Source organism: Pithys albifrons, chromosome 7 (genome assembly GCF_047495875.1).
Source record: "Pithys albifrons albifrons isolate INPA30051 chromosome 7, PitAlb_v1, whole genome shotgun sequence".
Taxonomy (NCBI): Eukaryota; Metazoa; Chordata; class Aves; order Passeriformes; family Thamnophilidae; genus Pithys; species Pithys albifrons.
Genome location: NC_092464.1, coordinates 6948741 through 7071081, shown reverse-complemented (window position 1 = coordinate 7071081; position 122341 = coordinate 6948741). Strand labels below are relative to the sequence as shown.

The 122341-nt window shown below is 43.6% G+C and overlaps 5 protein-coding genes across 8 annotated transcripts; 3 read left to right on the top strand and 2 right to left on the bottom strand.

Annotated features, from left to right (window-relative positions):
* Window positions 1-648: 648 nt before the first annotated feature.
* On the top strand, window positions 649-40458 carry RHEB (Ras homolog, mTORC1 binding). 3 transcript variants are annotated; one of them, XM_071559930.1, is made up of 8 exons: window positions 649-980; window positions 19807-19878; window positions 26318-26385; window positions 29447-29529; window positions 33401-33457; window positions 33558-33605; window positions 34146-34227; window positions 39846-40458. In XM_071559930.1, exons 1-8 carry the CDS (start codon window positions 929-931, stop codon window positions 39936-39938), a joined length of 555 nt encoding a protein of 184 aa, XP_071416031.1. In that variant the 5' UTR covers window positions 649-928; the 3' UTR covers window positions 39939-40458. The 3 variants fall into 3 exon arrangements, with proteins under 3 accessions (XP_071416031.1, XP_071416032.1, XP_071416030.1); XM_071559931.1 differs by lacking the exon at window positions 649-980 and adding an exon at window positions 2312-2378; XM_071559929.1 differs by lacking the exon at window positions 649-980 and adding an exon at window positions 18376-18421.
* A 7747-nt stretch (window positions 40459-48205) lies between these two features.
* On the top strand, window positions 48206-56230 carry CRYGN (crystallin gamma N). Its single transcript, XM_071560106.1, is given in 4 exon segments — window positions 48206-48504; window positions 48506-48761; window positions 50472-50617; window positions 56009-56230. Coding segments are annotated over 4 exon segments (588 nt in total). The 5' UTR covers window positions 48206-48454; the 3' UTR covers window positions 56145-56230.
* A 16499-nt stretch (window positions 56231-72729) lies between these two features.
* WDR86 (WD repeat domain 86) lies at window positions 72730-94513 on the top strand. The gene is made up of 7 exons (XM_071559891.1): window positions 72730-72820; window positions 73211-73493; window positions 76251-76392; window positions 77924-78356; window positions 87102-87237; window positions 91189-91292; window positions 93136-94513. The coding sequence occupies exons 2-7, from the start codon at window positions 73331-73333 to the stop codon at window positions 93352-93354; spliced, it is 1197 nt and encodes a 398-aa protein (XP_071415992.1). The 5' UTR covers window positions 72730-72820; window positions 73211-73330; the 3' UTR covers window positions 93355-94513.
* A 2077-nt stretch (window positions 94514-96590) lies between these two features.
* On the bottom strand, window positions 96591-110367 carry NUB1 (negative regulator of ubiquitin like proteins 1). 2 transcript variants are annotated; one of them, XM_071559889.1, is made up of 15 exons: window positions 110197-110367; window positions 107797-107914; window positions 107553-107714; window positions 106153-106211; window positions 105538-105608; window positions 104920-105102; window positions 103300-103388; window positions 101850-101956; window positions 100768-100954; window positions 100296-100403; window positions 99980-100132; window positions 99021-99167; window positions 98633-98731; window positions 97696-97888; window positions 96591-97272 (listed from the first exon to the last, which is right to left on the bottom strand). In XM_071559889.1, exons 2-15 carry the CDS (start codon window positions 107911-107913, stop codon window positions 97109-97111), a joined length of 1839 nt encoding a protein of 612 aa, XP_071415990.1. In that variant the 5' UTR covers window position 107914; window positions 110197-110367; the 3' UTR covers window positions 96591-97108. The 2 variants fall into 2 exon arrangements, with proteins under 2 accessions (XP_071415990.1, XP_071415991.1); XM_071559890.1 differs by lacking the exon at window positions 110197-110367 and adding an exon at window positions 109707-109857.
* A 4671-nt stretch (window positions 110368-115038) lies between these two features.
* C7H9orf152 (chromosome 7 C9orf152 homolog) lies at window positions 115039-120948 on the bottom strand. The gene is made up of 2 exons (XM_071560151.1): window positions 120527-120948; window positions 115039-115854 (listed from the first exon to the last, which is right to left on the bottom strand). The coding sequence occupies exons 1-2, from the start codon at window positions 120753-120755 to the stop codon at window positions 115283-115285; spliced, it is 801 nt and encodes a 266-aa protein (XP_071416252.1). The 5' UTR covers window positions 120756-120948; the 3' UTR covers window positions 115039-115282.
* Between the last annotated feature and the right edge of the window lie 1393 nt (window positions 120949-122341).

Genomic DNA, 122341 nt, shown 5'->3' with positions numbered 1-122341 from the left:
ATTGCGATGCGGACTGGCATGGGGGTCGGCGTCGGGGATGGGTACGGTGATGGGACGGGGACAGAGACAAGGATGAAGATAGCAATGGGGATAGGGATGGGAATGGGATGGGGATGAGGACAGGGATGGGGACAGGATGGGGATGAGGACAAGGATGAGGACGGGGACAGGGATGGGGACAGGGATGAGGACAGGGACAGGGATGGGGATGAGGACAGGGATGAGGACAGGGACAGGGATGAGGATGAGGACAGGGCCGGGGATGAGAACAGGGATGAGCACAGGCCCGAGGACAGCGATGGGGACACGCCTGGGGACAGTGACAGGGTCGGGCCGGCCCCGGTGCCGCTCGCGGGCGGCGCGCGCGGGACGCACCAACTGCCGCTCGCTGCGCGCGCACGCGCGCCGGGACCTCACGCGCTTCGCCGCCCTCCCCTCCACCGCGTCCTCGCGCGCCCTTGGCCCGCCCGGCCCGGCCCTCTGCCCCTCCCACCACCGCCCTCCGACCAATCCCGCCTCCCCGTCACCGCCCTCCGGCCAATCCCGTCCCGCCGCTGTGGCCGAGCCGGCCAATGGCGAGGCGGGGCGTGTCCCATGCCGGGCGGTGACGCAGGAGTTGTCCCCCGTGACGCGCAGGTGCGTGCGCGGGGCCGGCGCGCGGCGGCGGCAGTCACGTGGTGCGGGCGCCGCCGCTGCCAGCGCCGCGCGTCCCCCGCGCGCTCCGCCCGATCCCGATTCCGATCCCGATTCCGATCCCGATTCCGATCCCCATCCCGATCCCCATCTCGATCCCGCTACCCCCGCATGTCGCTGGCGCCGCACCCCGCGCACCGACAGCCCGTGCCCGCCGCCGCCACCTCCTGCCTCCTCCTCCTCCAGAGCCGCAGCCGCCGCCCTTGATGTGGTTCGGGGCCGGGCGGGGGAGAAGATGCCGCCGTCCAAGTCCCGCAAGATCGCGATCCTGGGCTACCGGAGCGTGGGTGGGTGAGCGCGGCGTTGTGGCGGGAGGGGGATGCGGGTTGGCTCCGCTTCGCACCGCACGGCCCCGCACAGCCCCGCTCGCACCGCCCTCCCCCGCGGCGGCCGCGGCAGGTGCAGCGGAGGCAGCGCCGGTTCCCGCCGGGCAGAGCGCGCAGCCGCGGCCGGGCAAGGGAGGGAGGGAGGAGGGAGGGAAGGGAAGGGAAGGAGGCCCCGCCATGGCGGCGCCGCAGCGCCGCGGCCTCCTGCCCTTAATAGGAAGTGTCACCCCCCCGAGCGCAGCCCGGGGAACCGGCGGGGGGGCCCGGCCCCCCCGGGTCGGGATGCGGGTGCAAAGGGCAGGGAAGAGCAGCGGCTCTGGGCCGGGGAGGGGAGGGGGTACCCGATGAGGAGCGTCCCGGGGGGACCGCATCGTTCTGTGCAGCTCCCGGACAGGAGCGGGGAGCGGGCCGGGCTGTGCTCCCGAGCAGGAGCGGGATGCGGACAGGGCTGTGCTCCCGAGCAGGAGCGGGATGCGGACAGGGCTGTGCTCCCGAGCAGGAGCGGGATGCGGACAGGGCTGTGCTCCCGAGCAGGAGCGGGATGCGGACAGGGCTGTGCTCCCGAGCAGGAGCGGGATGCGGACAGGGCTGTGCTCCCGAGCAGGAGCGGGATGCGGACAGGGCTGTGCTCCCGAGCAAACAGGAGCAGGATGCTGACAGGGCTGTGCTCCCGGGCAGGAGTGGGATGCGGGCAGGGCTGTGCTCCCGGGCAGGAGCGGGATGCGGGCAGGGCTGTGCTCCCGAGCAAACAGGAGCGGGATGCGGGCAGGGCTGTGCTCCCGGGCAGGCAGCGACGGGACCAGAGGACACGAACTGCAGCTGCGCCAGGGGATGCTTAGGTTGGACAGAGGAGGAATTTCTTCACACAAGGGGTCATCAGACATCGCAATGGGCTGCCCAGGGCCGTGCTGGGGTCGCCGTCCCTGGAGGTGTTTAAGGAAAGCCTGGACGTGACGCTCAGTGCCATGGTCTAATTGACCCCGTGGTGTTTGGTCATAGGTTGGACTCGGTGATCTCGGAGGTCTTTTCCAATCTGAGTGGTGATTCTGTGCTTTAGAGCCAGCTCGAAACGGCCTGGGCAGGCCAGGTTGGTGTGTTGCGGTTCCTGGGCTGTTTCCCCCCACCCCGCAGGTGTTGGCACCGCAGCAGCAGCTGAGCGGCTGTCCCATCCCACCCGGGGCTGTGCCCGGCGCTGCTGGCACAATCCAGCACGGGCTGATCCACCGAGGAACTTCCTGGAACCGTCCAGCACTAGCCCATAGTAGCTGATAGCGGAGTTTGTTCCATACGTGTGATCCTTTCGCGTCCTGCGTTTGCTGTCCTTTGATGGAGAACGGGTTGGGATGTTTCAGCGTCTGGGTTCGTAAAGCAGGAGGGGAACAAGCCCCGTGGTGCAGCCATCCATCCGCCCTAATCGATAAAACTTAAAAGCACAGATCAATGTGGGAGATGATGTGCGGCCGGGAAGGAAACGGGAGATGATACAGAGAGATGCTGTGCTGCTGTGAAAGGGGATTTTACATTTAAGTAGTGACTAAGTCAGTAATCTGCCTTGTGTTGTGCACTCGGCAGAAAGAACCCGTAGGAAAGAGGCGTTTTTAAAGATTTAATACACCAGGCTAAATAAGCAGAGCTGTTTTGTTACTTGGATTTTGTGCATCACTGCAGCTTGACTTTGAGACAGGTTGGTGTAAAAAGGATGATGAATTGTCCAGTCCTTAAGCAGAACAGCAGTAGTAGATCAATCGATTTGCACAGTCTGTGGCATCCCCTGTGGTCTGTTCACTGTGATGTGTGTTATGCTTTCTTTACTTTGAGCATGGTGGCAACAAGCAATGGGCAGTGTGAGAAGGGAGAATGCCTTAATTCTGTCCTGTGGATGTCTGTGATGGGAACTGAGTGTACTGCTGGCAACCAGCAGTCAAAAAATCAGATTGTAATGGGGTGTATGATTAGTTGAGGAAAAACAGAAATAGTATAGCATTGTTAGTGTGGCTGATGATGTGAGCAGTAACACTCACATGGAAAGGATGGGCAACATTTACCTATTAAGACCTACCGCTGAACTTCTTCAAGTTTTCTGACACCTACAAGTTGTACAAACATAGAATTAAGAGAGGGGAAAAAATTTGGTTTATTGGAATTTTCCTTTCATTGTCCTTGACAATTCTGTGTCACCCCTTAGGTAAAAATTTCTCATGTTAAAATGGCAGAGATACTCTTCTTAAATACAGGAGCATTTAATTCTTTGCAAATAGTTATGTAAAAGTTCCAGCAGTAGAAATGAGTCATTGGGGGTTTACTTCCATCTTGTAAAGCTGGTAGAAAAGCAGTAAGTTAAACTGTGAGATTTAGGCTGTGTCCTCTACTTGCCCAAGTAGGCCTCCTACAGTCTAGGAGAATGGGGACTTAGTTTGGACTTGGGGGAACTTTTGAGTATTTGTCTTGCTCTGTATTGTGATGGCAAGAATGTTATTTGAACCTTGGGTAAGAGAGGATTGAATCTTGTTTTAGGGCAAGTTTTTGGGTGGTAGGAAAGGAAGAGCATTTCTTTTGGGGGAAATACAGCATTGTATAGAGCTAACATTCATTATGGGGAATAATTCCAGAATCTGAAGTACTGGAAGGAAATGCTTTCCAAATTCCCTTTTATAATTACGAAATTGCATTGTTTGGGCAGTAACAGTAACCTTGACCCTGAAATGAGGGAGATTAACTGTGGCAAGTTGTAAAATGTTTGCAGTTTATAGGGTAGCCCGAATGCTTAGGTGCTCCCCTTGTAATGACAGTGTTTGAGATGGAGCCATGTGAAAACGGCGAGCTCTTTTCCCTGTGTCTCTTCCAGTTACCTGTTAAATAGCCGAGTTTGATGGCATATTCCCAGCAGTGAGCTGTTCTACAGCTGATGATTCAACGATTTTGCGGCTCTCTCAGGTTACGAGTGTTCAGTGATGGACAGGAATGTGTGAAACGGGGTCTGACTCTTGTACTGGCTTCGTGCTAAGCCCTCCTTTCTTCCACTTACATTAAATTTTAATCTTGGCTCAGTGTTGTTGTCAGGTAAACCTGAGGCTGGGAGTGGTCTGGTATAATAGTTCTCGGAATAGAAAATTCAGGAGTCTGCTTGTTTGAATACACTCCCTCTATCTTTCAACACCACCATCAAGCCTTTCATATAGAAACTCGTATTCTTTGTTGATGGGAGAGATCACAGTGGAAGCCTTATGAATTCCCAGGCTGTCATACTTTCTGAGATGCAGACAGAGTATTTGCCAGGAGCTTCAGGACTTGTTTTTTGGTGAGGAAGACGAATTATCTGTCAATGTAACATACAGGTTGTGGCTTGATGCTAGACAAAATCACACTAGAATGTATCCGTTGGGTTTTGCTCAGGCTTAAATTGGTCTAAGAAAGTTAAATTCCATTATGTGAGTGTGCTTGTTTCAGCAAGGTTCTGAGCAGATATCTGATGGTTTTCATCCCAAGATCTGATAATTGCACAGCAGAGGAACTTGACTTCAATATATCCCAAATATAATTGGAAATAATGGATCTGCATGGAACTAAATCAAGCAAGACTAAGATTTTCCAAATCTTTTCAGAGTAACAATCACTCTAAAAAACAGCATAGAGGTGTTGAAACTGCTTTGTGCTCAGTTTCGTTCTTTTTGTGTTTATAGAAGAAATATGCAAATTCAGACTACAAGTGTGCCTGTATAAAAGAAGTGGTCTCTTAGATCATCTTGTAAAGTGATTTATTAGTGGGACTCTGTATTGTATTGAACTGATGGGTTTAAGATAACCAGGGAGGTGGTTGGATTAACTGCTTCAGTCATAGCTCACTATCCCAGCCTGATTTCCTTTCTGGTGTTTATACAGCTCGTGCTGCTGGTATTGGAAGTACTTGCAGAAATGGGAATTCTTTTTCTGAATTTCATGTTTGAACTGGTGACCTGACAATGCTGTTCTGGGCATTTTATAGCTCTGAGGGGGAAATCCACTTTATAATAGGGGACTTACCTATTTTCTTCCCCACCTAAATAAATGAACTTTTTTTGTGTGTAGGTGGGGAGCAGTCCATGCTGCAGGCAGATGTAGTCACGGTCCGTGACTGTGGCAAGCAGGGATCAAAAAAACCGTGATGGAACAGAATGATCTGTCAAGGTTAGATTTGAATGGAAAGGCTTCCAGGTGGTTCTGTTAAGCTAAAACTGCCTCTTCCCCCTCTACCTTGCCTGAGAGCAAGAAGGGCGGAAAATGGAGATGTAAATAGTAAAAATAATTATTGGGACATAACATGGTTATTGGTTTAGAAAATAGTAGAATATTAGGGGAGTTGTATTGTAAAATGGAGTTAAGGCTCTGCTTTTCATGTCTGAAAGATGGCATCTGTTCTCACAGCAGCGTTCTGCCCCGAGCAGGGAGGGATCCCTCTGGTATTGGATGGGGGGGAAGCGGTAATTTTAGCAGGCGATAAATTGCCCGTGTAAATGTCAACAAAGAGGGGAGGGAGAAATCACCGCTGTCTGTGCTGTCATGTACACAAGTGGTACACAAGTGGTTGTGTCCGCAGCACTGGCAAGCCTGGGATTTGACAGGAAAACTGAGCGGTTCCGGAGGCAGCTGGTACCTAAGGTTAGAATTTGGCCGAGTACCTGACGAGTGCCAGGATGATTTCCGTAGCCCTTCCCTCCTCAGGGCCGTTTGCTGTGCCAGGGTGCGGCAGAGCTGCGGGGAGGAAGGGTTGCAGCTCCCAGGGCCTGGGATGAGGCTGGAAATGCCAGCTTTAATTGCATTCTGGTGCCAGTGACTGCGATAGTGGCTACAGCAGTGAAAGTGGCTACAGAGCATTTGATAGCAGTAGCTGGAAGCACTAGAGGCAGCATGTTCAGCTGTAATATCAAGCCACCGTAGGGTTATTTGAGGACACTGCTCCGGGATTAACTCTTAAATTGCCTACTCCGAGCTCTTAATGGCAACACTCGCACGTTTTGCTTGTATATTTGGGCGTTTTGATATTTGATTACTCAACTTGGAGTTAACATCGACAGGAAGAACCAAATGAAATGCAGATTCTATAATTTATAAGCTATATAAAGTTGAAGCTCTTCATTTAGATACACTACACTGCCTTAAGTGTAGGCTCTGGTTCAGCCGACCTGCACACTGCTGCGGAAACAGCGTGACCACGCACTCGGGATTAGAAGAGCAGGCTAAAAAGTGATAAATGCCCATTATGATTAACTTCCTGTAGCTCTCCCGAAGGTGACATTCAAGGGCATATTTTAAGAACTGCACAACTTAATTGTGTATTCAATCCAGAATCGAAACAGCTTCTCTGTGGGATGTTCATAATGCACTCAAGCTCTGCAAATCCTGCATGAGTCAAAATTGGTTGGTGTCATCTCAAATTATCCCAGATCAGAAGCTGCAGACATGAAGCATGGTGCATAAAAACACAAAGCCCTTGTCAGCTGTGAATTTGTCTCCTTTAGGATTTGAGAGGCTCCCATTTGTTTTCCAAGGTCTGTATTTTGAAGTGAACGGCAGATTTGTTGTGAATTTGGTAGTGTGAGAAATGAAAATGTGCTTCCTGACTTTGAGGGATGGTTGTTGCTTAAAATTTCTCTCTTCCAGGCCTAGTCAGGACATTTGCATTCCAATATGGTTCTTGCACACTCTCCTGTTAATGAGAGTTTATGGGTTTGGAGGAAAAGGGAAGAATGTGGATACACTTTATGTTGCATGTTGCCTAGCAGACCTTTTAACAGGATCTCAGACTGTCTCAACTCAAGACATACGTTTACCAAAACCATATGAATATAGATCATTACAGAGTGTATCTTTTTGAGAAATGCTAAGTACAGTGGATGCTGAATTGGGGTTTTTTGGGGGAAAGTTGCTTGTACTGAACCTTTAACAAGCAAGTAAACTGAGGCAGTTTTTGAACAAAGTGCTGAAACAGGTTTTCATGTGCAGCTTTTCTCAGGAGACATCCCAGTCACTTTCTTGTTTAATTACCATGTAATGGAGGCATATGCAAATGAGCTATGTAGGATGGGGCATCCCCTGGCCCAAGACCAGCTGATCTGCACAATGGCTGCCATGATGGAAGACTGGCCACCAGCTCAGGGAATTGACTTCTTTGAGAAGTAAAGGAGCCAGAAGGAAAGTTTTTCGTATCCTTCAGCTGATTGGCTCTCCAGTGCAGCCCTGACAGAGAGAATGGGATCAGGGTGGAACAGACTCTTTGTGGCCATGCAGACTTTTCTTCCATCAGACCTGTTATGAAATCACATCTCTATGTGTTTTCCTCTGCCACCCCAGATAAGCTTTTTTGTAAACTTTCCACAACGGGCCTTCTGAACTGGAGTCATTCTCTTGATGGAAATAGATGACCTTGTGCAGGTGCTGAAATATGTACATTAGGGAGCTGTGAAGAAATCAGGTTTTTCGAGGTCCTTGTTTAAATAACCTTCTGTAGTCAACTCTAATCATTCCATGCAGAATCGAGGAAAAGTTAAATGTTTGATCTGGAGTAATTCTAAACCTTGTTCTGAAAGTCTTCAAACTCAGATGATGCCTCAAGTGATCTGATGTCAAATTTTCTGAAAACACTTGGTAGTAAAGACATTGCATTGGATCAAAGCCAAAGCTCCACATTACAATTATAGATTCAGATGGAAACAATCTCTGAGATCATCGAGCCCAGCCATTAACCCGGCACTACCAAGCCCACCAATACCCATGTCCCTCAGTGCCTCATCTGTACAGCTTTCAAATACCTCCAGGGATGGCAACTCAACTGCTTCTCTGGGCAAGCTGTGCCAATGAAGAAATTTTTCCTAATACCCAATCTAATCCTCTCCTGGCACAACCTGGGGCTATTTTCTCTTTTGCCTGTTTTTTGGGAGAAGAGACTGACCCTCACCTTGCTACAACCTCCTCAACGAAGTGCAAGATGTTAAGAGTCACTTTCTGCCTTCGTACTTGGAAAACCAGTGGAAACAAATCTAAAGGCTCTGTTGCTTTTCATTGCCATCTTCAGTATTTGGTGGGATACCCTACAAAGTATGTTTCCTGCAAATACCAGTCAACTTCTCAACCTGGTTGACCCCTCCTTTAGCTGTGTTTATCAGCACTGTTGCAGGACAAAGATGGTTCACAGCTGCTTAATTGTTTAGGTTCTCTGGTTCTTCCTCAGGTCATCATATGCATTCTGATTGTACATTTAAGTATAGCTGTGTAAAGGATGTAGGATGAGACAATGGTGAAAAAGGTGGTGGTATAAACATGATAGAGGTTCTCAAAGTGCAGATTTTGGACTATCAAACAGAATGTGCCAGTCAAGATGAAGGGAGTACAAGCAAAGAGTAGCTTGAGCCTTGGTTGTTTCTACAAAAGGGAAGTCTGCTTGGAATTTCTTATGGGACTTTGTACATGAATTAGAGAACCTGGGAGTAGAACACAAGGAGGAAATGTGTAGCAGTTTGATTGGGATGAAATCATCAAGTTTGTGGATAGTGGCCAAAGGTTATGAGGCATAAGACCAAGTGAATGATTTCTGAAGGCCTTTAAGGAATGAAAGACCTTAATGTGTGACACAGAAGATGAGTTCAGAGAAGTTGTGGCCTGTCTATATGACATAAGTACCAACTGAAGAAATCACAATTCCCTCATAGGTTAGGCTTTAAACAGTGAATCTTTCTTTCAATACACTTGTTTAATATTGCACTGAAGTCCTTAAAGATTGAGGAGTCAATATTTCTGGGATGGTTGTCAGTGTTCTTGGGCATTTTAGGTCACAGGAACCAGAACAGCATGCATACCAAATCTTAGCTGGCTGGTTGTATTCTGTGGAGTACTGAGTTAAATTAATTTTAATTTGGGGAGAAGAGGGAATATATAAGTGGTCTTCAGCGTGTGGGTGTGAACATTGCAAGTATAATACGAAATTAGGATATGAAAGTGTCTCTTGACAACATTGTCTCCGGAGTTAGTGGGATACATCTGTCTAGCTTCAACAACTTGTCAGATTGTATCGCCAAAACTTCATTCAATATGTATGACCTGCTTTCAAGGTACTTGTGCTGTGTGCAAAAATGCTGGGATGCATAACATGTAGGAAAACTCTATTAAATCTGTCCCACAAACTGTCAAAACAATCAAGCACTTGACATTAATGCAGTAAAGTGTATTTTGCTTTAAGGCTTGTTATTCCATCAATAACAAATCTTTGGTGTTTGAAATCTGTTTCAAAATTAGCATTTTTTTAATTAAAGATGGAAGTTTCTGCTTTGAAATGTGCATATAAACAAGCACCGTGTTTCTTAGTTTGCTAAAGTACCTTCTTCTGCACTGCTTTCTTGGAAATGGTTTTCTAATAGGTGTTTGCTTCATCTGGTGAATAAATGCTAAAGGAAAGTGTCAGTTTTGCTGGTGTAACTTTTTTTGTCATGTTTTGAGAAAGAAGTTGTCAAGATTCTTGATAAACCTTCTGTGGTTGCTAAACTGAAGCGTGAAAGTGGTTCAAATGTAAGGTAATTCAAGGTTTTCTGAGCAGGAAAGCTGGGAGGAATAAGTTGTCGGAATGTTTCAAAATCATGTTCCTTATATAGAATGTATCACAGAGTGTTATGGCACCTAAACCATTTTTCTGCTTGTCCTTCCTCAGCTGCACACTTTTATCCCCAGGTGTGGTGGTAGGATAGAGGAAGAGATAAAGTGAAATGTGCAGAACTGTTGGGTTGCTGTGCAGACGCCTGTACAGCAGATAAATACAGCGTAGTGCTCTGTCTCCTGATGGCTGACCTGAAATTAGAATTCCTTAAATTGTAGCTCGATACTCAAGTTGTTGTTCAAGCTGCATTGGATGTGCTCGTGGGATGCTGGAAAGGGAATAATCCAGTTTCTCTTGGCAAGTGCTTCCACAGGTGCTGGAGCTAGACTAGCTGGAAGACTCTTGTGAAAGACAGTCTAAATGGAGGAAGAGTTTAATGTCAGGTTCCAGGTCTCATCCTCAGTCATCCCCCCAGGATGCTTTCAGGTGCTTTGGGGAGGATGGGAGTGAGATGGAGTGGATGGTTTGGTTTTTTTGTTTGTTTGTTTTTTATTTGTTTGGTGGTTTTTTTGTGGTTTTCTTCATTTTGTTCTTCCCTGCAAAGGTCAGAGTTCTGTACTGTGACCTTTTTGTACTACGTAGTATAAAAAGTGAGAATAGATTTTTAAGTGAGAAGTATGATTCTTACCCCAAACCTCTTCATTTGAAGTACCTCGTGAGGCTCCAGGTGGATACGTGCTGGTTAGGAGAGTAAGAAAGCCCACTGGCTGTCACGACAGGCAAGAACTTGATAGTATGATATAGCAAACAGTGGTTACTTACTCTGCCTTCTCTGCCCTGTGGCAAAATCAACTCTATCATGTCATATCTGACAGATCTTTGGCTTAAATTCCCTTAACTTTTCCCATGGCTGGGGGCTCTAATGATTCTTTCAGTATTCTGCATGGTGTTATTCTTACCTCAGAGTCCTTTTTCTTTTCCTGTGGTGTTTTACCCTTATCTGTTGTGCTGTGATTTTGGTATATTATTACTTTGACCCTTTCTTACTGTTAACAGATTGTCCTCTGTATTCAGAGGCTACTCTTGGGTTGATCAGGTGAGTGTGTAAAAGCAGAAGTCATGCAGCCTGTGTTAGTGGGGAGGGATTAATGACTAACTCCAGCTCAATAAAGGGCAAGGGTGTGAGGATGGCATTTAACAGATTGTGGTTTTATTCAACCCTGATTAATAGAGGGGAGAAGCTTCACATGCTAAGCAGGAGTAACATGGAACTATGCCTGCATAGAGTTGAAACAGAAGAGGCAACAGTTAACAACAAAAGTTGATCTGAACCTGCTGGTGAGCAAAAAGTTTTTCTAGAGGAAGCAACGGTTCAAGCACACTGGTTTTTATGTTGGCATGGTTATGTATAGATCCACAGCAGCACTGGCCTAGAACAGGAGAAGTTGTCAAGGCTCAACTGTATAGTCATTAATCAAGATGCCAGTGCATTTGTTGACAGAGATGTGGTGGAGGTGCCCATGTCCCGCTCCACGGGTGGAAGGGGGAGTCAGTATGAATAGAATCATAAAATATAATTGTAGAATCAACTAGGTTGGAAAAATCCTCTGAGATCATCAAGTCCAACCTCTGACCTCCACCACCCTGCCTACTAGACCAGGGCACTGAGTGCCATATCCAGTCTCTTCTTAAATACCTCCAGGGACGGTGTCTCAATGACCTCCCTGGGCAGCCCATTCCAATGCCCAATCACTCTTTCTCTAAAGAACTTCTTTCTAATGTCTAACCTAAACCTCCCCTGGCACAGCTTAAGACAGTGTCCTCTTGTTCTGTTAGTTGCCTGGGAGAAGAGGCCAACCCCACCTGGCTACAGCTTCCTTTCAGGCGGTTGTAGAAAGTGATGAGGTCACCTCTGAGCCTCCTCTTCTCCAGACTGAACACCCTCAGCTCCCTCAGCCGCTCTTCATAGAACTTGTACTCCAGTCCCTTCACCAGCCTCACTGACCGCATCTGGCCCTGCTCCAGCACCTCAATATCCTTCCTAAATTGAGGGGCCCAGAACTGGACACAGCACTTGAGATGTGGCCTCGCTAGTGCCAAGTGCAGAGGAGGAATTACTTCCCTGGTGCTGCTGGCCACAGTATTCCTGATACAGGCCAGGATACTGTCAGCCTTCTTGGCCACCTGGGCACATGCTGGCTCATGTTCAGTGTCCTGTCCATTGGGATCTTTGTCAGTGTCTCTAAGGACCAGCTTCCCTGTGTCGTGCTCAGGGATGTTGGTGTTATCAGGGTTGGTACTGCAGTACCTGATGCTTCCTGCAGCTCTGGGGACTTCACCGGTGCAGGTCATAGCAGGTGGATGGTCTGTGTGCTGATGTTGGATGTTGGACGCTTTCTGTGAGTGTCAGTTTTTGGGTGCCACGTGTATTGCTGGCATTTGTTGGCATTGGATTCATCAGACTTTGAATGATCAGTGGTGACACAAAGAGCCTGTTACATTGACTGACCACCTCATAGTCGCACACACTGCTGCAGGGTGGAGCTGCCTTCTCTTGTCAAGATCTTAGAGTGATTATTATGCAGTTTGATTTATATATTTGTATAATATGTTGTAAAAGTACCGTGCCCTTGTTGGAACAAATCAGTAGTGTCTTCCAGTTTTTGCTGTAGGTTAGTGGAGAGCTCTGTGGATTTCCCTCCAGAAAAGGGATGAAAATACTTAGCTATATTTGCTGGAAATGTATCACGATATTTGCTTGGATGATGTTACCAGGAGAGGGAATGTTACCATTGCTGTCTTGTCAGGCTTTTGTCAGGCACTTGCCTCCTGTCCTCCTACAAGGACAAGAGGAATACATGTCTTACTATTCTTGCAGTTCCAAAAAGGTCCTGAGGCCCTGTGGTCATGTGCAGTTCAGTAGTACCGCCAAGGTGGTCGGTTCCTCACCCATTTTAGCTGCTTTTGCTTACTCACTGTTACAATATGCTCAGCATCACATTCCCAGACTTCTGTTCTTGAATGATGCTGGCAAAGTTTTACTGACATTTTCAGAGACTTAACCCTCTCCTTGGTGGTTGTGAGCAATGAGTTATGGTGGCCACAGTGTTGGCAACAGTGAATCCTATGGCTCCAGTCCTCATAAGAGTCCTTCTCAGGAAAGGTTCTTGGGGAAGACCTGCATTTCAGTGGCAAAGTGCTGATCCATTGAAAGAATGAGGTCTTTCATCTTGGAAAGGGTTCTCTTTCTCTTACTGATCTGAAAATGCAAGTGAGATTCTCAGAAGTGTGAGTTTATCCTGTTTTCTAATGGAAATGGAAAGCTTAACAGGCAGTGCCTGTGCTGCATGGAGAGCTGATGCTGGTGACTGTAACTGGAAAGATCCACTTCTTGAAGAAGTGCTAAAACCCACTAGTCCTGACACTTCTGGCTTGCAGAAAGGTGACTTAAATTGTACATCCCAGCAATCTTTAGAGGCAAGAAAAAACTGACTGAAGTTGGGAGTTCCTTGCCTTGTGTGGAAACTAAAACCTTGAAGATGAAAAAGCAGAGAGCATGGAATGCATTAAAGCAAGAGAGACTCTTTTATTTCTAATGACATAGCATTTAAAACTGATTTAATCATGAAACAATGGCAGTTCCTAAAAGTGTCTTTCAAAGACATGTCATGTTATACGTACTCAATGATCCAAGGAAAGGCTGAGTTTGTTCAAATACCTGATGAGCTGCTTGAAGTGTGTATGCAGAGAGAAAGGACTTGGCTTCTTCTCAGCATTACAAGTTGAATTTTGCCTCTTTGGAGAGGAAATCAGTACAAAGTTCAGGCTCTTTCACTAGAAAGTGTGTCATAAACTCAAATGGTAGGATCTGATCTTGAGCCTTCCTCTAGGAGTTGTTGAAGTTTAACCCAACAAGCAGCTAAACCCCTCACAGCCATTCATTCATTCCCCCAAGTGGGATGGGAGACAGAATCAGGGAAAAGGTAAAACGCCTGGATTTAGATGAAGACAGTTTAATGGGACAGAAAAGGAAAGAATAATAATAATAGAAGAGTATACAAGTGATGCACAGTGCAGTTGCTCCCACCTGCCTACTAATGCCATTGAATTTCTGCTGCCACCTAAATATTTAGCCCTGGTGCTGTGGGGAAGGCAATGGGAAGGTGCTGCAGGGATGCAGTTTCTGCAGGAAGTCTGAAGAGAATACAGAGAATAATATTCATCTGAGAAAATACAGGTTGACTGTCTGGGGCACGAATGTCTGAATCTTCTTTGTAGTTACGAAACCCCAGGATGCAGTTCCCCTGACCTATTTAAAACATCTTGGATGTTGCCATGTGTGCATGTATTCTATGGCCAGGTGAGATGTGTGCCATGAAGTTTTCTGGATTTTTTCTTTTTAAGCTTTGTAACAGCTTTTCCATCCTTGACAACTGATAGTAAACATATGGAATTAAAATTGGTTTATCTTATTTAAAGGGAAATAGCAGGCAAAGTGTGGCCCTCTGTTTTTCTGCCAGCAAGGGTGACAAGCAGAGATAATTGAACTGTGATGAAACAACTAAAACATTTCTTCTGACAATCCTTTGCTGAGGTTACTGATATGAAGGAAAGCAAAATGGACTGCCTGGAAGTGGCAACTGAGCAGTTGCAGGAAAGCAGTGGAATCTTTGTCCACATACTTGCTCAGACATCTAATACGTTGCAAAAAAGTGTAAGTGGACACTGAGGGATGAGCACTACTGCAGGATGGAGTGAGACTGCTGTTGAGTATCAGGGAATGAAGCACGTGCCCACTTCTTGCTTTCCTCACAGAAAGCATGATCTAAAAGCATTTTTTAGGACTCCTGGCTTGTGTTTTGAAGGCTCATTGCTGCCAACCCTGGCAAGGGCCTGCAAATGTACTTGTGAGTTTGACTGACTGCTTTAAAATCTGAAGAAAATAAAGGAAGCCATCTGCCTTTGTTTCTAAATGACTTCTCTCAGATTTCTTCTGACTTGCAAGAGGAATACCTTTGATAAACCTCAAGAAGATTGTGCAATGCAGAAGGAAGCGAAACGAGTATCTCCCTGCAGGCTTGTGCTCTTGGTGTTACAGACCAACCATCATGTGAAACTCTTCTTTTACAGCAGAGACCGTTCATGCTACAAAACTTTGCCTTAGACTGTCATATTTATTTTCCTACTTATATCCTAAGATAGCAATAGATCAGCAGAAGGCAGGGAACAGTTGTAGCAATAGGACAGAATGTCACAGAAGTTGAAAAAGAGCTTGTGTTGTCCTGAAATGCTGATCTGCTGTTTGTTTGTCATGGAGGGCTCTTCTGTGTTTGAGCTCCCTTATCAAGTTACCAAAAGATGTATCATTGAGGTCCTAGACTTTGACTCTTACAGGATTATAAGTTCTAGTCTGTCCTTCATAAAGCTCAGACAGCACATTGAGAAAGACTGGCACCACCCTGTATTGCAAATCACGCAGGAGCATCATAGGAGCAAGTGCAGGAATTGAGCTCTGTGTGTCGGCAGTTTTGTCTCTAAGCATCAGAAAATACCTTCTTAATCCTGGTATTGTAATGTTAATATCACAGGGAAATCACTACAAAAATGGATAAAACCACAGCTCAAAGTAATGAGGTTTGTATGTGATAATTCCTCATGATTAAAAGTCTAATAGTGGAATTAAGTTGCATCTGAGTAAAACACAAACTACTCATTGTATTGCTGTCTCTAGAGGTTTAGAAACAGAATTCTTTATTGACCCAGATGTATAATTTTTATAGTCATTAGAATAATTCACCGAACTACCTAGCAATGATCAGCAAATAGCAACTACACAGTCATAATTAGCACCTGGGGGGAGGAAATCTTAATTAACCATAGAAAGTTGCTAACGATGCGGCCTGAGATGAATGATGGGTTCTGAGATCGTCTGCTATCTTGTGAGAAGATCTTTGTTGAAGAGGGATGCTGTAATTTTCTTTGCTACCCAGTGAACCTCCATCGGCTCCAAGAAATTGTCCAGTCCCTTTCCATGCTCAGAGGATGAATAATCTGCACTTTAAAATGCCAGTGTCTCCTCCGTTTTGTTTGCACTGGTATTGTGAATTAAAGAATATAAACATCCCAATGTTCAAATTAAGTGTATCTTTTGGTGTGAAAACTTTATCTCTACAGTGTAGTAAGTTGAGAGTATCTGTGTGTGAGATATTGCAAGTGTGCACACAGACTTAGGTAATTTAATGTGATTGACAGTTTTTCATTTTGAATGATTTTGTGACAAAACCTAAACGTGTTTGTTCCATAGGTAAGACTGAAGAGACCTAGGAGACTAATAACTAGGTTAGTCTAGTTACTAAGTTAGTCTAGAGGCTAACTTAGTCAAGGTGGTCGGTGTATATGGTAGGAGTGGATTAGGTGCTGCCAAGCTGTGAAGTGTTTAATCATGATGCAAACTACCAAAGCAGGCATTTTACTAGAAAAAGATGGGTTAAAGAAACTGCATCTGCAACACCAACAAAGCAGAGAATTGCAGCTCTTCAGTAGCTGTTGTTCTTGACCCCAGCAAACTGTTTACTGGTGGCGTGTGGGGAGCGTTTCGGGTATTGAGAAACTCTTGCTGTGGAGATAACTGGGCTGTGCTGCCCGTGGCCGTCGGCGAGCGATGCCCCGTCCGGGGCAGCTGCACAGCTGAGCTTGCACAATGCTGCCTTGTGGAGCTGTGTTGGACCTGCTCACTGGCTGGTTGCATCATTTTGCTCTCCTGGGTCTGGGGGGAAGTTGGCTGCCAGTGAGGGTTTAGTCTGGGCTTTTCCTCTGCCTGTTGAAAGGAGAACAGGGATGTGGGACAGGGCCAGCAGGTGGTGGAGCAGCAGAGCAGGGGCACAGCCCCCTCGGGGAGGCAGCTGCTCTGAGCCCACCCATGCTCAGTTACTCATCTGCTTGGTAACCTGCCTTGTGTTTTAAAGCTCGAATATTATACTAGATTACATACCCCAGCTCTTGTCCAAGTAGTAAAAGGATGAGTAAAACTCAATTTGGCAATTGTTTTGCCTTGACAGTTGCAATGGCATTTGAAACTGATGTGCTGTGATTGCACAGAGTGTTTATGGGACGTTCCACTTTGTGGTGCCAGTGGTCTGGTGTATGAACAGAAACATGACAGCTTTACTTCTTGAACTGGCTTTCTGTTTGAAAACCTGCTCCTTTTCTGTTTTGACAGTGGAAAACTCTTTTCTTTATCACTCTCACACAATACCATAAACAATGAATTGTGTATGCAAATACACTTTGGATACTTCTGGACAACTTGAGCTTTCAGCCACCTGGGACTTGTATTCTAAACACTCGTAAAACACATTCCGTGCAGCCCTTCCCTTCTGTCCTGTTCCTCCAAGGAGGGAAATAATCAGTAAACTTGGATTTTGCTTGTGACTCCTCTGCCATGGAGCATCTGGTGCTTGGAGTCACCACAGCAAGGCTCTGCACCCACCTTCCAGCCTTGCTCCTGCTTGTGACACTTCTGCTTTTGGTCTCAATGGGTGTTTATTTTCCTAAAACTTGAGTACAGTGCATATGTTAAACATACCAGCGTGGAGGATGCTACAAGGAAAAGCATAACACACTGAAAAAACCATGTGGCTGCGTTCCAAATGAGGGCACATTAGAGCTGAGCCTTTTCGGGGTGTGCACCCTTGAGTGATCAGCTAATCAAGTCTTTGCTGCTGGTGTCACACTTATCTTGTTAAGGCTGAAGTCTGTGAGTGGAGGCTGCACATCCAGACAGTGGTGCCTTCCCAAATCCTCCTCCCTCTGTGCTCCCAGGTGGAGTCACCACAGCGCAGTTGTGTGCAGTGCCCTGGCCCCTGCCTCTTGGACGTAATGTTGGTGTTGCAATCCTCTCTGAAAACCTCGCCTGATCTTTCTGGGGAAAGAGCAGATAGGAGCTAAATTGTCAGCTTGATTTTCTGCTCTGTCCACGAGCACAGGTCAAAGGCCTGGAATAAAAGCTGTGGGACAAAGTTCACGCCGAGCTGTTGTTTACATGGTCTGAGTGCGGCTTGGTCATGGGTGAGACAAGGCAGTGGGCTGTTAATGGCTCAGGTTTTAAATTTCTGGTGTCCACTTTGGAAGCCTTGGTTTAGTGGGATATTATTACATGAGCTTATCCCGAAGGGGGTAGGTGCTGAATCCAAGACTAGAGAGCTTCCCTGTGGCTCATCGAGGAAAGCAGCATCCTCTGGGATCATGAGCACATCCTTACTGAAAGGCTTGTTACAAAGCTCAGAGGAATTTAGAACAGTGTTGGAACACTGGTTTTGTCTGGTTTTGTTTCATTCTCTTTCACTGTTAGGAGGAAAGCAGTAATTAATACAGCTGGGTGTTAAATGCAGCATTTTCTCTTGTCTCCGACTCCTTTCTGGTGTTTGGCTTCCAGGCTTAGCACAGACAGACAGTAGCAGTCAAGTCTTAGGAGGAAGAATGTTCAGTGCTACGCTTAGCTCTTCTTATCTTGAAGATTCAACAGCCTAATGTAGAAATAGTTAAATTTGTTTTTAAATGGGGTGCTTAATGTGCTGATATTGGCAAAGAATCTGGGAGCATGAACTCTGGGTAGCAACTTTCATAAGCTGAAAAAGAAATAGCTTGAAAGTTCACTCGCTCTCTAAGTCGTGTCCAAAATACACAGTTTCAGAAAGTTGCTGGGATGGACAGTTTCAGTCCTTAATCTGTCCTTATTAGGGTGACTCTGTGTGGGTGTCCCTTGCTGGGGCAACAGTTTAAAGTGCAATGTCCTCTGTCAGCTCATGCACAATGAGCGTGACACCTTCACTTGTGCTGTTAGGTAAGACTGGAAAATGATGTCTAAGAACTTGATTTGAGAAAAAGCAACTCCTTAAAGTCTTGGTGGTGGTTGGTCTTTCTGGGGTTTGTCTGGATTTTTTTAGCTTTGTTTCTTGAATAAATTGGCATGATTGATAGTAGCCAGTGAAGGGGTGAGTATGGCAGAAAATAAACTAGAAAACCTCTTTAGTATCTCCTGAAGGAATGCTTAGGAAAGGACTTTTTCTACAGCAAAGTTAAACAAAGTGTGGTTTGAGCACTGCAAGTGGGCAGTCTTTATCCAAAGCAATTTATTCTTGAAAACAATTTTACTATTCAGTTCCGCCACAACGTTGGTTATTTAAGAGGTCATTGAGAGGCTTCCACTGAGTCAGATTGTCTTGAGTCAAAATTTAAAATTGAGGTCATATTTTGTTTGTGCTTCTTGCTGATGAAAAGAGTATAAAGGAGCATGAAGAATATGCTCATGTCCAAAAGCAGCCAATGCACTTGGCAATCTTCACAAGAGTGTATTTGTCCAGTAAACATAATGTAATAGGATCTAGTGGATTCCCAAATGCAGATGTGCTGTAATGGAAATTGTCTTAAGGCTTCAGTAATGCTTTGTAAAATTGCAGAGCTTTAAAGGTGCTTTTTATCATCAATGTATGTGATTTGCTTTCACCATCTTGAAAAATCCTTCAAGACTAAATGGGTTTTCAGTCTTCTAGTAAGTTCAGTGTTGTGCATTACTCTAACTGAAATTGTGAACATCAAGTCGTCTACCAAAGTAGCAGTTAAATGGTTTCCAAAGGAAAAAATCCAATTATGCCCCCCCTGCTTAAAATACAACATCCACTGGTCTGTTGTGGTGTGGCAGTAGGAGGATTAATAGGAGAATATATTGGTCTCAAGAATTTTGAGATCATCTTTTTGTCATGGGAAATATGTCCAATCTCCAAGTCAAACCAAATTTGGCTAATTCTCTCCAAGTCTTCCATGTGGTGACTGAAAATGATTCTGATTTTTCACTTGCTTCTTGACAGAAAAATCTTCCAAGTATAGCAGTTTGTTAAATTTAGTTCTATGAGGATTGTACACTGCTGCTTTTAGATTTGTTTTAAACTGGAGGAGTCATTTAAATTATGCCCTGTTAAAACAAAGCAGAACACGTACCAAGTAGCTCTTGCACTGCTTTTTATATGTTCAGGAGACCCAGTTACTAGGAATAGGCACTTAATTTAAAACTAGGTCAGTTGTCATGTATAGATAGTTTAAATGAACCATACAGTCTAATATTGGCTGGATGGCTATTAGATAGATAAAACATTAGTGTGTCTACTAGTAAGTGTAAAGTGATAACAGCCTGAAGACTTGTTTCAATCTGTATTTCTCTTTTCTGTACAGGAAAATCTTCACTGACGATTCAGTTTGTGGAAGGACAGTTTGTTGATTCGTATGATCCAACCATAGAGAACAGTAAGTATATAACTGACAAGCTGCTTTTCTATACCTAAGTAACTTATCAGAAGTCATTGGCATTGTACACACTACTTATGTGGGCATTTACGTATTAACAGTAAAGCTCATTAATTAACTCTTAAGTCTTACTACTCTTTTAAACCAATGGTTACAGTATTGCAGCAAGGAAATCACTGGGTACACCTCTCTCCAAGCAGCTGAATTGTGTTTTAACACTAAATGAAGGAAAACCTAATGAATCTGGCTGAAATGCATCTCCTTGTATTGTATTGTTGGGCATCTGCTTGCCCTGATGTAGTTGGGGCACTTTAAATTACTTATGTCATACCTGTGTGAAAATGTGCCACTATATACGAGTATTCCAAGTCTCACGTGTCTCACTGGATCACTGTACCCAGGTGAACAGAAAGCCAGCAATACCAGTCAGAATTAACTGACTGCCTTAGAAGGTAGACATGCTGTGGCCATGATAACTTCATAATCTGTTAATTTACTCCTTTCCAGCTGCTTGATAACAAGGCTAGTACACAATCAGCTTGCTGCAAATACCAAGTATTTGACTTCTCAAGTGTCTTATTTCTTTTAGCAGTGGTTTTTTGTTGATATTAATGCCTTTGTGAATAGCTGGCATAGCAGGTGAGCTAAAGACACTAATACTAAAAATGCCAAGAAAAAATAGTCACTTCAGAGGTGAATTGCTTGGTATTTGTTACAATTCAACCCACCTCATAAAGTACTCATACAATGGCACTGGTAGGCTGAGTAACTTGCTCATATTAGTTTACTTTAATGGTGTAGCAAATAAAACTGGTTTCATGATTGTAACCCTGGAGTTTCTTGTATTTTAATGATTTCTGAAATGCAGTGGTAGCACATTTTTAGTGTTTTGAACTTCTGCAGTAGGATGTTAAGCCTGTGTGATACCCTGTAAGTTTGAATGAAGCAATCAGCAGAACAAGGTTTCTTTTGAATATATATGTGGTAATAATTATGAATTAGTAGCTATCAGGATATTTTACTTGGGATTATTTTACTGCTTAGAACCAAAATTCAAATGCTACTTTTTGAGAAACTCTCAGTTTGCTTTAGCAAGTCGGAGTGGATAATTTGCCCCTTGGCCTGAATGATCTGGATGTTAGCTCTCACACAGATGTCATTAACACTTTGCTTCATCCCTTTTTACTTTGTTAGAATTATAAGTAAGGCATGTTTTAAATTAAAGCTGTGAAAAAAATACTGAGGATTAAGTTTCTATATTTAAAATCTTAGTGTCAGTTGGGACAGGTTATTTTTTACTGTCTCTGCTATATAAATGCAAATTATTTCAAGTAATCTTTTTAAGTTTTATGCAGTTTTATGGGAATGAATGAGGCTTGAGAGACATGGAGTCAAAGTCTCTACAAAATACCAAGTCTGTGCCTTGTTGTAGTCTTTTGACACCTTGGTGCAAGGTTAACTGTTTTCATCCTTTGCCTGTTGTCTGTAACTGCTGTTGGTAACTGTAGTTGTGTGTGTGTCACACTGTAGTGTCTCTTAACTATTGAAAATACACTATAGATGAATTTTGCTCTTATTTGACTCTTGTAGTCTGCTCTGCTTGCTTGATCTGAGTTCTAAACATGGAGCATGTCATGGCCATGAGGACTTGTTGAATGGGGGCATCTGGAAAAGTCTTAACTTCTCACTTGATTTCTTATTTATTTGGAAAACAAACAGCGTTATTCATTTGGTGTAAGTCTTGCAATCTGTGGCTGTGACTGAAGGAATTTGCTTTTTGAAAGGTAGAGAATTGAGACCGTGAGATTAGCTCAGTTGTTTAAAACTTGGTTGTAATAATGACAAGGTCATGAGTTCAATCCCCTGTGTGGGCCATTGACTTAAGAGTTGGACTCGATGCTCCTTGTGGGTCCCTTTCAACTCAGAACAGTGTGATTCTGTGAAGGGCCCTTCTTGCATCAGAACATATTGCTGGGAAGTAAAGGTAGAAAACATGAATATAATGCCCTGAGGTTCAAAACAGGGAAACGTGCCGCATATTTAAGCACTGGAAGGCCTAATAGAGACAATATTTTAAAAATGCTTCTGGGAAGAACAGAAGAGAGAAGACATTCTAATGTAACACTGACATTTTAAATTTATGGAAGGTATCTTCTGTAAGACAGAGATTTGAAACTAGTTTTGATGGGGTTAGTATAAACTGATTCTTTGGACTCAAGTACTTAATATTTTCAATTGTTTTTCTGCATCTTTGATCAGTCCAATCTTTTGACACTTCCAGTTGTATGTTTCTGATTCTGTGCAGGGTCATAAGAAACAAAGTATGTGATGAACTCTTGCACTTTTTTAGCTTGTAATTTCAAATTCAGTGGACAGTGCGGGCAAAAAGGGTTGAGAAGGAGTCCAGATTCCTATACTAGGGACAGTGTTAGAGAATGTTGCATTTTTCCAGTGCTTTATAGTAGGTTATAAAACCTTTTCTGTTTCATCTAGTGGTTGGGTCTACAAGTGTAACAAAACTTGGAAATGAAAAGAGGTACATGGTAAAGGATAGACTGACCTGTGTGATTTCTGGTTTGTCTCTAGGTAACTGTCCTTGTATTTATTACAGTATTCTACCAGCACTGACGGAAGGGTGGAAAGCTGCAGTACTGCTGGTAGCTTAATCTTTATAATTTTTGTTTTCGGATACTAAAACTTGCAGAAAATGCTGAGTGTAAAGCTGAATTGTATAGAAGGCAGGCTGTAGTCAAGCTCTGACAGAAACAATTTGTATTGCCTTGAACAATAGGGATAAGACCCACTATTCCAGTAATTTCATTTTTTAAATGTGAAAATCTCTCCCTTTGGAATTGTGGGTGGAAGACAAGGTGCATCAGATTTCACTGAGTGTGAAGGTGAACACTGATTCACTGCTGCATTTTCCTTTGCTAATTTACTTAAGTTAATGAGGATGTTGAATTCAGTTGCATCTACTACACTTGTGTATTAGGAAAAGTAACTTGCACTGGTTTGTGGCAGCAGCAGAGGTGAGACCTCATTGCTTAGCAAAGGAGATTTTCCCTTTCTGAATGTCCCAGCCGGAGGAACACCACAATGAGAGGCTGTTCTTGAGACAACAAGGTTGAGAAACCAGTGGAACTACTACCTGCAGTTATCTTGGAAAGAGAAGAAAGATCCCTTAAGAGCAGGAGTGTGAGGAGGGAGTCTGTGTGGACATTGGGCTGGATGGGGCTTTGAAGACAGGTTAGCTCAGATGAACTAAGACCACTGCAATTTGAAACTCAGAAAATGTACAGGACTGAAAACTACAATCTGAATTTGAAACTTAAATAGGTCAGAAGGAACCGATACTGAAGACGTGCTCATATCTGCACCCGCTCCATCTTTGCAGGGTTGTCTTGTGTTGCAGGAAAGATGGCTTGACTGTCCAAGTCTCAGTGTTTTCTCCAGGTCCTCCAAGGCCTGCCTAGCTGCTTTTTGATTTTTGTTGCAGATTTGGAGGAGCATCAAGTGCTGTTCCACAGCCCCTAAACAGGCTCCTTAGCTCCCTAAGGCAAGGAAGAGTCTTCCCCCCATGGGCTTCCTACCTCCATCCCTTGTTTTTTTAATACAAATGTGAGTGGATGTGTATTAGAAAGGGGGAGGGGGATGGAGGAACCCAGTAGCTGTACCTGTGAGTCTGTTGGAGTGTATTTAAAGCTAAATTTCTTCCACAAAGGGCGAAGTGTGATTCTCCTTGGGAGCTGCTGGTGAACAAGGGGGGCAAGTGAGGCTTCTGAGAAAAATTAAAAATAACTGTGTTGCATCACACATCTCACTGTCTTGAAAGATGTCCTGACAGATTAGTGGCAGGCATTGGCTTTGGAGTGAAGACAATAGAAAGGGATGCAGGAGGGAGTAACCCAGGAACCCTACGGGGTGCTTCTATTTAGCTACCAGCCCATAGCTCTACAGCATTGATGTTACACCACTCTGATACTTTCCCTCAGTATCACTGTAGATCTGAAAGCCTACATTTGTTTGCTTGCCCTTTTTTTTGTCATAATGGCTTGTGTTCACAGCAGCTGTGGTTTGAGTTGCATATGCAGATCCTTTCATTCATGCTGGTCTCACTGCAATATGCTTGATCATAGGGTAGGGGCTGATCACTGGAATTATGCATTGTGAAGTGTGAGGATGTCCTGCTCCAAGATCCCTGTTCCAGTTGATGAGCAGCATTTTGCAGGTGCTCATGTTATGACTTAGGGGTGCAGAGGTTGCCCAGGTCTGATGAATTCAGTCCTTGGCCTACCAGGAAGAGCCAGCCTGAGCAGTGATTGTGTTGTCGTTTTTCTTGCTCATCAGCACAGCGAAAGGCAATGTGCCCCAGGATGGTAAGTGATGGAATTGAAAGTGGTTGATTCCTCTGGATCAACAAATCACATTAAATACAGTTGCAGGTTTTTCCAAAGATGAAATTCTTACCTGAGAATATTTTTGAAAAGCTTCAGCAAAGAAATGAAAGTCATTAATTGTGACTTCATCGAAACAGATTTGTCTTCACACAGTGGGCTGTGCTTGGTGCTGCAGGGCTCAGCTCTGAGCCTACAGTTCTGTGGTGACTCCTCCACTGCTTCCCTTCCCCTCTCTGTGTCACACTCTCTTCCAGCACTGATGGTGATGATGTCTTTGCTGGGTCTCTTGTAGGCTTCTAGAATAGTCTGAAAAAGCTGTCATCTGTCCCTTTTTAAATATTAACTGCCTGATGCTCTTGAAGCTACTTTGACTGCAGAGTGCTTTGATGTATATGTGAAGTGTCAGGAGACTGGAGAGAGAGGGACTGTTATTTCCATACACCTGGTAATGCAGTGTGTCTCCAGAGGAGTCTGTTTTCCCTCTGACTCGAAGCAGGGATATTGTGTATGGCAACTCTGCCTGTTAACATCTGTTCAAACAAACAGTTTGTGCCCATCACAGTGTTCATCCAAGGCAAAAAGCTGTTGTGGATCCTTGTTTTATAACCTGAAATTTCTGTGCAGTGTTGACAACAGCGTCCAGACAGTGACTTGAGAGCAGCACATGTACTAGAGCAGCTCTCCTGGGGGGTGGCCAGAGTAAGGCAGGAGCTCTCTCCGATTCTCCATTTCAGATGATGTGTGCTGGTATTGCAATAGAAGTTGTAATTAGGCTTTACACTGTTGATTTGGGCACTCTGTTAGCTTGGCATTGCTTTTTGAATGGCTCCTTTTTTTCAAAAGGGTGCTTTGATTTACGTGGTGGGTTGAAACCTCCAGTTTCAGCTATTTCAGCCCACTTACTCAGGATAATGCTCAAATTGTGGAGAATTGTGGGGCAATGACCTTGGGCAGAGGAGTAGAGTTGGACAGCTTCAGCTTCTAGGAGACCCTGTTCCAACCCAGGAGGTGTAGGCAGGAACTGGGAACATCCAGCTGTGCAGCTTTGGGAAGCTGTTGGGCAGCTTGGGTAACACTGGAGTGACTATTGAGCTTACTCTGTTGCCCTGCTCATCACTGCAGGGACAGCTGAGGTATATTAGGACTGTAGATATTTGGGAAAACCACCCCAACCGGAGGACAACACAAACTTTACTCAGTGTATCAGAACGGTCCATTATGGAGTCTGGAGTGCATGTGGAAGGCCCAAGCAGAGCTCCAAAGCCAGGTTTGTGTGCTCTGGCCAGCACATTGTTCCTTACAAGAGCTGTGACACTGTTTGATTTTGCAGTTGCATAACAGAAACACTGAGTAAGATTCCTCAGCTCACAGCACATTGGCATTTTGTGAATCTGAGGAAGGGAAGCAATTCTCATCACTTTTGGGACTGAGTGTGCTTCGTGACTGAGGACTCGATGGGCTGGTAGCTACAGCAGATGTGAGAGCAGCATGGTGAACTTTTAGCTAGTTGTCATTGTTTATGGTTAGTATATTCATGATAGGTTCTGTATGTTTTAGGCCCCAAAGATTGCTTTATCTTTTTAATCAAGATCACTTCCTGATATTTATATTTAGGAAATTGATCTTGTTAAACTGCTTGGAAACCAAGGAAAATATCCTGTAAGAAGCTCGAACTTAGCTTTGATGCCAATTGTATTTAAGTGTCTTGTATTACTGCAAATTAGAGTTGCCTCGAAGTCTCTTAGATATGCATGTAAATCCCCTTTTATCCTTTCCTTTTAAGAAAGTAAAGGAGAAACTGCTGCATCCAGTGTGATAATCTTCTGAATTTAAAAATCTTAAAGCGGTTTTCTGAGTGTTGCTGTATCCAATAGACTAAGTTGAAAGTACAGCACCTGATGTAGCCTTTTATTGCTACTTTGAAGCCTGTAACTAAAGTTCTTTTACTTAGTGTCTTGACTGACAATGGCACAGATAAGTGACTTCTGATCCCTTCCTTGTGTGTCAGTCTGACATGTTTGTGTGTTTCTTGTTTGTTCTAGCTTTTACAAAGCTGATCACAGTAAATGGCCAAGAATATCATCTTCAGCTGGTTGACACTGCTGGCCAAGTAAGTTCTCTTTATTTCTTTGAATCTTTCTTCAGAGTTAAGACAACAGGTTTGGGCTAAGTTGGTAGTGACCATGTATTCACAGGTGAAAGTTAACTTAAAAATGTCCTGACTTCTTGTTTAACCCCTGAAGAACTTTTTCATAGTATTTATTTAAAGGCTTTGGTTTGCATTTTGTTAGTGATTTTTTGGTTTTTTTTCCATTATTGAATGTCTGGGAAGAGGAAACAGCCTTAATTCTGCTGTCCCAATAGTTCCTAAGTAGCTTGTTTGATATTTACAGAGTAAGTTGGCAGTTTTGCTTTAGATGGAAAATATCACTTCAATAAACCATGGGAAAATTTTCCATGACATTTGTGTGTGCTCCAGCCACACCACCATGGAAGAGTCATGGGGAGTAGGCAGAAATGCAGGTAGTACTCACTGGGCTGGCAATAAACTGCTGCAGTGTGTTTACATTGTAAGGTGATGGCTCACCAGTAATGACAGGGATTGCAGGAGGAGACAGGGAACACGTGTCTGGGAATGTGCTGGGGAGCTCCATGAAGTGCAGGTGTTCATTACATACAGGTACAGGTGTTCATTACACGGTGCTGCTCAGCTGAACTCGCACTGCACGTTCCGTGCACGAGAGCGCTGCTGCTTCAGAAACGCTCTGTATTAGGAAAAAACCCATGAGGGATCATTAAAGCCCTGTATTTTTATCCCTAACTTATTTTTGCTTTAATGTTCTTACCTTCTGTGGTCTCATACTCTGCCTTTGGGTTTTTCCAAACTGTGAGTAGTGTTAGACAATGTTGGTGGTGTTATAAAATGTGCTGCCAGTACTTGAGACTGTAAAGCTGCGGGACACTTGCTCATAGCTGGGAGACTATTCAGAGGGTTGTAACCTTCTAGGTATGTTTGATTGCTTTCTTTGAGGAGAACCATGCTGTATTTAGGTGCTGTCAGCTTGTGGTGCTCGTCAGCAACACATATAATCCCTCAGAGCTGCCTGAGCACAATACTGGCCACAGTTCTGGGACAGGGTTGTTTGATGAGGGTTGTTCTGCAGAGCAGAGTGAGGGTGAGACAGGGCAGGCTGAGAAGTGTGAGCAGCAGAGGAAGCTCCATAGGTGTCACTTCGTGCCATTGTAAGTGCGTTTGCCTTACAGCTCTGATTGTGTAGCACAGTGATGAAAGAAAAATTCCTCTTTGAGGAGAATTGCCTTCTGGGAAGGCAGTGTAACTCACTGTATCATACCTCTGTTGCTGAGGATTGATTTAATGTTATACAGTATCGTAGAGCCAGAATAGCTTCTTTCCCAGCCTGTGGTTATTTTCAGATTTAATTCTTCATGGAACGATTTGAACTTTGATTTCTGGCTCACGGGATTAGAGGGGAGAGATGTTGGGTTACAGAAGGTATGGCTTGGACAGATTTCTTTTTCAAATCTGTCTTGCTTAATAGCCCACAGGGAGTCCTTGTGTCCGTAGAGCACAGCAAAGATTATGTTGTAGATTTGTTACATGTACCTTTGAAAACCTGACTATGGCTTCAGAAGTTGTAGCAACATTGTTATGTATCACTTGACAAATTTCTTAATTTGACCCACAAGTTCCAGGGAGTTTGCAGGTTTTCTTTCTTCTCCTAACAAACTAAAAATTAGGTCATGAATTAGGAATAGTTGAGGTTATGGCACTTATTTTTCTTGGGACTCCTCCTCTGTACTGTGCCTCTTTACCTCTCATGGTTATTGACTGAGCTTTGTGCAGTTCAGTTCAACAGGAGTCATGGTACAGGGTCACAGAAGAGAAGTGCAAAAGGAAATCTTACCTAACACCAAATTCCAGCTGGGGCAGTCCTCAGAAATTCTGGGTAAAGTCAAGCAACTACAGAGTTGCACTTTCACCTGCTTTACACACAGACCAGCTTGGATCCCATCCCCTCTGTATTGACTTTGGGATTACACATCCAACTGGAGTGGCAATTTGGCATTTCAGGGAAGATGGGGGAGGGCTGCCCTCTGTGTTTAGCAATAAAGGCAAATAAGGGCAGCTTTTGTCAAGTGTTATTCTTTCAAACTTTTTTTGGCTGGATCTGTGAAGTTGATTTATGAAGAGTTTCTCCTCTTTTGCCAGTTAGGGAAGTTTGATTCCTTTTGGCTGTCTGGATTTAAGCTGCGTGATTGCACTGCTCCATCTGTTCAGCCATGACAATATACAGAGAGGTTATTTGATCTTAAGCTAAAATTAACAGCTTCAGAAGCATAGGTTTAACAATTTGAGAACTCATCCATTAAGAAGTATGGCTGTTGTCAAAATGGAAATGTTTCCTGGGAATGTCTGTTGGAACAACTTAGGTTTTTAACTTTGCATTGCATTACCTGCAGTCTGTCAGTCTGTTTCATTTGCCTCTTTGGTCAGTCCCTTTTCTAGAGGGGTGATAAATTCAGTGATGAAGTTTCTGATGTTTTGTTTGTTTTTTATTTGTTTAAACACTTGTCATATAATGTAAACTTAGAGTTCTTCTAAAGCAACTAATAATTGTGTTTCTTGTATCTTTAGTTGATAAACATTAGTTAGTTAGGGAGCCACAGTTATTCACTTCCTCACAGACCTCTCAGGTAATTTAGATGTGATCAGTGTCACTGGAAATTCCAAACTGCTGGATCGTGTCCTCAGCCATTGAAACTGGAATTTTGAAATGTATCAGCAGCAAGATAAGAGGCATAGTTGCTAATTAGTGGTGGGACAGAGTAGGTGTTTAGTGCTAATAAACTGATAATTAAGCAGGATAAGAGGATTGGGAATAGCTTCAGCTCATCCATGGTCTTAGAGGGAATAAAACAGAAAAGCTGTAGATTAAGTTGTACAGTGAACAGAGGCTGACTTTTAGCTTTCCCTTAATTTAGTAAAGATTCCACATCTGACATTATGATGAAAAAAATTCTGGAAGTACTACCCATATAAAATGCACCTCATGTCTTAGGAATATGACCAAGTTATCTGATGGTGATCTGATAGCATCAAGTTCTGAGCTGTGGCACCCTTAATACTAAATGCAATATTCCTTCCACAGGATGAATATTCCATATTTCCTCAGACGTACTCCATAGACATCAATGGCTACATTCTTGTTTATTCAGTCACGTCAATAAAAAGGTAATAAAATCTGTTGTGCTCTTCCGGTTTAGGTGTTTTCTGGGTTAAGCTCCTGCCTCTAGTATGTTTTCTTTATGTATGATTAATTCAATTAATCTCTCTGTCCCTTAGAAATGTAATGAAAATTAATGTTTTTTTCAGAAATGTCCCCTCAGATCTAAATGTCACAGGCACTTGCCATGTAAGGAATGAGGCAGTGCTGAACTAGGTTGTTTTGAGGTGTTAGTAAAAGTATGGAGTGATTTCAGAAGTATAGAGTTCATTATTCTTTCCTCAGATATAAAGGCAGACAAACCCAAACCTAAAGGGCACTGTACATTTATGTGAAGTACCCAGTTAGTTGCTCGATCAGTCCTTCAGCCTTGTAGCTTTTACAGAACTGAGATTTCTTTGACTTCTTGGCTTGGATTGTTCTGATTAACCATCACAAATTTTCTTATAAACAGCAGTCTATGACTCTTGGACTGCAGACTCACTTTCACATGCTGTAGCAAATAATCTCACTTGAAGTTTTTCCCAAAGGATCTGATATTTCCTTGCTGTGAGCTGTCCATTCTCACGTGAGGGCAGACTCCACCATAGCTGGTCATTTACTTACATATTTACTTGACTTTCTCATCCTCTCTTATTTTCTCCCTTCCTCTCTCTGGTCATCTTGCTAATTTAAATACTGGTTATTCTTGAATAGAAGTTAATTTTCTAATATTGTACAATATCTTTGTTACAAGAGCCAAATTAATCCAATTTTCTTAATTTTTTTAGTTAAATGATTAAGATCTTAGACTTTTCATCAAATGCAAGAGAAGTAGGCACTTGCCTTGTACTTGAATGAAGCTGATCAGCTTTTTGTGAGTGCTGAAACGTTCCATCTCTTTTCCTCTAAATCAAACAAAACTGGTCAAGTGCTCCTTAGCAGGCCATTGTAAAGCAACTTTCCTGTTGGCTCTTCTGTACTTCTCAAGGAAAGAACATGGTCTGGTTTTGAACTTCTGTTGCTCGCAAGGTCTTTAATGATTTCACAGTCCTTCATTCTTGGTTTTCATCTTCAGTGTTGAAGGAGGGAAGGGCAAACTTACTTGGCAGCCAAAGGACTTGTCCTTTCTCAGGCACTCAGTTGTTGCCTCATGATGTCTTGAGCTTAGCAGCACAGATGAAGAAATGAAAATCTGTTTTCTGTGGCAACATTCAATTGGTTAAACCAGAAACCAAGTTATGGTGAAAATATGAACAGGAGAGAATTGTTTAAGACTGCAAGTAGAAACTCTTACCATTGGTATTAGTCTTGATCAAGTTATTCCAAGGTTGTTTGGTTTGGGGGTTTTTTGTTCCTTTAAATTTTCAAAGTACTGACGATCCTGTATTGCTCAACTCCTCGTGTTCTGGAGCAAGACAGTGTTTAGGCAATAGGAAAGGTCTTCCACAATACTCTGATGGCATCAGTGACTTGCCAGGCAGTCAGATCACAGTCACCATCTGTCCCGACTTCTGCCCAAATGTGTGTATTGATCCAGTTGGAGTGAGAGCTTTGACAGCAAACTTAATAGAAATGCTCTTTTCAAATTACCATCTTCCCTGCTAACCTCCAGTGGGAAGTTTAAATAGGACTTGAATAAAAGCTGATGCCCTACATTTCTCACGTTCCCAAGCTCTCAGCAGCAAGGTTACTGGGAGGCTTTTGCTCTAGTTCAGCTTAATTAAATTCCAATTTTATATCTTGCTAGGTTCCATCATTTCGTGTAACACATTTATCTGACAGCTAGTAATATTTTTTTTTTTTGCATTTCACACATTTTGCTGTTCGCTGTAACCCATTTGCTTGACAGAACTGGAAAGGACTTCTTATGGCTCCAGATATCTCACAGTTTCACAGCTTAATGTGATGATGTTCTTTTTGGATTGGTCAGTATCTGTCTTAAAGTGTGTCCCTGCTCCTTCTAACCCTAATAATTTGGAAAACTTTCTAGAACATTAATCAGTCAAGCCAATTTCATTCTTGGCAGTTTTTAGCAACTTGTTTCTGTGTCAGAATTGTGTTTGAGTTTAAATAGCAGTTCTCTTGTGGTTTCCACCTGGATCACTTAACAAAGATCAGTTGTTTGTAGGATTTTTGCTAAAAAAGGAAACTTGTGAACTATCTTAGACAAACAGATACCTGGAAGTGGGAACTGGGGAGCCCAGGCTGAACAAGAACACCAGGCAGTGCTGCACTGGAACCTCAGGTGGGGACTCACCAGGGTGCTGTGTTGGGGTGTTTTTCTGGCTAAGCTGGAAACAACACACCTTAAAGGGGAAAGGAAACAGAGATTGTCCTGTGCCAGGGAGTCAGTTATCCTGTGGCTAGTATGCAAGATTCTTCCTCTTTCTTCAGACTCAGAAACTGTTTTTGTGGTCTGTAGCAGATCTTTTAGTAGCATTTTTATTCTTCTTTCAGTTTGCAGGGTCATCAAGTTCTGTGTGTGGCACTGCCTTTCAACTCTGTCACAGCCAAGCTCTATTTAATTCTTATTTTTTAAATAATTATAAGAATGAGTGTCCAAGACAACTTCTCAAGCCCAGAATGTCACTAATAGTTTTCAGCATAAGTTCTTTGTGTCCCTAAAATCCATCCTCTCATTGATTCCACTTTTTCCTGTAATCTGTAGTATCCAGCTTGAGTTACCAGTAGTAAGTTGTGCCAGACTGAGACAGGCCTTTGTTTACAGAAACCTCATTTTCTTCATAGGATATACTGAAACTATTACCTGAACATGGAGAAGCATTGTGTTCTATTCAGTCTCAAATATTATTGCTGAAGTCAGACAATCTGACCTACTTGACAGAAAATCCATCTTAAATGTGGTAGCACTTTTTTTTCCTGAAGTGAGAAGTTTTAATGCTTTGAATAGTAGTTTTAGGAACCAGGTCTTTGATTGCTCTGAGATGGAAGTGTGTTTGAGTGCTCTATTTTTGAGTTGCAATTCTAATTGAAATGCAGTGCAAGTCAAGGCACTGCCTGTGGCTAACAGCCTTGGAAACTGGAAAAGTTTCGGTCCCTTTTTCTGTTGTGTGTCTCATGTGTGAGCCTGTGCCTCCCTTAAAACAAATCCAAGTTGTGCACTTCATGTACCAGCATTTTTTCCATAATGTAACTAGAGCAGCACAACATCTGCTCTTCAGCCCCGTTTATAGCTTGTTCCCAAAAGTACTAAATGTCAAATGCAGTGGGTTTTGCTAGTGAGCTTTTTGGCTTCTTGGTATTTCACAGTACTGGTTCTTACCTCCTGTCATCCAAACTTCACGTGCGGGGTAGGGGAACAGGCGACAAATATTTGAGTAATCACTTCTTCAGTGTCATCCTGCAGATCAGTTTATTTACTTTCCATAGAAGATTAAAAGTGTAGGCTTATTTTGGCTTTCACATAAGTAAAACTTCATATATGAACTACATGTTCTTAAAAAAGTCTATTCTTTTAAGATGGAGCATGCTTAACTAATTACTTTTTCTTTCCAATTGCTTTAATTTGACATACTCATCCAGGGTTGTTGGACTGTAGCAGTTAAATTTCTCACTGCAGATACAAACCAGATGAGAGGTGGGAGGGACTTGGGGTGATTCTGTGTTAGATGCATCAGTCCTGGGTAATGTTATTTATTTCTGCAAATGCCATAGCTGGGGAGGCTGTAAGGGTAGGCACAGGCTGGTCTCTGCTGCTGGGACCAGTTTGCTATTGTACCACAAGTGGGTGAGACTTGGGGCATCTTTGTAGTTCTGCCACTGTACATAGAGTAAGTTTTAAACACAGCAACCTGTGTATGCATCTAATTGCTTGTGTATTGGGTATTGAGAATAAACATCAGAGTGCATGTGTGACTTCATCCCTTTATTTTGCAGTTTTGAAGTGATAAAAGTTATCCATGGCAAGTTATTGGATATGGTGGGAAAAGTCCAGTAAGTAGTGACACTTTCATCTCATTTCATTTCAGGCATGTTGCTAGTGCTTTGTTCAGTATACTGTAACTGTTCTGAAGTTCTGAACTTTCTTTCACAGAATACCCATTATGCTGGTTGGAAATAAAAAAGACCTGCATATGGAACGGTATGTGAACTCCAGAATGTGGGAAATGCAAGGCAGCAGCCCACATTCCTGTGGCTGCAGCACACTGGCTTTGTTCTTGGTTTTCCATAACCGACATCAAATTGTGGGTTAAAATAAGGTACTGGCAAAGGAACTGTGTCCAGAATGTGAACTGCGAGCCATGAACTTCTGTTGTAATGTTGATTTTTGCTGGAAGGTTCCAGGGACAGTCATTTAACACTCTGGCTTTTGTTGGGTTTTTTTTTCCACAATAAGTAGCAGAAGTTTATTTGTCACAACTGTACAATATCAGATGTTACAGGTTATGAAAACAAAGCAGTACTTTGGGACAGCTGCTGTTCTGGGTCACAGCAGTTTTATACCTGGCCCAGTGGTGCATTTGACAGCAGCCAGAAGTAAATACTTTGGATCAGACTTCACATGACATTCCTATTACAATGCACTTATGTGCTTCAGTACTTGGAGGTGTTTCTGGAAATACCAGATCCCAATTCTTCTGAAAGTTATAAAGAACATACTTTTCTTTCTTTCTTTGGTCAGGGTGATCAGCTATGAAGAAGGGAAAGCTTTAGCAGAATCCTGGAATGCAGCTTTCTTGGAATCTTCTGCTAAAGAAAATCAGGTAATGGATTTAAGAGTCACTTCATTCAAAAAGCAATGTAACAGATGACTCATAGTTTCACTTAATAAGGGAAGCTGAAATATTTGCATGTACTCTACAGATATTTTGTGTAGATGGAAACAGAACAGCTGCTTGCCCTCAGGTTTATGTGTGCAGGTTTTTCCATGCAGCTGTAAGTGGGGGGAGGAAATGAAGAACTGAAAGTGAAGCTTCTCTGAACACAGCAGAACACCCAGTGGCAAACTAAAACTCGGATCCACATGGTGGGTGGAACAGGGTCTGGTACATTAAATGGGAGGTCTCTGGTTACAAAGCAGTGAGTTGGTAGGCGGGGATGAACCTCGTGTGTTAAGGTGCTGGGCAAGGCTCGGTCTCTCTCATGTGGGGAATGATCATTTTGTGGGTCCCCATGGGGTGGGGGGCAGAAAAGTGTTAGAGCACAGCAGGAGCTGTCAGGCACCACTGGGATACAGCTGCAGTGAACTTGCACAGTCTGACACATTTCAACCTGCACACATTTACACTTGCTGGTCTCCTGTCACAGAAAGAAAGTGTTTAATTACCTGTTAAATAGCATCTTGTTCTTGGTTGCTTTAAATAACTTTTGTTAAAATGCCTCCTAAGTATGTCCTGGTACTTGAATTTGTTCCTGTGGCTGGTAATAATATTTTTTTCATTGATTTGACACCTTATGTGTCTGAGCTGCAAGAGCCTCTTAGTCTGGATGTGAAGTAATGCATAACTGATGCAGACTGGGGAAGGTGGGTCATTTTCTCTTTTTTCTCTTTTTTTTTCTTTTTTTCTTTTTTTTCCTTTTTTTCTTTTTTCTTTTTTTTTTCTTTTTTCCTGAAGGTCTCAACAGCATCAAAGCTTTTAATTTTTGAAAATACAGACACATGATAAGGTCTCACATTTAATGCAGCATATCACATCCTTGTTCTCCTTGATAACATGAGCACAATCACAGGGACAGCCCTGTAGCTATGACAAGACCTGTTTCTGCAGCCTTTCTTTCTTCTCTCCTTTTCCCCCATCCCCAAAAACAAACAGCATTTGTCCAATGCTTATTGTCAAAATTTCTACAAGTAACTTGAGTAAAGTTGGATTTTCTCTGGAAGATTATTTGATTATTACTTAGATTATTTTTTGTCACCAGATACGGAACACTTGGAGTGAATTTATCAGTATTTGTTTCTGGATAAGACTTGCATTAACCTTGTCAAAACTGGGCATGATAAAAGCATGGAATTTTTTAATATATTCTGTGGATGCTGGGGAGCTTCAAATACTTTCCAAAGGAAACTAAATTGACAGTGTAAAGAATAAACCTGTTAAAAACATCTGATTTTTTCTCCCCAACTTCTTTATTTTAAATGGCTTAATTCTTCTGGATTAGGCAAAGCTACTGCCAGTGCTCTTGGCATATGTTCACAATGTGTAAGAGCATAGAAATTCATATCCAGCAGAGTATCTTACTGGTAACTTTTCTGGAGTCTTTTTTGTTCTTGAACCAGTAAATAAAAGGTTGACTATACTTACGCAAAGAAGCTACAAGCTTTCTAGGATGCTTGGCATGTCCTGTGTGTTAATTTGCTGCACTGAGAGAGTCCCCTTGACTGCGATGTGTTTGTGCCTTTTCTGTAGTCTCAGACTGTATTAAGTTAAGCTTCCAGCTGGAACTTGTATAGCAAACGTGGTAGCCTTCAGGAAGATCAGAATGGCAATTGTATGTCCAGTATTGAAAGTCCTGGAAGGCCTGTACAAATCCCACCAAAAGATAAATCAGAAGTCAGTCGTGTGCATTTTTGCGGTCAAAGGTCTCCCTCCCAGCAGGATCCTCCAGAACAGCGACTGCAGGTCTGTGTAAATCATGTCCCTCTGGATTTAGCAGCAGGTTGATGGAGGCAGGTGCTTGAACACAGTTCCTTCTTCATGCCTCTTACATAATACACTTGGAAAATTTGTCCAGCTTGAAGTTTGGGAGATCATGTGTCACTTCTGAGATGGGCACCCACAGCATGTGACTGTGGTCTCTCAGGCTCCCTGCCATGTTTCCTTTGTAGGGTTGGGGTGTATGGAGGAAAGTGGGCAGGGAGCCCATATCTGGCACAGCTGCCTCAGTCTGTCTCAGACCTCCACCTCTGAAGAGGTAGAAGATTGAGCTTTGAGAACCAGGTGTGGAGTGAAGAGCTGTGAGATGCTGGGGAAACAGGACACACCCGGTATTGTAACATCCCCTCCCTGTGAATTGGACCAGGAGAACTTCTGAACTCTGGTGGTTTTTTTACTACAAATCCTAATTTGACAGCATAGAACCAACTGATCTGTAGACCTCTCTCAAGACAGGATATCTTCCCTTAGTTTGAAACTGTCCCTGGTTTGTAGGAGAAAGGGTTTGTTTTGAACCTGAATAACAACCTGTGTTGTCATTTTCCTGGTACTGAGTGTTCACCTTGCATAAGTCAGCATTACTGGAAAAAGAAATCTGTTGGCATTTTTTGCTTTGAGGTTCATCCAAATAATCACCTGTACTGGCTTGGTGTACATCAGATCTAACCTGCCTATCAAGATTGATTCTAAACTTGCAAAAGTGCTTTTGGTTCTCTTTGCTTAACAGAAAGCTAGTTTGCTTAAAGGGATGAGCTGGACTGGATTGGGAATTGAGAACTTCAGTAGAGAGTTCAAACATTCCTGAGTGGGGGGACATCTCGTAATTCTCTCAGTAACCAAGCCATCTGTACGTGGTGGATGTGCAGCGGGAGAATGACAGTTTCTGGTGTGCTGGGCTGAGATTGGGTGGGATCTGCTGTTCTTCACAGCTGTGGAAGAGAAGGTCATTGTGCCACAGGGGTTAGACTGCACTCGAAGATCAAAGCTGTGGTGATGATGAATGGCAGTGACCAGAGTTCCCAAGGTCAGATACATCTGATGTGTCAGCTCCTCCAGACATGGGTGACCTGGTAGGACTTTGGGAGGAGCCTGCATATCACCAGCACATCAGTCATCAGGGGAAATCCCTGGGCTTTGGGAAGGTGATTGCAAGACATGATGGAAAAGACCTCTCTGAGATTACTGCTGGGCTATTATTGTCATGTCTCCTCAAGCTGCCTGATTATTACCAGACATTTTGAACTTCTTTGGCTAACTTTAGGAACTTCAAGCCTTTCTTGTGGAATTCCCTACTTAGTTTCACCTAGGCCATAGTAGAGTGATTGATCCTAATCCCAGTGCAATAAAGTGGTAACTGTTTGAAATAGAGCCAGAATCCAAATTGGTCCTGAACCCAGCTGAAGGTTGAACCCAACTGTAACTGGAAGAATTTAGGGAGTAACATCCAACGAAACTGTGTTCATCCAGTTACAAAAAAATTCATTAGATAAATTTCAAAAGGAGCAAGGAAGTAGCAAAAAATGTACTTCTTACTAAAATGGATCTCTCTTAAAAGCAGTTGCTTGGTTATTGCTTATTTTTCAAGGCCAACTTTGAGCTCAGAAGATGCAGTGCTCAGTAAATGCTTCAGCAGTTCAGGATCCAGGGGTGTGATATGTCAGTTTGGACTGTGTTTGGACTGGCAAAGGATGGAGAAAAAACTCTCTTTTCTTCACCTAAGTATTGTTCAAATTCCTTTGCCCAGTTCTGTGCCAGGATAAACCAATAGTATGAGCAGTTCAGTTTCCTCTCTGAAACAATAAAACAGTTGCCAGAGGATGACTCGGGCAGCTGTGGGCTGGATTTGGCTCCTGGCAGTGCATTCCCAACTCCCTACTTGTGCAGAGAATTCCACATCCCAAGCTGCCTTTCCTGCTCCCACCGAGGGGCACATCTGCAGCAGCAGCTGAGCCTCTGCTGCCTCCTGCTCGGTGCCGAGCTCCCTGAGCAGCAGGTGTTGCTCAGACTGACAGAAATTGTGTTTTCTCAGGGGCAGAAAGGTAGAAGGAAGGCAGATGGCTTTCTGTGGGCTAGGTGTGACCCACATTCCATAATTGGAACATACGGAGGCAGATGCATATGCAGTCTGGCTGTGTTCTTCATTCCTGTCACAAAACACCGGCTTCCTGTGTTGTTTAGAGGCTCAGTCTAAAATCCATCAGCAGATTTGAGCTGGATTACAAATTCCGAAGCGTTAACCATAGGACAGTGATTAAACCTTCTAAGTGAATACATATTTTCTGTGAAATGAATTAACAAACCCTGTGAACTCCTCCTACATCTTAGTGCTTCAAACAGCACATCTTTGACAGGGAATGTGCAGCTTCTTGGTTGACAGAGTAAGTTGTGGAGGTTTTTTAATGGTTGCTGTGAAACATGAGCATAAAGAACTTGTGCATTAAAATGAAACCATTGAAAATTTCGACTCCAAGGAAACAGTGGTGCAGTGTATTTGTAAATGAGTGTATCATCAAGTTTTGATTAAGGGAAACTCTTCATTAGTGGAACCAGTTTGATAGCAAGTGCAGTGCATGGTTCTCCTAGAGTCTAATTTGCCCAGGAAGTGTGTTGTATCATTACTGAACTAATGAGCCACGTCTGTCAGGTTCTGTTGGGATTACAGGAAACTCCATTAGATGGAGGAATACTCTATTTCCAGCTGGTGAAGTATTTTAAATAGTTCCAGAGATCATACTGTGCACAAACAGTATAAATATGGGAAACTTTTAACATTCAGTCTAATCTTGTTAAGTTTGTTGTGGGGATTCAGTCAATGGGATTAATTTGGAAGTGATCCAGTTGAGAATTATATCTTGTGGAGGTGGAAAAACATGTGTTAGATCAGAATATGTAGTCATAAATCTCAGGATGCTTTTCAGCCTGCTGATTAAAACCAACAACCCCCCCTTTTTATCCTCTTTCATATTGCAAATGCTTTTATATATTGAACATATTTCCTGTGCTTGGAATTCCTGAAATGGATGGCTGGAGGTTACATCCAGTGGCATGTCTGACTTGATCAGGAGACCATTTCCAAGTCAAAGATTCACATGCTGAAGCACTAATCATACAGTTCAGGCTGTTTAAAGTACAAACCCGCTTTCTCTCAGAGGGCTATTCCTTAATATTAATGACTAGTTCAGCTTGTGTTTTCTCCTCGTGTTCTTGCACTGTGTCTAATACTGATCTTACCTATAGGGAGGATGAGAAAGTGGAGAGTATTAAAATAACCCTCCAATGGGCTGTGCAAAGTCACTGTTGAGAGCTGAAAAATCTGCTGCCTTCTGTAATTACTTGGTATCTTAAAGATTACTGAGAGGAAATGAATTGGTTTATTCACTGGAGCAGCACAGCATCAAAATCTTCCATGCTGTCAGTCATTCAGTGCAAGCTCACTATGCAAAATAAAGTGAATTACAGTTATTAGCTCTGTTGTGAGTCTGGCTCACTTTGTACCTGCCCTCCCTGCTGTGACAGAAGCCAGTTGAGGATTGCTGTGGAATAGGGGGGGGCTTACACTTTCCTTTGAAACTGAAATTACCATATTTCTCCTCTTCACTTTGGAATAAGCGTTGGATGTGCATTTATCTGCTGCTGTAGCCAGTAAAACTGCTAACATACTTTTAATTACTTTTTCAGTAAGTGGGCAGTTCCTCCTTGCCTCCTAATGGTGTGCTCTCTCTTTGCAGACTGCCGTTGATGTTTTTAAGAGGATAATTTTGGAGGCAGAAAAAATCGATGGGGCAGCTTCACAAGGGAAGTCTTCATGCTCAGTAATGTAATTCCACTGCAGAACCTGAAAACACTGGGAATACATTCTACCTGAAGAAGCAAAACTGCCCATTATCTTTAAGGATAAACTATGCTTCTTTTTTCCTTTTTTTCCTTTTTTTTTTTTAATTTTTTTTTTCTTCTGTTAACCTGAAAGATAAACAGTTGGTTTGGAGCCTTTCCCTTCAGATTATGTTAAACTCTGACTCCTGTGCAAATGGCTTCACTTCCATTTTCAAATTTTAAGCAATCATATTTTCAATTTATATATTGTATTTCTTAATATTATGACCAAGAATTTTACTGGCATTAATTTTTCAGTGTAGTTTGTTGGTTAGAATAATCATCAAAATGATGCATATTGTTACACTACTATTAACTAGGCTTGGATATCAGTGTTTCTTTGTGTTAAATGTATACTTGTAAATAAAATAGCTGCAAACCTTAAATGTTCTGTTTATAATTTTTCATTGATTACTCCATATCAACTTTTTTTTTTGTTTAAAATTTTTTTCTTTTTTTTTTTTTTTTGTGAAAAATGTTCACCTGCTGACCTTAAGAGGAGGCGTGAGATCCTTGGAGCCAATGGATTGTTTGACTATTGCTTGGAAAGTTGTTTGCGAGTGATCCCAAACTTTTTTGCTACTGGAACTCCAGGCTGGCCAAGGAGCTCAGCTCTGCTTTGTGCCCATTCACGGGAAGGAGAGACGAGTGACAGCTGTTTTTGGAAGGGTTTCAGTGGGACACCTGCTCTGTGTCTGTGCCCTGTCCCTGTGGAGCGTGGGGGGCGTGGGTGTCCTGAGGAAGGGCCCGACGGACCCTGCGCTGTTACGGACTGTTCACCTGGACTTGTAACTGGGAGCGCTGTCAGGATGGAGTGGATTTATCCAGGTCACAAGCGTAGACTTGTTAAAAGAACAAAAAATGTCATTTAAAATAAATTGCACGTCCTGAACAAACCGATGTGGGCTGTTTGTCATATGTTCTGTATTTTGCATCTGCATAGCACTGGTGGAGGGGAGTGGGCTCTTGTGCAGCTTTCCCTAACCAGCTCCAAGCTTTTCCTTGGCTTTTGGAATAGAGCCTTGACAAGCCTTAATCTGGAAACAAACTACTTCAACTATATATTTAAAAAATGTGCAGTTGACCTACTTTGTTCGAGAAGCAAAACAAAACCCAAAACAGTAAAAACAAACAAGGCTGATTTGGGGAACAGTTAATTAAATGAAGTGTTTCTCATGCATTTTTGTGTCCATTTGAAAACAATTTCTGGCAGGAAAAAATTGGAAGGGAACCTTGCAATGTTTTTGCAACTGGAATTAGCTTTTGTATTCTGGTGTGTGCTAAAAGATACAAATTCAGCATCTCATTTCTTTACTTTTTTAGTGCAGTTGTTTCCTCATATTAAATAGAATATGGTCTAAACCTCTCAAGTAACAGTGTACACAGAAAAACTTAATATTTTCTTTGGTTACCATGAGATTAACTGGCTCCTGGCAAAAAAAAAAAAGTTGCCTTTTTTTTTCCATTTAGGATATTTCCCCAAGTTTCTGAAAACTGGTACATGAATATTCATAAAATGTTCCAAGTGTAGGTTCAGTAGCTGGATGATTGTCATGTGTGATGGATTGCTGGAGTTCAACAGAGTCAGAGTGCTCGTTCAGGGAAACCAGTCCATGCCTTGATTTTGGATCCAGACTGAGCTGGGTCTGTTTTATTCCCAAGAACCTGCAGCACTGGAAGGAGGGTTGTTTGGCTGACAGTGAAATCGCTGGGGATGCAGAAGATGATGTGAGGAGCACAGAGCAGTGTGTGTCTGTTGGGTATTACCCCTCACTGCCTCATCCTGAGGTGATGGATGACTTGTTGCATGACCAGAGGCTGTGGTGTCATGTCACGGACACAAAGTCATGTGGTCTGGATCACATGGTGGAAGTTCTGGAATAACACAAATCTCTGACCACATTTACTCAGTTATTTTGTAAACAGTGGCTGTATGATACTGGCAATCTGTCTAAAGCCCAAAATAGCTGCTGCATTGAGGCATAAGGTGTGCCAGCTGCTAAGACCTTAAAGGAGATGGATGAGGACATGTGCAACTTGATAGTCCTGGGGTAATCCAGGTCCTGCCTTCCTGAGGTGAGACTTTTCGAGGGGGCTTAAAGGCAAGTGCAGGTTCTCTGGATGGTTTGCAGTGGGAGCTTCCAAGATTTGAAAGGGACTTTTTACAAGAACATACAGTCATGGGACAAGGAGAAATGGCTTCAAACTGAGAGTAGGTTTAGAATATTAGGAAGAAATTCTCTACTGTAAGAGTGGTGAGATACTGGCACAGGTTGCCCAGAGAAGTGAATGTCCCATCCCTGTAAGTGTTCAAAGCCAGGTTGGATGAAACTCCAAGCAATCTGATCTAGAGAAAGGTGTCCCTGCCTGCCCATGGCAGGGAGTTTGGAACTGGTTGACCTTTTGGGTCCCTTCCAACCCAAACAATTCATGTACTTGGCACTGAGAGGGAAATTCATCAATATAGGTTGTTCCCTTCCTCCTGTCACTTGTTCATCCAGTAAAAACTGAATTATTCCACTTGTCCAAGTGTTTCTCTGCTAATAAGATCTAAAGACCAGCCATGTGCAGTAGTCTTATAGTCCTAGTGAAATGTGTAGTCAAGTGTGGTCAGCAAACTACTCATCCTTTGCTGTACAGAGATTTCAGTTGCCTTCTCAGGATGGCACCTTTCAGCAGCTGCAGTTCTAATAGAGACTGGGGCAGCCTCCTGCTGCCTTACACTGAGCTGGCACGAGTTGGATTCTTCACCATGAGAGCCCTTAATGGGGGGGCAGGCAATCTTGGCAGCTTTAAAGCACAGAAGCAAGAAGTCACCATCTAGCAAACTGCTGCTTGCCTGGAGTCGATGACTTTACGCAGCCTTGTCTGGCAGCTGCCCTGATCCTTCAGAGGCTTCTGGGGGATTGTGATAAATGGTGCAGGGAAGAAAAGGTAAGTCATAGAGGAAAGAAGTTCTCTGGTCTAGGCTAGAAAAAAAATTGATGCACACTTAATAGGGCCCAGCCTTATTCTTAAGGGATGATCACTGGCAAAGGTGAAAGTGCAAAGATCAGTTTCCTGTTGAGGAAACAAGCAAAAGTTTTTCACCGTGGGAGTGACCAAGCACTGTCCACTAGTCTCCTGCCTTGGAGATACTCAAAAGCTGCCTGGACATGGTCCTGAACAAAGAGCTCGAGGTGACCCTGCTTGAGCAGGAGGTTGGACCAGGTGACCTCCAGAGGTCACCTCAACCATTCTGTGGTTGTGTGAAAATTTAACTACTGTACATCAAGTTAAATTCTCTTTGACTTACATGGATTTAAAATGCACTGGTCTGGAAATGACTTGAGCCTTGCTTGTGCTTCTGCCCTTCTCCTGGCTTTGCTTTGTGAGTAATCCTGAGTCCCAGAGCCTGAGCTGCCCATCTCCCATCCTGCCATGCAGGGAGTGCTGAGGACAAGGAAAGTGATGGGGCAGGTGAGCTCGCCAAGGGTAGGATGAACTACAGGCACAAAGTGGTTACACAAGCCTTCTTTGTTCTGATGTTTCTGTGCATAAAGAATTTTGTCCCTGCCTGATTAACTCCACAGTGGGGAAGGCTGGGAGTGGTCTGCTGTGGATCTGTGGAATCTTCTGCATAATCCTTCTTTTCCCAGCTTCTGTACAGGGCTGGCAAGGGCACGCTGGAGAAGAAAGGAGCTGGAAAAGTGTTTTTACTGCTCCCATGTCTGCAGGAGCATGGGCTGAAATCAGACTGTGCTGAGGAAGTTCTCGCAGCACAGGAGGCAGCAGTGAAGGCTTCAGGTTTCTCTATTCTAGTTTCTTTGAATGGAGAAGTTTCTGTGTCCAGACTTGCACCCTGGCAGTGATCAAGGACAACTTTTGCAGTCATCGATGGCTCTGGCTCAGGTGGGCACAGAACAGCCAGCTGGGTGTACCCCAACATGCAGCACTTCCCTTCAAAGTGCAAGACAGGCTGCAGCCTGAAACAAGCCTTTGGCATGGTGCATGTATTTGTGTTTTCACCCTTTCTAAAAAGAAATGTATAGTGTTGCACCTTTGTTGCTGAAGAATTGTTGCTGCTGCAGATGTCACAGGCTGCTGTGTGAACGTGGTGCAGGTGCTGACGATGTGCCTGGGCTTGCTGGGCATACCCTGCTAATTAGGACTGCTGAGCCAGAGCCGCTCCAGAAGGAGAAATCAACAGGTTCTGATTAGTCTTTATGTAATCAGGACTGCTCATCTTCAGAGCATTTTGCTAATACTGACTCATCTTCACCGCCTCATGTAATAAGGTCAAAATTTGATAGTTGGGGAGGGGGAGTGAGAACTTTTGCACTGTTGCCTTCAACACATTACAGGTGTGTGGAAATGTGGCTGAACTAGTCTGGGTGAGGGGTGTCCTCAGCATCCAGCTCTTCCTTAGGTGTCCCATTTCCCCACTGGAGCTTTTACTTTTTGAAATACAATGGAACACAAAGGAAGTGGAAACTCCAGGCTTTCTCAAAATGAAGTCCAAGTCCATTTGGGTCAGATGCTGGCTGAGTTGTGCCATGAGCTGCACTAACACTAACCCCTAGCTGAAAAAAAGCTTTTTAGATTTTTTTCAATATCCGTCTCTGTAATTGGCTAAACCTGACGGGTCAGTCCCATCTCCAAGGTGAGAAGCTATTTTTCTTATCAGGAGCCTGGCCAGATCTGAACCATCGTTCTATGACAGGATTTGCTCAGTATGAGGAGGTTTATTGGAGTCACGGGTGACACAAGGTGTTGCATGGTGGGCCAGGGTGTGGGATGGCCACTCTTGGCAGAGATATTGCAGAGACTCTGGGTCTTAGTACATCCATGATGAAGACAACATATTGAGCACAAACCCATTGCCTGGCAGCTGATTCCCATTTCCAGCAGCAGGTGATGTATTCTGTCAATGAGAGGGTGGGTTGAATGTTTTGGAGGACATTCTGCCGTCAGTGTAACCAGCCTCCCCAGCAGTCTGGGAGGAAGCACATGGTGTGCTTGGGCACTAGGAGTGGGTTAATCACCTGCAGAAATTAGTGTTTTGGCAACTGGTCTGGGGTGGGCTTCATCAAGCAAAGTGGGTTTCACATGAAAATCTCCTTTGAGTCACAGGGAGGGTTTCTCGCTCTGAGGTCTGTTGCTGCTCTGAAGAGGCTCGCAGGATGTGCTCATCATTCCCAGCAGCAAGCCAAAAAATCTGTGAGAAGGAGCGAGACCCATGGTTGTTCCATATCTAATGATCTCGAAGTTTCTTGTACTGAGGTGTGTAAAGAATCCATGAGCTTTTTAAAGCAAGATGGCATTTTGGCAGCCCTGAGAGATGGATTTGCTGCACCAGGTGTTGCACTGCTTTGCAGATACCACAGGCTCCTCCCAAAGCTGAAGTGTGGCCCTTACAGAGGATGTGGAGCAACTCCTCAGCCACTGCTCCCTTGTTGTTTGTGGGAGGTTGTACCTGCCACAGTAGGTACCTCTGAGCAGAATACTAATCCTGCTAAGCCTCTGACAAGGAATACTGTTCGCATTAGTGATGTCACACCCTGCTCACCCTCCTGGCTCCAGCCTGGAGCAAATTGTCTGCCCCAGCATCACGTGCCTGAGAGGCTGCTAGTGGCCACAGGCTCCTCAGGCTTCTCTTTTCTCTCTTCCCTTGTCAGCTTTTCCATCTTTGGCAAGGAATTAAGGGGGATTGTCCAGGAATTATCATTTACCATTCCTCCATATTCTTTTATTCCCCATAATTTTCTTTTTTTTTTTTCCTAGAGATGGGTCCTTTGTTGTTTCATATCTTTAACGTGGTTTCTCAAAGAAATGAGAAAAAAGTTGTCACACCCTCTTTCCATCTCTCCTAAAAGAGCTTTTGAACCTGTTGGACAACTTCTAACAAATCTGACAGCTGGGCACAAGTCTCAGATTCCTGCACATTTGATGTAGTCTCACACCTTAGAAGAAACAGGAAAATACCATCATGAGACAGAGCCAGAGGAAACCAGGCTTTTGTGGTTCCATAAAATAAAAACTCCTCCTGAGGTAACACTTGCTTTCCTGGGTACTTGAGGGCCAGTTTGCCGTGGATACTGTGGGTCTCTCCAGGCACTGAACAACAGCTCATGGCCAGTGCAAAGAGCACTGTGCTGTTAACGACCTCAAAGGATGGAGAGTTGGGTCCCAGTGCCAATGACAGTGCCACCTCATCCTGGTCATGCTCCCAGCCATGACTCAGAAGAGGGATGCATCTCCTTCCCTCTCAGGGCTCTGAGTGCAAGGCCACAGGGAAGGGCTGGTTTATGGGAACAAGGCTAGTGTCCCCCACTCTGGCTGCTGCTCTTCCAAGCAGCACTTTCTGTGCACTGTTCCTTCCCTCTACACCATCTGGTGATTAATTTAACACCTTAAAAATTAGCACCAGCATTTCAATGAGGGTTTGGGTAGGCTTTTTTTTTTAATTAGATGTGGTTTTTTCATTCTTTCCTGCATCTCATCAGCACATATAAATGTAGACCGTGTCTCTGCAGTGCCAGGGCAGGTTCACCTGCATCAGCTGAAGAACATGTTTCTTCTCCCAGTGCAAAGTGCCACCTCCCTCTTTCCTCCTCCAGCACATCTCAGTCAACCAATATCCTCCAGCCCAGCCTACGTGTGCGCACACACGCGCTTATTAACTTCTACATCTTAATTGAGAGGGCGGCGTACGTTTAAGCCCTAATAATGACATCCTTTCTTCTGGAATGGTCTTTAATCTTGAAGTGAAGCAGTGAACCAAGGCAGCAGAGCGGGGTTGCCAATCGAGGCTGCTGGCACATGTGAGCACTTGGACCTGCCAAGAAATGAGGTTTTAGGGTTCGGATTTAAAGCGTGTTCCTGGTAGTCCTGGATAAGAGGCAGCAGCAGCAGCAAGGGGAAGTTATGAGGGCCTAGTGGGTGAGGAAGAGAAGGATTTGATGAGCAGGACCTGTGTGTGAAGTCTCTTCCAGAGCTATTAATTAGCATAAAAGACAAATCTTTTAACCCCTGGTACATCTCTGAATGCTGGTCCTTGGGCCACCTGCATCCATTTGCCTTTATCTCTTCCTAGCCTGACTCATTAATATAAAATGATGGGGTTTATGGTCTGGGGGTTTCCTTTGCTGTTTGTCCTGAAAAGTAGACAGTTAAAATCTCAGGATGTTCTTAACATAGACGAGGACTTTATGGTCCCATATAGCTGCAGTATGTGTTACTTTATTGCAGTACTTTATGATCCAAAAGTCCTTCTAATCTTGTTCTGCAGCTGTGAGTCAGGGCGTCAGTGCTGAAAGATCAAAACACTCATAAAAATGGTGCTTGTGAGCCCAGCATTTGTGCTTTGGAGGGAACCAGATCTTGGCTTTTGGAGATGCCATTTAAAGAGGTTTGAAGGGTTGAATGGGAAACCACTGGTTTGATGGATGGACTTTAGTGTGTATTGGTGAGGAGTCTTCCAAGGATGTCCACCCTTGGCTGCCACACTGCAAAAGGTGGGAAGAAGCTGGAAAATAGCAGCAGCCTGATAGTGAACGGCAGCAAACCTAAGAGAAAAATTATGCGCCATGCTTAGAGATGCTGCTGTTTCCTTACTTGTTATCTGTTCTGAGAAAAAGGAAAAAAGGACAGAAAAAAAAGGAAAAAGAAGGGGGAAAAGGAGTGGGGTGGGGGGGAGGAAACAACAACAACAAAAAAGAAATAAAGAGGAAAAAACAGCCAAAAAGTAAAAATTAAAAAAAAATAAAAAGAAGTCCTCCAAAAAGGAGCAGTAAATGTGCACTGCTAATCGACCAAAGCCCTGCCAAGCAAATCTTTTGTCAGATCATCTGCCCAAAATCAAAACGCCGGGCTCAGCAGCCCCGTTACCAGCAGTTCTGCCTACGAAGCAGGAAAGCGCAAAGCCCCCCGTTCCCGCGGCTTTGTTGGAAAGCCCTCTGGACACCGGCCCTGGCCTGGCCCCTCCCGCCAGCCCCTATATAGTGGGGTGTCCAATGTTCTGTCCATCGCATTTTGGGGCTGGCTCCTGCTCTTGGCCTTGGATAACAGCCAGCAGAAAATGTCTCAATACTCGGGAAAAGTAAGTAACGACCCAACTGCTTCCCTTTCAGCCCCAGCACCCTCCGGCTTGGAGGAGCTGATGAGGATAATAGACTCAACATACGCAACATGAGTGATGATGCCGGGAGTAAATTCGGGAGCAGAGATGGGGAGGGTGTGGCAGAAGGAGCTGCATTTCGGGAGCTGAGTTTCCTGTTTAAACATTCCTGCTGGAAATATGTATGAGAGAGCACAAGGTGGCGAGAAGTGTCGTAAATGCGAGATGCGCTGTGTTCCCAGAAAAACAAACACAGTTCTTAGGAAAAAATGCCAGTGATGCCGTGCTCCCTTTGCTGGAAAGCAGCTAAAATAACCCAAACCACCATGAAATGATGCAGCTGCAAGAGATTCCCAACTGCCTGAAATGGCGGTCCAGCCATACCCCTGCTTCTCACCACAGGCTCATTCTTCTCCCTCCCCAGATCACTCTCTATGAAGGCAAATGCTTCACAGGCAGGAAGCTGGAGGTCTGTGGCAGCTGCAACAGCTTCCAGGACCAAGGTTTCCTCAACCGGGTCAACTCTATCTGCGTCCAGAGTGGAGCTTGGGTCTGCTTCGACCACCCCAACTTCCGAGGGCAGCAGTACATCCTGGAGCATGGAGAGTATCCTGATTTCTATCGCTGGAATGGACGCAGTGACCACCTGGGCTCCTGCCGGCCCATCGGGATGGTGAGTTGGATGTTGCTGGTGGTGTTTGGCTTTCCCAGCTGGAACACTGTTGGGTTTTATTTCTCCTGGTCACGGGAGCCCCATGAATAAAAGTCATAAAATCTGTGTTCTTTAGAAATAGTATGTCCTGTTGAGAGGGAAATAGTTTTCTGGGGAAGATTTGTTCCCCCTTGGAGTGACCTGCACAGGCCACAAAGCCAAGACACAGTTTCCAGTGTCTCCAGACAGGAGGAAGGTACATCTTCCTCTCACAGTGAAGTTCAGTGCCTTTAATGGGATGAGATATTCCCGTGATTTTCCAGATGAGATGGCATGGTCCTGCTGCTACCATGTGCTTTTCCTTTTTCGTGTAAGCTGCTGTGAAATATTCACCAGGGAACCCAGTAGGAGATTCATTGCCCAAGGCAAGTTTGAGCTGTGGCAGCCTGGGCTCCCCACAGACCTGGAGGGGGAATGGGCAGCCTGAGGGTTTTCTGAATTGGACCTGTGGGGGCAGCTGGGCTGGTCCTAGCAAATTTTAGCTGAATTCTCTGCTGTTGCAAACCCCACCCCAGTAATCCTAAAATAAACTATTATTTTCCCCTCCCGTTACAAAGCTTTTAAAAGCACAGTTGAGAGGAAGGTTTAATTGGGAAGGTTAAAAGGTAACAAAATAAAATGAATCTTTGTTGGGTCTTGCCATTGACTCTCCTATCACTGAAGACCCCCTGGGCAATGATGAGCCCACCTGGCACAGCAGTAGGTCTCTTTCCAGTCTGTAACCTTATTCCCAAAGCACCTCCATGGTCTATACATTGAGGGGTGCTCTGCCTCAGGCCCTGGACCCTGGCCAGCACAAGGACGTGCTCCTCCTTCCCTGGTCCAAGGTTTTCCCTGTTAGGTGCCAGCAAGTGCTTGGAGGCATTTCTGCAGTGCAGATTCCCGGAGGAATATTTGCTCAGGCACGGAATCCGCTTGGCTGCTGCCAGTGCTGCCTGCTGTGGGATTTGGCATCACAGCCCCGTCTGCTTGTGTGCTGACGTTGTTTATTTGAAAAATGCATTTAGGTATTCTTTGAATTTGGCTTAAAAACATCCTTTCAGCTCTCTCTGTCCCACATGGCTGTGCCGCAGGCTGCGGAGATCTCCCTGGAGTAATTTACGTCGTGTCACGTCAAGGGCTCACGCAGCAACAATGATGCTGGGAAAGTTCCCTTTTCCTCTCCCTGTTTTTGTTTTCCTAAAAGAAAGGCACAGCATCTCCCACCAGGAACAGCAGCTACACACATGGAACTGGAGGCAATCCAAATTAGTTCAGGGGAATAATCCGGCATCCTTCTGGATCCATATCTTTATTTTGCTGTGTGGGTGCACAGAAAGTTGGGGCTGCAGCTGATGCTGTGTTTGGGATGGAGGGTTTGAGGAATGGGGTTTGGATCTGCAGATGGACAAGGGGTTACGTGCGCCTGAGCTTATGCACCCCAGCAGCTGCAGGAAGGTGCAGCCAGGCACAGGCAAGAGGAATTTTTTGGCTGCTTTCCTGGTTGGTGTGCTGGGAAGCAGCACAAGTTTGTGCGTGCTTTGTGCATGCTGGCACCGATGGTCTTGGACTGCTCTTCACATTCCCCTTCCAAAGCACCCTTCTGTCTTCCTCTTTGTCTTATTAAAGCAGGAGAAATAAATTGATGCACTTTTTTTGTCCTGTTGCTGACTCGAATCCCTTTGTTCCCAGCACGGTGAACATTACAGGATTGAGATATTCGAGGGGAGCCATTTTAGGGGTCCCAGCCTGGAGCTGACAGAAGATTGCTCCTTCCTGCAGGGACAAGGCTGGGACAAGACCTGCATCAATGCCCTCAAAGTGTACGGTGATGGCGCGTAAGTAATTGCTTGTGTCTGCTGCTGTGCTCCTTGCCCTGCACACCCTGTGCCCAGCACTTCAAGGAGTGAGGGGACTGCAGAGTCTCCCTCCCCATGGAAAAGCCTGGCAGTGCTGGGGGCACTTGGAGAAAGCCTAAAAATGGGCATTAAGACTGTGGTTTAAAGGTGAATTTTGGAGCCTGACCACTGAAAGCTGCTTCAAAGAGTGGCAGCTAAGCACAAGCTACAAGAGCTTCCAAGACTCCTTTTCCAAGTGTATAGAACAAGACGTTAGAAAGCAGCTTGCTCCTTCATTCCTTCCTTCCTGCCTTCCTGCCTTCCTACCTTCCTGCCTGTCTGCCTTCCTGCCTCCCTCCCTCCCTTCCTTCCTCCCTTCATTCCCTCTTCCCTTCCTCCCCTCATCCCTTCCTTCCTCCCCTCATCCCTTCCTAACATTTCTGTTCATGTTTCCAAATACCACTTTAAAATCTGTGCAGAGGCTTTTGGGGAGGGCAGATGGATGGCTCAGTTGGTGCACATCAGGAGTTTTATATTGCAAGTGGCTTCAACACAGCTGGCTGCAACACCAGAAACCTCCTCCTTGGACAGCAAAAATGAGGCTTAAAATTAACCCCTGCTTCTGAAAGACAGGAGCAACTGTGGTGGTGATGCCCAGCCACCCCATGGGGGGGTTGGTCATCCTCAGTGCCTCATAAGCCCACTTTGCGGATTAGTTACTGATGCTCAGCCCCATCCTCCTGCCCCTATAGATGCTCGTAAAAGCCTTGGCAGGACATCAGCTTTGCCTTTTCCTTGGTTTTTTGGTGGAAATTTTTATTTTCTTAATAGTGTTTGTCCTTTTTATATCTTTTTTCTCTTGCTGTCCATCTCCCCTTTTCTCTGCCTGACAATTGCATTTTCACTGCAAGTGTTCTGGGAGCTGGGGAATGCCATAACACCCTCCCAGAGCCAGGCAGAGGGTGGCTGGAAGGAATTATGGGGCAGAAGGAAACTCTCTGCAGAGGAGGACCCTTTCTGTCCATTTTTCCCTCAGAACAGTTGTTGCCATCCAATCTCATGACATCCTGACATTGAGTGTCCTGCAGGACCCTTTCTGATTCCAAGACCTCGACTCCTCCAAAACTCCAGGCTTATGACTAGGCAGTGGCAGTTCATTAAAACTAAGGAGCAGAGCTACCCACTCCCAACAGGGAGAAATGGCTGAAGCCCACTGGGGAGCCTGTTAGGGCTGAGCATTTGAGTACCAACACTATAAAGTCAAGAGGGAGCCCATGAGTACCCTGGCAAGAGCTTTAGGGCCAATTTAGTGCTCAGGTCCTTGTAGCAGAGTCTGCAGCTTGAGAAATTGGGAAGCTGCCCAGAAACTTTCAAGCATTTAAATTTTTCAGATTGATTTTCTCCCTCCCCTACAAAATATATCAGGGGCACAAAGCTTGCTCTCCCTCACATGGGAGCCTGGAATGTTTGTGTTAACATGACATGACTTCTCCAGGTCTTTGAGTAGTGATAAAAAATTGGGAAAAAATAAAGCACTGAAAGGAGTGTGGTGAGGAAACTCGCTGAGGTTTGTAGCATTACATTCAGATCATGGGAAGACAGTTGTTGGAAATGCTTGGAAAGGTCTGTAAAGGCAGGACAGTGCAAAGGGACCTGCTGTCCCCAGGCTGCAGGAGGAGAAAGGAAAGGATGAGATACCACAGCAGAGAGGTGAGGGGGGAAAGAGACTTGATGGCACCACTTTTCTCCTTTGGATAGACCATATAAGCCCAGGTGCCTCCAGAGGTGCTGCATGTGTAGGTGGTGCTGGGAAAGCTCAGCCTGACAAAGCTCTCCCAGGACCCATACTCTGCCATTTGTGGAGTAGAGGAGTTGGAGATCAATTGAGACAAAGGGAGTTTCAGCCACAGCCTTGATCTGTGATTTTCACCCTCAATTCCCACAACACGACATCTGTTGGATACAGAAATATTTGCTTCCTTTTCAAAATTCATGGATGGTGTCACGTGCTGATAAAAAGTTGCTGCCTGCGCTTGCGGAGGTGGCTGTGCCTGAGGGAAGTGATGATGGATCATCTGGAAACACGGGAATGGAGACGAGCGTCTGCCTTTGGCATGGTGTGTGGTGGGGCTGAGGGTGTCCTGCACCTTCCCTGTTGCCCTTCTGGGGCTGGCAACTGTTACCCCGCACAGCCAGAAAGGGTGATGATAAAGCTGTTAAAGCCATGCTGGAAATGAGATTGCTATTCTGGAGCAGTTCTGAGGTGTTGCCGCCTCCTCGGAAGCTGTTGCAGGTTGAGTGGAGAGTGGCTTTGCCCTTCCCACAGGCAGAGCCAGCTCCAATATCACATATGGTATCATCTGATTTTAGATGAAGACGTGCTCTTCTTGTTCTCTTTTGTGCCTCAGCCACTCCCCAGAGGACTACTTAGAAATAACAACTTTAAGAAGCCATATTTATTTTGAGGTCCAGGGGAGAATACCCCAAAAAAAGCTTTTCTACGCCACATTGACATAACTTGAAGGAACCATTTATTCTGCTGAAGCATTTAGGAGTGTTTGGTAGTTGTTCTGCAGGTTGTGAAATATCAACCAGAACAGGCATCCAAATGCTGCTGCCCAAAGAACATTACCTATTTCTTGGTAGAGGCGATACCTGCCTATGTCACTGCTCGAGTCTACATGGAGAATGAGTAACTTTGAGCCCTGTTGAAAGCCTTCTGCTTGGTCCAGGCTGATGCTGCAGCATTCACCTCCTTGTTTTTCAGGGTGAGCATCCAGTTTTGGATGATAGGGTTTGAGATGGTTCCATGTGTGTTTTATTCCCATGTGCTCTGGGTTTACGTGCTAATGAAACACAGCAACAAGATGTTTGAGGGCTGTGTGCTCTGTGCCTGGATCAGCTCTCCCAAGCTGGGCTTGAGAACAGGATCATAATGTTTTTTTGTTTTCTGGGCTCCTGACTGAGTCAATTCCTTCTCTCACTGATGGTCTGAGAGAACGTAAATTTTAGGCAATAAAGAAATGCTAAGTAAGCCATACAACCCTTCACTCATCACCTTGCACTGCCAATACACTTTATTCCCATCTTTCTGCTATTCCTTTTATTCCTTTTTTCATTTTTGCAGCCTTTCCCTAAGCAAAGGCACAAGCCAGTGGGTTCTTATCACCAGGTGAGGTCACTCAGTCTGCTTCCATCTACCCCAAAGCCTGTCCCATTCCCTCCATGTGACCGTGCAGACACATCAACTGTATGTCTGGACAGAAACAAAGAAATCTTGGGAAAGACAGTGACTATGAGGGTTAGTCTTCCCCCTGCTCTATTCCCCAAAGTCCACATGTTGTTGAAAGGTTTCCTAGACCAGAGAAGAGCTGAAAGAGCCACCATGCCCTGGTGGGCCAGCAGTGGCCTGTGGACACCACTGTCCTATCCCCATGCAGTACTTCCAATAGCATTAGCAGGAGGGAGTGATTGAAAGGTGCAGAAAACAGGATTGGGAGCTCTTTTTAGTAGTGCTTGAGGGAGAGAGTGAGCTGATGGCCAAAGAGATCCACAAACAACTGAAAATATGGAGCAGTGTATGTAAGATGAAGGGATGGGGTAGAAAAGGAAGAAAGCCATGCTAGCCTTAGGAACAAGGCAGGGGTGTATTTAGAGGAGGAGGATAATTCCACAAATTGTTCCCAATTAAGATGAAGAGCTGAGGACACTCTCTGTCAGTGCACATTGGATATGTGATGGGGGTACATGGCTTCAGGGCAACCTGCCATTACAATACCGAGCAGCCGTCCCCATGTGCTGCAAACGGAGTTTCAGGATGGCTTTGTAATCCCAGTTCAGACATGGCTGCATAAAGTGCTGACGAATGAAGTGCTTAAGTCTGTAGGAAGCACACTGAAGATGGTGCAGCAGAGGGCTGTGCAGGCATGGGCAGGGACAGGAGAGGAGCACCAGGCAGGTTGTACCAGTGCACAGGCAGCTGGGAGAAAGGACCACCACAGTCCCACCTTGTGTCCTCTCAGAAACACAAACCAAATCCAAATATGTCAAGGAATCTGTGAGGTGGCTTGACTAAATACCCTAAACTTCTCTTTTTTTTTTTTTCATAATGCCCGTGGGTGGCTGGTTTTATAAACAACTCTTTTTCGTAAGCCTCCAGCTTTTTTTTCCCTGGGTCAGACTGATCTGAGTTCACCAGCTGTTGTCTGACCCTGGAAGCCCAGCAGTGTTTGACCCATCCAGTACTTGAAGGAGTTTTTCCCTGGAAATCCCACATACAGTAGGTCCCAACCTCAATGTCCCCGCTGAGTTCCTGGCAAGACAGACCACAGAAACCAAATAATTTGAAGGTTTGCATTTCTGCTCTGCTGTCATTGCTGAGCCAATAGATGGGGCAAGCAGAAAAGATCCTTATAAAATCTGTAAAAACCATTAGGATGAGAGGAAAGAGACAGAGATGAGCAGCTCAGCAATGACATAGTGGAAACATGACTAAAACTGTCAGAGCAATTGCAAAGCTTGGTTTAAACAGCATGGGAGATCTATATAGTGGCCACATTAAGATCATGATACAGTGTGACTAAAGGCAGATAAAGGGAGAGAAAAGTAGCAAAATTGTCCCTCTTGACCACTAGAATTGCTCCTGACTTGAAGAGCTTCAGATGGTGAAAGACGTGCCATGAGCCATCCTGAGAGGGAATGAGGTAGCCAAGCCAGGTGAAGAAGTCAGGCATGTCAAAGTCACCAAGGTCATTGAGTGTTGTATTTATTAGGCTGCATTCCAAGGGAAAGTTGTGGTTAACTCTAGACACAGAGATAAAGTGAAGATAACCAAGCCAAGTCCTGCTCTCTGTTGGAAAGCATCAAAGAGGTCATTAAGAATTACTAACAAAGAGAAGTTACTAAATATGGTTCCCATCATAGCTAATGAGGCAGTTCAAAGAGGCAGAACATCCATTAAGTGTTACACATTTCTCCTTACAGTCCAAAAGGGGTTTATCCATGGGCTGAGGGCACTGATGTCCTTCTTTAGCACTATCAAAGGCTATTAAACTGTTTCTCTTGCACATGGTGAAGCTCAGAGAGATGCATTCCTGCAGTAATGTGATGCAGGGAGCCCCTGGTCCCAGACATCAGCACTGGTGTAATCCAGTGTCTTCTAAAGGCAAAGCCCAGTCTACCTGGGGATAATTACCAGGCTACGCTGGGGGAAATGGGAGGAAGGCCCTGCAGTTACTTCCACTGGGAGCATTTCTGTGTGCAGGATGGGACTGGGACTCGGGATCAGGCCCTGGTAGTTTGTGGTTCTGCAATGCCTAAATGCAGCCCCTCCATGTGGGCACTTTGCATGACCACAGTGCTGGGGCCCAAGTGACCCCCCTCTCTGCTCAGGTGGGTGCTGTACGAGGAGCCCAACTACCGAGGCCGTATGTATGTGGTGGAGCGCGGCGAGTTCAGCAGCTTCAATGACTGGCAGGCACGCAGTGCCAGCGTCCAGTCCATCAGGAGAGTCGTCAACTACTTCTAGCTGAGCTTCCACCCTACCAGCAATAGCCTGCTGAGCATCACCCTCGTCCCCATTCACTGACCTGTGAAATAAATTGTTAAATACCAGCTTTTGGTTCTAAGTGCCTTTTTTTTCCCCACAACTAACATGAGTTCAAGAGAGAACAGACTTGCAACTTTTCTAAGATTGATTTACATGCTATGAATTTGCCTTTTTACTCTGCAGTGATTTATAAGGAGGGCATGGGAGTGATGGGCCAGAACCGGTGGTGACAAGCAAATCCGGGAACTTGCTTCCCGCTGTGGTTGTGGTCTGGCACCTGTTCACTCTGCCCCAACAAGGGCCACCACGTGATGGGCCCAGCTGACTCCTGGTGCCTGGAGGGGGTCACGTTGATGCACACAAGTATTGGGAACGCAGACGTGCAGCCGTCAGAGGCCATGTGAGGACACGTGAGGATCATGGTAGGATCTGAGTGACTCGTGGGGTCTGTCTGAGCATGACATGTTGGTCTTGATGCAAAGGTGATAGAAATCATTCATCCTGAGTTACTTTGACCTTAGATCAGTACATATTAAAAAAATATATTAAAAAAGCCCAACCCTGATGGCCCAAAACCTGTGTAACCTTCTCTTTGCTCCCTGACTCATAAGCCCTTTGGATGACAATGGCATTTTGAGGGATCAGCAGGAAAGAAAAACAGCCACAGCGCTGCTGCTTATTGTACAACCCTTTTCCCATCTTTCTTCCCTTTTGGTGCTCCTAGTTCATCCCAGTTGTTTTGGTGGCCTTGAATCCCTTTCAGTGGCTGGAAACTGGGATGGGAACTGTTCTGTCCCTTCAGCTATGGACCATCCAAGCCTGGGTACTTCCCCTTGCAATGCAACCCCCAAAAGCCCAGTATCCTGCTTTCTGTAAAAGCATAAGCTGTGTTCAGCCTTAGCTAGGAGTGTTTCTGGCTGTTTCAGAAAGAAGTAATTCTTTTCACTCCATTACTCTATTAGCTGTTAAGGGTTGGCTGTCTGATAGATCCTGACAGGCACGGGCATGGTGCCGGCAGAGCTGCAAAGCTCTGTGTTAATCCAGTGGGAAGGCTGCTGATCTAACCCCAGCCCTAGCCCTTGAAGGGATGTGAGCAAGGCTGACAGGTCCCCAGCACAGTGGAGCATGAGGCGTGTGTGCCTTCAGGGCTGCTCTGCTTTGTGGATGTACAACAGGAATCTGCCCTTTGCTGAGCGATGGGGAGGAGCAGGGTTGTGCCCTTGAGCCAGGGCAGAGGGCTGGCTGGTCCTATACTGCATCCCAGTAGGGTCTGGCTGCCATTTGATCAATTCACAGACATCCACCTTGTCATTCATCTTTCCAGTTAGACGTTCTTGGCTTCCTGTTGCTCTCTATCAATAACAGGACTGGAGTAACTGGTAACAACAGGATCTGTGTGAGAAGAACGCATGCTTTTCCCATGATGAAGTGGGACCATTGGTAGAGTTGCATTGACTGAGATTTGTTCCAGATGCACATATGCTGTATATGTATTATGGGGGGTCTGAAAATACAAACAAATATCTACCTTGTGAAAATATCAACAGTTTGCCTCAGCAGTGGTACAGGCAATCCTGTCCTCTTGTAGACAGCCTGTGGTCTGATGTCACCCTCTATGCAAATCATTGAAGAAGCACTACAGAGACACCAGCCCAGCTATGGACTTCATGTCCTGGGTGGCTCATGGTGGCATGTGGTCCATTGGAGCTGTAAAAATATTTAGTATCTTTAATGGGTTGCAAGGTATTTCTGTGTCAGAGAAGGCAGGGAAATGATTCATTCGTTGAGTGGGATGTACAAGTGTACAACTCGTGCATCAACTCTTGCGTGTTTCATTTTTTTTTAATTAAATGCAGCTTACGAAAGATTTTAGGAGTCCTTCCAGGATTAGCGTTGCTCTTGCCTCATGAAGGCTCTAATCGGCTCCTGAGCTCAATGCACTCTATTTGAAGTTAATATTCAGTCATATGCAGTGCTCTCTGCTGTGACCTTCTGGCCATTAATCTGTTAAAAACCCCAAAATGTGGTCCCACAGAAAGACAGGCACTGAATTGTGACAAGCTTTAAAGGAGGCTTTTCCTTCATTTGAAGCACATCCAATGTCACGGTGCAGCATGAATGATAAAGAAACAAAGGCTTTAAACTATACAGTAACTGGAGTCCCAGATGCTCCAAGTATTTTCAGGACAAAAGAAATGAAAATAGAGGACAGCCATGCGCCCACATTCCCCTGGGAACAACAGCATAAGCCCAGAAACCCCCACACCTGGGTTTCTCAACACTTGGTGCACCCAAGCCTGAAGAGGTGACTGTCCCACTAATGCTGGGATCAGAGCTGTGATATCACAGATATTGTGCGGTTCGGCTTCCAGTGTTCAGTGGTCCAACTTCCTTCAGTACAGACCAGCGTTAGAGGGACCCACTGACATCCCTCCTTGTCCTTAATGGGACGTGTGGGACTGTGCACGTACACACAGATATACAGGCTGGCTCCAACATCCAGCTACTGGGGGCAAGCCCACTTCATCTACACACTTCAAACTAATTGTTTGTTTACATGTTCTGGTAGATTAATATTTGCTATTTAAATTGTGGAAGTACTTAGGATCCAAGTCCTGGACTGAGCTGTGCTGTGTGCTGGGAGTTAAAGCACAAAAAAGGCAGTCTGGTTAATCCATGCTGTTGTGTCTAAGCCTGTTTGTAACCAGTGAATGTTTAGCCTCCTGTAGCACATTTTACACATGTCTGTAATATGCCTACAGAGTAAATACTTGTCATTTATTAACATCTGATATCCCATTTATGAACACACTCTCAATGCAAAGAGCTGGACTCATGCAAAGGCTGTTTTAAAAAATCCTCTGTAAGCAGAAGTCTAATCTTGCTAAAAACTGGCAGCAAGGAATTGAATTTCATCTATTTTTTCCTGATTTGAAACCTGAGTAGAGTGGCCATGGGCCTAATCCAAACACTGGTGCTGCAGGAACAGGCATTGCGTTGGCAGTGGGGGATGTGGCTCTTGTGCTTTTCCTTTTCCCTCCCCCTCCTTGCTAAATCTGCACTTGTTTAAAGGACAGAACGTACAGATCCCATATGTTTGCTATTGGTTAGGGGTTTTTTTGTTGTTCTTTTTTTTTAAAGGAGATTATTGACATTGCTCTAGTAAGAAATGGTATGATTTGTGAGTTTATAGTGTATAAAATATAAATGACAAAAGTGCCAGCTCGATGTGAAATGGATGTGAGATTGGGCAGCAGAGATTTGAGCTGCATGTCACTAAACTGTATGGCTGAATGAGTTCTGCTACGTGCACTGAGGAGGCAAGAAACGGATCAAGTAAATTGGAAACTATTCCACAAAATGCCAAAGATAAAACAAAGATTCAAAATGAACAAAAGGGACAAGTTATTAATTACAAGAGAGAGAACTAGCTGAAATCAGATCCATCTGGAAAACCAGGAAAACCCTAATAATCAGCATTACTGTGCTTGGCCAGGCTGCTGCAGTGTAATATTCAGAATAACTTTGAATTACATCTGGCCTCAAAGCAAATAGCTCCTGCCAGAATGCCTGCATTCACAAATGTCCTTTCTTTGTAGCTGGATAATGTGCAAAGCTGATGGAATGTCGCTTTCAAATGAATCTTTGGAAGGTATCTGAGCAACTGCAGTGCATGGATATATCACCTGGTATGTGTACATATAGTGAAGGCCGGGAAGAAACTGCTTACTGGCCCACTGTTGGCATGCGTGGTGCTGTCACAGCTCAAAGGGAATCTCTACTAACTGCTTTCATAGGTGAAAGGGCTGCACAGCCATGTCCCTTCCCTGGGGAATTCAAGAGATGTTATCCTGCTGTTGAGGCTGCCCCATGCTCACACCTTCCTGTGCTTTCTTCTCTCCTCCTCCAGCAACACCTCCCTGGATCTGGGGAAAATGAATTCACTCCCCAGTGTCTGCTAGAGATGTTTTATTACTTCTTTAAGTAGAAAGTCTGGCTCAACAGTGACCTCTTTGACTGATTGCAGAAAGGAAATGAAGAGCTTGAAAAGGTTTCTCTGAACACTGGTACCAGGAGGAGAGCCCTGGTCACTGTTAAAGCACAGGCAATGGCAGGGTAAAAATCCAGAGTGAAAATATCTCAGTGACTGAGAGCTGGGACAGGTTGTCCAAGAGGGTTGGGGAGCCTCCTTTCCTGGAGATACTCAAAAGCTGTTTGGACACTGCTAGAGGACTCTGCTTGAGCCAGGAGGTTGGGCTGCATGACCTCCAGTGATTCCTTCCAACCTTACCCATTCTGTGATACTCTGGGAGCACTGACAGATATCCTGGCTCCCATACTTTGTCTAGCTTGGTTTTCACTTTCTTTTCCCGGCTGTATTGAAGTCAAAGGAAAGCTAACTTGGGTGAAAACAAGTTTGGCCTTGAAATTTTTACTATCCATGGGCTCAGACTCTTGTCCAAGAGTAAATCTGATACGGCTAACAAGTTCTGAATCAGATAATCTGCATAATGTGGTCAGAATCATCAATATTGCAAATGGTGATTTGGTTTTGGTTTTATTTTTAAATAATCTGCTTTATTGCCAAGGTTAAATTCAGTTAAATCAACCTTCAGTGGTTGGGACTCACGTAGCTTGGTGTCCTCTTGTTCCAGAAGTCACCCTTCAGTAGCAGAGGAGGTGCAATAACATCCCACACATTGTGAGCTGTTCCCATGTTTACTCGTGGCAGTGATGGAAACCAAACACACATGGAAAAGAGTGGAAAAAATAAACAGAGACAGAAGTAAAATGTGTATTAATTTTCCACGGAGCAACAGAGGTGCTCAAGAAAGAGCAAGTGGATGCACCATGTTTTCCATGGACAGCTGACCGTCTTTATGTGGTTCAGAATAAGACAGTCTATAATCAAGGCAAGCTGTCCTGGTTTAAGCATGTTAACATATGGAGGAATGTACCAGTGTATTCAGTCAAATTGTGCGTGAAGTAAACATGAAATCATATTGAAATTGTTAATGCAAATTCCTTTTTTGAATATGATGATCTCTAGTGGATTGTGGTAAATCCACATGTCCTGTAGGCATTCACACCTGCACTCACTCACACAGTCCAAAAAGCACTGCATGCTCCCTCTCAGTCAGAATGCCTTCATGTGCTCCTGCAAGGATACTCCAATGTCTGGGATGGTGAAGGATCAGTCCCTGCTATTCCATGGGAAAAAATGCAATTTTAAAAATATTTGTTTAATTCATTGCAGCAGTTCTGGTATGTCACCATTCAGTTTGTTTAGCCTGACATAAACTACGACAGCTCTTTTCTCATGTGAGTATTTCTTGGCTCATGATCTGCAATGGGGTAGGACAGCAGGGCAGCTCTTTCCCTGCAAGACACCACAGCAGGCAAGGCAGCCCACTCATGGGCAGCACAGGCTCATTCATGTTGGAGAGGAGCTTTTAAGCTTTGACGTTGTTGCCCCGTGATGGTGGTGAGTGATCCTGACTCACAGATGGGCAAGACTCTGTGGTTTCAGCTGACCTTCCCCATTTTTTGTACTGTCGGAAGAGAAATAATAAAAGAATGTCCATGGGATGGATGACTTCCTTGTATACTTTACTGAAGATGGCCACCACTAAAACCAGTCTCTTACCTGTACATGAACCAATGATAGGTAAGCCATAAGGTACCAGCACGTAACTGAGCCTGCTCTGACACAGGAACATGCCTAAGCTTTCTTTAGTTCTGCGGGGTAAGCTGTGCATAAATCCTGCTCTTAAATCAAGTTTTCAAGAAGACAAAGCACAGGGAGGGCCAGTCCACATACAGAGCCGATCTGCTAAACTCTGTGAGTGCAACAGCTGCTCCAGCAATGTAAGGGGGAATCAAAACTGCTGAGATTTGCAAAAATTTATGTGGTTGTCTTTGGTTTTCTTGGCTGGTAACGGAAGAAGAAAACAATAGCATTTGAGTCATCTGAACCAATAATAATAGTAATAATAATACAAATACTGTTTCAGAGGTTTTATTTTGTGTGCGTCCTGCTATTATTGACTTGCCCTCTGAAATGATTTTTCTGGAAATAATAGAGCCTTTTTTTCACTGGGGGTTGGGGCCAGATTAATTTGTCATCTCTATTCTAAAAAGAGAGGGAGAAAAGCAGACAAACACCATTTTGAATTCTGGAATTTATAATTTCTGTTCAGGTCTTACTACAGAGCTGGCAATCAAAGGTTTCAGACTTCTGTTCTTAAAACTTATTAACAAATGATATTTAATAGTCAGGTCCCTTGACAATTAAGGATTGTATATCTCATCAGAACCAGGGACTTCCACGACACTGTGAAAACTTCTAATTATACTGAATGACTCTTCTTTTCAGCTGCATTCAGACAATACAGGTTTGGAGACATACACACAAAAAATTCTGGTAGGAATCCAAAACCTCTGTAACACCCCCCCAGGCCTGGGATTTGTCTAATAGTTTGCTATTAAAGAGTTCTTTGGCTGGAAAGAAGTACCAGACAGAGTTTCCCTTGTTCTAGTTCTTTGTTTATTTTCTTTCCTTTTTCTTTTAATTTGGTATTTGACTCCTCAGCATTAACTTGCTGTCAAGATGATGGAAGCTCCAGGGGAGGGCACAGGTTACCAGCTTTTTAAAGCTTGCACTGATTTATTTCAGAAGGTTTTCCTTCCCCAGCACCTCCTCAGAAAGACAGATGAACAATAGTAAGAATAATAGTAATAACAATAATAATAATAATGAAAACATTCAAATCAATGTATTTTCCCTTTGGGTCCAAAAATTTGGTCTTGAAAAATGCAGCAGAACATTTTGGCTTGTATGGAAAAGACCCAAAACTGTGTTGGGAGATGGCAGTCTCAGTCCTTTGCTGTTCTTGACTTCTGCTGGGTGCAGCAGTGACAGGGACACTCTGATTTCCCAGATGCACAGGGTGATTATCCAGCGTTGGAGGCAGCTGGTGCAATTAGTGTGAATTAGGGCAGGCCCAGAGCTGTGCCTTGGCTACTGTGGCCCATCCCAGAGGGACACTGGCTGGATCAGGATCCTGGGGCAGAGCTGGCTCATGAGGCAAGCCAGATAGTTCAATCAAGTTTATTTAGCCTGACTGCACCAATTTACCACAGCTGAATAGCTGGCCAACAGCATGCACATGTTCCTACATGGTTAAAAGTCACTCTTCACATTTCCTTTCCTGTTAAGGAGCTTCAAGGCTGCGTATTTCAGTAGTGCCTCTGCAAAGTCACTATTGTTTTATAATTTCAGTGGTTCAGTTGTGAAATTCATGCTTGGAAGGTGGGGGAGTGATGGAGGGTGGGAAGCCCCAAAGCAGCTGACTAAGGTAAATAGCACCTCTTCTGTCCTCACTCTTTTCTTCTGTCACTTCTGTGCCATTGTTATGCCCTGAGAATCAAACATTGGATATTCAGTGACACCTTTGTAGAGTGATGATTAGATGAATATGTTATATCAGATTCAAGGCTGCAAGTGAATCAAGGCCATTTTGGTTTGATGAGCTTCTCCTTTCCTTCACCAACACAGAAATCAGGAGAATGAGCACCCTCCTCACAATAAATGGCAATGGAGATCAAAGCCAAATATAGAGAGGAGGGGGAAAAATATATTCCCTAACTTAATAACCTTAGCTAATCCAATGTCTTTATCAAAGTTAGTTGTAGTAAAACTGGACTCTGAATCTTTTCCTCACTGTACGGCTCAGCCTAATGGGGATCTCAAGGGTTAACAGCACAACTGCTAGTCCCCTTTGTATATATCTGTCTGACCATAAGTAATGCATATTTTGAGCAATTGCATCCAAAATGAACAGATCTGCGAGAGGAGATGGATCACTTACAGAGCAGAACAGGAAGATCCTTCAGCTGTCTTCCAAAAGCATGGGGTGGTTATTTTCTAGGTCCTAGTGCTGTTCCCAGTGTACACTGAGGCTTGAACACTTAATCAGTGTGATTATCATCACACAAATGCTGCCAGAGAGTTCCATTTGCACAGTTACTTCTTTACTAAATGAATAACCCTTCCAAAGTCCCGTGATGCTGGAGCCTCTGTCATAATTCTTCTGTGTTTTGGATGGCTTTCCTGCCTGCTTGGGGTTTGGTGCTTTTGTAAAGAGGTGTAATAAGAAAAGTTACTCACAGGAGAATGTAAGATAAAGCAGACAGCTCAGCCTGAGTTAGTAAAGGCCTCATTCTCCTGGGGCCAAAGCCTGGCCACAGTGTGAGCAGATGCAGGAGTTCCTATTGCTATTTCAGGGGGAATTGATCTGCTTAGAACAGGGGAGGGATTTTATTCCGGGTGAGCAGATGTTTTGTCAGAGTGGTGTAAGCTGCAGGAAACTATGCTGGGTCTGTGTATTTTCTTTGTCCTTGGATCTCAGTGGATGCCTTGTGACAGCTTCCCTTGTTGGCATGATCAAGGCCAAACCCTGTGTGAGTCTGCCCTGCCTTGGCCCCAGAAGGTCCCTGCTGGTGTGACAACAGTCCCGGCTGAGATTTATGGGGGTATCTCAGGAATGACCTCCCAAAGCAGCACTTTGGTTACAGTGAACAACCCGTAAGTGACCTGAGTGAACCTTAGTCTTGGGTTCATAGCACAGCCTCTCTTTGCCCTTCTTTGGAGGTGGGATGGGGAAGCTCAGCTGCCCTAAACCTCCAGAATCAGGGTCAAGACCCAGGTTGCTCTGGTGCTCTTTTTGACCCCTTCCTAGAGCTTCACCTCTGCTGTAAGGGCTCCACAAGCTGTGTGTAAAAGTGTTTGTGCCTCAGCTTTCAACTTACACTTCAATGCCACCAGAAAATAGCATTGAGCATTCTAAGGAGCCTGGGGTCCTCTCTCTCCCTTTACAGCCTTGGTTCTTGGCTTCTCCTCTGAATCTCAAAACGATCCTTTCCCTGCAGCCAACTCACTGCTCTCTCTCCTGTTTCTACCCCATTTCTCTCCCTCTTTCTCTTAAATAGTTGGCAGGAGGCCCTTTCTTTCATAACTTCCAGTCATTTTTGCCAGGTGACCCCGTGAGTAATCTCCCCCAACAAATAAGCAAAGGCCTGGTTAAATGACCACTTCTGGCAGGAAGAATATTCCTCTTTTGAAGCCCCTCATTATTCTCTCCAGTGGGTCTCTCAGACAAAGAACAAACCATCTGGATCACCACATACCCACACCAGACACAGCTCTGTGGCACACGGTTCTTATTTCCCACCTCACTGAATGGCTCTGGGAAGAAGTTAACCTCTTGAGGCCAGGGAAAAGGCAGCAGAAGACTTAAGAGCTTCAGTGATTCACATACAATGTTCCATAAAGTGGCACAGCAATTGCCTTTACTCCCCAGAGTCACTCACAGCAATTACTATTTGTTTTTTGGTCAAGTTTCACCGAACAGGCATTTTAAATGTCACAGTTTACATCCTAGATGAATTTCACTTGTGAGTGTTGTTGCTAAGACAGACCATATTGTGGCATCAATGTTTAATCAGGCTGTTCCCTCAAACTCAACAGGGAGTTCTGCCTGAGATCTGCTGGTGGTATAAATCAAGAATTTTTACTGTTAGCAATTTTTATTACTTAATTTATGCCTCTCTGTTAAGAGGAAAAATAGGTTAAAAGGAAGGGAGAGACCTTAAGTGAAATATTAAATAAATATTACAACCTTTCTGATGAAATCTGTCTGCTCTACATCCGTGAAAGTGCAGCATCAGCCCCCCTTGGAATTCAGTTTGTTTTTCCTCCCAGCTCTTAGATGCTTCAGTTTGCTACTCCTGACACTTGCCCAGCAAGGGTCTGGATGTCTGACCCTGAAGTCTGGCATGTGGACAGTGTATGGGTTGGGTTATCAGCAGACTGCTTCTTCACCACCATCTTTCTGATCATGCCATGCCAGTATCCAATCTGTTTTCCAGGACAAAGAACACTCCCTGAATCTCCTGGCCCCACCTAACCCTTTGTTCTGGATGTGGTTCAATTCTGCACAGAGTGTATCAGTGCATTGTTTTTGTGGGCAGCTGGAAAACCTCAGGAATGAATGGAAATAGACGGTTACAGACCAGCTGAATTGCAATCTCTCTTCTCAATAGAAAAGGACTCCAGTCAGGATGCCTTCCCAAAACAAGAGTGGGATGAACACTACTTGAAACTCATGGCAGAGGTAAAAAGGAGAACAGAGGCAAGGAAAGATTTATTCACCAGACAAACTGCTGGGTATGTTTGGAGAGTGAGGTGACATCCTGCCACCTTACCTGTGGTGCTGGTATCAGTGCACAGCATCAGGCTGCCTCACACTGACTTTTTGCCCTCCCCAACAGAACATCAGTCACCACCTGACTTTTTTCAGTAGGATTTTGCCAGGCACTGGCACTGTGGGCCCAGTGATTCTGTTGCTGTCCCAGTTCTGTTCAGCCCAAGAGCAACATGAGAGACACCCCGTGTCCACTGGTGAGCCCAAACTCACACAGAGATGGAGGTTGTTACAGTTTTCACGAGCAAACCTGTCTTAGATCAGGTAGGAGTAAAATGCAGCCCTGGATGAGAGTATTTAAGAAGGCAGAGCCACATATCTTGTGACATGCACGAGAAATGCACCTTATAAATAACATGAAGTGCTACAAAAAAAGAATAGGTGCATCATGAGAATATTTTATCTATGAATCCAACTTGAGATACTATATTTGAGCAGTTCAAGCTTCAGAGGTGCTTGTAATCCTCATGGTGAATGTTCACACTGGTGCCCTCTTCACCAAGTATCTCTGCAGAATTTGGTGGAGAAAATGCTGAAGAACAGCACTGACTCTAAACATGCAGAGGCACAAGGAGGGCAGAAGCTTTGACATCCCTTGAGGTGACACTACTTACTTCACCCTTCCTTTCTCAGAGCCCTGGAAAGGGTGTGCAGTTCTTGTGGTAGCTGTCAGCAGCAGGGGCAGTCTGGCCCTGAAAGCCTGGTACAAACCTCAGTCAGGGGATTATTCAGTTTTGTTCAGGCATTTGGTATCAGTTATAACTGTCTTAGCAGCAATGAGGTGTAAGAGGTTGTGAATGCTCCTCCCTTACTCAAGGTAACACAGTGATTTGGCTCTGCTAACAACGAGGCAGACAAACAACTGAGAAATCTTCCAGAGGCCAGATGTGAATGCAATTGTTAAAATACTGCCTGGGTCACTGGCTGCAACTTCAGCATTTTTGGGAATTTGTTTTTGTACCAATGTCAAAGGCACTGGGGCTCTCTGCTTGCATCAGTACAAATCTGGATTAATGTAGTTAAAGCCAGCAGAGTTGTGTCCATGCAAAAGCAGTTAAAACAGGCTCAGAATCAGACACAGAAAATTGCCCTTGTGTCACTTAATAAGACATATTTCTTTTGGCTTCCATTTAGATTTGGTCCTTAAGGAGACTGTCATAAGAGATATATGGTCTGGGCAAGAGGCCAACTTACCGTCTGGAAGAAACAGCAGGGCTCCCATCGAAGCAGGGAACAGGGTAAAATGAGCTTTTGACTACTATTTTGTAATTTTGTAAATATTTGTGATTTTGAATTATGCAGTAAAGTTCCCACTATGCCGTGACATGAGGGAACTGCCTTGTCATCTGTAGACTATGTGGAGGGAAACCTATTTACAGTGATCTTTGCAACAGCTGCCATGAGATCTTACACTTCCTGACATGTCACAGCTTAAAAATTTCTAGGAAATTGCATCTGCTTTCTTAGCCAGAGAGATAAGATGCCTTCCTAGCAGTGCTTTTAAGCCACCGCGTCATCACAGCAAAAAGTTAATGCAGTCTTCTCCCCTCCTACTCCAAGTTCACAGCTAAATTCCTGTTGCTACCAGGGGCTGACATTGGGGTTAGCTACTAAAACTCCACTTATACCACCCAGCAACACTACATCAACTATCCATTCATTAGGTTATTGGATACCAGTTCATTTTCCAGATCCCAGGCTTTCAGTCTCCTGATATTGACTAGGAGCAGTCCATCTGTCCAGGTGAAGCAGCAGTGGACAGCAGAGATATGGATGAGTTTTGCAGATGGGTATTCTTGTTACAGCAGTGTAGGAAACTCACAAACCCAAGCATTTGCAGAAATAACTGTTTGGAAATACTACTTCAGATCTGATTAAAAACCAAAAGAATGTTACGTATAATTAGAGGAAAATCTAGTGTAAGTGACAGTTTCTGACCATCTTTTGTCCTGATGGGGAATTTGCTGAGTGTTTATACCCAAACTAGACTCTTGAGCACTCCAGGGCATTTTAAGCTGCAAAGGATTCACGTGAGGAAAAAAGAACTGCATTGCCTGTAAAAGAGGCCAGCTGCAGAGGGGCCAGAAGGAGCTGCAACGCTGCATTCAGTTATGCAGTTTGGGTCTGCAGTCTGAAAAGATAACTTCAGATGGTCTGCAGAGCTGCACACACAGGCACCCTGCCCAGAGCCTCTGAAGGCTTCCGGTTGGACCTGGGAGAACACATGAAACTCCAAGGTAGGCAGATGGGGATGGGCTACACACTTTCCAAAACAGATTTTGGTGTCTCCTAGTAGATGTGCCAATACAACAGTTGTCTGTGTATCTGCACATGTGCTTCTCCAGTCCTGCTCCCAGTGGTGCCTCTGTGGATGGGGTTTTGTGATGTCTGGCTCTGCACTTCAGCCATGAACTGGCACTGTCAGGCATCACAGTGAGCAGTGCAAGCTGCAGGTGCTCTGTGGATCAAACCAACCCTTGCTTTCAAACACTTCTGCTCCTCCATTCTCACTTCAGAGTAAGGCTACATGTGGTTGAGTTTTGATAATTAAACCAAGCAAACTTAATTTGCCTTCACCAATACCAACTCTTAATGCAACTGAAACCACTTAGGTGTTGATATTTTTTTTAATTAAATCAAACCAGTAGAAGCTACATTTAAATCTACTTAAGGATAATTTTATTTATTTGGTACCAGTGTAACTGGGTTGATTTTTATATCAGATTTAACCTTATCAGAGACATTTTCTTAGCATAGAGCAAGTTTGCTCAGTGAGGAACCTTGGCTCTGGAGACACCATTGTAACATGCTTTTGAGTCTAACAGTTCTCAATGATGTGGTTGAATCAAAAAAAACCCAACCAAAACTTGATGTCCATGCCACAAGCAATCTTCCAGGCCTCTGACCATAGATTTAAGAGAGTTAGTTGGCTTTTGCAATTTTCTGAGGTGGAGAAAGAGTAACTTAATTATCAGCAATTTTGATGGTGAGTGAGGTTGACAGCTTGAAGCAGAGCAATAGGATGAAAGTGAACACACACTGGCAGCTGCAAAGGCCCTTCCATAGGGAATGCAGAGGGACTGGGATGGTGGAAGGGGTTAATTCTCTAAGAAGGATAATTTGCATTGCTGCACACTTTATTCTTTTGTTTTTGGTCGGGCTCTCTGTGCTGACTTCTTTGGGGCATTATTGGCTCTGCTTCTTTGACAGAACAAAGAGCCTTTGTTGTCCATCAAAGACCATTGCAATCCATCCAGATACCCAAGGCCCCAGGAGGGGGAGGTGAACTGAGGAGATGCCTGTGTTCCTTCCTCCACAAACAACATCAATAAAATTATTGGAAGCATTTGCATCATTATAGAAATATTTTCAAGGGAAATGTTCTTCAGCATTTATATCAGGGCAGATTGTGATATGAATACTGACTTAGTATTTTCTAAGGCTTGGGAGCCTACGCTGTATGTCTGAAGGTCTGTCAGGTGAGTCTAAATGCAGATAATTTGGCATGAAGTTGCTCGAAGAGGTTTTTGCACCTGACCACTACTGTCTTGTGGGGAGGAATTAAAGAGACTCCCTTCACTATGCTGTCTCTGGATCAGAGTTGTAAGAACAGGTTGAACCTCTGACTGAATGAAGATATGTTTTAAAGATAGAGGTCTCGATTTGTTCTACTTAATTGAAGAGAATTAGGAGCCTTGTGATGTTGGAACCCCTGACAGAGACACTTCTCTCCCCTCCTAAGGGACAATGTAACTGACTGAAACTCTACATCCTTCCTTTACTTCTGCTGCCTGCCAAAAGAGCTTAAACTTGACTCTAAACTCAACAATAGCCCCTGGATCCTGCAAATCATGTGCTGTGAATCCAGGATAAACATCTAGAAGCCTTCTTAAGATTTTATATTTATCTGGATGCTACAGGAGCAGCTTATGCATCTGTGTATGTACATATCTGTAGTTATGTACACAGCTAATAGGAAATTGTTGGAGAATGACAAGTGATATGCTTACCAGCAATCCTGAGTTTCATACTTGCACCTCCTTGGGTGTCTGGATGAAGGAGGATTCATTACAGTATTTGGGCCCCAAGGAGCAAAATCAAATAGCAGATAACTTTCTTTTACTTCCCTTGTTGTACTACAATTAAAAAAAAACAAAACACCACAAAACCACAAATGTAATAAAGCAAACTTATCTAAAATTGAGGCAGATAAAACCAGTAGGAAAAAAAAACAACTTCAAGAAAAATGAATAAATATTCATGAAAATATTCAAAAGCTCAGATGTTTTCATTAATCACCACAGGAGGGAAATATTAATTTGAAGTAATAATAAAAAACCTTGAAAAGGCTTTAAGAAGGGTGTGTATGAGCATGTGTGTGTGTAGGAGGAACAGCACACCCTCTGCTCCCACAGCTGATCCATGGCTGAGCTGTGGCCAGGGGTCTCCCCTCTAGCTCAACCTCCCCTCGAGATCTAAACTGTGTGTTTAAAATGAGCAGACCTGCCTCAAAACTAACAGAATATCCCTTCCATCTGAACTTTCCCTTGCATTCACATCACAGCAGCACAGGAAAATAAAAAGGAGTGCTAATCTATCCTACAGTTTCCCGAGCAAGAGCTCTGGGCAGGGGCTTGTGAGTGGATTTGACAGATGTATGAGCAGATGGTGAGGGACACTCCCTGAGAGCAGCCGATTCCCAGGCCTACATGTCCAAAAAAATATCTTTTCACGGATAATGTGATTTTCAGAGGGAAGAAGTACTGCACTCATTTCTCACACCAAAACTTCTTGAATGCACAAGGGTTGTGTGGAAATGCTTGTCCTCGGGAAAGAGCTGGCTGGGGACAATAAGCCCCGGGGCTCAGCCCTACCCTTGCAAAACACGAATTTGAAGCTCCGCTTTACAAGCTCATCCATGCTGCAAGGCTACAACTGGCAGCCGAAGCGGGATCACCCCGTGTTTGCATTGGGTGTGACATATTAGTCCTGTTTCGCCCCTGCCAGAACAAATAACACATCCCGTGCAGCATCCCTTTAACACGCGTGTTCCTGCACAGCCCACGCGGGGGTGACCCGTGCCAGGTCAGGGCTGGTGCCTCGGGGAGTCTCGAGGAGTCTCTGTGAGCGCCGGGTGAGCCCCGATTATTGAGCCAATGGGCTCCTTTTGAGGCCGGTGACCTGACACAAAAAGGTGCTTTACTAATCAAATGGGGTGTGAGCCAGGAACAGTGGGGTTTGTGATTTAGCCCACAGACTGCTGCATGTTTTTAGCAGCAGTTTAGACGCAGCTCCCCATTTCTTAGGGTAGAGATCCACGTCGGCCCCTGTGGCTGCCTTGCTGGGGGCTCTTGGCCTCTCCACATCAGTTTGCCCGGGGCATTTATCCTTAGTATGTTTAATTACGCCGCGGTGGGACAGACCCCTTTCAGCCCATTTTTCACATCAGTCCCGGGGCAGCGGAGAGACACTTTGGAGCAGCTGTCGGAGCCCCTCGGACAGGCTGTTTGGGACAGCACAAAGCCCCCCCGCCCCAGCAGCCCTGCCCATGGGGTGGATGGGCGAGGGGCCGCATTAACAAGAAACAGCCGCAAAAGCTTCGGGTAGCGGCAGAGCGAGAGAGGGGTTTGGGTTGGGGCTCCCATGGAGAAACGCGGCTGGAGCTCGCCCAGGGAAGGCGGGCGGAGCAGGAACAAAAGGCGATGGCTTCCCTCAACCCAGCCGTCAGCACAAGTCTCAGTGTTCCCCCGGGAGAAACCGCGGTGATCCCGGTGTGCCCCAAGGCAGGGGAGCCGGAGCCCGAGGGAGCAAACGTGCCGCAAGAAGCGATGCTGAGCCCGGGGGCCCCGCCGGGGACAGAGAGGTGCTGTCAGGCTGCTCTGGCTGTGGTGAAGCTATCAATGGGACCCCGCCGGGGATGGGGAGGTGCTGTCGGGCTGCCCTGGCTCTGGTGCGGTTATCAGTGGGACCCCCGCCGGCACAGACCCTCCCGCTTCCCCCGCCCCGCCGGGTCACTGAACCGTTGCAGGAGCGGCCGCAGCCCCGGCGGGGCGGAGATGCCCCTTCCCAAGGGAAGGAGGCTGGCTGCCGGGGGAGGCCGTCCCGGAGGCGCAGCGCTGCCGGGCACCTCCGGATGGGGCGGACGAGGCGCGGAGCGGCAGCACCCACGAGGCAGCTCGAACATGGAGCGGGAGGTAATGGAGGCAGGGCCGGGGCGGGGGGTGAGGGACCGCCCCGGGGTGGGCTGAGGGGGCACGGCGGGAGCCCTGCCCGCCTCCCCGCGGGGGGGGGGGGGGAACCCGCGCTCGGCCCGGTGGCGGCTCCGGCGCCCCGGCGGGAGGAGGTTCCCCCTCCCCGGAGGTCGAATGCGGGATCGCCGCGTCCGGGGCGGTGAGTACCGGGGGCGGGGATGCCGTGGGTCTGTGCGGGAGGGATGGCGGCAGCCCCGGGGTCCGCCCGAGTCCGGGCTCCCCTCTCAGAGGCGTCGCCTCCTCGGCGTGCCCCAGTCAGCTCTGAGGTCGCTGCCTCGGCGTGGGGGGGGGGCACCAGGTAGCAGCCCCGGCCGGGCTGGGTGCTCTCCGAGGGGCTGGACGTGCCTCGGTGCCCATGGAGAGGATGCCTCAGCCAGCGTGTGCACCCGTCTGCCGCCGCTGGGCTTCGGATCCTGCGGGGAAACAGACGCGCGATGGCTTTCAGCACGCCCTGAGGAAGCGACACCTCCACGGGGCAGATGAAATGGCTTAATGTGCTTTCCCGTTTCCCCTTTGTGTCCGTGCACAGGAGCGCGGATTGCCCCGCTGCTGTTTGGGAGCTGAGGTAATGGCAGCGCTCCGTCGGGGGGACGCGGCTGGAGGTGCGGGACGCCCTTGATCCCACCCCGAGGGCTCGGCCAGCGCCGGGATGGGCAACAGCGGCTCGGCCGTGAAGGTCTGCACGGACCACCAAGGAGGCATCAACTGGCTGAGCCTGAGCCCCGACGGGCAGCGGCTGCTGACGGGCAGCGAGGACGGCACGGCGCGGCTCTGGAGCACCGCCGACAGCCAGTGCCACGGGCACTTCCAAGGTACGGCGGTTCCTCCGCTCAGCCCGGGGTGCTGAGGTTAAGCACAGGCCACACAGCGTCTCCTGGGCTCTTGCAGTCCTTACAGCCCGCCGGGCAGCCAAAATCATGCTTGTTTTGATTTGTGGAGTTTTTGGGGGTATTTGTTACGGTAAGATTGAGCAGAAGCTGTTTCAACCCCAAGCAGGTTACCATGCACGGATCATTTTATCTCAGGGTTTGGAATGTAGCAGTCATTTAACTGTTGTCTCTTTCTGGAAGCCCTCTGTTTTACACTCTGAAAAAATGACTTTTTGTTTCTCTCTTTCTGTCTGTCGTTTTTTTTTATCCTTTTAATCATCTCATTTTCCAGACAGTCTTTATTTAGTACCCCTTGACCCAGAAGTCTGGAAAGAAACCTTACTAAATAGGTTATTTTTTTTTCCACCACATTTGACAAACAGAAATGTTAATTGCTGTTTTGGGTTTTTTTCCAATTTAAATTGATTTTGTGTCTTAAACAAAATTTATTGTTCTTAGACTAGCATGTCAACAATTAAAAAGAAAAGGAAAACTCTGTAAGTACAATCCTGCAGAAGTCAGATGTGAGCTGAAGATGTTTATATTCTCACTCATGTTCTTTTAGTACATAAAAAAAATCTGTTAAATTTGGAATGTCTAACTTTTTTCTTCAAAAGAGGAAATCACATTGCTGTGATTTTCTTGTTGTTTGTTTGTTTGCTTGCTTGTTGTTCACTACGGAGTATTGTCTTTTTCCCCACATCCTGCCATAGCTACTTCTGAAAAACTCGCTGCATTTGATTTAGGCTTAGAAATCTTTTTAAACCACTAATTAGCTCTTAACTAGAAAGAGAAATGTATTGGATAATATTCATTATTACGGAATCTGGCCTATGTACTGCCAGTGTTTGGGATAAACGCTAAAGAAGTTTGGCTGGGTGGTTTGTGAACTGTCATTTGAATCAGATAATTGTATGTATTTTATATTTGTGCACACACACAGTTGTTGTGTAAAATGACATTTTACAAGCTGTAATTACTGATAAACCTGTATCTATATACACAGTTTCAAGCTCCACCACAGCACAACCAACAGACATGTGTGGTGGCTGCTCTTGGCCAGACCAGCACCAGACATTGCCTGCCACAGGGGGTTTTGGCATCCTCTGTGTGGGTCAAGTGTTACTGAGTTAAAACCTGACTGACAGACTTTGGTGCAGTTATCAAGATTGCTTTTTTGATCTCAGAGCAGGATTGTATGGTGCTGTAAGAAAAAATCCTGTGGTTGAAACCTGTCCCATTTAGCCTGCTTTAACAGTGAAGTTTCGCAAATATGGGAGAGAATGACTATAGTTTTTCTTATAACCCTGGTGATCTGTTTAATTTTTGGCATCTGATGAATTTGCTATAGAGGAAGCAAGCCACATGTTTGTAATGGGGCTTCTAGTTTGCTTTTGAACTACAACAATGCTTTTGAACTACAGGAATTGTAGTGAAATCTGTTTTTTACAGTCAGTGAAACTGTTTTATTGGGCCGTCTGCTTTCCCTCAGTTTTTTTACCATCTCTTTATTTTACAACATGATTGTGTTTTTCTAATACCTTTGTCCATCTGTCTCTCTTTAATCACATTTGTTCTTCTTAGATTTTTTCTTTTTTTTCTCAAAGAATAATATTTAAATCACAGTAGAGCCCATAAGCTTCAACCAGAACTATGACTCTTGTGATAGTGACTCAAGAGGAAGCAGTTCTAATCCTGAAAGCTTACAGTCTAAATATTAAAAGTAAAGAATGCAAGGTAATACTGGAACAATGATTAGATAGATAATAACAATTCCACACAAAATCTTGAGCGAAGCTGGGACTTGAATCCTGAGGTGATTTTTAAATGCAGTGCGTTTAATGTTGCAATAGGAAAATGACACATCTTGCTAAGCAACAACAAAAGCTTGAGGTTGTAATATTGATTCCTCTTTGCTGGCATTATGCTGCTTGTCAGCATGACATCTTTAGAGCAGTGGTTGTGTATGGTTTTTATTGTAACTGTAGAATCCCAAAGTACTCAGAGTATTGTATAAACAATTGTGCTCTTATTTTGTCTTTCTGTGTCATTTCCTTAAAAGGTATACTGATATTTTGAAAATTGTGGGGTTTATTCGTGTTATTAGTCATGATGGGGAAAGTATTGGCTGACTATTTACCAGATGTGTTTTTGTTTGCTTTTCATTCTGCCTGGACAATAAAACTAACCTTGCTGGTAAGTCTCACGTTGCTTCCTTTTTGCAGAGTTTCATGCTTTAATTTATGGCTGTTTGTATTCTGAAAATCAATGGGTTGGGTTGAAATGCAGCCTTTTTACCCCCTGAGTTCAGAAGAAGGAAGCAAAAGTATTTCTTTATTAAAAAAATAAGCAGATTTTTTTTATTGGTTTTAAACTTCATTAGTCTGAGTTTTATATTGATATTAGTTTAGCTCATTACATTTCTGTAATGCTTTTTGATTTCCCTGATTGTTGGAACTGTACAGTTTTAGTTTTTCACTTAATCCTGGTATCAGTGAATTTTTCTGCTGTTGCTTGAAATGGTTGTATTTTTAAGAAATCCTTTAACATGAAGAATATGTTGATGCATTCAAAACCAGAGTTTCAATCCTTTGTTTGTTTTATTTTTCTTTTCTAAGGTGAAGGGCTTGACTAGTCTGTCCTGCTTCCACTCAGAATGATTGATTTATTTCCTTTGTTAATTTCCTTTGTTATTCCCAGGACATGAAAGTTACATCACCTTTTGCCACTTGGAAAACGAGGCTGCCTTCACGTGTAGTGCAGATCACACCATTCGGAAGTGGGATGTGATGACGGGCCAGTGCCTGGCCATTTACCGAGGACACACGTCCATTGTGAACAGGTTGGTTCCCTGGAGTTCTCCCCCTGCGTTCCTGTGATCTGTTACCACATCTGTTATCATTTTACTGCAGTTCTCCATCACATCTATTGTCATTTTCCTGCAGTTCTCCATTACTACCCTCATAAAAAGGGGTTGTGCAAACCTTTGAGTTCGTGCTACGCGTGTTCTGTGCTGCAGTGATCAGTTTTCCAAACAGCAGTGCTGACACAGCCACAGACAGCAGATAGGAGAGAAATGAAAGGCAAACAGCAGGGGGATTGAATCCAGGGCTAGGAATGAAATTCCAGAAGAAATTATCAAATTGATAACAGATGCTTCTGATAAATAGATTTTAAAAAATCGTGTCAAGTCTTTGTGTCACCAAGAGGGATAAAGTCAGGGCTTTTTCTGGAATTATTATTACTGTTTGTGCAAATGAGGTTCAATATTAAACTATTAAACTAATTGTGTGTGGCTGATGGGCCTGTTCATTTAGAGTGCCTCTTAATAGTTGGACTGGATTTAATTAATGCCAAATAGACTAGTCAGAGATTGATATTTTTTAACATTTCTGGTGGGCGTGTGGATTTTTTTGTTCCTTACTAAACTCAAAACACATACGATGTGTAGCAAGATTCTGTAAATAGTTAGGAAGGCTGGCTCTGTGTTTTGGCACTGATCTGATTTTTGCTTGAATCAGCAAATGGGAAATGTGTTCCCTATTCGTATGACTTTGTTGCCTGTTTGAAAGGTTCCAGAGAACCAAACTCAGCTCACAAAGAAGGCAGGTTATGGATCTTCCCTATCTCTGCTTTGGAAAGATAAACTCTAGAGATTTTTCTGTTATTATTTGTTTGTGCTGCTACAACTCATTGTTTTGGAGGCCCAGTAAGTTGAATCCCTGAGCTGTAATCTCTGATTTACTCTTCAGTTATGTGGGATGCTCTTTCTTTACCTTTTTTGAGATCCTGGGCTATGTGAAATTAGGTGTATATTTTTTTTCTTGTACTCTGTTTGATGGTGGAAAGATGATTATCTTTGCACACTGTCAGTTACAGTTCAAGTTCCTAGAATATTTTTTTGCTGTTACTTTGAATCCAAGCTATTGTCATAGGTCAGTTTATAAATGATTTTTTGTAAAGAAATATTAATAAATAATTACCAAGAATGAGTTCTTAAAAAAACCCCAACCCACAACAAAAACCACCCAACACAACAAACTTGTAACTATCATATGTAACTCATGAAAGGTACATAATAGTCCTATTGGAAAGAATTTTAGAAAAACATAAATGCCCAGAGTTACAATGGTACAGTGTAAAAATATCTGCATCAGTGTGCCTGAACAAGGGGGCACAAATAAATCTCAAAACCAACAACAACAAATGTTTAAGAATCAGGTGTATTAAAGAGTGACAATTAATTGGGGTTATATATGTTGTATTCATGCTACCGTTTCATATTTCAGGGTGCTTGGCATTGAAATGGTGACAAAACATGGTTATGTAAAAAGAATGATGCTATTCATACACGCAAACTCTATTTTTTGCAGGATCCTGGTTGCCAAAGACTATCTCTTCAGTGGCTCCTATGACAGGACAGCCCGCTGTTGGAGCGTGGACAAGGAGAAACAAATCCAGGAATTCCGCGGCCATCGGAACTGCGTCCTGACTCTAGCTCACTATTCCTCCAGGGATGTTCTTGAGGAAGAGGAGGAGGAAGAGGAGGAGGAGGAGAGAGTGAGCAGAGACCTGCTGGTGACAGGGAGCACTGACTGCACTGTGAAGGTCTGGTGGGTGTCCAGCGGGCGCTGCTACCAAACTCTGCTGGGACACACCGGGGCCGTCCTGTGCCTTACACTTGACGCACCAAACCGGGAGCTCTTCTCTGGCAGCACAGATTACACCATTCGGACCTGGAATATTGTCACTGGTGAGCAGCTCAAAGTGTTCAAAGAGCACCAAGGATCAGTAATTTGCCTAGAGGTAAGAGCAGAGGCTTCTTCAAGAGCCTTTGGAAAGGGGTGTCCAGGTCTTAACACCTGCGGGTCTCAATTGTCTTTTCATTCATAAAGAAGCTCTTACAACACAGGTTATAAATGGTAAGATTAAATATTCATGTAATAACAAAATAATAGTGCTCCTTGGTCTTGAGACAAATCCTCTTTCCTAAAACACTTTTTGATCTCATCTAGTCTAACTTCTAGCTCAGTATCTATTTGAATCCTCCTAGGTCTTGGAACTCATGATTAGGTTTGCTGAGAGCGCTGTTCGTCTGAGTAGGATTGTGTAAACAGGATCACCAGACTAAAGAAAATAACATAAGCAAGTAAATAGTCATGGGGTCAGATAACTTAAAAAAGGAGAGGGGAAAAAATTCAGAGTAAACCAGCTAACTTATAAAACCCCAAACCAAAATTGTGGGCAAAAGATAATAGGAGAGCATAAAGCTGAAAGAAGTCCTACCTTAAAAACTGCACAGACATAATTTGAGAAAAGGAAGGGAGAAAGAAATGGCCAAGACAAGGAAATGGGCAAGGAAAATGGAACAGACCAGTAGAGCATGAGGAAGAGAAATCAGAAAATTATGAAGGAAAAAGGGGGGAAATGTAACATGGTCTCAAAAACTATACTCTGTTTTTGTGTTTGCAGTATTTTCCTGGAGAATGCTGCCAGACTTGCTAACATTACAGGGGAGAGGAAGAGGTTAGGCAGATGAAGCAAAATGGGATTTACCGCACAAGCACTTACCCTGTGCACTCATTTCCCACCAGAAAATGCTCATAGTGTGTTTAAAGAGAGTATATGATGGTCTGTAACTTAGTTTCAGGTCAGCATAAATGTTTATAAATGTGTGTGTCTGTAGTTAATGACAGTAGTTTCCTTTCTGCTCTCTTTGTTGTCTATAAGTGTTTTTCCCTTACAGTGGCTACAGGATGTATTTTTTATAGCTATTTAATAAATGTTGCCTTTGTTTCTAGAGAAGGTGGTCATAGCTGACACTAACAGAATAAAAACCTGAGAGTATTGAAGAAATTCAGTTTTTCTTCACTTTTTGAAAGGAAAACAAAAACCCACACAAAATCATGTTACCCTGGAGTAATATTTGTCTTGCTTGGGTAAATTCTCAGTGTTAAAGCTTGTTTTCATGATATTGTGGTAATGTATTTTGAGGATGCTGAAGTAAATCCGTTGTTCTCAGTGTCACGCTATGTTTTGTTGTTTAATTGTAGCCCTTCTCCAGGGCACAGATTGGCAACAACAGAGCTTGCTTTAATTTAATTGGGTTCTTGCTAAAATTGTTGCACAAAACTGGCTTGACCCTCTCCCAGAAGCCTGGAAAATTCAATTATGCTCTCTGAATGCTCAGGAATGAGCAATGCTTCCCTGCTTGTGAGCACAGAGTTAAACAATGGTTTTAAACAAACAGGACTTCTTGTAGGGGAGAAGAAAAGCAAACCCAATACATCTATTTGGAAAACCTGAACAATTCAGAGTACACAAGACTGCTGCTGCCAAGACTGTGTTGGCAACAGTCCTGGCCAAATCCTCTTCTAGCTGTGAGTAACTGGTAGTCCCTCACTTCGCTCATCACCAGTTGATGTTTGAGGCTGGGAGAGTCCAGCTGAGGTACATACGGGCCCCCACAGAGAGCATTTAGTGTCTAGGCCTCTCAACCCAGCTTAAGCAGTCACTGTACTGCTGTTGAATAGCTTTAGGCTGTTGATCTTTCCTAATTCCTCCCTCTGCCTAACTGGGTTCAACACTGTCCCTTCTGTTCCACTTGGCAGCCTCTCAGCACAGCCCACATGGTATTTTCATTCTTTTAGAAAGGGGTCAATCACCAGAATCCATACAAAGATGTTACAACAGAAAGGAAACTTTCTGAACAGAGGTGCTTATTTTTTATTTATTTTTGTTTTCTTTTCAAAAGCTCTTGGAGCCTTTTTTTGCCTTGGGCGTCTTAGTTAGTGACAGTGTTGCAATCTGTGGCAGTGAGTTGGGATGGTGTTTTTCAAACCCTGGGTCAGGAAGGACTTGGAGGTAGTTGTGAGTTGCTCACAGTAGCCAGCAGACAGTTTTAATTGTTGACAGTAATTCATTTTCTTCAGGGCAGAAGCAAGCTGCTAATTACCCCTCTCCTGGAGGAGCTGAGTTGGCACCAGGAATTAAAGGCAGTTACCTGTTCTCTGGGTCATATAATGCTTGTGTGGGGAAATTTAAGGGAAAGAAAAATAAAGATTTATTTTCATTTTATTTATTCAAATAAAGATCCCTAAGGGAGGGTGACCTTTCAAAAAGTTTGAGAAATGCTCAGTGTGATCTTTTGTCCTGGACACAGATCAGGAAAAAATTTGGATATTGAGACCATATTTTCCCCAACTTTAAAAAGCTGTTATTAACGGGAATGCCCTGGGATGTTCTGAACTGCTGCAAATTAGGTCCAGCCTGTTCCAGTCCTCTCCCATTACTTTCCAGTAAATACCAATAGTGTTGCTGTAGCAGTGAATGGAAATTCCTGGAACTTCCTGAAGGAGTTTTCTGGCTAGATAGCCATACAACACACCCATGTTATCCACCTTGTTTCCTGCAGAGCTGGCCAGTGGAAAGCAGTGGGGTGATGCCACAAGGAATGTTGAGATTTGGAATGTTCCCCAGTTGCTCTAAGATCCTCCTTTAGGTGCTGTTGCCAGTGTAGGTTAGAGGAGCCTGGAAACAGCTCTAATTCAGCAGGGAAGAAGAGAAATGCCTTGGTGAGCTTTAGGCTTTCCCTTTTCCCCTGTCTTTGGTGGGTGAGCTGTTTGTATTCCCCAGGGCTGGTCCTGCTGTCCCGGGGTCAGCCTGTGGAAGGCAAGTCACCAGCTGAACTGACTGTGTGTGCTCTGCTGTCACGGGAGTTCTGCTGCAGGTACCAGCTTCTAATGCCACTTTCCTCTTCCTTGCACCATTTAAATAGAGCTGAGGGAAAGTCTCCTGGTGAAACCTGTCTGCAGTGGAAGTTGTGTCCATGATAGGTGCTTTGACAGCATTGATCACTTGATTTTCACACTCGGGCAAGGTAACTCACCATGGAGCAGCCAGAACTCTCTTCATCGTCTTCCTCCTGCAGTGCGTTGATCTCTTGGCACATAAAGTACAGCAGCTGTTTTGAGAGCTCCCTCTTCAATGAGAGCCAATAATGAAATTTTATAGGAAGTGATGGGAAAAAGCAAGGGTGGGCTGAGTATAATCACAGCTCTTGCTCGTTCTTCCACTTAAAAATTTCAGGCCTGGCTGAAGACCAGTATTTGCAATTAATAATGAAACATGCATTTTCATTAACATGATGCTCTGCAAAAGGCTGAATGACCCTGATTTAAATATTTACTTGTGTATGTTTTTCTAAATGCCTCCGAAATAGCTTTGCAAACTGTTCACTGTTCACGGGGTTTGCTTTGTCCTTTGCTGATTGTTCTGCCTCTTCAGTATTTATCAAAATTGTGCTGCCAAAAGCGGGCAGAGAGAAGTGATCCATCTCGGACTTTAGCTTGGATCCTACAGCAAACATTCTTGCAAGGGAACTTCTTTTTGAAGAACATGAACATGAGTGGGCAAAGACTTGCTTCTGGTTTTCCTGCAAAAGATCCTTTGTTTAGACCATTCCCTTCAGTTGCCTTTTAAAGCTGAGTAGAAGAAAAGAATGCTTTGAACAAAGCCACTGCCTGAACTCTGTTTATGTGCTTAACTGTTGTGATCATGGGGACAGAGATGTTTTCCTGCCACACCAGTTAAATTAAGCACACACATATTTTGTAATCTGTGTTTGTTGCATCAGAGGATGAAGATGTGAATTAGAGGAACATGAATGTGTACAACACCTGTAGAAAGGAAATGTGTTTTTAGGGCCATTACTTTGCACTGCAGTAAAAAAGTTGAAAATAGTTCCCTAACAGCCAGACCAGAGAGCTCATTCTAGATGGATTCTCAGGAAAAAACCAACAATTTCTTGCCCACAGGGAGTTTGTTAGCTCATTAAAATGAATGTGGCTTGAATGGGATCCTGAAAGTCTTAACTCAGCCAAAGCTTACATAGTTGTAAACTCAAGTTTGGTCCAAGTTGGATGATTTTTAACCTTTAAGTGGCTGTGAATAGAAGACCCAGCTGGCAGACTGTAGGAACACTGACCCCCATGAGAAGAACAGGCTGGTGGTGGGACACGTGGCTGCTGATATGAACTCATCCTGAAGTTCCTGGGATCAAGTCTGAGTGCAATGACCTTCAGAAAAAGGATGTGCCCAAAGCTCCTTGGAGAGCCAATTGGCTCTCCTTGGCTGAGAATTAAATAGTTGCTTATAGGAAAGGTTAATTGGGATGGCAAAGTCTATTCCTGTAAGGTTGAAATACCTCCTAAACTTCTCTTTTGCAGATATTTTTGAGATTCTTACAGGTAGAAATTGTCTTAAGCTGAGGACATATTTATCTTAAGCTGCTGCACATATTCGGTCAATCCAAGCTTGTGGAGCAATAGGGTTGTGATTGTCTTGAAACACCAACTCTGGATGTGATAATTTGATTTTTTATTAAAATTCTGGTGTGTTTTGGGGGCACAGCCTTGTCTTATTAATGAAACCTGTAACTACTTCAGTGTTTACAGCTTGTATTTTGCTGCTGCTGTTTCTTTGCAACTCACAAGCAGTCTGACTGAACTTTTTCATGGAATGGTACATCTCCAGTACTTTGGCGTGGGAATTAAGAAAAAATTGCTCTGTTCATGTCTCTCGCTGTTTTATCAGGTTCCAAGCAAAGTGTCTTAGAGTGATGAGAAAAATTAGCAGAATTTCAAATATCAATGCAGTGATTTTTTTTCCCTGCTGTCTGGCTGAGGCTTTAGAACTGGGCATCTGACTATCATCAGGTTTTTAATTTTTTGGAAGCTACTTGGGTTTGAAATGTCCATTCAGCCCATTAATATCTGAGTTGAAAATCTGTTGTGTGTTGTCCAGTCTGCCACAGATGTCCTTGCCTGGCCATGCTATTCCATGTCAGGAGCTTTGTTGGGCAGTTAGCCAAAGTGTGAACCAAGTGCATAGAAGCCAGCCAAGGGAAATACAGCTTTGGAAATATCACTGCTTCTCTGGGCAGTTGCAGATTGGAATATGTAACCATTTCTACTGATCATTTTTAAACCACAGCATGTGGGGCCAGTCTGTAAGTGCTTTGGCTGGGGGAACAGTAAATGATGATGATTATTATTTTGATTAAATACAGATATGTGAAGTGTTGTAGTTTAGGCTAGAGTTGTATGCTAGACCGACCTTTGGTCAATTGAAGGAGGACTGATCTTGCCTAAATTGATCTGGCTACAGCTGAGAAAGTTGTCCTTGTTGGGGGAAGAAATAGCAAGTTTTAAGGTGAGATTTGTTTCAGATGTGCTTCAGGATGAGATGAATTGTGCCCTAAACTGCAGTGACTGCAAAGGTCTATCTTAGCTGTACAGATCTGCACCAATTTAGATGAGATTATGCCTATCACATCACCTAAGGCAGATCTGATTTGCAGCTTCAGCCTGAGCTGATGGCTCTTGATGGCTTTCTCCAGTAATAGCCATTTCGTGCTCTGTTTTATAAAAATACCCTGGAAATGAGAGGCCGTGTGACAGTCAGAGGGGTTTTGCTGTTGGCTGTTGGCAGGCTTAGTCTGTAGCATCTGGTGGATTGTTTAACCTGTTTGTATTTCAGTTTCCATGCATGGCTGAGAATCCTCTGCTGCTGTGCTCACCTGCTTCAACTGGTGAGGAGGGAGGAAGGTGCACAGATGTGTATGATGGGGCAGTCTAGGGTAGCACAGAGGCTTTGAATTTAGTGAAGATGGTTGGTGTTCCAGAGATCTCCCCACATCTGTGACTGGGCATTGGAAAGCGAACCCTGTCCTGGGCTGCATCAACAGCAGCGAGGGCAGCAGGTCAGGGAGGGGATTCTCCCCCTTTACTCTGCTCTCATGAGACCCCACCTGCAGTGCTGCATCCAGCCCTGGGGCCTCCAACATAGGAAGGATGTGGTGGACCTGTTGGAGGGGTTCCAGAGGAGGCCATGAAGATGCTCTGAGAGCTGGAGTACCTCTCTTATGAAGACAACAGGAGAGAATAGGGTTGTTCAGCCTGAGAGAGAGAAGGCTCCGGAGAGACCTTAGACTACCTCCCAGTACCCAAAGAGGTTCCAAGACAGCTGGAGAGGGAATTCTTACAAGGGCATGAAGTGTTGGAACAAGGGGAAATGCCTTTAAACTAAAATAAAGTAGATCTAGTTTAGATATTAGGAAGAAATTCTTGACTGGGAGGGTGGTGATGCCCTGGCACAGTTTGCCCACTTCCATCCCTGAAGTGTTCTAAGCAAGGTTGGACGGGTCTCTGAGCAACGTGGTCTAGTGGAAGGTACCCCTGCCCATGGCAGGGGGGTTGGAACTGCGTGATCTTTTGGTCCCTTCCAACCCAAACCATTCTATGATTCTAAGGCTTTTACAATCCTGGTGCCATAAATTATCTAAGTAACCCCATGGGATTTAATACATTTCTATGTCTAGTAAATTAGCAAATCTAGGCAAGTTGCAGCTCTTCTGTTTCACTTTGGCATTCAGACACCCACTTAAATGTAGAAATGAAGCAGCAAAACCTAATGTACCACTAATGCAGAGTGGCATTTACCTGTAGGAAGTTATAATTTAGTGTTTTCCCTTGTTCAGTGGGTGGGTTGATGCTGCTAGCAAGATGTTCAAAAAAGAAATCCTACAACTTGGCCAAGAACTGCATAGCAGAATCTATGCAGAGCATCCTCTTCCAGTTAGCAGGTGCATCATGAAAATCTCTTCATGCTCATTCAGGCCAAGTTTGGAAGTAAAAAACTCAGGTTATCTTCCTCAGGCTAACAGAGTGGCTCTTGGTTTTTGTCAGTGCTGCTGGCCATTTGTTCTCTTTCCTCATTGAGATACAATATTAATGCTGTCGTTAAAACAGCTTAAAAGTAATAGGAAGTGACATTTCAAAGTACTGCTGGCTTTTAACAGTGGTTTGTGTTTTACAAGCTCCTGGCATTTAGCTATGAATTCATCCCATGGGCCAGTTCTGCTGGTAGGAAGTGTGGCATTGCCTGCTCTGTCTTTACTGGTGGGAGCTGTGACCAGCAAACCTCTTGCTCTGCCTGCCTTCATTTTTTCTGTGGGTTAGCACAGTCCCATCACTGTAGTGCTTTGTATCTTAAAATACCTTTAGTTTCATCTTGTAAAACAGCACAATGTTGTTTATTACAAAGCTAACTTACAATGCCTTTTGGGAATGGGGTCATTCCTTTTTGGATTGGGAGTGGAAATGGAAGGGCATGAAAAACATTCCAGCCTTACAGATACAGAGCATGCAAAGAGTGGGGACCAAAGGTTTGTAATTTTCTAAGGTGGCAGAATAACCAGACCCTTAAAAGAGCCCTGAGAGCAAAATCCGTGACAAGTGAATTTGTCATTTGTTGTGCACTTGATTCCTGGAGATACCTGGGAAGCATTGGAGGTTAGGGAACTGCTGATCATTTAAACCTTCTGATCTGTGTGTCTGGGGGGAAAACAAGGTATCCTTACTTCTTATGCAAATTCCATTTCTGGGCAGGGAGTGGAGAGGGGGCTGTCAGTGTGTCAGGGCTCTCTCCTTCTTGTCCCTCCATCCCTTTGATACAGAGGTTGCTGCAAGCCCATGAAACTTGGAGGGGTGTGCAGTCAGGGTTCTGCAGAACAATGGCTGTGAAAACCCTTAGTTTGATTTTGTTAGACAAACAGAGAATGCCAGATTTTTCTCTGCACTGTGGATTTTTTCCTTGCTGATCTTCCAGGTTTTATACAGTTAGTTTACTGTGTATTGCTTGGTTTAATAGTCTTGCACAAACCACTTATTTTCTGTCTCAGATTTCCAAGTGCGGTCCTTCCTTTCGTCATTCTCTGTCGTGTCTGGGTGGAATAAAACCCACCCTCCCCACCAGTGAGTTCTCACAGTGTACAGGAGGAGTGGTGGAATGAGGCACTGTTCTTCTTGGGGAGTTATAGGCAGAATTGCTCTAAACACACAGCACAAGACAATCTGATTGAAGAGGTTTAAAAGCCTCTCTAAGTGGTGGTTATTTATTTAATCATTCAATAACACAGTCTAAAAAGACTTGTGGAAATGCAGATATAGGACAGTTTCAAGGAAGAGTTAGTGTTTCCAAATGCTAACCTTGTGCAGAGTGATCATACCAAGTATAAAACCTGTTTTATGGTGTGTAGGATTTTAATTTTAATTTACCTTTTTGGTTTTGTTACTCAGAATGGTTCTGAAATTTTTGTTGTAATTAAAACTTACAATCCAATAGGAGTTCCTGTAAAATGTGCTTTCAAAAACTACACTGCTAGGGCTTTTCTTGAGGCTGTAATAATGTAACTAATTATGGAAGCAGAGTTAGCATTATTAAGCTCACTGGAAACCTGCCTGCTTGCACCAGCAGATGGGCTCAGTTTTTATCTTCTGAAAGCTGGGAGCTGTTTTTAAGGCCCAGAAGTCAATGGGAGACACAATTGTGAAGAGCACAAGGTTGGTTTGCTCACTCTCCCTCTGTTTCAAGGTGAAGCTGTTGCTGTTGGGTTGGAAACTGACTTTGGATGAGTCACTTCAGTGCAGTTCTCTCACAAAGGAATGTGCCAGAGAGATGATTGATGATGTCTTTTTCTCTTCCCTCCAGCTCGTGAACCGGCACTTGTATTCGGGGAGCGCAGACAGGACAGTCAAGTGCTGGTTAGTTGACACTGGGGAGCGAATCCAAACCTACAAGGCTCACAAACACAGCGTTAGCACTTTGAAATACCACGCTGGGATCTGTAAGTTGCCTTTCCTGTATTCAGCAATCCCCTGACTCCTTTTCGATGGTTCTCTTTTAGTTGGAGGTTGTTAATGGAGAATAATTTTGAAGGCTTGTGAAATTGTAACTTTTTTTCAACTACAGCATGTTTATATTCTGGTTCAAACTTTGCTGCACTACTTCACATGGGAAGCTTAGATCTTCCCTTCATTTTCCTTCTCCTTCTTACAAAAGAGAGACAGTTGCTTTCTGTTACCAAGAAAAGTGGCTTAAGTCCTGGGCTGTCTGGGGGTTGTTTGGGTAGCCATAGTTTAACCTTGCAGGTCTGTCACCTGTTTCTTCTGCGTGCTTGGGGACAGCAAATGCTGCTGCTGGATACACAGCCCTGTGGCTGCCTCTGCTGCATTGTGGGTACTGTGTGATGGACTGTCATACACCAGAATCACCTCTCAGGTGCTCACTGCTGCTTTCTAACAATTCAGCTTCCTGTTCAGACTCTGACCATCTGCTGTTCACAAGTTCCTTTCCTCTTACCTTTCGTGGTTCATGTGTTTGTTCCCCAAACCACCTTTCTGCTGTGCTTACCTTACTCATGCTCTCAGCTCCACCATTTTCAGTCCTCATGATAATAGTGATTTCTGTACATAAGTGTCTATTGCTGACATGACAGTATATTCTGGCCATTCAACCTCACTCTGAACACCTCTCTGCACTGGCTTTCTTTCTGCATGTCATTTCTCCTGGTTTCTGGTCTTGGGTTGCAAGACAGCACCTCTGTTTCTATCAGTGAGACACTCTCTGTCATCCTGCCATTGGTGTTAGACCTGAGGTGCCTTCAGTTGCTTCACAAACAAGAACTTCTCTCCTCTAGGGATGGCCATGGCTGTCTTCAGCTAATCTAGACATGCAAAAGAGTTTGCTGATTTTGATTTTCATACTTCAGCTGTGAAGTGAACATACAACACTAAATGAATGGTTGCTATCTGGGCCTCGATCTCTCTTTTGGCAGACCGTCAGTGTGGTGGTGATAACTGGCTGACAGATGCAAGATGGTGCATGTTAGCAGAGAGTTGTACCTGCAGTTGTCTAGCACCATGCTTGCCGTGGCTGACTGACTACATTTATAACTCAGTGACTGAATTGATTTCTAAATTACATTTGGAAACAACGTGTAACCAAGCCTAGAGGTAGAATTTTATTTCAGTCAGGAAACCTTTTTTTGGTCTTCCTTTCAGCATGAGATTTGCACCTACTTTTCTCCATTAAAATAGTTAGTTTTATTCACAGTTATTTCAGCTCTCCTCATCTACGTTGCAGAACTACCCCATTCTCCCGTACCTGCAGGTTGTAATTTCTGCTGATTTCAGCTTATGCTATTAGCTAGAAGGCTGAAATGGAAGGGAGAAAGCTCTGAGCCTGTGCTGTGCCCTGTGTTGTTACTGCTGCAAGATGCAGGCGGGGAGCAAGGGAAATGAACCAGAATTGTAATCCAGGATGACCACTGGCAGACAAAATACTGATAATTTTGTGTGCGTGTGTGTATTTTTGTCCTTTTAATTATAAAGACACAAACCAAAACATTGAATTAATCAAGACTAGCCAAAGGTGAGATAACTGTGCTGAGCTGATGTTGGCATCATCCAGCAAGGAATAGTCATGTCTGGGTGGGAGATAGAGACACTGTCTCTTTCATTAATGAGACCTCCAGAGTGGCATTTTTTCAGTCTTGTTCCTACTTTTCATGCAACCAGTACAGACTTGACCACACTCTAAAGAAAGTTTAGGCTCAAACAAAAGTTTCATTATCTGATACCACCTCCATCAGCTCTGCAGCTTTCTCTTCCCCCTCATTCTACCACCCTGCCCCTGTCACACAAATACATTATTTTTCCATAACACTCTTTTTTTTCCCTTAAAATACAGACAATATTGCTACATTTAGTCAGACCTGTGAAGAACATCCTGACACTGTGATAGAAGTGTTCACAGAGTTATTTAAGATCTCATTTTAAATCTAATGCAGAATTACTGAAAGTGTCAAACAGGGAGAATTGAATTGTTCCACTTGAAGAGTAGGAAAAGATGCCCTGGAAAAATAGTAGGAACTTGTTTGAATGCATGTTAATTCTTGAAAGAGGAAATGTCTCCTTAAAAATTAATTTATATACTATTATTGCTTGCATTACTGTGTGTTTCCAAGAAAGTTTTATGGTGTACAGGAAGTCCTGACAGATCTAAGAACTATGATTTAAATCCTCAGAATGTGTTTCCAGTGGTTTTTCCTCAGTCTGCTTGTATAATTAATAGCATGGGGAATATTGCAGCTGGTTTTCAATCTAATTTACTTAATGATATGTTGATTATTTCTCCCTTGCAGTGTGTGCACAGTCCTTTAAATTTGAATGTGGTTTATATTTTTTCATGTTGCAAAAACTCCAAGGGAACGTTTAAAAACTGTTCTCCCTCTCAACGCTCTATGAAATTTAAGTAAAAAATAACATTAATTGTTGGGGGTTTTTTTGTTGTTTATTTCACAGGTGGTATATATAAATATGTATTTAAATGCTAGGTCTGGGGTAGATCTCTTGCTCTTCTTTGAAATTCAGAGGTCAAAGAGACTTTCTACATCTAGAGTGACAGTTCAAAAGATGTAAAGGATGTCTGTCAAAAGTAAAATTCTGATCAGAATAGCTGAAGTAAATGACAGCTGCATAGTGAAAACAGCTCTTAATTAGTTCCCACTCTCTGCATGTGTGTAACAGAATTAAGTGACTGCCTTTCACTGGAAAAAAAATGGGCACCTGTTCCCTGCTGTACTTTGTTGTTACTTGTTTGCAGACTGGGACACAGTGGTTTTTCAGGATTCTGTTGGCAGTGGAATTTATAGTGGCCCATATAAAATGACATTGATTTTCCACATCCAGGATTTTCTTGGAAGTGTATCCAGGAGGTGCCAAGTTTCCTGCTGTTTCATTTGAAGTGGGAAAGCTGATGGCAGTATGTAGCCTGTTCTCTCATCTCTTGTTGGGAGTTCTGAATTTACTGCCATGATGGTTTTTTCACCTCTCTTTAAAGATTCAGTCCTGACATCTTCCAAAAGAGAAGGAATCTGTGGTCTTGGGGCACTTTGGTTTTGTGAAAATCTTTCCATGCTAGTGGCTTTTGCAAATACATGAAATGCAGGAAGCAGTGAATATATTGCTCTTTGCAGCTCTGAAATATTTATCTCTAGATAAACTTGAGGAGTTTGGGTTAACTGAAGGAAAGTGAGTGTTTGTAAAGGGGGTTTGTGACCTCTAAAGCAAATGGGCTCCTTTTTGAGCATATTGCTAAGAACAAAATCTAAATATTAGCGCTGCCTTATAGTTGCTGAATGCAGCACTTCTGGGGATCTGATGTGAAGATCTTGAAGTGCTGAGAAATTGTTCCTTGAACATGTTAAGTTACCCTAAGGAAACCTGATGAGCAGCCAAAATTTGTGGTCATTCTTCATTTACTTACCCCTGCCCTGCCCCTCTTGGATCAGCAGAGGTGATGCATATACTGTAGTACTAAATGTAAACCTGTAAAGAACTGTGGTAAAGCAAATGGAAGGCTTAGTGGAAATCCTTAAAGCTAAACTTGAGATAAATTGCCTGCTTAGAGTTACTGAGAAATGTATAGGCAGGGAAAGACATGTGAAAGAGAGAAGCAGAAACAGATACTTGAAGCGTGTGTACAGTGAAAGGTTGGTGTGTGTAGGAACTTCAGGCTTAAGACAGTTCAGTGTTTTGAAAAATACAACTGAAAAGAAGCACTCTGGGGGTCAGCTAAATGAAAATTATCTGAGCTGCTTTATTTGAGGGGAAAATGGAGCCAAAAAATGGTATGTCATGCTCCTTTGTGAGCATGTTTTAGGTATGTTTTTGAACAGTTCACTTGCATGAGCTGACCAGAGGTGGTTGCTCCCATCTGTGTGCTTGTGTTGCAGTGTTCACAGGGAGTGGCGATGCCTGTGCAAGAGCCTTCAATTCCAAGAGTGGAGTCCTGCAGAAGATCTTCCGAGGACACAAGTTCATCATCAACTGTATCCAGGTCAGGAAGGGGTTTCTTTGTGGGATTTCTCGCTTCTGCTTGCTCCCTGATTTGTTTTGCGGGAAGTGGTGTGGCTGGCTGTTCTGTGTGTCTTGGAGTGGATGTAGTTCTAGGTAAGACTTGAGTATTCCATATGTAATTTTAGAAAAGCTTGTTAATAATAAGGGTAAGTGAAACCATGGAACGAGTCCCCAGGGATAGCCCTATGTCTGTGATGGGGTTTTTTTCAGGTCAGGTTAGAAGAGCAGCCACAACACATGAGGTGGATGTAACTGACGTTGTGTAGGGCATGGAACGGGCTCCAGCCTCATGAGACTCCTTCCATTACAAGACACTAATGATAAGTGTTTGCAGTGCTCCAGGGAGAAAAGTTTCTGCCTTATTCAGGCAGAATAATATATACCATCATCCCCCAAACCATCCTGGGACATGGCATCCCTAAACAGTCTGAAGCAGCTGTATGGTGATACAGGATCCACATCCTGCCAGACAGAGGAGTCTCTGGCACTCGCTTATAATTTTTCTAACAGCTATTTAAATGCCCTAAAAGTTGTTTGCATGTTGTTGAGGCATTTAAAAGTTAAAAGGGGAAGAATTAGTAATCCTTGGTAGCCATGCAAAGATCATAGAATGGTTTGGGTTGAAAGGGACCTTTAAGATCTTGTCCCAACACCCCTGCCATGAGCAGGGACACCTTCCACTAGACCAGGTTTCTCCAAGCCCCATCCAGCCTGGCCTTGAACACTTCCAGGAATGGCAAGTCCAATCTAAGAATATGCATCTCCCTGCATCACAACTCAGTGAAATCTGTGAGCAGGATGAGGATTTTGATTAACAATGTGAAACACCATCAGTATTTCTGGGAGGCTGACAGTCCAGAATAAAAAGAGAGGAGATAAAATTCCCTTTGATGTTGATCTCAAGCACATGAAGTTGTGTCTAGGGTTGTCTTTTGTATATTCTTTTGAATTAGCAAGTGGCTGGTTGGTCTTAAACTTCAAGCTTGTGGATACTGAGGACTAGTAGCAGACAATCACCTGGATGCATTTGGGTGGTAACTGATAGAATCCCTATGGTCAGCCCTAAGTATTGACAAAGCTTGCCATTGTATTTTTCTTTGTAATTTAATTTCTAACTGTACAAGGCAAAAAATCCTTGTAAGAGGACTGAGAAGTGATGACCTTAATATGATCTTAAGTGTATTACTGAAGGGTGAGGAGGCTGTGGTTGTGTGTGGTGCTCATGTAAGCCAGAGTGCTGATGGGATAGTCGCTGTCATGACCCCTCTCTGGTGACTGAGAGCACCTGTGGTGGACAGACTAATGGTTCATGAGGGAATTAAACCACAGGAGGGAATCAAGGTCAAATTACTGCTGGTTTGGAAGAACAATGGACTTAGAAGGAGGAATTGTATCTATAACTTACTGAAAAGGATGAAGGGAAGTGTGAGAAGGAAAGCGTTCCTGAACACCCCACTGATACTGATTTTGGTGCTTCCTGAAGCTCAGCATCAAAACCTGCAGTCTGAAAACAGCACAGAAATTCCCAGCTAATGTACTCTGACATCGAGTTTAGTTCCCCATTGCTTTTCTAATGGGTCTGGGTCATAAATAACTCTTGCTGTTTATATTTTATGCCTCTGTGAAGTGGCTGAGAAATGAGCCCTGACTTGGTAATGTCTCACCCCACTTCAGCAGCTTTTGTGATAATTTATACTGGCTCTTGCAATGAGCTCAGGCCTTAAGTGTTGGGATCAAGCTGTGTTTGCTCTGATTTTGGACTGTCTGATTGTGCAGATTCTGAGCTGTACAGTTTGGCATTAAGTGTGACCCTCTTGTTCCAGATCCACAATGAATTGCTCTACACAGCTTCCCATGATGGCACACTAAGGGTTTGGGACATCCGAGGAATCTGCAAGAGAAACAAGCGGCGTTTGAAGAAGGAGAGGTCTGTCCAGGGCAGGAGCTTGCAGAAGGGGAGTCTGTCTCGTCTCTTCAACAACAAAGTGGGCTGCATGGTACAGCAGGAGAACGGGGAACATGAGGCTGTTGAATTAATGTGACTGCCCAGAACGGACTTTCTGTCAGTGATCAAAGCTGAACCTTTTATTTTCTGCACCACTGTGCCCATGTAAATCAGAACCTGAAGAGAGATGGGAAATGGCTTTGCTTGAACCTCAGGGTTCTCCGTGACTGCCAGGTGGACTCCAGTCAGATTCTGTCACTACAGATGACTGAGCTGAGCAGCTCTGGGACCAGGAGGGAGGGCAGTGTTGTTCAGGTGTGGTACCTCTGCATGTCTGTGTGTGTATGTGCAATTAGGAACTTCCCTTGTTTCACTTCCCTTGGGCATAGAGGTGTTGCACATCTCTGCCTGTCCAGTGTCTGATGAGAGACATTTTCCCCTGTTCCTGTTGCCCATTCAGATGACCCCTGTTCTGCCCACTCTGACAGCGAAGGTGCCCTGCAGTACAGCTACACATTCCATCTTCACAGCCGAGCTTTGTGTCAGTCCTTGGCTGACGCAGCCAATGCAGGATGGTTTGTCTCAGCAGCAGGAGTTTAAAGCAGACTGGACACCTCTCTGGGAAGTTGGGAATAGCAGGACAGAAATAAATTTTATTTTAAACAAAACATAAGCCAGAAACCAAGCTTAAACCACAGCGCTTTTGTACCAAGGTCAGCTGTTTGCCAAGACACAGCAGTTCCCCTCCTCCCAACAATCCAGCAGGATCTTTTTTTACCTTTTAGTCTCATACTTCAGCAAAAGAAGCACCAGTGATTTCACACCTGTCTTCTGTGAGCTGCCAGGGTTGTGAGCTTCCAGACACCCACGTTGCTGGGTCATGGTTCCCAGGTGGGCAGCTCCTGGTGGGCTTCTCTGGAGGGCTTCATCTCAGCTCTGCAGTAGTTGGAAGGTGTGTTGTCTTTCCTTCTTAGGCTGTGTCTTGCTGGGTTGATACAGCATTGGATAAGCAGTCAAACTCAAGAGAAGCTCTCCCAGTCTTTTTTCAGGTTCATCCCTCTCTGATAACCACTGAGCCATGAATTAACAAGGGTTCTTATATTTTTCTATTTGCAGATCTAGCTCTTTGTAGAACCAGTCCAAAAATGCCTAACCACATGTTTTTATTTTTATGGCTTTATTTATTCTGTACTACGGCAAGATAAAAATGCTGTAATTCTTATTTAGAATGGATTAATAAACATGTGGCATCTACAGCCAACTGACTGTCTAGTTTTTATTTTTGCTCATTTAGAAGGGGGTTGGCTGGCTGCAGATGCACAGATAAGTTAGGAATGGATGGAATACGGGGAAAAAATGCCACGTTTACTTCTGAAACATTTCTTGCTTTCCCCTCCCTCCTGGGGCTGGAGTCAGGTGTGGGTGGAGCTGTCCTATCTCCCTCCAGTCAACAGCCTGCCAGAGCTCAATTTTCCCCTGTCAGGGGAAGAAGTAACCAGCTACAAGGCACAGCACAGGTATAAGGGAAAGCAGGGATGACAGAGACACATCTGACTCAGCTCTTACCCTGGTGGCACCAAAGATCCCCACTGTGACACCGTCACAACTGCGTCAATAGGTTGGGTTGGTCACCTGCCCTGCTCACCTCTCCTGCTGAGCAGCTTTGTTCTTACCTGGCAGGTTTCCACACCTAGTAGGACACAAAATTTAAATTATGTGAAATGTCTACAAAGAGACTAATTTGGGAAGTCATCTGCATTGTGCAGACTTAATTCCACTGTAAGCCTCTCAGTCCAGTCATTGTGGCTCAGTGCTGGCCCTGTGAGAGATGTTGATGAGCTGGTGGCTGCTGGATGATGACTTGCCATGCAGCTGACTTTGCATTTTGCTTCTGAGGACAACGCTAAATAAGAAATGGACAGAGTTCCCCAGATCACCTAGGCTGTACTTTCTGTTTAAAACTTCACACACACTACATTAGACACAAGAGCCTATCTGGGCATACAGCAGCTGCACATGCAATCAGCAGAGATCTCAAAGGGTGGAATTAATGAGTCATTACCACTTCTGCTCACTGCTAAACATATCACAGTGCCTCCAAATGCATGGTCAAATTAACTTCTAACTTTCAGCCAAAGCCTCCTGCCCTGCTGATCACTTTGAACTGCGCACAGTTACGCAGAGGCAGCGCTGGCAGAGTTACATCATTGATGAATGGCTTCTCTGGACAAGCACTGCATGTTATGATGCTAATTTTAAATTCCCCAAGGACAAACCTTCCCTTCTGAAGTTGTCCCTGCCCATTTGCTGTGCAAGCCACTTCAGAGAGGAGAATTACTGCCTGTTCAGCCCAACATGGTGCATGCCCAAGGGCTTGCAACCTTGCCAGGATGGCAGTAGGTTTAGGGGGAAAGAATGAATTTGTTTCCACCTACTTCTTGTTAAAACTACACCCATGGTTTTATATGTTTTCAATTTTATATTATTTTTCTATGTTCTGGTTTTGCTCTGCATTTTGTCCAGTGGTTCCTCAGTGGTGGCTGGTAGGGAAGCAGGATGTAATAGGCACTGGGGTTGGTTTTCCCTAAGGAGCTCATATTACTGGCCTTAGAAATGCTTCAGCCTTCTTGGAGGAGATACAAAACTACTCAATTTTTATAACACTTGCCTTGATAGAGAAACAAGAAATACAAATAATTCCTGAGCAGTGCAATCCCTCCCTGCTTTTTGCTGTGCTTGGCTGAGGGAGTCAGGAAATAAAACAATCCACTCCTGCAGCCTGTCCGGTCCCTCTGCTGGCACTGAGCAGTGGTTCCATAGACCACAGCTCTGCTCCCTCCAGTATCTCAGCAGTTCAAGGCCCCATTTCCCCTGGATAAATACCGGGTAAGGATACACTCTCACCAGACAGAACGTTCACTACAGCCGGTTCCTTGTTCCTATCAGGCTCCAGACGGGGCCTGGGCTCCCTCTACCGAGAGCATGGAGTCATGGAAAGCAAAGAAAGTACGTCCAAAAGAAGCTGCCAGGCAGGGGAACTCCTGTTCCCGGCCCAGAGCCGAAAAGGGGATGTGACAAACCCACAGAAATCCCAAAAAGTTTCTTCAGAATTCTGAAGCTGGATACAACTACTGAGACAGGACTTGAACCAAGTTCTGTTCAGACAAAAAAAATCTTGTAATCCCCAGGAAATCCATCAGCCACACACCTGCAGAAGTTAAGAGGCTCTGCTTGGGGAAAATAGTTATTTAGTTATAAAAGGAAATACCAGTACATCACTACACCAGGCCCAGGACACTGGTTTTGACAAAGCACAGAGATCTCTCACCAAAAGCAGAAGCAGCACTGAGTTACCTTTATTGCCCGTGTAACACCTGCAGGAAGGGACAAGAGGAACACGGTATAAACCCATGCACAGCAGATAAATAAATGTCTCTTAGAAATCTTTCAGAAGAAAAGGGGAGCAGTTGGAAAACTGATACCTCTACAGCCTCATGAGCTAAGGTTTCTGGTTTACAAATTCATGTTTTTCTTTTAAAGCTGGTATTTTAAAATGGTATAGAAATGCTTCTTTACTAATTGAATTAACTTATTCACAATAAAAATATAGTTTAGTTCTATTAAATTTTTTTCTGAAAATAAATGTTTCTATTTTTCTGCTATGACAATAAATTACAATGTATCACAAATGTAGGCTTTAAGCAGAGTTACAAATAAGCAGGAATTAAGTATTCCACCTATGGTTTAACTGAATTCAAGGCCCTTAGTAAGAGATAAGCTGAAGGTGCATTTATAATCCAAACTCAGTTTGACAAGGTAAATACATACAACTGAAGTAGATTTAATGGGATTTAGGGCTGTGGTACTTGTATATAGGATAAGTACTCATGAATGATCTGTTCTTCCTCCTCCAGTGTTAAATCCAGATAATCCTCTTCATGTTCAGGAATATCCTCTAGGATTTCATTGACTGCATCAGTCTCCATGTCTTCATCCGTTGGAGAACTAGAAGAACCTTCAAATAAAAGCAGCAGCAGCAGTGAATTCACCTCTGAAAGAAGTTGGTACTTTCCCCTTTCACCAGCATGGCTGCTCTGCCAGTCTGTTCCTGCACAACTACCTCTAACTTACAATTACTCTGCAAAGGACAGGGCAGGATGGCCAGTTTTTCCTATTATTTCAAGATGTAGGAAAGCCTTTAGTTACACAACAGGGATCACTAAAGCTCTGACAAGTAATACGAGAAGAAAATATGTGCAAGTATCAATTATGGTTCTATCAAAGGCTGCCTTGCCTGTAACTGTGTTTCCAGTAAAAGCAGCCTGGGGCATTACTCGAGCCCCTCTACCTCTATTTAAACAGAAATCACTTCATTTTTCCAAACAAAAAACAGAAGAACGACCTTTCCTTCCTCACCTGCTGCATGCAACATTCTTACCTGCAGACTCCATAAGCAAGTCCTTCGATGAAGCTGATTCCTCTGAGGGACTGGATCCCTCTGACGACAGCAGCAGTGAAGCAGGAAGAACTCCCCCATAATGAGCAAGGGTTTGGGAAGCCACATGGATATGGCCTTTAAAGACCTTTAAAGCTTGTTCTGCTGACTCACGGCTGAAACCCATATACATCAGCTGCAGGATGGGGAAAAAACCAGAAGAAAATCTGGAGAAATCCAAGCTCATCTGGCACCAGGGTCTGACAGGAATCTGACTCTGCCTCTGGCAGCCATTCCTTTCACACAGAGGAAAGAGCTGCATGCCAGGAATTCCAGGACAGTGACTCTGGCTTAGCGAACAGTTAACAACAGGGCAGTGACCTATTAAACATGGGGATGTTGAGCAGGATCAAAAGCCTCTTGTATAGTATTAGACCAATTCTTTTTCTGTTCTCAAAAGGAAACTTCAAAGCACTCTAGCATATCAGGAGGGTGCACGTGCTATTTACTTTCACTAGGCAATAGTTTTCTTGCCTGACATTAATTAATCAGCCATACTAACTACCAATGAGCTTATCAGACAGCCTGTCATGAGAAAGACCCATTCCAACTCTTTCCCTTGTGCACTGCAGTGTTTAGAGACTTAAATAAGTTTCTCATTTGCTGTCATTTTTGGGACAGAGCACTGCAGTTCACACACTTCCCCTCTCCACCTGCATAGGGCAGGTTGGTGCAATGGGAAGTCCACACAAATTATGTTAAGCCTGAGCACGATTTCACCATGAGGAGTGGGTGCCAGACAGCGGAAGTGTGACAGCCTGAATGACATGGGTCAAGAAGTATTTGTACAGCTTTGCTTAAGGAAGATCTGCCTTATGTTTGAAGGCATAAATCAGAAACACGACAACCAACTCCCAGGAAAGCAAGTGGTCTAACTTACTTGCTCAACACTTTCTTGGGAAACCTGAAACTGGTCTGTGGCCACAGAATCATCATCATCATCATCATCCAGCAGTAACTCCGTGTTGTCAAGAATAAACTAGAATAAAATAGAGACGGACCACAATAAAGCAACAGATATAACAGTCCTTGACATGGATGTGTATGTAGCCCAATAGTGGACAGAAGAAAACCTCAGTCAACTGAAGTGGGTGACACAATTCATTGTGTCAGGAAGTGAAAGTTCAGTCATTATAATCCAGAAAAGGTAGCTATGAAGTGACAAATACAGACTACAGAAAATAAGAATCTGCTAAACAATAAAAAACCCTCACAAAACCAAACAGATTTTTTTTGTACAGCACCACTGCTCCTGAAAAATCACTGACCTTAAAGGCTTGGTCCAGGTTTCCTTGTGTATTTTGAAGAGCTATTTGAGCAGCTCTCTCTGAATAGCCCATACTTTTCAGGGTATTTATGTCTTCCAGTCGCTGCCGCCTTTTAGCTCTCTCTTCCCTCCTTATCTGTGCCTTTTCCTGCAAGAAGACATTGCAAAGCCCACTGCACATGGGAATGCTTTAGCACACTGCCTTTGCATGTAGGGTTTCTTGGATTTTTTACTTCAAATTTGAATCTCTTGAGGAAAAGGCGCTTTTTTTTTTGTAAATACAGACTGTGCTGCCAGACACTTGTTACTAAATAAAGCTGCATTTCCATGAGGTAGCTCTGTCTCCATACTTCCGCTCTGCAGATCAGATCTGGTGCCATCACAGCTATTCCAGGCCCTGTGTGGTAAGTGACAAACCCGTTTGACAGATGGGCCCACAGACACGACTTGCCAAGGACATACAGTCAGAACTGGGCAGGGAGCCAAGGAGTTCTGTTCAGCCTTCCCTTTGACTTTTCTGTCCACTCTTCACTGTCTAAAGTGTAGAAGCACCGCCTCGGCCTACCAAACATCACTTCAGATCTAGACAGCACTGTCTTCACTGTAGCACAAAAATCCTTATCCCCTCCCAGATCTCCCAAGTGCAAGTTTTATTCCCACACGGAGCACTGCTGAGCAGCAAACACTGGTGCAAAGTCTTCACACATGCCTCTGTGGTGCAACCACAGGTCTTCGGTGCTCTCATCCCATCTGTTTTGGGATAGAGCTTCCCCTATTAACGCATCAAGTTTTGGTTTCAATCTTGTGGCAGCACGTCAAGCTGTCAGTTACACCAACAGTGCCAAGGCAGGATAATCCAAGCCCTTCATTTAGCACCATGCTGCACTAGTCACACAGCACACGATCTCATGGACAGCCCAACCGAGGCAATCTGTGATTTAATACCTTCACTGCCCATACCTCTCTCCTGTTGGTAATCAGATTGGCAGCATGCTCCACGTTCCCATGGCACGCGCGCAGGGCAAGGCGAGCTTCCTGTTCCGAGAATCCCAGGAGAGACAGGCGATCAACTTTATCAGGATCTATGGACAGCTCTTCATATAAAGAAGATGCCTGGACATAAAAAGGATAAAATGACACTACTTACACTGTTGCTGACATACAAACAAAAAATGCCTCCCCATTTCTTTGAGTAAGCAAAAAACAGGTGCCAGATGGAGCTCAAACACAGGAACTGGAGTGAACGACTCCAAAGTTTTACCTAATGGTGTCTCACCTTCTGGATGTACTCTGCAGCCTCCTTTTCTCTGCCACTGTGATAGTGTCCAATCCCTTGAAGGAGGTAAAGCCGTAGAAATAAAACCTTCTCACGACCATAGCTTCCCTAAAGAATTGTTTAAAGAAGGAGGGGGGAACATGTGGGTAGAAGCAGGTGATAGAACATGAGTTCATTATCAACAGAACACTTTACATACTTAAGAAGACACAGTCAGTGCTATGTGACACTTGGTGTGCAGATAAAGTACCACACTTAAAACCCTGATGATGTCTGTGCCTGTAAACACGTTTGGCATGACCTTTCTGTCAAGTCCAGTGTTTTCCCTGTGCTGACAATTACACAACTACATGATAGGCTAATGACACACAAGAAAACTTTAGACTTCTGAAAGTCAGTCTTGTAATACTTGAACAGGAACTTGACACATGGAGAAAGAAAAGCCACCATAATTAAATCAAACACAGCATACTTTGATGTCAATAAGCCTTTCATGGTTCTCCCCATAGCACCTCTGGAAGCATTCGTGTGCTGTGGACAGCTTTTTCTCTGCATCATCCAGGCAGTCCAGCTGCTCCAGGCGGAAGTAGCACCACACTATGTCCAGCTGCAGCACTGCATAATTATCAACAGTGTTCAGCAGTTCTGTGCTGCACTCACTGGAAAATAAATAATTTTTAAAAATTACAATTTTTCTGGGAAAGGGTTGGTTTTTTTTCCCTACATGTACTTTTTAACATCCTTGAAACAACATGCTAGAAGCATGCACGCTCACCAGTTTGAGAAAGCACACTGTTCATCTTTGAGAGTTATATTTTGAGTTATGACATCATAACTGCTGTCAAGGGAACTTGAATAAGCACTGATCTCCCATCCCATTCACTAACACACAGGACACTAATGCTGAAACTACATCTCTAAGCACTAGAATAACAAAATGTGACTACTATTTAAGATGACACCTCTAATAGCAGAATGGAATTAAACCAGTATTCTTTGGGAAGACAGAGAAACTGTCTTAGTGCACACAAACATGCTGAGTTCTGTGCCAGCCTCCCTGCACATACACACAGATGAGAAATAGACAGGGACAGTATTACTTTTGGGATCTCTTAAGAGCAATTTAGGGCTCTGACTGCTGACAGGAAACTAATTTACTTGCACAAACCCTGATATGGTTACTGACCTCAGCTACCTGCTTCACCTTTTACAAGAAATTATCACTTTACAGAAGCAATTGCAAACGAGTATCCGTAACTGTCTCTCAACCTAATGCAATTTATAACCTACTACATGAATATTGACAGTTTCTGTTTACCTTGTTATGAAAGATTAACTTGCCCAGTGGCAGTATCTGTTTCAGCTGTTCTACATGAAGCCACCTGTCACTGCAAGTCAGAGCCTTTATCTGCTGTTTCCCATCTGCAGAGGGGGTGTGAAACAACCCCAGGCAAAACTGGCCCTGATTTACATGCACATGTAGAGCTAGTGCTGTTCCTGTATTTGGCTGGCAGTAAAGGAAAGAAAGACACAACAACTCAGAAATGTTCTTACCAGAAATGTTTGTCAGCATCCAGCAAATATGGCAGTGCTATTTCATATTCTTTCTTCTTCATTAAAGCTCTGCCCTTCTCATGATAACCCATTGCCAGCACAAGTGCCTAGAAAAACAGATTGAGACATTTTATTGCTCCTCCCTGACTCAAAAGAACTAAAAGGAAACATCCAGGTAATCCATCAGAGCCCTCGTTCTTCCTGGAAAAATACCACAGTATCAGTTCTGTAAGACCAGCTCTGTTTCACACTGCTTCATACTTTTCTCCCATCTGTTAATGCTAGACATTGTCTAATTAAAAGCAATGAATGTTACCAACACATGAAATGCTGCACCAAGCTTATTTTAAGAATGCAACCCTAGAGAGATTTTTCAATGGTAAGTGATAAAAAGCTCAGCATTTTTCTGGGTGCTACACTTCCTAACAGCACCAAATTTGTTTCATTTTGCTATTACAACTATCTTGTAAAACCTAAAAATTCACCTTCTGAAAAACCTCAGAGCTAAATTTTGAATGTGTCAGGAGAGCACTCCTGTTCCTGTGGGTTGGCAAATGGAAATGTAAATAGCAATTCTGGATAGAAACAACCTTTCATCCTTGATCAATACTCATCAAATCTCATGCACTTGAACATTTGATACTTTAACTCTTGAGGTGAATTACTCCTTTCAGCACTTCATCAGAACAGCATGCACTGTGAGACTGGACACTTGCAATTCCAACCATCCAGAAACTGCAGGTGATGCAGAAAACACAGCATGCCTCAGAAAAGGCTAAAGCAACAGCTGACACACATTGGGGCCTGTTCATTTCTGCACATTTTTGTTATTGAGTGTAATTTCAAGTACTTTTAAAGATTTTATTTATCTTCAGAAAAGCCAGTAGTCTTGAAAGACAGCACCTACCACTATTCCCCTGCTTCAGTAGCCAGCATCAGGTATGTCAGCCCCTCTGTAACTCAGTGCATGCACCCAGGCAGAGATATTTTCAATTGAGAAAGGGGAACTTTCTTGAATGTTGAACAAATTTAAGTATGAAAGGGCACACAGTGCAAAAGATCTCAAAACTATTTTAAAATAGTCCAATTTAGAGACTCAACAACTTTGCAACTGAAACTAAGGACTAACAAATTATTTTCATCCCATTCTAGGGCACTGAGACATAACAAAATTAAAGCCCGTCTTAAACCACAAAAGTAAGATATGAACCACAAGGGTCAGTGCAATGAGATCAGAAATCAGAGGTTGTCTCCAGCTGACTGAAGCATTACCAAATATAAAGACCTACTTCGATTTTATTCCAAAATTATTTGTATTAAGCAGACATCTAGTGGGCCCAGGGTTACATCCCCAGAAAGTCTGATTGTATTTCAATCCCATATTTTAAATGCTTCACTAATCAAGCTTTAAAGAGCCATCTTAGTGACTTTGTAAGATACTTTAACCTACTTTTTTAGCTTGAGGAGGAATCTCAATTGACCTTCCAGTTTGATTAGCTATATCTAGGTAAGGAACAGAGTCTGGATCCAAGTACTCCTCTGAAAGACACAGAAAAGCAGGTAAAATTTTAAGTACCACCTTCAACAGAGCAACTCTACTGCCATAATATTATGTCAGTACACACATCATTAAACAAGACAGCACACAAGGCCAAAAAGAATCAGAACTACATATAAAAGCTGCATGTGTGTTTTCTGGACATACCAACCAACAGTGACCTTGAGCAGATAAACATGAAGAACTTTTAGAAAGGTCACTAAGGAAAAGATCTTGTGTATCCAGAAATTTAGACAACATTAAAAGTTACATGAATTGCAAAGAATGTTTTGAGAAAGACAAAACACCTACATTTTACACAATACAGCATTTGAAATGATTTATCAACTAAAGCACAGAATATAAAAAAATACAATTGAGCACAGCTGATAGAGCTGAAAAAAATACAGCTCAGTATTTTCCTTCTCCATATCCTTAATCCTTATAACCAAATTATCAATTTTGTTTTCACTTCCATCTGATTTACGATGAAAAGATAACTGTCTTTTGTTTATAAGAAAAGTAAAAATGATTTTGTTGAGATTAAAAGCTTCTGCCCTGCAATTTTTCCCAGTTGAAACAAAGGGGTTGTTAAATCCTTACTATAAACAGAACCTTCAGCCTGTGAGCCCATTACAGACTCCACTCTGTACTCTTGAGATTGGATGTACCTTACAGTTGTAAAAACCTTAAAGAGGCCCTACAAAGGATTCAAGGTTTGGGGTTTAAACCACTCCTTAAGTCCATAAAAGAAATCACTTATTTCATGTGTTCCAAATCTGATATTATAGTAAGAAACTGGCTGTCACAGACTGTTAAAAGCAGCTTTGTTCAGGTGTTTCTGCATTTGGCAGGAATTCATTACCTGCTGAGCTCCACAGTTCATTGTTGTGGATTTTTGAAACAATATAAAATAGAAAAGTGATTTAAACTCACCATGTAGCCACGCAACTCACAAACATAACCTCATTTTGAAAAATTACTACTGTTAAATTAACTATAACTGAATCCACAGTTGCCAGCAATCAACATCCAAGCAATGAGAGCAGAACAGCCACTCTGCAGATGACAGTGACAAAGGAGCTGCTCTGCACAATGAAACCATGGTTACACAGCCACAGCTGAGGTAAACTACAAAAAAAAAGTGTTTAATGACTTAAAATACATTATTCCACCGTGCTTACGTCTGCAATAAATTTAAAGCCTGTTCTCACAAGTCACCAGTCCCTCAACTGGGACCAGTTAAATAACTGATTAAAGTACCAGTTAAATAACTGATTCATATCATATCCTTCTCAGAGTGGCTTTGCAGTATTCTAGTTGTGTAAGAAGGGTTAGAGTAGAAAAGGAAGTTTTAGACGACTTAAAATCCAGTTTTCAAGAAGGTAGAAGCCTAGAAAACTACAGACTGAAGTACAGCCATGGTACAGGCACTCTCCCATGTGAAAGGTGACTGAGAAAACAATTTTTGATGCCCAATAATTAATAAACACCATCTCGCCCTGGCATCATAAACCCCACAAACCCCCTTACCTCTCTCTGCTAGAATTTCCAAACCCTTCTTAGTTCTTTTCATCTTGTCACTTATTTCTTTTTCTTTCTTGCATTGCAGTTCTTCCTCCTGAACCTTCCTTTTGGTTTCCTCATCACTCTGTTCCAGTTGAAGTACCATCACTTTTGCATTGTGTGTTACACCTTGGTCTTCAAGGGTTTTGCCTGCAAAACAGAGTATGATCTTCTAAGGGAAAAAAATTTTTCAGATGCTTAGGCCATCAATGAAAAGAAAGGTGTTGCCATCACTTCCCACATGTCTGACAGACTGAACATGTGCAAAGCACTACAAGTTTTTGAAAGTGCTATCATAAATTTTTTGAAAAAATTTAGGATTTCTCTTAAATGTGCATTTTCACGTTTCAACACTTGAAAAATGGATTGTCAACATTTATTACAGGATTCCTATAATTCAGCTAATTTTATTCAAATTTTTTTTATCAATATAATTTAATACAGTTCCTGTAGAGCAGAAGCTGATAAATTTAGCTGCTTTTTCTTGGGAATTTCTGAAACTAACAGAGGTATAAGAAATTTTTCTCCTGATAATCAGAAAACTAGAAAATTATCACAGAAGCATCCTCAACTAGAGATACATACCCAGGTCAAGCTGCTTCTTATTTATGATTATTTTGACAGCATTTTCTTGTAAACCATATTCCTGTGCTATCCTGTGAAACAAATAATGTTATCCATGAACACAAATTTATATGGCCACATTACTGTTACAATACCAATAAAAGTTAAAAACTACCATGTTCATAAGTGGCTTAAAACTTTTGCTATAAAAGGCTGCTAGAAGAAATAACAACATCAAAAAGCTTTGCGTACCACAGAGGGAAAATGTGAGATAGAGAAAGGGAAAAAGCAAAACAGACAAAAAAGAATCTGATTTTTTTAGGCTTAAAAACACACCAGAAAGAGAAGTTAATGTTCACAGTTCAGAAGACCTGCCTAGTTACAGATGTAACACTAGTGCCTTCTTGGGTAACAGAACTATCTTTTTCCACAGCTACAACTTTCCTCTTTTCCATCTGTTAAACCACACCTGCTTACAGGGAGAACTGCCCTACAGGGATACTGGACATCCTGTTCAGACATATGTGCTAAGAAAAAGCTTAAATCAAACAAAAAGTCTTTTGTTTGTATTTTTAAAAAATATTGTATGACAGGGCACTACCCCATTACAGAAGAGCAAAGGGTGATTACACTTACTGTGATCTGAGCTCCTTGCCTGTGATGAACAGGCTGGTTTCCAGTGGGATTTTTCTGCTCTGTAGTAATTAAATTGGGTAGGGGAAAAAAGAGGGAAGGAAAAAAAGCATGGTGTCAAGATACTTTGGATATTTTCCTAATTAACTGTTTTACAACTAAAATTTCTTTTTTACATAATAATCCTGTTATGGGTTATGGCTGGATATACATATTTGTATTTTCCAGGCAGAGAGTCCTATATTTGCTATACAGTGTTAAAAATAAGCATTATAAAAGCAGAATATTCAGCATTAGATAAATCTAAATTCAGAATCAAATAATTTAAACTAATTTAATTATGCACTTCCAATTTTAACTCTGCTTTTAATTATACCACTCACCTGTGACTGGCTAAGTTATGATTAATTCCTACTAATGTCGCTGGTCCCAGATTAGATAAACTTGAATTTTAAATTAATTAATTCCCCTATATGCCCAGCAGCATTATAAAGTAGAATTATGAAACTATTTGGTTGTTTTAACAGCATGGCAATAATTTAAAACCCTCTGCCATTTAGTCCAGGTAATTATTTTTCACTACAGGAGTATTTTACGTGTGAAACTAGAGGTTGAAGCCTGACTTTAAAAGGGCAAAACGTAATTCACTTCTCTCTTAGTGAAGAATTGGAAGTGGCTGCCTGGGGAGGTGCTGGAGTCACCATCCCTGGAAGTGTTCAAGAAATGACGGGATGTGGCACTGAGTGCCATGGTTTAGTTGACAAGGTGGTGATCCATCAAAGGTTGGACTATTCTGGAGGTGTTTTCCAATCTAATTGATTCTGTAATTCTGTAACTGCCATCACAACAGAAAACCCTGCTTTTCATTTCCAAGTTCAAACACTGGACATGACCATTTTAAAGTATGGCCTAAGATGGCACCAAATTCAAGTTGCTTATTGCACATAAAGGGATTGGGGTTTTTTAAAGCTGTCATTTAAACAAAAGCTGTGGTAATACAGTGATATTAATATGCTGACTCAACTTCAGGTATTTCACAGCTGACAAAAATACATCTGTTCCTTGCTGCTAATACTACATCAGAAGGAATCAAACTGAAATAAACACACAAATCTAATTTCCTTTTCTTAATTCAAAGACAATTTGTAATGAAATCCTAAAGGGAAAAAGGACTGACCACCCAATATTATATTCCTTTGCCTAGATATTCTCACATACCTGGGAGACTAAAATATATCTATATAATTCCTTCCCTCCCCATTTTTTATACTTAACACAGATAAAACTTATATAAAACATCTGAAAAAGTTGAAGAAGGGAAGATATCTGCATCAGACAAATATCTAGAACTCAGAAGGTCAAAGTAAAGCTACTTATCCTGACTTTCCTGCAGTGTTACTTACTTTTCTACGAGGCAGATATATATCAAGTCTTGCAATCCCAGTCACTTTGAAATTCTCATTTCCTGTTCCACGTTCAATTGCTTTACACCGTATTTCTTCAAGCATATTCTCTGTCTCACTCTCATTGATATTCAGCTTGGCTGAATATTTTTGTACAAGCTCCTAAGAAAACAGCAAGAAAAACTGGGAAAATGCACCAGCAGTATGACATGGAAGATGTATAACATCAACTGAGAGTATTTACCTTCATCTCTTTACCAGCTTCTTTCTTTTCGTTTGTATATGGTGGTTTCCACAGCTGAATTTTGTCCTCTCTCAAGCAGCTTGTCAGTTTTGCTATCAAATACTTCTTTTGTGCCATCCTTTTAAAATAAAAGCAGGGAAAAGAAAAACAAACAATCCTTTAATATAACTTTTTGGTGGTAAGATATTCTGGCTCTCATAAAGTCTAAGTGATGTTTTGGAATTCTGCAATAGAAGATGAGCATTAAAGGCATTCCAGGCATTTTGGGGGGGAGGGGACCCTGAGGCAAAACTATGAGAAAGAACTGGAAAACATCCACCACTTTCTCCTCTGAAATGTGTCCTTGCTGTACCTCTGCCTTCCCGCTTCTCCTTCCTCCCTACTTTAACAGCCCCTCTACACCACTGGACAGCTGAATATGAGTGATTCCTGTCCTGGGGAGGACAGAAAAAATCACGGGAACATCTCAGAAGTACAAATTCCACAGTGAGACCATGAGGGAAAGTTCCCAGCCCTCCAGAAAAGTGGGATCAGCTGGAGTTGCAAGGAGCCAAGAGCAGACAGTGATCCACATCTCCCTTCCCCAATCCCAATCATTTGTCAAGGAAACAAATTTAACAGTATCATAAAACGACACCGTCAAATTCTGATTTCACAAAAATGGAAGATTATGGTGCCACTTCCAGTCCAAGAGATTCTTCTCAGTTAATCAGCATGTCCCTGGGGAAAAGAAACCACCTCAAGAAACAGGGAAGGCACAGAGAGGCCAAGGAAAGCTGGGTGCAGTGATCTCAACAGCAGAAAAAAAATCTAGGTGCATTTTAAAGCATTTCGCCTCTTGGACACTGGAAATCGTATGGAAAATGTCCTTTAATTTATGGAGAAAAGCATTTAAAATGTGCATATATGCACTAAGGCTGGCATGAAACGTGATTCATCAGTTTCACTTTTCTTTCAGAAGGGTTTCCATCTTTCTTTCTTGTTTATTAGCACAAAGCTGTCAGGAGAAAAGGGGATAGAATAGCAGAATTAAACACTTCTATCAGTTTCCCCAGATTCAAAGACTGACCCTGGCTCAGAAAAACACTATTTGAGGGGAAGACAAAATGCAGACAAACATTCAGTATGTGCTAAGTCTACTGGTCAGCCTTCCCTGAGCCCCACCTTTAGTGAGCTACAAAGAACCCTGGAAGCTGCACTGACAAGAGTCTCCTCTGAAGAGGAGTCAGAGGGATGAACTGGGCAAGTGGATGGTTTAACAACCCTTCCCGCTGGATTGCTGTGATTTGCACAGTGTCTGTCCAAACAGACAACCACACATTCTTTGTCCTGCTGCAGTTATTATTATTTTAGGGCCGAGACAAAACGTGGCCTTCACAAAGCTGACAGTGACAAACACACTCAGTTTGCCAAAGACTGCACTGTAGTTATGAAGGCAGCTTTCCCCTTTTCCCAAAACACACCAGGGAGTTCTCATGAACAGCCTGTAACCATCATCTTCCCACGTTTAGGTTATGCTGAAGAACCATTTTATAACTACAATTCTACTTGATGTTAACAAAAAAGTTACCCGTGACTTTGGGGTACCCAGATAAAACCTAAAATTGTAACCAGTGCTTAGGACTATAAACTAAATGCTAATGACATTCATAAAATGGTTACTCATCTGTTTATCAATACTATAGTTTGGTAAATATATGATTTTTTATTAGGCTATTAAAACAAAAAACACCAATGGAGTCTTCAACTAAACTTATTCCTACAAACTCTCTGTAACAAAAATTAAAATTTTGCTTTCACAGACACAAGCCCTTACTTTTTATATGTAATATTCTACTATTTACCCTAAATTCCTATTACACCACCACTAAAACGTACAAGAATCCTTAGCACAAACTCTTGCGACTTACTTTTCCACCAGCCAAACAAGCGCTGCTGACACAACTTCACTTCCAGTGAGAGTTTAAAGGGACTTTCTCATGACTAGTTGGGGTAAACAAGCAGGGGATTTCCAAGAGGAGCTCTGAGTGCGAGGCCGAGCCTTCCAAAGCAGAATGTCACCCTCTAAAGCCAGTTCGCTCAGTCACATAAAGCACGTACCGAGATGTGACGCACGGCATGAAACGCAGAAAGAAGCCTCAAAAGCCAAGAAAAAGGGGACTGTGAGAACAGCTGACTAATAGAGCAGAACACATTAACTTCCCTAAAGAAAAGGAGGAAAGGCGCCCTGGCACAGCTCTGAGACGTTGCTCCGTGGGTCGGGAGGGGAATCATAGAATCAAACCCGCAGGGACGGACACCCCGGGGTGGCGGAGCATCCTCATCCCACCCGGGGGCACATCCCGCCCCTGCCCTGCTCTGCCCGGGCACAGTCACCACTGTCACCCCGCTGTCACCCACCTGCGCCCCCGGGCTCGGCCCCGCCGCCTCCGGGGCGGCTCGGGCGGCGGCTCCCGGAGCTCCTTCCCGGCAGGACGGCGGGGCCGCGGTCCCTGAGGGAAGGGAGGAGAGGGAATGGGAGGGGAAGGATTGGGAGGGGCTGGAGCGGCTCCTACGGCGGCCCGGAAGGCCCGTGAGGGAAGGGAATCACGTGTGGCTACCGCGCCCTGCCCGCCGTGGTGGAGCTGCCCTGACCGGGCCCTGCCCTCACTGCAACCCTGCCCTCATCGGGGCCTGCCCTCACTGCAACCCTGCCCTCCCCGGGGCCTGCTCTCACCGGGCCCTGCCCTCACTGCAACCCTGCCCTCACCGGTGCCTGCTCTCACCGGGGCCTACCCTCACTGCAACCCTGCCCTCCCCGGGGCCTGCTCTCACCGGGGCCTGCCCTCACTGCAACCCTGCCCTCATCGGGGCCTACCCTCACCGGGGCCTACTCTCACAGAGGCCTGCCCTCGCGGGAGCCTGCCATCACTGCAACGCTGCCCTCAATGCAACCCTGCCCTCACTAAAATCCTGCCCTCATGGGAGCCTGCCCTCGCTGCAGTCTTGCCCTTACCGGGGCCTGCCCTGCCCGGGCCCTGCCCTCACCGGGGCCTGCCCTCACTGCAATCCTGCCCTCATAGCAATCGTGCCCTCACTGCAGTCCTGCCCTCACTGGGGCCTGCTCTCACCCCGGCCCTGCCCTCACTGCAACCCTGCCCTCACCTCAGTCCTGCCCTCACTGCGGTCCTGCCCTCACTGCGGTCCTGCCCTCACTGCAGTCCTGCCCTCACCAGGCCCTGCCCTCGCTGCAGTCCTGTCCTCACTGCAACCCTGCTTTTACTGAAGTTCTGCTCTCACCAGGGCCTGCCCTCACAGCAATCCTGCCCTCACTGCAATTCTGCCCTCACTGCAGTCCTGCCTTCACTACAGTCTTGCCCTCACTGCAGTTCTGCCCTCACTGCAGTCCTGCCCTCGTTGCAGTCCTGCCTTCACTGCCATCCTGCCCTCACTGCCATCCTGCCCTCACGGTGGCCCTGCCCTCACTGTGGGCCTTTGGTGCTTGGTGTTCGTACACTTCCAAGCCTAATCAAATAGAAAGGAGTCACAGAATCACAGGGACAGTCAGGTTGGAAAATTGCTCTGAGCTCATTGCGCCCAAACCAGGCCCTGAGTGCCACGTTCAGGCTTTCCTCAGACACCTCCAGGGATGGTGACAACACCACTGCCCTGGGCAGCCCGTTCTGATGTCTGATCAGCCATTCTGTGAAGGAATTCTTCCCAGTGTCCAACCTAAACCTGCCCTGGTTCATCTTAAGACCGTGTTCTCTAGTCATAGAATCCTAGAATCATAGAATCATAGAGTCGATCAGATTGGAAAAGACCTCCGAGATCATCAAGTCCAACCCTTGGTCCAACTCCAGTCCCTTTACCAGACCATGGCACTCAGTGCCACAGCCAATCTCAGTTTAAAAACCTCCAGGGATGGGGAATCCACCACCCCTCTGGGCAGCCCATTCCAATGCCTGATTACTCTCTCTGCAAAGAATTTTTTTCTGATCTCCAACTTCAGTTTCCCCTGGCAGAGCTTGAGCCCATCGTGCCCCCTTGTCCTACTGCTGAGTGCCTGGGAGAAGAGACCAACCCCCACCTGACTAGAACTTCCCTTCAGGTAGTTCTAGACAGTGCTGAGGTCACCTCTGAGCCTCCTCTTCTCCAGGCTAAACACCTCCCGCTCCCTCAGCCTCTCCCCATAGGACTTGTGCTCCAGTCCCTTCACCAGCCTTGTTGCTCTTCTCTAGTCCTGTCACTGAAGAGACTTCCCACTGATTATGTAGGTACCTAAAAGGGGGTGCCAAGAAGATGGACCCAGACTCTCCTTGGTGGTGCCAAGCAACAGGGAAAGAGGCAATGGACAAAAACTGAAGCATGGGAAGTTCCACCAAAACATAAAGAAGAATTTTACTATGTCAGTGATTGACCAGAGGGGTTGTGGAGTCTCCCTCACTGGAGATATTCCAGAACCATCTGAATGTAATTCTGTGCTCTAGGACAGCCCTGTGTGTGCAGGGAGGTTGGACCACAAGACCCACCCTTCCAACTTGACCCATTCTGTGATCCTGTGGTTCTGTGAGACATAATCTGTGAAACAGCGGTTTACAAACTCTTAAGTGATGTCCCAGTGTTAGAAAGATAAATTACTTGTCAGTAGAATTGCCTTGTTTAGTTCTTGACATGTTTCCTCAGACCTAGAGGGATGGTGAACATGGGGGAGGTTAACAAAGCTTGGTGAAGAGAACATATTACTGATAGTGGGCACAAAGAAAGGAGAATTTATGGACTGCAAGGACATTTGGCAGAACTCCCAAGATAAGGAAGAAACTGATAAAGTCAACTCAGCAACTGTGCTGAATCAGCTCCAAGTGGGTAAAAGGCAAAAGGGGAGACCCACCTACTCAAGAGAAAGACTGAGCACAGAGACTAATTACCAGGAAAAGCAAGAGAATTATTAAACAATAGAAGATAGAACACTAATTAATAAGAGAACTCTTTAACTTGTAGCCAATAAACATCAGTGCCTTTTTTTGCTAAACTGTATAAATAGTAAAGAGATTTGACTCTTGGCGTTCTTGATTGTGGAATACCACCAACCACCCATCCTCACACAATCTGAATAAAATAATCAATGTCTTCCTTGAATGTGTCATTACTGGCTTGTTGTTGGTGTTAACAGCTAAGAAATCCAATTTTGTGGACAACAGTGGGAGCTGTTGGCCCTAGGGTGTCTGATAGCTTGTCCCTGGGATGTGATGGGGGGTTCCCAGGGCTGCCTGAGGGACTGTCCCTGCCAGGGGCATTGGGGTCAGGCAGGTGCTGAGTGCTCTGCAGCCACTCCTCAGCTGCTACCTCTCCGTGTGAGAGGCAGAGGGGCCTGAAATTCCTGTCAGTGCTGAGAGAAACCAGTTCCTCAAAAGGCTGAGGTTCTGCAAAGTGTGCCAGGAAGGATCAGTGTGGGTTTTTTTATTTGGTGTATTCTTTGAAATCAGCAGTGTTGATGGTGAGATTTAGCATGGGAGCTTTTATTCCCCCTTCAGTGGGGGTGGGCAGGGTCTTGCCTGTCAAAAATTAACCTGGGTTCAGAGACAGGGCTGGAAGAACACATGGGGTGTCTGGAAAACCTGGTGCTCCACAGTACCTCACGCTGAGGCGGTGCTCCAGTGTCACTTCCAGTCTCCATCATGTGCTGGAGTGGCAGCAGAGTATGAGGTTGCAGACATTTCGCTGTGAAATGTGGGCTTCTCAATGTTGTGTTTGCATTAGAGGCCCTCAAAGGGCTGGGGTTCGTTCCTGCCTCTTAAAATTAACTCACATGGGCTACATTCTTTCATGTGACCAGCTGTCCCAGAAGCAAAAGATTTTATTTTAAGTGCTCTAGTGTGTGACTGAAATCATTGCACAGCAGTGTTACTCATTCTAGAATGGGTGGACTTGCAGGACTGTCCTAACATTTTCCTTAGAAAGTCGTGCAGACTATGGGAGGGTTCCATTTCCAGCTTTGGAAATGGGAACCTCACAGGGATCCATGGCTTGTGAACAAGACACTGAACAAGACACTGAACAAGAACTTCAGGATTCCAGGCCCCACCATGTGCATAAATCAGTCAATTTTTCCTACTCATAAACTCAGGGTAAACTTGCTTTTATGGCAGTCTTGAGTTCAGTGCTTGAAACTCAACTAAAGCTATGGTAATAATGATGAAAATTCCCGCTCCATGATCACCAAACATGAAGAAGTTAACAGAGAAGGGTTTTGAAGATCAGATGCTCTTGAGAACTGGAACTTTGTAGTATTTAAAGTTTTAAATTTTTTCTCATTTGCCCATTTCATTTTCACCACAGCTGCTTTAAGAAAAAAACCCATGATTTTCTCATTAGACAATTGTGCATGTGTAATATTCCAGTCTCTTGAAATGTGAGTACAGCAACCATCCTCTTAACTAAAACTACTCCATGTATAAATGAAGATTTACTGAAATTGCTCTTCCATAATGTCCTTGGAAATTAAATTGAAAGACTTATCCAAAGGCAAAATGTGTTTTCTAAATAAGTTTCAGTCAGTACCAAGCACAGTAATATTCTAGAGAAGCCTGAAGAAAGGACAAAGTGTTTTTATGAAAGTGTTTACAGAGAAGTTAGTTACTTAGTCCATGCATGAAACTGCATGAAGTTTAAAACCAAGGTTTTCAAGGTCCATGTTTAATTAAGATAACTAATTCAATCAAAGGACAATAAAGTTTTTGAAGTATTTCCTTCCAGGCAATTTCATGTTTCATGTGGACTAATCGTTTCCCTGTTATACCCATACCTATTGTGCATATCTGTGTTTTATCTTTTTTTTCGTTGTTTCTAATCATTCTTTAAATACTGAACTACTGTGAAAGAAAAAATATCTGTGTTTTATCTTTTTTTTTCGTTGTTTCTAATCATTCTTTAAATACTGAACTACTGTGAAAGAAAAAAATGGTACCTATGATGTCTCATGCCTACCCATTATCAAATGGGGAGACATTTCATGTATCCAATTTCTTTGAAACCTGTTTGAGGAGGCCTGTCTGAACACTTGCAGCCAGAAGTGGGTGATATGTCACTCCTGTCTTTGTTATTGAAAAGCACCGGCAAGGAGGGTCTTCCTCTAAAGATCTTGCAGGAGGGGAGGGCTCATTAGTTTTCTAGTGAAATACTGGGGATAGATGGGAACAATATTTTATTATAAAATTTTTATATGCAAAAAAATTGTATTTACTAAGTCCCATCATAACAATAGAAGTGAGTAGAGGTTTTATTAATTAATTTTAAAAATACCTCAGCATCTTGAATGTCTTGAAAGTAAATGATGAAATCATATGTTAAAGCTTATAAAGATACTAAAGATTACATAGTAAGATCTTCCTTGGCTAATAAAAGTAGTAGATCCACAGCAGTTTGATCTATGTAACTAGAAAGACTACTTTGCTATTTTAAATTTTAGTCAAGTTTTTGACTAAGTTTTAGGTGTTACTCAATGTCTTCATGGTGAGACATATAATCCAAGCTTCCTTGCTGCTTCAGAAATTCTGGGCCCTTTCTTATTAGGGAAAGGGTAAAAGTTCAGTTTGTTGCAGACTGGCATGCATTTTGTAGAAGAAATATGCTGATGTGTCCAAACTGCTGAAGTGGGTGATTTCAGAGGAGGCTTTTGGCAGGAGCTTGAAATGCTGCAGCCGTTCTCTTTGCTGGAACTGTTCAACATGCTTGAGCTTCCCAGTTGACTGAGCGCAGATAATTCACTTTCTCCTCCTAATTGCTTGGTCTGGGGTGTGCCATTTTCCTTTGAAATCAGTCTCTGGTTGTTGAAACTCCATGGCCTGTTCTTGCACTGGGAAAGATCCCAGGAAACATCTTGTGCAGGGGCTTGCCCCAAGCGGTGGGTTCCCAGGTGGATGTGCCATAGCAAGTCGTCTTCTAAGTTGGCACCGTTGGTTGTCTCCATTGTGACTTCCTTGACAGGAACATCTCCTGTAAATGACTTTGATCTTCTAACTTTTTTATTAATTAGAACAGCATTCACCATTGATTCTGGGAGAACAGATTTCTGTTCACCTGCAAGAGAAATGCATTTGTGCCCGTTACCATGGTGGCAAACACAAGAGTATGGTTTCTCTGTCATAAAATCATCTGAAAAACTTTAACACATGAGTTCATCTGTGCTCCTTCTGTCTGTGGCTGAGCGTAGTGCAAGTTCTTTCGAGGCCAGTTTAAAGAGTAAAACTATTTCATGCTTGGCTTTGTAGTTCTTAGGACACAAATGGTATCCTAGCTTTAGTCAAATGAAAATGGAAATTTATCAAGACAATATTGATCTAGCTGGTACTCTAAGACTCATTAACAGCACAGATTGAGAACTGACTTCAGTAATTAATTGCTTGCAAGCAAAACTTAAAGGTGAGTAGGGACTTGTTCAGTCTGTTGGTAGGTGCTATAATTTGAATGGCAAAATTTTTCTGTTTGGTACTGTTTTGAGTTTGTATTCGCAACTTAATAATATTGTGTCCACTTCTAGATGAAACAAGTTGTGAATGTCTTCTTTTTTGTAAAGAGGAATAATTAACATATAGGCTTGTATTTTGATATTTTGCTGCAATTATTACAGTCAGTAGAAATGGCGTGAATAGCTTATCACAGTAGTGTTGCCTGAAGGATTGCTTAGAGGAATCTGCTTGCTCCAGGAATGGTATAGAGTAGCTGTAACAGTGGGAGAGAATCTGATCCCCTGGGTTTTTTTATTCTCCTGTCACTGTAGCTGAATTTCTAAAGCAGTGTGAAAGTTACTGTTAGAAATGTATAAGATATTAGGGATAGAATTGATAATGCTACTTTAATTACTGCAATTATTAATTGCAGCAACCATCAAATTACTGGACAGAACTGGTTTTCTGTCTTGAAAATGAAAAAAAGCTGAAGCATTACACTAATCAGTTGACACTGCAACTACTGAGGAAATATACTTCATTTGGGATAGATATGGTTTAAAGTAGGAGCTATGCAGAATGCTGGCCTTATTTACAAGGCTGAATTATAGGGACTATGTTGTTGCAGTATGAGTTATGAAGCGTAGCAAAGGGAAAAAAGTAGACATAAAAGAATGATGATTTTATTCTGAAAGTTTCTCTGAACAGCTGCTTTAAAAGGATTGTAACCCTGAATTTGAAATGGAGCTAGTTTGGATGCTGCCTTTACAAAAACCTCACAGTACAGCCTCTCCTTTACAGCTGCCTTTCTTGCCATCTTTACAAAGAAGTATTTGAAGATGTCAGACTCAGCTGATTTACTGGCAGTAAATGAGCCTGTACCAACAGGGCTTTGGCTGAGGAGGCATTTTCTCTGCTGCCTTTGGTTGTCACTGAAGCAACAAGCCCAGCATAATATCTCAGAATTTTTTCTGCTCCATGGGTTGTCCATGTAGGGTTGATCTGATAAGAGCTGCTTTGCAGCATGGCTGGGAGGGAGAACTGTGAGAGCCACATCTGCTCTCCCGCTGTGTTACTGGGAGAAAGGAGACTAAAGCATGTGCAGAGCTTTGAGATACAGGTGGGTTTGTGCATCTGTCTGTACAGTGAAGTATGTTAACAGAGTTTCTCAGGGTGAGATAAGAGAGATAAGAACACACAGTTCTCTATCATGAAACAGTGAGAATCAAAGTTATGACTGGACTATATCCAAGAAATAATGCTGACCTTGGGTGGCTACACAAAGGTCTTGCAAAACAGAGCCCTGTGTGTTCTGCAGAACAGCAGAGTGCCAAGCTATGAAAACTGGGGATTGTTCTCCATATGTGAGAGAAAAAGCAAGAGAGAAGAGAACAGACAGACTGAGGTGAAGCAGCTTTGCACGTTCTTGTGGGTGTTAACTGTGTTCTTGGCTAAACTGGCATTAATAGGCAATATCAGGTATTAGCTAGAACCTCATGAGCTGGCCATCAGAAGAGTTATGATCTGGCTTGAGCTGGCCAGAGAGTTCAAAGTAGTGAATCCAGTCCAATTTTAATAGTCTGTACTGGTTTTGAGTTCAAGTTTGATTTGATTCCTTGTTTGGCTACAGGTGCAGCACACAAACTTGAGCACTGCCCTTGGATAGAAATGTGAGAGTCCTGAACCACTGTGTGTTGAATTAACTCACATTCAGCACTCTTGAAACTTTTAAAGAAAGCTGCAATTAGACCAACCTGTCTTTCTGGTTGTTTTTTTTCCCCTTTTTTTCCCCATATAAGTTGGGTGTTATAGCTTTGTTGCAGAGTTGTTTACCACCTGGCCTTTTTCATGTACTGTCATCATTGATAGATACTTTTAAGGTTCCAGAGTGGCAAAAATTAAACTTATTTCAAGTTAGCTTGGGAAATACTTCGAAGAGATTTCTGCAGTCAGTGCTCCAGTGTTTATTCTGTTGTGACTGCATGTGCTGAATGCTCCCATTTAATTCCTAAAGTAAATACTGTTTTTCAGCTTCTTAGCCAATAAATAATGAATGCACTGCTGTATTATCTCCTAACTGGTGACTTTCAAATCTTATCAGGCCCTTTGTTCTCAAGTAATCAGGAATGGCCAGAAGCATGAACGTGGCTGCATGTACTGGGGGAAAAACAACAAAGTTGTTTCCAGGTGACTTTTTAGTTACTAACCCATCCATTAAAGACCTAGAGAAGTTAAAGGGTCTTAAGTTTTGTTTAAAGGTCCATGATTTCTGGCAAACAGAGAGTGAGATTCAAAGCTAAAAGTCCTCAAGGAAACTTGGAGCTACTATTTGAACTGTGGTCCAATAAACCTGTCCTGCTCAAAATCCCTGTGGTATCATGGAAAGACAGCTGGTTTGTTAGGCAGGAATGATACAGGATTTGACTTGTTAAAAGAAAGACCTTTGGCAGGGATTCTTAAGACCACAAGGGACTGAAGGTGCTCTTGTTCCATGAGGGTTTTTGTGTCTGGCCTTTGAGGTTTGTGTGGGGTTGTGATGGTGCTGTTGTTTGTTGTCTGTTTCCCAGCCCAGACATAATCTTACCCTCTAGGTAGGGAAATAGTTTGCTGTCAGTACAAGACACTGATACACAGACTGCATTTTGGTACTAGCTGGAATTTCAGTGTAGTGTAGGGCATTAGGCTCTCCTGACATGGCAATATGCACCTCTGCTTGACATATTCTTGAAAACTGATGCATTTAACAGGTTCAAAGTGCTGAGCCATGTAATAGATTTTGCCAGCTTCCAAACCATGGGAATGTGTAGGGTCAAATTCTAGGACCTTGAGAACTCAGCATAACAAAACCCCCCCAAACTTCAACAGCTTCTAATGGTGACATAAATTCTTTCCACACAGGTTGTTTAAAGACAGAAGTTCAGTGCAGTAGGTTATGTGGTTTTGTGAATGTTTTGGGGTGTGTCTGTATTTATAAAAAATATTTGTATGTGGATTTTCAGCACTAATAAATTTTAAACGTCACAGAAACTGTCCTACTTTCTTACATCTTTTAATCTTCAAATGGGCTTGCAAAAAACCTGCTCTGATTAGATTCATTATATCTAAAGCTTCATTTGAATTAATCTGAATAAAGGCTTCTGCTTCATTTCTTTAACTAACTTATATTTTTGCTATAGCTGATTAGATGGGCTGTTTTGTCTTCAAGTTAACTGCCTTTTCATACCTGATAAAGTAAGCTTGTATATGTATTTTTTCTTCCTCACAGAGATTTTAGTTCTTTTAAAATAAGGATTTCAAAACATTTGCATGAAGGAATATTTAAGTACTGAATCTGTTGAATAGTTCATAATTAGGTGTTTTTTCATTAGTTTTGATCATAAAGTCTGACACAACCAAATTCTAAAACTGCTGGAAAACAGAAGAAAACTTAAAGAATGAAATAATCTAAGTTTTACCCTTGTTAAGATAAATACTAATGTGAGAGGTGAATGAAGCATGTTTTTCATGTTGCAATTAAATTCAGAAGACAAGTTCGTTAATTGGCTTAGCATTCTCAATATCACTTTAACTTGGAAGGTTAATGAACATGTATCAGTGTAGTATTGCAAGCAGTAGTTTAAAAATGTTCAAATACTTGAAACTTTCTTAGGTCAAATCAGTCTGACATGAGTGATACATGTTGTTACTTGTTTTTCTCTTTATGCATTTTCCAAGCAATATTCACTGAAAATACTTTCAAAATAGGACCTCTTGTTCAAACCTTGTGTCTTAGTTACCCACTAATTGTTAATATAGCTTTTTTTTAGCAAAAACCCAACTTGTGTTTATCACTTGGTATTTACTGTTGCTTCCTGTAGTCTTTTTTAACACAGATAGAGAAAGGAAAAATTGATAGGCAATCCAGAATTGCTGGTTCTGATGGAAGCATTCAAGAGAGCAGAATCATTACAGAATACATTGCACAAATACACTTACCACAGACATGACATACATGGCTCCTGTAAGAATTACCATTTATGTTCAGAATTTTACTTTATTGACATAAAACCTGTAAAACCTTACCTCAAACATGTTCATCTGTTTCAAATACATGTTAGTGTTTCACTGACATCAAGGTAACCGATATAAACAATTGATATAAATCTTTCAGTGAAATGAACAAAACCCTAGAATGACAGAAAAGTAATTCACTTTTACCTCTCTTGAAGCTGAATATCAGAAGAACAAAGCCAGGAGTTACTAAAGATTTAAAGAAATAGTCTTTACACTATATATGCATTTTCCCTCTATCAATATAAGCATACCTGTTTTATATACAATAATGTGTGGTTGCAGTTTTTGCTTCTGTTTGATATGGTCATACTGCTCCTCAAGTATGCTCACATCCATCTTGCCGAGCTGCTCACCACGGTCTGAAACCTGTGGCTCTGAGGTATGAGTCACTGAAAAAATACCACTCACGTATTTGTAAACCTTCACCATCTGTTCCAACACGGAAGAAAAAGTCGTGCAGAAGCAGGACACTTCCTTCATTGTGTTGGCAAGAAAGCAAATCAAGTGTGAAGCATCTGAAATCTTCCTAAGTGAACAAGTAACTGTCTTCCAAGCACAGTGACTTGAGTCAGAAGTTGCCTGGTCTAGGCTGAAGCTGTTGATGTCAATGAGCTTGTTTTCATGCAGTGTGTCTGGAGATCCTGCATGCAGAATTCATGGTCAGGACTGGATAGATGGATTTAATGTTTACCTAAGGTTGTGAGCATGTGAGACTTTGCCAAGAAAAACAGTGAAATACAAAACCTCGTTGAACACAGTCAAGTGCAGAAAGGGCTGGGTAATACTGGTTTATGTAGCAAGTTAATTCTTAAAAGGATGCTGTTGTGAAGGCATCCCCAGGACAGTAGATCCTGGGAAATATTTTTCCATGTTTATTTCCATGTGTTTTGTGTCTTTCCCCTTCCACTCTCCCTTCCTTAACTTTCACCCAGTTTCATTCTTGCTGACAATTCTTGGGGCAATGAGGTGGGAGGATCTATTATGCCTTAAGACTTTTGTGCTTATTGCTCCCCTTTAAAGAATATGTTAATAGTATTCAGTCCTTGGTGCAGAGTCAGAAGAGTATGAGCCAATGGCACTTGGAAATAGGAGACTTCAGACAGGAATGCTCTACTCTGACTCATTCGAGATTTCTGCTGTTTTCTAAAATGAAATAAATTGCAGAAATCCTATTTTTGTTACCGAGAGCTGAGCAAATCCTTCAAATGCATGGCAACCCACATTTTAAAACTTACCATACATTTAACAGTACTATCAAAAATGGGGCAAAAATTTAAAAAAATACATGGCTTTTGATTATATCAGATAAAGTATAAAACTATGTCTGGACTATGTAGTGCAAGTTTTTGTCCCTGAAATAGGTCCATCAAGGGCCCAAGAGAGTAGCATGTGAAAAAACAATGCAGTTAAACTGTAGTTTTAACACAGTTGTCGTCTGCTCAGTTTTATGCAGTGACTTTAAAGGTACTTTCTTAAAACTAAGTTGAGTAAATAATCAGGAGTATGTCCCAAGAGTCACTTTGAATGCAAGACTGAGTTTTTGTAATTAAAATGTCATACTCTAAACAATTTGCCTTATATGTGACATAAAACAAGCAGAGAAATAAGGCTCAAAACCCAAAATATTGATGCAAGGAACTGCAGTTTGTCAGAGCAGTTCACTAATAAAGCAGGACACATTAATTTTTTCTAAAGAAAACGAGGAAAGCCACCTGGCACAGCTCTGACACGCCCGGGACAGCAGCCTCAGGGGGAACCTCCAGCACTCACACAGCTGATCCCTGAGCTCCTGGAAGGAAGGTGAGAGCCGTTGAGGCAGGGGCTGCGGCATCACAGCAGCGGCGGGTTCCAATGGAACACCACAGGTGAGGGGACTTGGGAGCCAGGCAGAGCTCATCACAATGGACAGTGTGATGTGTGGCCAGAGGAAGCAAAATAGCATTGCATTCCATGGCATTTTTTTCTGGATTCTTTTGTGGATGGGTCTGTGCAAACATCTCCAGGTGCAGCATCCTCCATCAAGCACAGCATAATTCAGTGGAATTGTAGGAAAGATTAATGGTTTG

Excerpts from the sequence above, each read along its gene's own strand:
- C7H9orf152 (XM_071560151.1), bottom strand. The coding sequence starts at position 120,755 with ATGAAGGAAGTGTCCTGCTTCTGCACGACTTTTTCTTCCGTGTTGGAA. Across the intron at positions 115,855-120,526 it reads CATTATTGTATATAAAACAG|GTGAACAGAAATCTGTTCTC; the intron begins GTATGCTTATAT and ends TTTCTCTTGCAG.
- RHEB (XM_071559930.1), top strand. The coding sequence starts at position 929 with ATGCCGCCGTCCAAGTCCCGCAAGATCGCGATCCTGGGCTACCGGAGC. Across the intron at positions 981-19,806 it reads CCTGGGCTACCGGAGCGTGG|GAAAATCTTCACTGACGATT; the intron begins GTGGGTGAGCGC and ends TTTTCTGTACAG. Across the intron at positions 33,606-34,145 it reads AAAGACCTGCATATGGAACG|GGTGATCAGCTATGAAGAAG; the intron begins GTATGTGAACTC and ends TTCTTTGGTCAG.
- NUB1 (XM_071559889.1), bottom strand. The coding sequence starts at position 107,913 with ATGGCACAAAAGAAGTATTTGATAGCAAAACTGACAAGCTGCTTGAGA. Across the intron at positions 98,732-99,020 it reads ACCTGGACCAAGCCTTTAAG|TTTATTCTTGACAACACGGA; the intron begins GTCAGTGATTTT and ends ATTTTATTCTAG. Across the intron at positions 97,273-97,695 it reads CTTGCTTATGGAGTCTGCAG|GTTCTTCTAGTTCTCCAACG; the intron begins GTAAGAATGTTG and ends TTTTATTTGAAG.
- WDR86 (XM_071559891.1), top strand. The coding sequence starts at position 73,331 with ATGGGCAACAGCGGCTCGGCCGTGAAGGTCTGCACGGACCACCAAGGA. Across the intron at positions 87,238-91,188 it reads GAAATACCACGCTGGGATCT|TGTTCACAGGGAGTGGCGAT; the intron begins GTAAGTTGCCTT and ends CTTGTGTTGCAG. Across the intron at positions 91,293-93,135 it reads TCATCATCAACTGTATCCAG|ATCCACAATGAATTGCTCTA; the intron begins GTCAGGAAGGGG and ends CTCTTGTTCCAG.